General features: G+C 45.7%; 8 protein-coding genes across 23 annotated transcripts; 4 read left to right on the top strand and 4 right to left on the bottom strand.

Annotated features, from left to right (window-relative positions):
* Positions 1 to 5,083: 5,083 nt before the first annotated feature.
* Positions 5,084 to 35,309, bottom strand: CAD (carbamoyl-phosphate synthetase 2, aspartate transcarbamylase, and dihydroorotase). 4 transcript variants are annotated; one of them, XM_072633993.1, is made up of 44 exons: positions 34,878 to 35,309; positions 34,598 to 34,737; positions 30,751 to 30,880; positions 30,292 to 30,434; positions 29,719 to 29,860; positions 29,393 to 29,564; positions 28,980 to 29,165; positions 28,692 to 28,795; positions 28,180 to 28,325; positions 27,786 to 27,917; positions 27,452 to 27,685; positions 27,039 to 27,260; positions 26,642 to 26,830; positions 26,100 to 26,224; positions 25,800 to 25,930; positions 24,427 to 24,539; positions 23,691 to 23,935; positions 23,184 to 23,430; positions 22,662 to 22,760; positions 22,320 to 22,544; positions 22,058 to 22,240; positions 21,646 to 21,864; positions 20,992 to 21,159; positions 19,412 to 19,594; positions 19,165 to 19,269; positions 18,382 to 18,621; positions 17,628 to 17,709; positions 17,086 to 17,252; positions 16,699 to 16,863; positions 16,357 to 16,488; positions 15,883 to 16,084; positions 15,408 to 15,598; positions 15,057 to 15,197; positions 14,183 to 14,281; positions 13,296 to 13,458; positions 12,544 to 12,606; positions 12,270 to 12,436; positions 12,087 to 12,161; positions 11,331 to 11,543; positions 6,706 to 6,831; positions 6,253 to 6,408; positions 5,979 to 6,080; positions 5,734 to 5,828; positions 5,084 to 5,514 (listed from the first exon to the last, which is right to left on the bottom strand). In XM_072633993.1, exons 1-44 carry the CDS (start codon positions 34,957 to 34,959, stop codon positions 5,412 to 5,414), a joined length of 6,747 nt encoding a protein of 2,248 aa, XP_072490094.1. In that variant the 5' UTR covers positions 34,960 to 35,309; the 3' UTR covers positions 5,084 to 5,411. The 4 variants fall into 4 exon arrangements, with proteins under 4 accessions (XP_072490094.1, XP_072490095.1, XP_072490096.1 ...); XM_072633994.1 differs by having other exon boundaries at positions 12,562 to 12,606; positions 34,878 to 35,308; XM_072633995.1 differs by having other exon boundaries at positions 13,296 to 13,392; positions 34,878 to 35,308.
* A 63-nt stretch (positions 35,310 to 35,372) lies between these two features.
* On the bottom strand, positions 35,373 to 41,261 carry ATRAID (all-trans retinoic acid induced differentiation factor). The gene is made up of 7 exons (XM_072634005.1): positions 41,145 to 41,261; positions 39,341 to 39,462; positions 37,273 to 37,344; positions 36,440 to 36,511; positions 36,237 to 36,358; positions 35,865 to 35,962; positions 35,373 to 35,692 (listed from the first exon to the last, which is right to left on the bottom strand). The coding sequence occupies exons 1-7, from the start codon at positions 41,241 to 41,243 to the stop codon at positions 35,588 to 35,590; spliced, it is 690 nt and encodes a 229-aa protein (XP_072490106.1). The 5' UTR covers positions 41,244 to 41,261; the 3' UTR covers positions 35,373 to 35,587.
* A 277-nt stretch (positions 41,262 to 41,538) lies between these two features.
* Positions 41,539 to 54,499, top strand: SLC5A6 (solute carrier family 5 member 6). 7 transcript variants are annotated; one of them, XM_072634001.1, is made up of 18 exons: positions 41,749 to 41,916; positions 42,338 to 42,401; positions 44,529 to 44,665; positions 46,091 to 46,641; positions 46,937 to 47,002; positions 47,532 to 47,583; positions 48,276 to 48,343; positions 48,508 to 48,662; positions 49,172 to 49,312; positions 49,494 to 49,623; positions 50,378 to 50,466; positions 50,969 to 51,081; positions 51,573 to 51,640; positions 52,120 to 52,206; positions 52,375 to 52,553; positions 52,741 to 52,844; positions 53,138 to 53,253; positions 53,600 to 54,499. In XM_072634001.1, exons 4-18 carry the CDS (start codon positions 46,234 to 46,236, stop codon positions 53,753 to 53,755), a joined length of 1,932 nt encoding a protein of 643 aa, XP_072490102.1. In that variant the 5' UTR covers positions 41,749 to 41,916; positions 42,338 to 42,401; positions 44,529 to 44,665; positions 46,091 to 46,233; the 3' UTR covers positions 53,756 to 54,499. The 7 variants fall into 7 exon arrangements, with proteins under 7 accessions (XP_072490101.1, XP_072490099.1, XP_072490105.1 ...); XM_072634002.1 differs by having other exon boundaries at positions 41,749 to 41,977; XM_072634000.1 differs by lacking the exons at positions 41,749 to 41,916; positions 44,529 to 44,665 and adding an exon at positions 41,539 to 41,624.
* Positions 54,500 to 56,261: 1,762 nt separating this feature from the next.
* Positions 56,262 to 61,388, bottom strand: TCF23 (transcription factor 23). Its single transcript, XM_072634006.1, has 3 exons — positions 60,910 to 61,388; positions 59,932 to 60,174; positions 56,262 to 57,248 (listed from the first exon to the last, which is right to left on the bottom strand). Exons 1-3 carry the CDS (start codon positions 61,123 to 61,125, stop codon positions 57,072 to 57,074), a joined length of 636 nt encoding a protein of 211 aa, XP_072490107.1. The 5' UTR covers positions 61,126 to 61,388; the 3' UTR covers positions 56,262 to 57,071.
* Positions 61,389 to 79,342: 17,954 nt separating this feature from the next.
* PRR30 (proline rich 30) lies at positions 79,343 to 81,909 on the top strand. 2 transcript variants are annotated; one of them, XM_072633992.1, is made up of 4 exons: positions 79,343 to 79,616; positions 79,743 to 79,797; positions 79,955 to 80,012; positions 80,183 to 81,909. In XM_072633992.1, the coding sequence occupies exon 4, from the start codon at positions 80,193 to 80,195 to the stop codon at positions 81,660 to 81,662; it is 1,470 nt and encodes a 489-aa protein (XP_072490093.1). In that variant the 5' UTR covers positions 79,343 to 79,616; positions 79,743 to 79,797; positions 79,955 to 80,012; positions 80,183 to 80,192; the 3' UTR covers positions 81,663 to 81,909. The 2 variants fall into 2 exon arrangements, with proteins under 2 accessions (XP_072490093.1, XP_072490092.1); XM_072633991.1 differs by having other exon boundaries at positions 79,347 to 79,520.
* Positions 81,910 to 83,565: 1,656 nt separating this feature from the next.
* On the top strand, positions 83,566 to 88,929 carry PREB (prolactin regulatory element binding). 2 transcript variants are annotated; one of them, XM_072633974.1, is made up of 9 exons: positions 83,566 to 85,196; positions 85,881 to 86,073; positions 86,296 to 86,522; positions 86,745 to 86,825; positions 86,929 to 87,053; positions 87,292 to 87,465; positions 87,612 to 87,684; positions 87,913 to 88,072; positions 88,254 to 88,929. In XM_072633974.1, exons 1-9 carry the CDS (start codon positions 85,062 to 85,064, stop codon positions 88,346 to 88,348), a joined length of 1,263 nt encoding a protein of 420 aa, XP_072490075.1. In that variant the 5' UTR covers positions 83,566 to 85,061; the 3' UTR covers positions 88,349 to 88,929. The 2 variants fall into 2 exon arrangements, with proteins under 2 accessions (XP_072490075.1, XP_072490076.1); XM_072633975.1 differs by lacking the exons at positions 87,612 to 87,684; positions 87,913 to 88,072 and having other exon boundaries at positions 86,929 to 87,075; positions 87,273 to 87,465.
* ABHD1 (abhydrolase domain containing 1) lies at positions 88,288 to 96,808 on the bottom strand. Of its 2 annotated transcripts, XM_072633976.1 has the most exons (9): positions 96,630 to 96,808; positions 92,563 to 92,723; positions 91,765 to 91,947; positions 91,460 to 91,505; positions 91,133 to 91,245; positions 90,675 to 90,848; positions 90,471 to 90,519; positions 90,217 to 90,382; positions 88,288 to 89,830 (listed from the first exon to the last, which is right to left on the bottom strand). In XM_072633976.1, exons 1-9 carry the CDS (start codon positions 96,741 to 96,743, stop codon positions 89,607 to 89,609), a joined length of 1,230 nt encoding a protein of 409 aa, XP_072490077.1. In that variant the 5' UTR covers positions 96,744 to 96,808; the 3' UTR covers positions 88,288 to 89,606. The 2 variants fall into 2 exon arrangements, with proteins under 2 accessions (XP_072490077.1, XP_072490078.1); XM_072633977.1 differs by lacking the exon at positions 92,563 to 92,723 and having other exon boundaries at positions 96,630 to 96,807.
* Positions 96,809 to 96,956: 148 nt separating this feature from the next.
* CGREF1 (cell growth regulator with EF-hand domain 1) lies at positions 96,957 to 107,203 on the top strand. 4 transcript variants are annotated; one of them, XM_072633989.1, is made up of 6 exons: positions 96,957 to 98,516; positions 104,513 to 104,594; positions 105,334 to 105,399; positions 105,499 to 105,569; positions 105,703 to 105,827; positions 106,039 to 107,203. In XM_072633989.1, the coding sequence occupies exons 2-6, from the start codon at positions 104,524 to 104,526 to the stop codon at positions 106,675 to 106,677; spliced, it is 972 nt and encodes a 323-aa protein (XP_072490090.1). In that variant the 5' UTR covers positions 96,957 to 98,516; positions 104,513 to 104,523; the 3' UTR covers positions 106,678 to 107,203. The 4 variants fall into 4 exon arrangements, with proteins under 4 accessions (XP_072490090.1, XP_072490088.1, XP_072490089.1 ...); XM_072633987.1 differs by having other exon boundaries at positions 96,958 to 98,516; positions 104,463 to 104,594; XM_072633988.1 differs by having other exon boundaries at positions 96,958 to 98,516; positions 104,460 to 104,594.
* Positions 107,204 to 108,581: the final 1,378 nt, after the last annotated feature.

Here is a 108,581-nt window from a genome sequence, read left to right as displayed (position 1 = left end):
TCCACATCAAGGTTCTCTGAAGTCTTTGTTTTGCCAATTCTTTCAGCATAATATTACTTCATTACTTTCACATTCTACAATTACTTGAGTGTTCTCAATTATTGAATACTCTTTGTTTCTGGGTTAGGTTTTTTGTTTTTTTATATTTTTATTTTTTTTGTCTTTTGGGACCACATAAAATGCTTCTATAAATATTTGTGAATAAAGCGCTCTTTTCCCTCTCTGGCTGTAAAGGTCCAGGTGGTGGCACTGATCAGTCAAAGGGCAGGCAAAATTCACTGACTTCTCTAGTACAATTCCAAATGGTTTGTCAGAACAGTTGGACCAATTCACAGCTCCATCAGCAGTGTGTACATTTATGGGCACGTCTTCCCACAAGCCCTCAAGCATTTTCCTCTTTAGTCACAATTGCCAATCTGACAAGCATGAGGTGAAATTTCAGAGCTGTTTGAATTTGCATTTCTATTATTAGTGATTTGGAACCATCTTTCATATGCTTGTTGATAGTTCGTGATGATTTCTAATAACACTCCTATTTATCTCCTGGTTAGCATCTTGTGTTAATTTCAGCCAGAGAAATTTTTTGCCTTCTCTCCTCTTTAGCTTGCCGGGGGCAGGACTGTGTCATTTCTGTATTCATATCCGTAGCGTGGGAGAGACAGCTGTGGAGTACATACAGCACTAGCCTCAAAGTTAGGAAGACAGGTTCAAGTCCTATCTTCTGACACTGTATTTTAGTAATCTAAGACTATTAAGATGAAAAGGTACAAACCTGAATTAGTGAGGGAAATTCCCAATATTAATGAAATTACAGATTCAGTCCTTATCCTCAGCATAAAACAGATGCTTAATACGTGCTGGTTAATTGATTGAACTGGTTTCTTATCTACTTGGCTAAAGGTCTTAAGGGCATAAATGGCTTCCTCTCCTCACATGTCAATACTGATGGGAAAGCTTGTAGCCATGACCCAGGGTTCAGGCTTCAATTATCTCCCGTTAGAATAGGTATTGAGGTGATTCAGTGGATAGAACAGGGTCAGGAAGACTTGAGTTCAAATTTGACCTCAGACACTTAGTAGCTTCGTGACTCTCAGCAAGTCACTTAACCTGGTTTGCCTCAGATCTTCATTTGTAAGATCAGCTGAAGAAGTAAGCGGGACATCAACCACTCCAGTATCTTTGCCAAGAAAACCCCAAAAGGGGTCACAGAGTCAGACAAAACCAAACAAGAATGTGAGCTCCTTGGGGGCAGAAATGGTTTTATTTTTGCATTTTCTTTGTATCTCTGGTGCTTAGTGCCAAACCTGGCACATAATAAGCACTTGATAAAACTTGATTGTTGATTGATTATTCAGATCTCCACTTCCAGTTCTCGGCCCCTCCAATTCAGATTCTCATTATTTCACACCTGGCACTATCCTAACAGTCTTCTAGTGTATAACCATGCCTTTGTTTCCTCCATTTTGCAGCCTTCTCCTCACCTTGCTGTTCGCTCTTCACGTATCAATTTCATCTCCCTCCACCCTTGGATCCCTGCCTCCCATGCTACTGGCCACCACAAACTTTCTCCTAATCTTGCTGGAAACCAGGGTCCCCCATTCCACTTACTAAATGCTTGTTGATTTATTATCTTATTGAGAAAAGGTCATTTGTCAATAGTTCCTTTTTTTCCCCACTCCGTTCTCAAAACTCCTTCATCCTCCTAGTCTCTCCTCTTTTCCTCCAGTCTCTGATGACCCTTTTTGTGAAGGCCAAACCCTCCACTTGTACCCTTGATCCTCTCCACCTCTGTCTTCTCTAGCTTTCCTTTATTCTCCTGTCCCAAAACCTTAAACCTACTGCACTCTGAAGCTGGGACTTTTAGCCCACCTTCTCATTAATATACCCATCCCCTCATTAATTGCTCACCCATCAGGGTAGATTTTTACATGTTAGGGTCAAGCCCTTTTCTAAAAATATATTAAGGCATTCAGTATCTCCATTAGCAGTCTTTGGTTACCAAGTGAAACCACTGATTGATTATTGGTTTATCATTAGCTAGGCTAATTAATAAATTATTAATTACCCAGAAACTCAGGTTTTTTCATTGTGTGTGGGGGTGGTGGTGGTGGGGAGGAGTAGGTTATAGGAAATGAATAAGTCCAGGAACTGGGAGGCAAGGGTGTTTAAGGGAAAATCAATATGCATTCAAAAGTTTCTAGCACAGTCAGACGAAAACACATTTTTATCCTTTTCTAACTTTATACTGACAAGGTATGTTGGGTTTTTTGGTGACATATTAACCAAGAAGAGTTTGTTTTGATTCACGATTATTGCTTTTACTCTTTTAGGCAGAATTTGATAGGCTTTTTTCTGATTATATTTACTTTCATATGTCAGACTTCTTCACATCTTTGACAGACCAGTCAACTTATTAAAGCTGCAATCATCTTAGTTTTTAAAATATGCTTTTATGAAGATTATTGTGCATGTACCATTTCCCCTCCCCGAGGAAGAAGGAAACAAGCATTTATTAATAGTATTTTATTTTTTCCCCCAGTTACATGTAACTTTTCTCCCTTCTCTCCCCTCTTCTGAAAACAGTAGGCAGTTTAATACAGTTTATACATGTGCTATCATGTAAAAATATTTCCAAATTAGTCATAGTTGTAAAAGAAGAAACAGATTAAAAAAAAACATGAGAAAGAATAAAGTGAAAAAAATAATGTAAGTGAAAAAAATTGATCTGCATTTGGAGTCCATCAGTTTTTTATCTGGATATGGATAGCATTTTTCTTTGTGAGTCCTCTGTACTTGGCTTAGATCAGGATTGCTGAGAAGAGCTGGGTCATTCATCACATGCTGATACTGTGTACAATGTTGTCCTGGTTCTGTTCGTTTCACTTTTGCATTAGTTCATACAAATCTTTCCAGGATTTTCTGAAATCTACCTGTTCATTTCTTATTGCACAGTAGCATTCTATCATATTCATATACCACAGCTTGTACAGCCATTCTCCAACTGATGGGCATCCCCTCAATTTCCAATATTTTGCCACCACAAAAAGGGCTGCTATAACTATTTTTTGCACATATGGGTCCTTCCTTTTTTATGATATTTAGGATGCAGACCTGGTAGTGGTACTGCTGGACCAAAGGGTGTGCACAGTTTGGTTGCAGGAAACAAGCATTTATTAAGCCTCCACAGTAGGTCAGACACCGTGCTAAGTGCTTTACAAACATCCCATTTAATCCTCCCCTCTAGGTAGGTGTATTATCACCATTTTACAGTTAAGAAAACAGGCACACAGAGGTGAAGTGACTCACCAGGAGTCACACAGTTAAAGAGTGTCTGAGGCCAGGTTTGAACTTGGGTCTTCCTGACTCCAAGCCCAAATCTCTATCCACTTTATCCACTGTACCACTTAGCTGCCTTTAACCATAATACACTTTTCACCTTCCTCTGGGAATTGTAATCAAACCAGTGTTGTCACCATTTCTGCAAAACACATGACGATCCACTGCCATATAACACCTCTCACCATTCCTGTAGCTCCCTAGACTAAAATTTCTTCCCTGCCTTATCTACCTTTTCTATAAATGTTTTGTCTCCACCCTTTCAGAATGTAAGCTAGAGAATGGGTACTGTCCCACTTCTGCAAAGTCTGAATTTGAATTTCTGGTACACAGTTGTTATTCAGTAGTTTCAGTCCTGTCTGAATCTTTGTCACTCCATTTAGGGTTTTCTTGACAGAGATACTGGAGCAATTTGCCATGTCCTCTCCAGATCATTTTAAGATGAGGAAACTGAAGCAAACAGGGTTAAGTGACATGCCCAGGGTCACATAGCTAGTATCTGAGGCTGGATTTGAACTTGAATCTTCCTGACTCTGGGTCCAATGCTCTCCTCCGATTCTTTTATATGGACAACATAAATCTGCTCAAATACAAGCTCCTTACAGACAGGGCCTGTTGGATTTTGGTCTTTGTCCCCGATGCACTGATGGCCTAAGTATCAAAGTTTACCCAAATCTTCTTGAATTCAAGTCTGGTACTTTATTGTGTCACACTGTCTTTCACCAAATGGCCTCATCACACCTTTGATCCTCCAAGGTACCTCAAGGAAGCATGAGAACCGATAACACCAGCATTTGAACTATTTCCTTAGTCCCACAAGGAGGCAGCACAGGCCCCCATCATGGGCAGTTAGAAAGATCTTATAGGGTCCAGGAAAGGATGGGCACTAAACTTCCCAAATGGCACCAGAGACAGAAAGGTGTAGAGGAAGAAATGCACTGGATCTGGAGTCCCAAACAATGGGTTCAAAACCAATCTCTACTATTTGCTACCTGTGCCATCTTAGGCAATTCATTTAACTTCTCAGATGCCTCATTTATAAAGTGGGGGTTGGGACAGGAGTTGGACTAAATTACTAAATACCCTTTCATTTCTGAAACTATGGAATTTTGGAAAACTAGGGTTATCGTGGAGGCCAATACAGATTGCCAGTCTCCTTAGTATTAGAGAGAAAGGCTGGCCTGGTCAAGAACCTTGAGTCAATTTGGGAAGTGGAGAGATGGAAGGGAAGGACACTTTTCTGGGGAACTCTGCCTTGAGAGGCGATAAATACTGCCCTGCACACACCTTGTCCTGGCTGGTTCCAGCATTAGTTTGGAGCTAAGTGTTAGGATGTTTCTGCCAGATGTAGATGTGTATACCTATCTCTCTGTTCCCTCTTTGGAAAATATGAAGAAGTATTAGAGTTCTCAGTCCCAAACCTTATCTCTTATTAAATTCTTCTGTTTTATTCTTATCAAAGGCCTAGCTAGTGTCTACAGGGAAATTTAAAGTTCATGGAAGAACTTTAAAGATTCCTAGAAAGCTGGATCTCAATCTCTGAAAGCTAAACTGTCTCTGACAAGCTTGTGCCCTAAGTGCAGACTACTTTTGAGTTTTTACTCCACAAAAAGCAGCAGGGTCTTGAGTAATGATGATGATGCAGCCCCCAGAGTAAACAGGTTAAGTAAACCTAGTCCTGCGTACACTTGGCCACAAGGAAATCCCTCCCTTCACGGACAATGGGAGACGTGGAAAAAACAATAAATAGAGGCAGCTTAGCTGTTTATTCAATTCAGGAAATGGCTCTGAGATCAGGCAATATAAAAGTTAATATAATATACCTTTAAAGGCTAGTGAAGGGGGGTGGGGAGAGGAGCCTGGGTGCCAGTGAGGTGAGGTGGAGAGCCTAGCACCTGACACCCTGTCCCATCCCCAAGCTGGGGAAGTCCCAGTCCAAAGGCTTGCAAGTTTGTATGCATCTGTGTTTTGGGGCTACCCCATAGTCTCACATTCAATGTGCTGCCCCCGTGGGGGGCACCAGGAATCCTTGCCTAGTGGCAGGAGCATCAGATAGAAGCAGTTAGAGCTGAGCTCTAGTACCGACCCAATACGGTAGCAAGAAGGGCCATTCGCATGTACATGCCATTCTCAGCCTGCCGGAAGTAGGCAGCCCGGGGGTCGGAGTCCACCTCCACACTGCAGGGGGAAAGGATAGGTCACTGCAATGCTCCCAGAAGTATATCTCTAGCTATTCCTTTATCCCTTTTTTCCCACTAGTCAGCCCATAGAGAAGAGATGTCTAAACCCTGAGGGGCTCCTGAGGACAATGCCAGTGAGAGCCCAAGAGTAAGGTCCTGGCAGCTGTATTTCAATGTATTCAATATCTGCACTGCCCTAAATACAAGCCCTTCTCACCTGATCTCATTGACTCGAGGCATTGGGTGCATCACAACCATCTTCTTCTTGGCCCGGGTCATGATGTGGGGCGTGAGGATAAACTGGCCGAAGCACTGAAGGGAAGGAAGGGTTTTTCGGTTCAAGGTCTCCTCAACACCCCAGAAGTCACAGTCGTGTGGCCATCACCCAGGACAAACCAAATGTGGCCACCGAGATGTGACTTTCTCACCCTCCCCGGCTGAGCCACTCTCTGGAGCACTCACAGCTTCATATTCCTGACTAGAGCCAAACCGTTCTTTCTGAATCCGAGTCATATAAAGGACATCTGTGTCAGGCAATGCCTCCTCGATGCTCTCAAATTCCTCCTAGGAAAAGGAAGGGGGAAGAAACCAGGGTGAAGCCCAGACACCCAGAACCCTGCTGCAGCATCCAATCTGCTGCTTTCCGGCTCACTCAAGCCAGTCTGCCCAGGATGAGCTATCACACTGCCAAGGTGACAGAGAAACAAAGGGACCAGACTGATAACAGGAGGCTCACCTGCTTGGTCCCTCTGGAAGCTACAAAAGACAAGACATCAGGTGGCATGCGCAGGCTGGGGGGCGCCACGTAGCGAAGGCTGACTCGATACTGGGTGAGCAGGCAGGCAAGGGAGTGTACTGTGCGTCCGTGCTTGAGATCCCCTACCATTGTGATCTAGGGAAAAGAGTCAGGCCTCTTCACTAGGAGGTAACAGGAGCCCTCAGCACAACACAGCTTCTGTATCTTAAGCTGTAAGAACATATAGGAGCAGCAGGCCATCTCAAGCCCTCATCTTCTCCTTCCTTCTCCTTCAGAATCAACCTGCCCCCTGACTGCTTCCAAAATCACTCTCATCATAGTCAAAACTAAAAACACAAGGTTCCTTTGCAGGCTGGAGTCTGCTGAAGAACATGTGGGTACGACCCAGACCTCAATCCTTCAATGAGGGTAGTGAGGGGGACTCCTTCTTACCGTCATGCCATTGACAGTTCCTAGCTCCTCTCGAATGGTAAAGACATCCAGCAAGGCCTGGGTTGGGTGCTCCCCTACTCCGTCCCCAGCATTGATCACTGGCCTCCGGCAGTGCTTTGCTGCCAGCTACGTAAGAGACGTTGGGGAAGAAGTGTATGAACAATTCTCAAGAAAATAACTGCAAAATGTCAATAACAATCTAAAAAAGATAATAATAATATTTGGAATTTATTCAAGAAAAGTGACAAAACTGTTCATAAGCAGGGACCCTACCATGCAATTCAACAAGCATTTATTAAGCGCCTTCTGCATAGGAGGCACTGTGCTTGGAGCTGGGGACACAAAAACAAACCCTTCCACGTTACTGGGGGCAGGGGAGACAATACATACACAGGATGTAAATACGTACTACGTCCAAAATCTTTTGTTGTGGTCACTGGGGAGAGCACACTAACAATTGAGGAGATTGGGAAAGGCAGATGGCACCTGAGCTATTTAAAAAAAAGATTACAGGCATGGGGACAACCTCTGAGAAGGGGTGGAGGCCATGGATCACGGAAGGTCAGCAGAAGGGGTCTAGCCCAGCATTCCCATTTTGGAGAGGAAGAAATTGAGACCCAGGAAAGTCAACCTGCCCAAGGTCACATAGGTAGAAGACATCAGAAGCATATATGAACCTAGATGCTGATGCCAGAGCCTGGGCTCTGAGGACACTGTGTGTTCTGAGAAAGACAAGGGAAGCAGTCTGGCTAAAACTGGATGAACTTCTACAATGTGTGTCTAGGGGTGAGGGTCGGAGGGCCAACCTTTCAGGCCACCTAACTATGGGAAATGACTAAAAACTGTGCCTTATGAACACAGTGTGGACTGATGAGGTATAAAGAGTCTCACAGAGACACTCTCTACGCCTCAGTCAAACCGACGATAATAACATTCAGCTCCCTGCCTCCCATGTCTCTGGGAACCCCCTCACTCCACCTCAATTTGGTCCTCCCCAAGGGTTTCCCTGACCCCCCTCAGCTGTTATTCCATGCCTTAATGAATAATGAAACAGGAAAGTTAAAAAAATGAGGATACTTTTATGAAGTGACAAAGAACGAATAAAGTGGAGCCAAAAGAACAATGTGCTCAACCATACTACTAATGCTGCAGTAGACAACAGTTCTTTTACAGACAACTTTAAATGGCAACAAAACATAAATACCCTGGACAATGTTGGTATTAATAGGAAGCATCTTTTTAAGCCAGTGGAAGCTCTAACGTCAAAGACTACACGTGCCAACATTCTCAAAGGAAACCCATTCCACTTCTGAATAGCTCACATTGTTAGAGGGAGGCACGGTGGCCCAGTGGACAGAGCACTGGACCTGGAATCTGAAAAACCCAAATTCAAATCCAGCCTCAAACACTTACCGTGTGACCCTGAGTAAGTCACTTAACCACATTTGTCTCAGTTTCCTCATCTGTAAAATGAGCTAGAGAAGAAAATGACAAGCCACCCCAGTATCTCCGCCAAGAAAATCCCAAATGGGATCACAAAGAATTGTAGACAACAATTGTTAGAAGGCTTTCCCTGACATAGCCCAAACTGACTTTTTTGCAATTTCTACTTATTGTTCCTGGTTCTGTACTCTAGGCCAAATAAAAAGCACATCTAATGCCTCATCCACAAAGCAACCTTTTAAACATTTCATAACAGCTGTCACATCTTCCTTGAGTCTTCTCTTCCCCAGGTTAAATGAGCCCATGTCCTTTAACTGATTCTCGAATGGACTCTAGGCTCTTGGCTTCCTGGCTGCTCCTCCCTGGGCACTCTCCAATTTATCCTCGTCCTTCTTACACAAGATCCAAACCCAAAACTACAGAAGAAGCCTGACCTAGGCCTACATCACTTCCCTATTTCTGGAAGCCATGACTCTCGATGCAGGACAAGATTGAATTCACTTTGCTGGCTGTTAGGTCAGGCTGCTGAGTCATCCAGAGCCGGTTCAGAACAGCTGCCAACTAATTATCCTTCCCTCCTCTTCTGTTTGTGAAGGTGATGTTTTGGAGTACCCAAATGTAAGACTTTACATGTATTCTACACTCAGTTTTTATCTTATTACAGCCAGCACAATGTTCTAGCCTGTCAAGGTCTTTTGGGCTTCTGATGACCATCCTGTTCTGTCAGGCACTCTCACAGACTGGAGAAGCACACCAATGTCTGTCTTTATCCACACTGTTGATAAACATGAAATATCACCAGGCCAACCACAGAAGAAATGCCCAGAAGATGGAAGCAAGGTCAAGTAACAGAAAATAAATGTAAAAGCACAAGACATGAGGGAGAAATGTTCCAGTTCAGAATGAGCTGAGGCTGAATGACACAACCAAATGGGATTTTGGCTACATACACTAGGAAAAAACAGAGGATCTAAAACAGGGGTGGGGAACCTGCAGCCTCAAGGCCACATGGGGTCCCTAGGTCCTCACGTGTGGCCTCTGACAGAATCCAAACTTCACAGAACAAATCCCCTTAATAAGAAGAAGATAATAAAAGAAGAGGCAGGACTTTAGCTTGGGATAGATGGGATTACGATGGCTGACAACAGGGAGAAGGCAGGCTTGCCTGACTCATGTTGTTTCTGTTTTCTCTACAAGAGAATGGCCTTTATGCTGGAAATGACAGACACATCAATGACTAATGGGAACTGATGCTCAACATAAATAAGGGAAGAGAGAGACAGTGCCAGGCTGCCCTGGGTGGATTCAAGTTACCCAGTCCAGACAAACTACATCCCTCCCCTAGTCCTGACCTCAAAGAACTGGGAGGTGTGATTTCTAAGCCTCTGTCTGTGATATTTAAAAATCACGGAGAATAAGAGCAGCACCATAAGATTGGAGAAGGGCAAATGATGCTCTGATTCAAAGAGGGGAAGAGAAATAGACCTGCCAGCTCTCAGCCAGGGGCTTGACAGCTTTGGGAAAACTCTAGAAAAGATCATTAAAGTGACATTTAGAAACGGAAACAGGGATTAGAAAAAGCTAGCAGCACTTCAAGAAGACCAAGTCACAAAGACCCACTCTCATTAACCCTTCTTTCCTCCCAAAACAAAATTACTTATATTCTTGTAAAGAAGGCAGAAAGATATGGGTCAGATGATAATCCAGCCAAGATTCAGAACTGGCTGGACAGCTGGGCTTAAAGAACAGTGGTTAATAGTTCTATGTCAATGTGGCAGAGGTCTCCAGTGGAGTGCCCCAGGGATCAGGGTTTAGCCTTGTGCATTTTAATCAATGATCAGGACAAAGGCATAGATGGTATGAGATGGTACATTAGTTAACTCTGTATAAGACACAAAGCTGAGAAGGATACCTAACAAAGAGGGATAATAACAACAATAAAAAATAGCTAGCAATTATACAATGCTTACTTTGTGCCAGGTACTGAGCTAAGCGCTTTACAAGTATGATCTCATTTGATTCTTATAACAACCCTAGGACTGGTGGGTGCTATTATTATGCCCATTTTACAGATGAGAAAACAGAGGCTCAGAGATGTTAAGTTACTTGCCCAAGGTCACACAGCTAGTAAGTGTCTGAGGCTGAATTCGAACTCAGGTCTTCCTGACTATAGGCACAGCACTTTATCCAGTGGATCACCTAGCTGCCAGGATGACAAGGTCAGGATCCAAAATCCTGACAGGTTAGATTCTGATAAGACAAAATTCAATAGGATAAATGAAAAGCCTTGAACTTTGGGATAAATCAAATAAACTTCATAAGGTAAGCAGGGGTGGCACAGTCAGCAGTGCGGAGTCACAGTTCAAAGAGGTAGCCAGTAGAAAATGCTAAGAGCCTGCTTCTCTTAGGTTGCACAGTGTCCAGGAACAGAGGGGTGGCAGGGATGATGTCCCTGACTCTCACTGAACTTCCTACTGTGTCCAGTTCTGGGGACCATGTTTTAGGAAGGACAATGATGACGTGGAGTATGTCCAGGAGAGTAACCAGTAAGGAAGGGTCTTGAGTTATGCCCATATGAAATCAGCTGAAGGAGCAAGGGAGGGTTAGTGTGGAGTAGAGCAGACTCGGGGAGGAAATTACAGCTGTTGTAAAGTATCTTAGGGCCACCATGTGAAGGAGAGATGACACTTGTTCTATTTGGTCCTAGAGGACAGCATTAGGAGCAATGGGGAGAAAATGCAAAAATTCAGGCTCTATTTTTGGAAAAAATTCCTCACAATTAGAGCTGCCTAAGGTGAAATGGCCTGTCCTGAGAGGTAATAGGCTCCCTCTCCTGAGAGGCTAGATAACCTGTGGGATGATGTAATGGGATTTCTTTCACATACAGGTTATACTAGATGACCCTGGAGGCACCTTCCAAATCTCAGATTCTGGAATTGTCTCCCTTGGCCTGTACATTGTGGCTGACTCAATTCAGAATATGCCAGATGTGTCTGGATTTGTTAAAATAAAATTTCTCAAGACAAATTCTTAAAAAAACAAAATTGGGGCCTGTCATATTGCCAAGAAAACTGCCTATCCTCTTTGGCACAAGTATCTTACCATGCACAGCTGGGTCCCCACTACTTCAGTCCAAAAGGCTGCATGTCTTTGCTTCCCCTGCAGCCTCCAGCCCTACTTACCTCCACAGCGCCAGGCTGGGGGTGCCGGAGCACAACAACATCAGCGTAGCAGCTCATGGTCTGGACAGAGTCTGCTAGGGATTCTCCCTTCTGGACAGATGATGTGGCTTCAGAGAAGCTAAGCACAGAGCCCCCAAGCCGGGCCATGGCTGCTGCGAAGGAACTGCTGGTGCGAGTGCTCACTTCATAAAACATGGAGGCCATCACCTTGCCCTAGTGGAAAAGAACATGGGGGAATCAGATTCACTCCAGAACACCAAGGCAAGAACCTTCCCCCAGGGCTCCATCTCAGCCACAGGAAGAGGCAATCTACATGGTATCTAACTTGAGAGATACTGAAAAAGCTCACCTACCCAGAAGTATGTGCTCCACTGACCTGCTACAGATTAGAACATCCCACCATCAGTTTTTGGCTAAAACTTTCTAGAAAAAAAGTACATGCTCCCTGACAGGGGTGGAGGATCTGATGGCCCTTCCTAGTAAGACAACAAAGCTAAATTAAGTCAGACTGGCTAATGGAGATTCTGGAAAGCAAAGTTGCAAAGGGGACAGGGGATAGGACGTGTTAAGGCTTATTCCACAGGATGCTACACAAGGAAGATGAACCCATCACAAGCCATGATACCCCACAGGTGTATGGTGGAAAGGAGACACACATGGAAAAAAGAGGCCATCTTCCCTCTTACTGCTGATAGAAGGCTCTCCACAGGGGCCCAACTCAAGCCCTTCTACCCTACAATTCCCTTTGGTTCTCACCTTGAGAATGTCTATGCTTCGCTCCTTCTGCACCATCATCCGCAGGTTGTGTGCCACGTTGAACAGGTGGGACATCTGAAGAGGGTCACAGGTTAGTCAGGGGCAACTCTTTCTCAGATTTCCTCTTCTAAATTCCCGCAGACCCCAGGACCCTCCTGACAACACCTCCCCCAGGGCAGATACCTGATCTTTGGTAAACTGACGAACAGAGAGTATATGCTGTCCAATCAGAGAATGCAGCAAGGGTGAGGTCTGAGGATGTAACAGGCTAGGAGTCCCCAGGTTCTGGGGTGATGCTTGCCTAGGTACTGGGGGAGGGTAGCAGCAGCTATCAGGAGTTCCTGCTAGGTCTGGAGTAGGGGACAAGACAAGTGACTGGTCAGAGTGGGGCCGACTTCAACCTGGGGGTCAAAGTATTCAACTCTAGTTTTCCTCCATCCCCTATCAGCCCTCTTACTTTCCATCAGTTTCCCACCTGGTTCCACTGACTTCCGGGAGGGCTTTTCCTTGGGCTCTTCAGCTACAAAGGGAAGAGGGCAGAAACGAGTGTTTGGCTGGAGTCAAGAGTAGCCACTCATCTCCCAGGACCCTTATTTATCACACTGTGTATGTTAAACCAGATCACACCAAGGCAGCCACAGCAGGTTAGTGGAGGGAAGAGAAATAGATAGCTCTGGTCTACAGGCAGACATGTATACACAAGACACATGTGGCCTGACCAGCAAACTGGACACAGAGAACAGTTGTCATCAGCCCCTTCCCCATCCCCAGTCCTCAGCCCCATGACAGCATAGCTCTTATGGCTCACAGCAACTTAAGAGACACTCCATGGGGAAACAGCCCCAGATTTACCCCACGTTCTGTTGCCTTGTGGGGTCCTGGCTCTTAGGCTGAGGAATGCAGCTGCCCACAACAAGAGAGGAGGAATAAGGGGAAGCTGGAGAGGGGACAATTTCCCCTGGTCTTACTTATCAAAATCAAAGGATGAAAAAAATGGATCAAACTTGGCTGGGGCAGGGTTGGGGGAAGTATGGGCCTGGGATCCAGGAACAGGGAAGGGCAGGAATTAGAGTGGAGAGACTCATTAATCTAGGGTAGTTAGCAAGAAGACAACTGAGCCCCAAAAGACCTTCTCCTCTATCCTGGGTCCTTAGAGAAGTGAAGAGAAAAGACCATCCCTATAATCAATACTGGCAGAATTCCTCTCACCTGGAAGACCAGGGTCTGAAGCTCGGTGGATTCGAGGTGGAAGATGGAAGCGCCCATCAGGAAGGCCTGGGATGCCACGGCGAGGTCTTTCAGGAGTCTGTGAAGGTAACATGGGTCCGTCCTTTTGAGGCATCAACCAAATGTCCCTCCTTCCTTCCCCTTCCTGAAGAAAATCAAACTCACTGTTCTCACAAACCCATATAGCCTTTATCCCTCCTCCCCAACATCAAGGAAATGATCCTTAATATCATCTTAGAGTGTTCATGCTTATAACATGATAGTGTCATTAATTTGGCTTCTGGTATACATTAGTAATGACCTTATGTTTGTCACAAATGTTCCAAATGGCACCACCCTTCTCCACATTAATTCTCTCATTAAGTTCTGTATTTCCTACAATGGCAAGATAGAAAATGGGCAGAGTGGTGGTGACTATAATAGTGAAGGGATTTGAGAGCACATCATGGCAGAATTGGCTGTTTTGCCTGCCAAAGGGAATGGATACTCGAGAAATTATGGTAGCTGTCTTCAAGTAAGAGAGGCTGCCACATACAAGAGGAATCAGACACGTGGCCCCAGAGGGCAGACAAAAGAGAAAGCAGAAGTAGATTTTGGGGGGAAAACGTTTCCATCAGAACTGTCCAAAAAGTGAAATGGCTTCCTGAGGAGGAAGAAGTGTGTGTGGGGGGGGTTTCCTATCCCTGGAAGTCTTCTAGCAGATGCTAGAGTGTTTATAACCTGTGTGGGAAACACCTGCACAGGTATAGGTTAGATTAATGACCCGAAGTTGTCTCCCAACTGAAACTGTAGTGAAAACATTTGACAAGCCCCACATAGCCCCTCCTGAATCAGCTGGCCACGACCACCTGCACCCCTCAGTTCCTTACCTTGGTGCTCTCACTGGCTGGGCCTGAAGGCAGGAGCTGAGGCACTGGGCCTTGAGGCCATTTCCTCACATCTTGCCCATAGCCAGGAGGTACCAGCACCTGTACATAAGAGACCAGGAAAAAAGAGGTGAGGATGGGGTCAGGGAGGGAAGACTCTGGAAACAGTGAGCTGGAAGATAGTGGGAGAGTAAGCAGGGGATGGGGTCAAAGCCTTTGTAATGCCCACGTGCACACAGTAAAGCCAATAGTTGACATTTGATTGTTATCTGGGGATCACTGGCACACACCAAAATCAACAGATGCTCTCAGCACATTAGAAAATAGGTGCTGTGGGGAAGCTCTAAGTCAGGCTTGGATCTGAAGGGTATGGACAGTTTGTTTTCAATAGATAGAGGGAGGAACCCAGTTTGAGATACAGATAGAAAGAGAGATCCACCTCACAGAATTATTTCTGCAAAGAACTAAAGGGTTGTCACGTAAAAGAGATCTTACTTATCCTGGTTGGCCCCCAAGGCTGACCCACCATCAGTGAATGGGAGGCAGTTAAAGGAAACAAATTTTATCTCAAAATAAGGAAAATATTTCCTAACAAATCCAAATGGGATGGGCTGCATGGACTGGGGGTGGAGCAGAGAGAGAAGCAAGTTTTCCATCACTGGAAGTGCTCAAACAGAGGCCAAATGACAAATTGCTGGGATGCTAGGTTGAATTTAATGATCTCAAAGGTTCCTTTAAGCTCTAAGATTCTATGAAATGTGACCTGAATGACTATGGAAGGGGAAACAATTGAATTATCTGAACTAGGTAGGATTAGAAAAAAGGACAGCTTAACTAAGAATTGAGAGAGAGGGACAGGGATCATGGGCTCAAATACCTGGCCATCAATGTAGGCAACTTCTCCTCGAAGGACAACTCGTCTGACAGTGCCCTTCACCCGCTGCCCCTCAAAAGGTGTCCAGTGTGCCTTGGAGAAGGGCATGTGGCTGGGGATGGTCCACTCATGTTCCAGATCCACCTGTCCCAGACACAAGTGGAGAGGGTGTGTGTGTGTGTGGGGGGTGGGTGGGTCATAGTAGGACATAGCCTCTCCCCGCCAAAACAAGTAAAGTCTGGGTTCAAAACCAACCCTCCCCACACTCTCTGCATGACGTCCTTCTTCTTTCACACAAGCCTCCATCTAGGAGTCTTGTTTTCTTTCATGACCCTTCCCATTCCAAGCCCACACCTCAACATAGGTGTCCTCTTGCTGGGGCAAGTGAAAGATTCGCCGAGGGTTGTGGTGCAGCTTCTGCAGCAGGTCATCGAGGGTGAGCCGGCCTTCACTCACAGCTGTCAGTAGCAGTGGGAGCATTGTCTCCAGGCCAGGGAAGCCAGGGGGAGGCTTGGACCCTGTTTTTTCTTCCAGGGTGTGAGGAGCTGAAAGAAAGGGACTGTTGTTGGAAGGGCCAAAATGCTTCTCCTACCTCAGATCCACCTCAGGACACAGCTCATCTTCAAGGAAGAAGTGGAAAAGGTGGGTATGTGGAGGATGCTGGTCTTTTTCTCTATGTGAGATTAAGAAAAAGCAGAGAGGGACCTCCCCTCCCCTCCCCGGCCCGCCATGCCCACACCTTTTACAACAGTCAATGCTCACTCCATTGCCTAACTTACAAACCAAACCAGCAGGCAGAAGATGTCAACATGGGGCGTCCCCTTCTTACCATGGTCGGAGGCAAAGCAATCAATGACAGCCATGTTCTCCCAGAGAGCCTCCACGTCTTCAGGGGAACCAAGCTCAGGCCGGACATCTCCCTTCCCAGGTCCCAGGCGCTCCAGGTCCACTTGGCTCAGGAACAGATGGTGAGGTGCCACCTCACAGGTCACTGGTACCCCCCTCGCTTTTGCTGCTTTAATTAACAGGATCTAGAGGTTGAGAGAACAGGGAGTTCCAGAGAAGGCCCAGCTCTGGGGATGATCCCCCAGTCTGGTCCCTTTGGACTTTTATCTGTGGACTAATGAGAAAGAGGTAAAGATCCTAACTCTGCAGGCCCACTCTCCTACCTTGTACCCCTTGTCTTTCTATCACCTCATTCCTTTTATTCCCCCGCCACTGAGAGTCCTCCTACCCCTCAAACATGCGCGCGCGCACACACACACACACGATCACACAATTTCTTTTGCCCTCAACTTCTTACCTCCTCCTTCCGAGCCACGTGGCAGATATGTACAGGTCGTTGAGCCAGCTGGGCTACCATGAGGATAGCAGCTACAGTCTGTCGTTCTGCATGAGCCACAATGGGGAGATGGTGTGGCCAAGTCTCAAAGTGCTGCGGACAAAGAAGGGATACTGAGGTAAGTCTGGGACCCCCTTCTATCCTGAGTACTCCTGCACCTTCCTCCAGCCGTTCTTGTTCTACTCGGCTCACCAGAGCTGGCCAGCATGTCACTGTTCTGTTCCCTAGTTTGGTCTCCATTTCCCACTCTGGTTATCTCAGTATGACCCTCCCACCCACCCAGTCCAATCTCTGGCTTCTCACCTCCATCCAATGGGCAAGGCTGTCCAGCCGAAGTTCAGAGAATGTTTCATTGAGATAGAGTTTCAATCCTGCAGCTGCCCCAGACACAGCACCCAGGGTTCCTGCATTGTCTGATGAGGCCCCAAGAAACAAGGCATAGTCACAGCGGGCCCCAGTCTCTGCCAACTAGAGGACAATAATAAAATGTATCAGTGTGGGTCTGGACATCTCAGAGTTACCTCAGTATACCTTCAAGACAATTATTCTGGGCCCCTGGAGCCTTTTTGTGTCTTAAAGGAGTTAGGATCAGTGAAAAGATCTATTCAAAGGGGAGGAAACTGACCAAGTGGGACAGCATGGTTAATAGCAGCCTCTGAGTGGACAAATGAAGGGTCTGAGAACACTCACCTTTTGTGCAAGGGCAAGAGCTGGAGCATCTATGATGGGAGGCCGGGTGTTGGGCATGGCACACACCATGGTGACCCCTCCAGCTAGGGCAGCTGCTGTGCCTGATGCAAAGTCCTCCTTGTGGGTACCACCTGGTTCCCGCAGGTGCACATGTACATCAATCAGCCCTGGAAGAAAGTGTAGAGGAGGAGAGGAGCAGGTTTATCTCTAATGAACAAAATCTAGCAAGGGCACCTAAGGGAATTTTTTGTGTGGGACAAAAAAGGTGTGACTCCATCCCACAACAGGAAGAAAGGAAGTGAGGAACAGATGAGAAGAAAAAGCTGACATTTTTAATGAGAAAGAGCAGAACTAGTATGGGGGAGGCGGGGGAGGGGGAAGAAAACCCTGGGGAGGAATTAAATCTAGGCAGAATATAACAGGGAAAACAGAGAAAATGGGTCTACATGCAGAGATAAACATGGCCCTCAGCCCTATTCCCATGTGTTCCAGCTCCTGTTACCCAGCTGGGACCAATGGGGAGGCAGAGAACTGCCACTAACCTGGTAAACGCACAAGCTTCTGCGAGGTCATACAATCAACATGCACCTTCAGTGGGGGAGCTGGCCCGATCTGACCCAATGCCTGTAAGTGGATGACAGCTAAATTTTATTTAGGGAAGGAGGTTTTGGGAATGTCCAAAGTTGCTACTGGTGGAATAAGGATTATAGACCAGCCATTATTTTGGAGTGATTTAATAGGATCTGACTTTACTGAAAGGGAGATGGGCAGATCAGGTACTGCTACCCTAAAGAACAATGGGAAAATAAGTTCCCATGGGAAACTCTGATGCCTTTAGGAAGAATGGAAGCATCCTAACTTGCTTGACTAAACCCCGTTATCAATTACCCATTAATGTGTTTCTCAGAACACTCTAACACCCACCACTCTAAGCTCATGCTGCATATCTCCACTGTCTGTTTCATCCACCTTCACTCATCTCTCAGCTGATAACTTCAATTATCTTGTCTACCTTGTACTACCTGGATTTGACTTTTGCTTGCAAAAGGACTGTAAAAGCTAAGGAGTATTTAATCAAACTTTCAACATATGGAAGCCTGGTCCTGCCTCTTCCAACCAGCTTCTCTCCTTCCACTGACACATCTTCCAGTTAAGTGGCAGCAACATTTTATACAGACACCTGTCTTCTCATGCCTTCCCAGGCCCCAGCCACCCAATTTATTCACTAGAAATTCCCTTTAATGCCAGCACCACCACAATAAAGTCCCAATGATCACTCTCTTAAGTCTCAGTCACCTCTACAAACAACTTAGTGCACTTGATGTCGATGATGAGGGGCACAGAAAAGTCAGCAGCAAGGCGACGGGTCCGGTAGCCCTTCGTTACAAAGGAGGAGAGGCGGCGACCTCCTGCCCCACGCATCGATAGGTTGATCACCAACTCAAAGTGGTTTTCTGCCAACTGTTCCAGGATGCTTCGCTGTGGGGGACATTCACCTTCAACTGCCTCCTCAAAATGCCAATCCACAGCTGTGACCTATGTGCCCAACAGGCCCAGTATATGTCGTCAGAACAAGGAAGAGCTGGGTTGCCCCCTCCCAAATGAAATGGAACCCAGGGGAAAGGCAGATTAAGGAGACTTTGGATGGGATCCATGAATCCAGGAAACTGCCTCTAACATTGAAAGGCCCTCAGAGACCATGATGCTGGAAAAAAAATCAAAGAAATGAGTCCCAACTCAAGGGATCTAGGTCCTGAGAGTTTGAGTTCAGATCTTGCAGATATGACAGAAAACCTAGGGACTTGGTTTCAAATGTGTAGTTTGACATTTCCTAACTATGTGACAATGGGCAAGTCTCAAATTCTGACTCAGTTTCCTGTTTTGTAAAATAACAGCTCTACCTGCCTTACAGAACTGTTCTGCAGGCAGAGCTTTTAAAACTTTAAAATGCCATAAAATTAATAGGTGCTGTTGCTGACCAACCTTGGAAATAAGGGACAAAAACAGCATCTTTGGCGGGAGAGGGGTGAGGTACAACTGTAAGGAACAGAGAAACACTGTTGGGGAGAGTGCAAGTACCTTGACACCATGCTCAGTGTAGAAGTCTGCGGTGCCCAAACTGGCATATAAGCTATAGCCTAGACTCTCCAGCAGCCTCACAGTAGGGAGCAGCTCACTCTTGTTCTGAGGTGGGAGGAAGGGAGAGGGGGAAAACAAAGCATTACCTGACATTGGTGACTTAAAGACACTTTGGAGACCCAACTCCTCCTTCCTTTTTCAAGGAACCTCAACTCTGACTCTGCTCCCAAAACCCTATTTACTACACCTTGTAACTCCCAATAGTCAGCAGGATGTTCTTCTTGGGGATCTTGAAGCCGGTGCTGAGCATAGCCTTGAGGTAGGCCTCACAGCGACTCTCCCCAAAGCCAGCCACCTCCCCTGTGCTGGTCATCTCTACTCCCAGCACCACATCTGCTCCTGCCAGGCGTGAAAATGAGAATTGGGGCACCTGAATGGGGAGATGGGGGGAAAGAATTTTATTTTTTATTTTTTAATGTTTAACAATCACTGCCATACAATTGAGATTTTATCCCCCCCACACCTACCCCCTACTACCCCCCTCCCTCCCCACGACTGCATACAATTCTGTATAGGTTCTACATATACTTTCCTATTGAGTACATTTTCACTATAGTCATGCTATGTAGTCAGACTAAAATAAATGAAAGAAATCATATAACAAATCAAAACATGATACACAAAAACATACACATACACAAACATGATCTGCTACATTCTGCGAATGACTTCCATATTTCTTTCTCTGAGTGTGGAAGGCATTTTGCCTTAGAAAACCACCATTGGGATTTTTTTTTTTTAATAAGTTCTTGTGTTATTACGAAATTCCAAGTCTACCAGAAAAAACTCTCGCACACTGTGGTCGTTGCTGTGCACAAAGTTCTCCTGCTTTTGCTCCTTTCACTCAGCATCAGGTCATATAAGTCCTTCCAAGTCTCTCTGAAGTCTTCTTGTTCATCATTTCTTATGGCACAATAGTACTCCATTACATTCATATACCATAATTTATTCAACCATTCCCCAATTGATGGACATCCCCTTGACTTCCAGGTTTTGGCAACTACAAAGAGTGCTGCTATAAATATTTTTGTACATGTGGGACCCTTTCCCATTTTTATGATCTCTTGGGGATATAGTCCTAGTAGCGATATTGCTGGGTCAAAGGGTATGCACATTTTTGTAGCCCTTTGGGCATAGTTCCAAATTGCTCTCCAGAATGGTTGGATGCGCTCGCAGCTCCACCAACAATGAATTAGTGTTCCAACTCTCCCACATCCCCTCCAGCATTTATCATTTTCTTGTTCTGTCATGTTTGCCAATCTTATAGGTGTGATGTGGTACCTCAGAGCTGTTTTGATTTGCACCTCTCTAATCAAGAGTGATTTAGAGCATTTTTTCATATGATTATAGATATCTTTAATTTCTTCTGAAAATTGCCTGTTCATATCCTTTGACCATTTATCAATTGGGGAATGACTTGTATGATTATACATTTGAGTCAGTTCTCTATATATTCTAGAAATGAGGCCTTTATCCCCGAGCTTAGCTGTAAAAATTCTTTCCCAATTTACTACATCCCTCCAGATTTTGGTTGCATTGGGTTTGGTTGTGCAAAAACTTCTCAGTTTAATGTAATCAAAATTATCCATTTTGCATTTCATAATGCTTTCTATCTCTTCTTTAGTAAGGGAAAGAGTTTTAAAGACTTCTTTGGAAATGTGATTTAAATCAGGAGACTGGCTACAGTCACAAGAAGACAGACCTTAACCTTAACTCCTAGTATTTCCCAATCCTAGGTTTAAACCCCAGGGATCCCGCCTTTCTTACCTTAACTCCCACCACTCCGGTTCCAGCCATGAGCCCAACAGGCTCGACCTCCTCACCCATGATGATTTGGGTAGCCAGGGCCACCAGATCCACTCCAAGAGTCTTGGAAACAAAGGGGAAGGACCGAGAGACGCGAACGTTGCACTCAATAACCTTGAGCTGGTCATCCTAGGGAAGACAAAGATAGTGATGGTCACCTAAGGCCCACAAGGAGCACGCCTGGCTGCAGTTGGCCAGCCAGTCTCTTATCCCTCCATCCACCCTGCTTTTTCAGACTATGAAAAATGTGACTGTAATCAACTTGATGATTGTAGACCTGAAGTGATTAAATGAAGGCAGGCAAGCTGTAGAGCCTAGATTCCAACTATTGATTTAAAATGCTCAGGGGTACAGGGGAAGGTTTCCTGGTATTTTAAGGGTCCATAGCTACCAGCAAGCCCACTCCCCATGTCTATAGAATTATGACTAAATATTTTCATGCTTCAAAATTCTGGCAGATCCCACAAGGTAGGTTTCTCCCTCTCCCTCTGTAATCACAAAACTTTAGGTACAGAACACAGTATCTCCTTATCACTAAGTTTGGGGAGCTCTGCTCTTGCAGCAAAGAGGAGAACCTTTAACTTCTATTTCCAGTCCAAGTCTTGCTCCTATTACCTTGGCAATGAGCTGCAGATTGAAAGGCCCTGTGACCTGCAGCTCTTGACCCACAGAATGAACAATTGCTTTGATCCTTTCCAATGTCTTGGGTGTGATGTCTTGTGGAGGAGTCACCAACGTTGCATCCCCTGAGTGCACCCCTGCATTTTCCACGTGCTCTGAGATAGCTACAGCTACCACTATGCCATCACAGGCCACAGCATCCACGTCAATTTCCTGAGAGCCGCAACACAGAATGATCATGTAGCATGAGAATTCTCCTTGACCAAATAGGTCTGCTCCCCCCATCATTTTTCTAAGCGCCCACAACCATGCCAAGAGAGACAGGCGATGACAGAGAATGGAGGCAGCAGCTGGGAGCAGGGGAGAAGAGGAACAGAGAAATTTCTGCTCACTCGCCGTCACCAACCTTGGCCTCTTGGATAAACTTGGAGATGACCACAGGGTGCTCTTTGGAAACAGCAGCTGCACTGCTCAGAAATCGCTCCAGGTCTCCATCGGTATAGGCCACATTCATGGCAGCACCACTCAGCACGTAAGAAGGGCGGACAACACAAGGATATCCCACAGTCTGGCAGAACTGGCGGGCAGACTAAGAAAAGCAAGGAGGTCAAGCAGTGGTCTTCAGACAGAGATTCACTCATGCTCTGCAACCCCCATACCAATCCTACCTCTAAGTCACTGAGTTCTCGCCACTGAGGCTGGCTGATGCCAATGGTGTCAAGGAGCCTAGAAAACTTGAATCGGTTCTCAGCAGAGTCGATGGCTTCTGGGGAGGTCCCAAGGACCCGACATTGCTGCCTATGCAGAGCCATGGCCATGTTGTTGGGCAGCTGACCCCCCATGGAGAGGATCACACCCTCAGGGTTTTCCAACTCATAGATATCCATCACTACCTGCAGGGGGAGAGATGGTAGAGGTCAGGGGGCAGGCACTATCTGCCTACTTCACGTAAAACCCAGCAGAATATCAGTAAAGCAAGTTAACCTTGACCTTTTCTTCCCTTCCCTTACCTCAAAAGAGATCTCATCAAAGTAGAGTCGATCACACATGTCATAGTCGGTACTGACTGTTTCAGGGTTGTAGTTCACCATGATGGTCTTATACCCCATCTGTGACATGGAAATGTTATTCAGGAATGACAGGAAATGTTACTCAGCTACGGGGTGTCAAAGGAGAGGTAGAACTAGGCAGAGACTGAGAAAAATATCCTTACTGAAACTGACCTACAGGGCCCAAGAATCCCTCCCCTCAACAGCTGTCAGATAATGAACTACCTCAAGAATTGACAAGCCCCCAACTACTCAAAACGTTTCAGCAATTGCTGGAGTTGGTACTCCCACATAGGTGGGAGCTTGGACTAGATGGTCCCTAAATCTATGACCCTAACACAGATGTGAGATATAGGAACAGTGGCATGGGATGAGGAGTAGGAAGAAATCTCCTCCCCAATTAGTTATGGGCACAACCAACATTTGCGAGGAATTGTGGAAACCAGAAGAGGACTTAGTCTTGAATTTTGTTAAAGCCCAGACCTTGCGCAGCTGCCGGATGCAGCCCACAGCACACCAATCAAATTCAACACTGGAGCCAATTCGGTAGACACCAGAGCCCAGGACCAGGACGTGGGGAGCATGGAAACTCAGGTCATGAGTGGTACCCCCATAAGTCAGGTACAAATAGTTGGTCTGAGCTGGCCATTCTGCTGCCACTGTATCAATCTGTTTTACTGCTGGACAGATGCCCAGTTCCTGTCGAAGTTTTCGGACAGCCAGCTCTGTGCTGGAGACAAAGTAGGGTCAGAAACGGGCACAAAAGGAATGCCACATGAAACTACTCTAAATTTTAGAAACAAAAATTTGTTACAATTCAAATCAACTAATTAACCCGCTTCCCAGAGAAAAGACCTTGAGGCCTCCAGGTTTCTCTCACCAAAAAAAACAGCTATTCCCAACTCCCTCCACAGCCTTGGCAGTCTGGTTCCAAGGTCCCCTGATTCAACTAATGGGCCCTGACTGACCTCCCCCAACCACCCTCCTGACCTGAGCACTGCAAGGGCAATCTGCTTGTCGGAGAAGCCAAGGCGTTTGGCTTGGTGCAACAACTCAGGGGGCAGGGGCTGCCCACGGTGTTCTTCCAGTTTTCGGGTGTGTTCTATGATGCGCTTCATGCACTGCAGGAACCAGCGATCAATGCGAGTAAGCTCGTAGAGTCGGTCTATGGTATATCCTGCCCACAAAGCAGCCGCCACTACAAATATCCGCTTATCAGTTGGTGTCTCCAGCTCCTGGTGGGGGAGGGGGTGGTTGGAAATAAACAGGTCAAGGTTTGAATAAGAATATTGAGAGTGGGGTGAGGATATTCCACAGGGGAAGGAGAAAAATCATACTATAATATATAATAAGCTACTATGTGCCAGGCAGTGGGCTAACAACCACTTAGTATAATAGTATCTCATTTGAACCATCCAACAATCCTGAGAGGTAGGTGCTATTCATGTTCCCACATCACAGCTAAGGAAACTAAGGCAGAAATAAAGTGATTTGTCCAGGGTCACAAAGGCAGTAAGTATCTGAGGCTGGATTTCCTGACTCCAGACCCAGTGCTCTATCCACTGCACCATGGGGCTGCCTTTGCGTAGGCCAGTCCCTAAGGCACCGTCTACCCAACCAGGTCCTAGGGAATGTTAGTGGCTGGCACCATGAATGACAGGCTAATACTAGGGAAGAGAAAGGCTGGTTTCAGGTGTCATTACAGTAAATGGGGCTACCCTCTCACCATGTCACTGACAGGCTTCATTGTGTGATCAAAACCAACACAGTTCTCATCCACCATGCGCAAGGCCTTCTGGAATGCCTCTTCGAACCCACGCCCAATAGCCATGACCTCACCTACAGAGTAAGGAAGAAAGGAGGAGTGAGAGAGTCAGCCTGAAGAGCCCATGGAATATTCAGGCAGGCCTCAGTGTAAGGATGCCTTGTCTACTGTATGATTCATTTGCGGAAGGCTTTGGGACCAAACCTGTGATTTCACTGGTACAGCGACCTCTCAATAATAGAACTCCCTCTACTGGGGTATATCAACATCTGAGTTTTACCAAGGGCACCCAGCAGATAGGTGGCAGAAGAGGCCCGACTTCCTGAACCTGAGCATGGCTTTTGATGCAGGATGCTACAAGGCCTCCCCACAACGTTTTATACAAAGACTTTTCACCCAGTTCAGCCATTTTGTGTTAAAGTTGGATGTAGTTTATGTGACCACGCTGTCTAAATTATGGATATATTTGGAGTCTAAAACTGTCACCTAAAACACTGAAGAATCTTATCCATTAACTTTGTTCCTATTACAACGTCATTATGTTTCCATCATCTCTCTACATTTTCTACAGTATCTTTTTCAAGCACTGTATGTCTGCTGCTGACATATGATAAATTCTCTTACAGGGTTAGCTAAGAAATAATAGCTCACGTTTACTTAGAGCTTTGCAAATATCATCTCTTTTTATTCCCACAATGACCTTGAGAGGTCAAGTGCTATTATTACCCTCATTTTTACAGATGAGGAAAGTAAGACAGAGGTTAAGTGATCTGGCCAGTCACACAGCTGGTACTTGTCTGAGGCTGGATTTGAAGCCTGGTTTTCCCGACTTCAGACCCTGGGCTCCATCCACTGTGCTACCTAGTTCTGCTATTTCCAAAATTACTTTCAAAACTGCTATTTACCCAAAATTATTCAAAATCATTTCAGTCTGATAAAGTCCACTATTTCCCTGGTACTTAATTTTCACTTACTATACAAGGCAGTTTTGTAAACAAGGTCCCTTGATTTAAAACAGTACAACCATACGTGAAAATGAGAAACTGACATTGTAAATGTTCAAGGAAACAAATGCTATTAAAAAGTGAAGCCCAGTCTTTTGATTGCCCTGGTTTCAGTTAATTAAACTGAATCACAAGCACTGTGGATCACACCTTGTGGCAGACATCACCTAAGTTGCTACTGTTCTTTGGAGAAGGCAGAGAAGAACACCTACGTATGAGAAACACTGGAAATATTCTTTATGAAAATGCCAATACAGGCTGGGTGCCTGAGGGAGCTGTTACCATGATAAAACAGATATTTAGTGGTAATAGGGTCTTGTGGTTTCTCACCAACACTCTTCATGCAGCTTCCAATCCGTGTGCTAACACGTAGAAACTTGCTGAGGTCCCAGCGAGGGACCTTAACCACGCAGTAATCCAGGCTGGGCTCAAAGGCAGCTGTACCCCCAGTTACTGAGTTCCTGAGAAGCAGTGGCCAAGGGAGAGGTGAGGAGAGAAAAATCTAACGATGCCCCCTGATAGTCCCAAAACCCTTGTAGGACACCCTTTTCATCTTCTCTGTCCAAGAGGACTGCACACTTTCAGCCCCATCCTCTATCCTCCTCAAATCCCTCTTTCTACACCTCCTACCTGAGTTCAGGCAGGGAGATGCCCAGAGCTAGCTTGGCTGCGACGTAGGCTAGAGGATAGCCAGTGGCCTTACTGGCAAGAGCTGAACTTCGAGACAGTCGTGCATTCACTTCAATGATATAGTACTATAAAAGTATAGAAAGGGGAAAGAAGCAATCAGTGAGTCCAACTTAGAAGCCCAGGGTCTCCTTGGCTAGGGAACTCTGATAATGCTCCCTTTCTGCCGGCTGGAATATGAAAGGGTGAAGAAAGAGAAGTCAATGTTCCCTCTGAGAGAGCGAGAGCAAAGTCCTCCCTAAAGTGGATAAGAGGATGCCAACATGTCCCAGCAGCAGGACTCAGAGGTCTGAGACCCCCTCCCCCATTTCTCCAGGCCTCAATGGCTTTCCAGTTTGAAGGTCATGATGTTTTGGTAGATGGGAGTGGGGTAGGGGGTGGGGAGAGCATACAACCAACAAAATGTATCTCAGGTAAGTTGGGTTTATGCAGTTGGGTGGAAGGGTAAGTGTGGAAAATTCTCAGAGGGGCTCAGGGTCTTTTACCTGTTCAGACTCAGGGTTCAAGGCATATTGTACATTGCATTCCCCGACAATGCCCAGGTGCTGGGTCACCTTGATAGCAGTTTGACGTAGCAGCTGGTACTCTCTATCGTTCAGCGTTTGGCTTGGGGCCACAACTATAGATTCACCAGTGTGAATGCCCAGTGGGTCTAAGTTCTCCATGTTACAGACCTAGGAAGGGAGAAGTTGCACTAAGAGTCAACGCAAAAAAAAGCATTCGTAATCAATGCAAGGGATCCTTTCTGAGGGTCTCCCCTTTTTCTGGTCTTAGGGACGCAATCTAATGAAAGATTTAGCCCAGACCCTCCAATACCTAAAAGCTCTACTGCCCCAAAGACAGTCCAGAATTGGTGGGGATCCCTCTCCTGACTCAACTTACCGTGACACAGTTGCCATAGGCATCTCTCACCACTTCATATTCTATTTCTTTCCACCCTTTGAGGGACTTGTCCACCAGCACTTGGCTGGTGTGAGCAAAGGCTGGGGCCACCAGGGAGGAGAGCTCCTCTCTGCTGGAGGCAAAGCCAGAGCCAAGGCCCCCCAGCGCAAAGGCAGCTCGTACCAGGACTGGATATCCCAGTCGTTCTGCAGCTGCTTGTGCCTAAAGCAAGAAAAGGAGAAACATAGGTAACAGTGTTGGAGCTTCCATGTCCTACCCACACTCAAAGCAAAAAGGGAAAGGATCCAGATGATGCCCAATGAATAGTAGTGGACCAATCCTGGTTCTACTATACCTGTTACAGTAGTGGACTACCAATGAATAGCAGTGAACCAATCCTGGTTCCACTATACCTGTTCCAGGGAGTTTGCAGCCTCACTGGGGGCGACATACTCCTCGATCTCTGCCATCCTTGCTGCAAAAGCACGCCGATCCTCAGTCAGCTCAATTGTTTCCACAGGGGTGCCTAGGACCCGCACTCCGTATCGGGCCAGAACCCCAGCTTTAGTCAACTCCACACCACAGTTCAGTGCTGTCTGGCCTCCAAATGTCAGTAACACACCATCTGGACGCTCATTACGAATGACCTGAGATGGAAGAGGGGCAAAGTGTACTGACAGGCAAGGGGTATAAAAGACAGAATCCCAAAGCAACAACCATCACACCACCACATTCTGCTGATAATACCTGGGTCACATAATGAGGTGTAATAGGCAAGAAGTAGACTTTGTCAGCCAGTCCCTGGGAGGTTTGTACTGTGGCAATATTAGGATTGATGAGCAGCGTTTGAATATTTTCCTCCTTTAGAGCCTTGATAGCCTGAAATTATAAGAAGTGTTTGTCACCATCCAGATGCCCAACTATCTTTGTGCCAATCTTCAAATGCTCCCTAATAATCCCTAGTAATACTCCCTTCTGACTCTCTCTCACCATCTACCTGCCCTTGTCCAGAACTCTGGGTCATCTTCCTCCCATCTCAGGCCCTTTCTTCTTACACTTCCTGTCCACCACTGTGTAGGGGAAGGGAGTGGGGAATAATGAACAGACACCAGAAGAAGGAAAGAATGAAGGTGAGCCTAACCTGAGAGCCAGAGTAGTCAAACTCTCCAGCCTGGCCAATGGAGAGGCCCCCTGAACCCAGGATCAGCACCTTTCGAGGAAATAGAGGCCTGTCTCCCAATGTTGGGGTGCCAGAGGGACAAAGCCGCTCCATGAGCCTTTGATGAACTACAAAAAGATAAGAATAGTTAGTCACAAAAACGTACGAGCTGGAAAGAACAGTAGAGAAAAATTACTTCAGTCTCCTAATTTTACTGATGAAGAAACTAAAGCCCTGAAAAATAAAAAAAGGGACTTTACCCAGAACCATAAAATTAATTTAGTAACAGAATAGCAAGGATTAGAATTCAGGTTTCCTTACTTCCAGTCAAGGTGAAAAAAGATGAACCAATCATTTTGTGGCTTAGGTCCCAGAGCCTTCAAACCATACCAGTTTCTCTAAGGTCACACCAACCTTATTCCCATCCCAGTGCCACCCCCATCCAATCTTGTCTGCCTTCAGCACCCTAACCAAGTCCCATTCAGGCTCCCCACCTGTCTTGCCCCCAGTTCTGTTCTCCTTCACAGTCTCCAAGAAGATGTCAAAAAGCAACTCCATATCAGAGGGGCCGGCTCGGTGCTCAGGGTGAAACTGGACACTGTAGAAGGGGAGCCGGGAGCAGCACAGCACCATTATTAGAATTTCTGGTATGCCAGTCTCTTCTTCATCACCACCCTCAGCCCCCATCCTGGATGAAGGCTCTTCTGTCCAGTGACTGCTCCTTTGTTGGAGCAATCACCAGACATAGATGCCAGGCAACCAGTCCCTCATCTGGCCCCCACCTGAAGAAAGGCAGGGTCTCATGTACAATGCCTTCATTGGAATGATCATTGGCATTTGTGAAGAGAGGGGTCCAGCCTGGTGGCAAAGATTCTGTTTCCACTGCAAATCCATGATTTTGGGATGTTAAGAAGCATCGTCCAGAGCCCTTCAGCAGGCATGGCTGGTTGTGACCACGGTTGCCATACCTAAGGGAGAAATCAGCCAGAATATTTTCTCCCCTTCTACAAACACTAACTCATAACTTCACCTGCCTTGAAAGATATCTCACCTTGCCAGGCCACATGTATTTTCCCTCCCCCTCAAGCATTCCAAAGCCCTTCTCTACTGGCACTAAGCCCCAGTACTCTCATTCCTCATCCTAGAGGTCTCAGCTTCTTAACACACACCCTCTCTCCTCTCAACACATTCTCACCTCATCTTGTAAGTCTTGGCCCCAATGGCTAAGGCCAACAACTGATGACCCAAGCAGATACCAAAGACAGGTCGGGGGTTTGGCTCAGAGAGGACACGGCTCAGTGTAGATACCACAGTGGGACACGAAGCAGGGTCCCCAGGACCATTACTTAGGAACAGACCCTCATAATCTGGTAGGAGCAGAAGATATGGCATCAACAAAGGTACTACAGCCCAGAACAACTCTTTCATTCTTCCCTAGGGCAGAACCCCTTAATCCCCTGCATCTTTGTTTCCACAAACTCTGGCTACTATCAATGATTCCTGGTCACTTGCTCCACTCACCCTGGCTGTCTAATTTGTAGTCCCAGGGCACTACAGTGACCTCAGCTCCACGCTGGCACAGGCATCGGATCTGACTGTATTTTAGCCCACAGTCCAGGGCAAGAATCCGGGGGCATCCCCCTGCATTGTATACCCTTGGTTCCTGAGGATAGAAAAGGTAAGATATAGCATTTTAACAGCTGTCCTCCTCTTCCCACTACCTCACACACCTTTCTATCCTTCAAATAAAAAAGATTATTACTTGTTCTTGAGGCACACCTGTGGGCAATTATATTTTTAAAAAACTCAATCTATTTTATTTTTCAACACGAATATAGTATGTAAAAAAAATTCAACATGTTAACTATTTATTATATGCAAGGTGATGGAAATACCAAGACAAAACTAAAATAGCCCCAGCCTTCAAGGAGATGTTCTTTCTAAGGGATTGGACTACATGACTTCTAAAGTCTATGGGAAACCTGATGAAGGGAGAAAATCCTCCTTGTTTTCTGGACAATTGTTAAGGGCACAACTGATGCACAGTTAGCTCTGGTGGTGCCCAGGCTCCATTCCATGCCCCAAGGTTCATACCTTAATAGAAACCTCAGGTACAAGAGCTTGAGCATTAGGATCCAAAAATGGCAGCGATGAAGGCTCTATCCCATCTTGTACCAGCTTTCCCAGAAGTGATCCCTGTTCCCGCAACTTCTTTGTCAGTTCCCTTGTATCGACTCCTGTTATACCAGGAGATCAATCAAGCTCAACAGAGATTAGATTTCAGGGATAAACTTCCCCCTCAGCATCACACAACTATTTCCATAGGGATCCAAGTTCTAGATCAGGCCTGGCTCCAAAGCACAGATAATCTTTTCTTCCATAGTCCCCGACCTCCATCCTTCATTCCTGACCCTATTACATCAACCTCTGATCTTCAACCCAACTTTATCTCATCTCCCTCTAACAGCAGCTCTTGATTCTCCCCAACTCCAGCACACTATGCTCTCTCTGTCCACACCTGCACCTCCCTCCCTCAACTTCTCCCTCTAGTACCTTGGAGACCAGGTATACCATGCTCCTCCAGCCATTGGTGCAAGGTTCGGGTGGCACTCCAGTGACTGGGTGTAGAGCAGCATTCTCCTACCACCAATCCTGCCACATGAATCCCCGATGACTCAAACCACTGCAAAAGAAAGAGTTAGTGAGAAAGATCCAAAGGGCTACAATCCTCTGACAATGTCATCTGTTACCACAAATCATTACCATTCACAGAACACTGCACAGCATTTAGCATGGTGCCTAGGCACTATGGAAAACTGGTATAATTTGGAGATGTTAGAGTTCTTTGCCTTAGAGATGCTTACAAATTTATAAGACATGAGAAATAAAACTGACAACAAATAAATGTGCATGAAGCATCAAATAAATAAAATGAAATATCAAAAAGAGAAATTGTTAACTCACTTGGGACTGAAAAAGACATAGTAGGCACTGCTTAACGGTGGAATGTTTTATGGAAAAGACAAATTTTATGGCAAAGCCAAAGTCATTCTTTAAGGATAGAGGGGACTTTACAAAAGAAAACTGGGAACCCTTTCTAGGAAAAAGAGCTTAGGCAACAAAAAAAAGCAGGACTTCAGCATCTCCAGGTGACAGGAGACACCCTGCAAGAAAGAGCAGAAAGTAGGCTTGTTTGGCTGGAAACAAAAATTATGCTAGAAAAAAGCAGAAAGTAAGAGAAGTGAGAAAGTCTGGTCTGGAAAACTAGAAATCAGTTATAGCTTGTTTTGCAAGCGTAACCCCAAACTCTCATGACTTCTGAAGGAATCACCAGTCAGAGAAGTACTAGAAACAGGCCCTTGAGTACCTCTGGCTCTAAACAAATATAAAAGCTCCTGAATTAGTCATTCCGCTTCCCATCTTTCCTACTCAGCTCCCCTCCCTCACCATTCTATCGCAATTGCTAATGAAGTTAATGTTCCTAAAGTTACTCCCCAGTTCACATAAACTTCAATTGTTGTTTCGGTGGTTCAGTTGTGTTCAAGTCTTTGTGACCTGTGGACCATAGCATGCTAATTCTGTTCATAATGTTTTCTTGGCAAAGATAGAGTGGTTTTCCATTTCCTTCTCCAGCGGACTAAGGCAAACAGAGGCTTTGACTTGCCCTAGGTCACAAAGCTAGTGTCTGTGGCCACCTCTGAACTCAGACCTTCCTGAGTCCAGGGTCAGTGCTCTATTCACATAGCTAGCTAGCTGCCTTCATTAACTTCACCAATTCTTCATTCAATCCAAACTCTGAAGCCTGGTTCTCAAAGCCTTTAATGCTCTCTGGGTTCAATCTATCATTCTAACCAAGTCACTTACTACTACTACTACTACTGCTGCTGCTACTGCTTATGCTCCAGTTAAACCACATTTCTGATGCCCACATAATTTCCTGCCTTCAAGCCTTTGCTCAGAATACTCCCTTCAGCTGATTGGCCTCTGCCAGCTGCATTGTCTCCACCCTTCAGAGGCTTAGCTCACACACCAAGTACTTTACAAAGGTTTTCCTGATCCTTATATGAGTTCTTCCAAACTCCCAAAGAACTATGAATCTTCTCTTATGGAAATCATTCCACCCCATATTGACTATTTATAAATCAAATTAGGAATTACATAGAAAATGCTTTACAAGTCTCAAAACACTATACTCATTGATTTTTATTTTGCCCTTCCCTACTACAAAAAGTTCCTTGAGGCCAGTATAGTGGGAAGATTGTTGTTTGTCCTTCATTTTCAAAAAGGACCATGTCATCAGAAGGGGATGCCATGACTTTTGAGTGAATTGGATTTAAGTGAGGCAAGGCTGTGCAAAGTCACCAGCCTCACTGTCTCCTTCTGAGCCATCTGGGTCCAAGGGGAAGATATATATCAGGACAACTGGAGATAGTTCTGATGCTGTGGAGGACTTTGACCTTTTTAAGCTAAGGTCTTTCCTGGGTTTCAGCTGGACTGTGAGGCAACACCCATTCAGTAATTAAGGTCAGGTAAGAAAAGAGGCAAAGAATGGGTTCAGTCAAAAACAAAAAAGTCTGGGAGAAGACCCTCAGAGTTTCTGGCCATAGGGGCAGTTAGAAGGAGTATACACAGAGGGCAGGGCAGCAGGATATAAGTTTACTTTGATGGGATGGTATAAAAATGAAGATGGTCTCCCCCTCTCTTATTTCTTTTCTTTTGACCCTCTTCTCTCTCCCATCCTCCTACAGACCCAAGAGACAGAAGGAACTTTGGAATCTCAAGAGCTCTTCCTCCAATTGGTACTCTGCCCTTCCTGCATTCCCTCTCCCCAAGTAACATACATACACACACACATACACATACACACACTATCTAGATGACAGACAGTTGGGGATGGGGAGAGCTCTTGAATGGAGCCACCAGGGAATGACTAGGGGAATTCTGAGGCTGGAAGACAAAAGCCAGTCTGGGATTCAGCCCGCTGGCAGGGAACCTAAGGGCTCTGGAAGAATAGGGTGCAGGGAAGCAGGGGCCTGGGTAAAAGGAACATGAACACTTAAGTGTCAGCATATTTCAGGTATGCAACTGAATCTGGAAAAACAGGAAGACTGTGTCCTGAGGTTTAACTAGAAGATGGAGAGGACTCCTGGGACCCTCTGGTAAAGCTTGGGCTTAGCATTGCTAAAGGGAAACTGGAGACCAGGAGCCAAAGTTTAGGATCTGATAAGGGAGCAGCTCACAGTCACAGGTCCAGATAAGGGGGTCAGTCAAAAGCCTTGGTTCCTGCATCCAAGGAAGGATCCTGGGGGCAGAAAGGCAGAACTGTGGAGATTCATAGGGACCCAGGTCAGAAGGCAGGACAATCCACTAAACTGGAGCTGGGGGCAGAGGGAAAATCTGAATGTGGGGTCAATGGTAAATATGGGGAAGAGGGTGACAGTGGATATTTGGGAAGTGTTTGACAGAATGTAAAAGAGTTAGGGGCCAGGAACTCATCAAGTTGCCAGACCTGGGAGGATATGGTAAATGTGGAGCAGACTGCCATGAGGGTAGATGAGGATGAGGACAGCCCAATGGCAAGAGCAGCCAGCAGAAGCCAGGTGTGAGGAGCCCTGGTTTAGACCTCCCTGGGACCTACATCAACAAAGCTAGCTTCCAGAAGTCAAAGTTATATCTCAGCTCCAAGATATGATGGGAAGAAGCCTGAATCTGGAGCCAGCAGACCTGATTGGCTATGTGCCTTTGAACAAATGACAATATTTCAGACTATATTTTCTTATCTGTACAATAGCCAACCTCATGGCAATATCATGAGGATCAAATGAAATTCTTTTTCAGACTAAAAAGTACTACACAAAAGCCAGGCATGGTTAAGTGAATCATCTTCCCATTCCTTCCTTCCCTCAGGGAGCACCAGCAAGTATCATATTCATAGGCAATCTACAAATATTTTAAGTCAAGATGGGCGTGGCAACATTCTTTAAGATAGGTTCAAGTGAAGAATGCAGACCGTGCAGATACATTCCTACGGTCCTTATCAGCAGCATCCCGGTTGGGTCACCAAGTTACAGATGCCTCGGAGTCCTTGGGGCTCCTGATTCGGGGCTCCTGCTGGTCTCCTTCCAACAGTACATGGAAGGAACTCAATAAATGCTTGCTAACTGACCAGAGGGGAGTAGAAATCATGTGTACACGTGTATGGGGGTGGGCAGCCGTGAAGGGGACAAACCCTTTCTCTCTAGATCGTCCTTCCTACCAGTCGGAGCTGTGGAACGAAGATAACTAGGGGACCACCACATCGGAACCCTTCCCAGGTAAAACTGCAACATGCTCTCCGCAAAAGGTGATAGCAGGGGCAAGCAGAGAGGCTTGGGCGGGAAAGAGGGAGAGGCCCCTGTACCTGGCTGAGGCTGAACTCGTCCTCCTCGTCGGGGGGGATGCCATAGTTGCCCACGAGCGGATAAGTCAGGACCAGAATCTGGGCTTTGTAGGAGGGGTCGGTGAGGGCCTCCGGGTAGCCCACCATGCCAGTCTGGAACACTGCGGGAAGACAGGCGGGGGCAGCTTTCAGCCACCTGGCTCGGGGGAACTGGCCAGGGCACCAACCTGGGGAGGGTAGCGGGTCCCGCCCGGGGTCGAGGGAGGGAGAGGGCCTAGGAAGCCTGAGCTGGAGGGCTTACCCACTTCCCCCGCGGCGCATATGGCCGCGCCAAAGGGCTGGCCCCGCAGCACCGACCCGTCCTCCAACACCAGCGCCGCCATGGAACCGGAGCCGTGCCCCCTGGGAGGGCGCAGATGGCAGCCTGGCGGGGCCCACGTGCGGAGCGGAGCAGCGAAACGCGGTGGCGCGGCGGCCCGTCCACGTGGCCCGCGGCGGCGGAGGCGGCAGAGCCGGTCTAGGATCCTCGCCTCGCTCCCGGGTGGCGGGAGCTGCGGCTGAGACGGCGCCGCCGAACCACGTCAGGGGCGGAGCCGAGCGGACGCAAAGGAGGCGTGGCCAGGTGATGTGCCGTGACGTCACCGAATCTGTAAGTCCGGGGAAGAGATGGTCCGAGGTTAACTCGCCGGGGACTCGCGGGCCTCCTTTGGGCTTTTGCAAGAATTGGGAGTCATTTTCTTACTGCAGCCTCACGCAGTGCAGCCCAGAGACACACGCACACGCACACACAGAGCACTTTCTTTAAAAGGGGGGATTTTATTAGGGGCAAACCTTACAAACACTTCTGACTTCAAGCCTGGTCTAGCAGCCACCAGACCACCAGTGGATCCCAGCTCTCTCCACCCCCTACTTCTCTGCACTCTAGGCCAAGGCCTGAGCTGCGCAAGGAAACTCCCAGGCTGCGCCCACCTAAGAGCTTCTTCGATTTGTAGGTCCGAAGGAAAACTTGATTCAAGAGGCTTTGATTTTTCGAAGCTGGGTTCCCCAGAGCAAGATGGAGATGCAAAATGTGGTAGTGCCCAGCACTCCAGAGAACATGAGGAGAGGGAAAGAGCCCTGTAAGTAACATGCCATGAGGAACAAGTGTCAGCAGACAGAAATGTAAATTTTGTCATTCCCCCTCCACCTAAGAGGCTTCCTCTTCATGCAGTTTGATTCCAAATGACTGCAAGTCCCAAACCCACTTCCCACATCTCATTCCAAGCTGGTTCATTTCCCCACTTTTCACCTCACGAAGACACTTGTAGCCATGGAAGCCACTAGTACAAAGACACTGGAAGAGGCCTGGGCCATCAGGGACGCAATATGCATTCTCTGGGCACAAAGCTGCAGCAGGAGAGAAACTATTGTACATTAACAACAGATTCATTAGGTAGTCAAGGCTACGCATACTTCTGCTCCAACCCTAAATCCTTCAAAGTGCTTTCCAGGTCAGGAGCAAGGATAGAAAGGATGAGACTGATTATGTCCTTTACCTACATGGGGTGAGGATCTTGAAAACATGGGTGCTAATCACAGTTGGGGGTTACTTTCCCTTTTTCAAAGGGCAGAGTAAGGGAAGTTAGGCAGTTTCTAGAAGGAAAGAAGTCAAAAGTCATACCTGATTCCACAGTGTTATTGCACTGATTTCTTTGCTTGTAGCAGGTACAGCTGTCGGTGCCACAGGTGATATTTTCCCAGGCATAATATCCTCCAGGACAGTCAACTTTCAGTGGCAGTACCCTGAACATAACATACAATTGTCATGCCATGCAATCAGATGTTGCTGATCTCATTATATGTTTCCTACCTCATTCTACTCACAGCGTCTGGAGCTCTGTGAAGTTACGAAAGACTGAGGTAGATATATTCAGGAGAGGGTTTGCTTGTAGGTCCCTGCAAATCAAAAATACCCACTGTTACTATGCCTTACCTAGAGAAGCTCCCTGATTCCATTTGTGTGAAATTAATATTTCTCTCTTATATTTAAGAATTAATTATTGTGTTAGGACCAAGGTTTTCCCCTTTTCTACTTCCTCATCCAGAAATCAACCAGTGTGGGAAGTCTCTCTTAGAGATTTACCCAGGTCAAGATCTAATTAGACAGTAAAAAAATTCTTTAAGAAAGAAATTTCTAAGTGAAGCTAATGGGTATATCCCTGCTTACTGTGTTTGTTAGACAGGCCTGGGAAAATGTTGATTCTCCCTACAATCAAGACAGTTGATATGGAAATTGATGTCTCTTTCACCAAGTTATGAGTGACCTAAGTCACACAGCCCAAGACAGCCCACCTCTCACTGTGTTAACCAATCAGAGGTGATTAGGAACCCCTCAGGAAACTTCAAAAGGCATATAAACTGTGACCCCGCAGCCATTAGGAGTCTTTGATCTAAGAAAGACTGCCAAATGACCAAACTTTTCTTAATAAACTGCTGGCCTTATTAAAAAAAAATGAATAAATTACCCCAAAACCATGTCTTCCAAATCTTTTTAATTGTCATACACTTCTATTTCTCTTAGCACCCATTGCCCATCCTGGACTGTCCAGATTGAAGGACCCCCACATTTCTCTCAGAAGGGCTCCGTCCCTAGTTACCCAGCTCTGTACCCCTCTACACTTATGTCTTCTGGGAGGAAGGCCCCTGAGAGCACTTACAGAACAATGGCAGAATGTGCCTCAGCAAAGAGTGGGTCCAGTTCTTTCAGGGAACAATTCTGAAGATCTAGTCTAAAAGAAGAGAAAGTCAGTGCAATCCTGTCCTTTTTGCCCTATCCACGACTTTTTTTCCCATCAGCAGAACTATTTTGACACCTGTCTTTTTGTCTCCTTTTCTAGTTAGCCATCATTTATTGCAAACCAGCTGTGCTCCATATTAATCTTTACCTGTCTGAGACCAACCTGTCAGAATATTTGTGCCTATTAGGAAGTAAGGAGAGGGCTCTGTGCTTCTTATCTAGAAAAAGTGTCTCAAATCTGTCACCAGATCATTGGTGACTCATTACAGGATGGTACAAAATGCAAGTTATATAAAAATGTAAGTTTTTGTTTTTTCTCAAGTACAGATGTGAATATCCACTAAACTGCAAAATCCTCAGGGTCTGAGACTATGCTCTAGTCTTGTTTTTCCCTCAGTATCTCTTATATTTATTCAACAAATATATACTATGTAATAGTACTATGCACTATTACACTGGCAGATGTAAACAAAGAACCCTGATCTCAAGGAGCTTGCAACTTATTGGAGGGAGAGGACAAGAACAAGACACAAAAAACAATTACAAAAATTACGTGGGAGTTTAAGAAAATATAACAATGTCACAAGGAAGCATCAGATATCATGTGTTACAAAGCTACAGAAGATCAGAGAAAGGGATCAGGATGGGCTAGAATGATCACTGAAGGCTTCATGAGAGAGATAAGACTGGCTAGGATGGGTATAGAAAAGTATGGACAATATCATGGAAAGAAAGAAAAGCATAAGCAATGAATGTGCTTGGGAATCAGTGAATCTGGCTACAGCCACATTCATACCACAGAGCAACTGTTAGAAAGAAAGCTTGTGTCCAGAATGCCACGCTTGAGAGTTTATGCTTTATTGTGTTGGCATATGAAATCTCAAAGTTGCCCTGGCAACAAAATAAACAAGTCAGAGGATAGAAAGACTGAAGGGAAGACCAATTAGGTGACAATAAAGATACATGCATTCAAGGCTAGATTATGATGATGCCAAAGGGAATGAAGAGTAATAGACTGAAACAGATAAGAGAGACAGAATGAAGGCCGAATGGACTTGGTGACTTACTGGGGGCAAAGTGGAGGGAGGAGTCAAAATAATTAGAAGGACACCTTTAGACTTTGCATTTGAAACAATTCCATGAAAAGTTTAGCAGGTAATTGGAGATATACATGTAACAGTATTTTGTCTTTTAAAAAAAAAAGTACATTTATTGGTACTCTAGAGAAAGGAACTGTTATTGAAATTTTTAAAATAAATTATTTTAGGAGCAGAGGAAAGATGTAAAAAACGTTTATAGATCAAAACAGTTAACACAGTCACTGAATAAAACAAAAAAAAAGCTCAATTTCAAATATAGAATGTGGAATGCAGTCATATAACTGAACTCAAATCAATTATTGATTTGTGTTCAGTTGAAGAATACAGAGACATTTTGTAATACATTCAAAGGATATATTTCTGAACTTGAAACATGTGGTCCTTTTTGCTTCACACCCAATGTACTTTTACTTCAATGTACTTTTACAAGTTTAATAGCAAGTATTGTCTGTAGAACTGCTGGGTGAAACAGTGGATAAAGTGGCAGGTCTAGAGTCAGGAAGACTCATCTTCCTGAGTTCAAAGCTGGCCTCAGACACTTTCTAGCTGTGTGACCCTTGGTAAGTCACTTAACCTTGTTTGCCTCAGTTTCCTCATCTGTAAAATGAGTTGGAGAAGGAAATGACCACTTTGGTATCTCTGCCAAGAAAACCCAAAATCAGACAAGACTGAAAACACTAAACAACTATCTAGCTAGGCCAAAAGTATATACTTTTTTATGCAGAGACAAATGGGACAGGTGGTCCATAGGGCATTCCCTAGCCAAAATGGCATAAGGATTGAAAAGTAAAAGGACCATGTGTTTGTAGGTTTGTATTTTAGGAATGAAAGATGATGTTTCAAATCCCATAGTTTTATATAATTACACAGCCCATTCCTCTTCCTTACCCCACAATGGTGCCCTGTGCGGTCAGACAGCAACGTGCTCTCAGTTTTAATTCTTGTGTCGGATTACAGTAATGGTCAACCTCTGATGTGTCATGTACAGGCCCTGGACAATATTTGCATACCTTCAGGACATGTAAGGTCAGGAACAGACAAGAAAAAGAAATGGTCAGAGTAGTGTTAACTGACCACCAAATTCTTACCTTACAAAAGGGCAAATTCCTACCTTACAAAGGGATGATGAGATTACATTGTCTTTTCACCCAACACACAAAACTTAAACTCATACACCAGATTATTTGAAAGAGGCTCTACCCACTCCTCCCTATAGTCTGATCTGGAGAAAAATGTATTCCTTCCAGCTGCTACCCTCCACTTTTTCCCAACCTGAATCTGTTAGGAAAAGCCCTTCACTCACTTGCAGATCACCATTCAAAAGCATTTATTAAATAAGTACAGTAATTTGTACATGCAAACCTGTCACACTGATCTGCAGAGACATGATTTTTACAAGAACTCAACATTGGCAACATCTTATAGCTTTGGATCTGCATTATAGGTAGGCATTTGTTTGTGGAGGGTATAAGCTGACCTTTAAAATGGCAGAAAGAATAAAGGAAGTGACACTTTAGGAAATGTTAAAATAGTAACAGCTGTGTTAGCTAGCTCAGACTCACAGAATGATAGAAAGTGATTTTTGGAGATCATTTCCTCCAACCTCCTCTACCTCTCAACCTCAGGTTTACAAGGGACTAGAGATATCCTGGATATGATTTGGGGTAAGTCACTTAAATATCTGTCCCCCTTTTCCCACAGGCAACTAAGACTATACAACAGTAAGAACACTGTCTCTGCAGTCCAAGGACCAGTGTTCAAAACCTATCTCAAGTATAAAATTTTCTTAGGTCCTGGGCCTCAGTTTCCCCATCTGTGAAATGAAGTTGTTGGACTACATGGACTCTGAGGTTCCTTTCAGCTCTACATCTAAGAGCTAAAGAGGGAAAGTGACTTGCCCAAGGTCACACAGCTACTTAAGTGTGAGTGACTTGGGACAGCTAGGTAACACAATGGATAGAGCAGGAGATCCCAAGTCTGTTAGACCTGTGTTCAAATACTGGCTTTAGACATTTACCATCTGTGTGACCCTGAGCATGTCACTTGACCTGTCTCAGTTTCATCATCTGTAAAACGAAGATAACAGTAACATCTGCCAGCCAGGTTTTTGTGAGAATGAGATACTATGAATAAAGTTTCATAAAATAAATGGTCACATTCTGACTTCCAGCTGCAGGCTCCCTTATAACTAAGTAGTAACAGTAGCTGACATTTGTAACTAACTGTACAAACAGTAACAGACATTTACACTGACCTTTAAAAGTAGGGCTCATTAGGAGGAAAGAGTCAGAAAAACCTGGGTTCAAGTTCTGCTGCAGACGTACTGCTGGGGTTATCCCTTCCATCCCTGCCCCCAGGCCGGGGTCCTGACCTAAACCTGGACGAGGTGTGCCCCCATGCGATAATTATCCTGCCGCCCTACACACACGGCAGCCCCTTGACCTTCAGCGGAGTACTGAGGCTGATGCTTTACTAACGTGTTAGGTCCTGTATGAGTCGCGGGGACGTGGAACGGAGGTGGGCCCAGGAGAGGGTGCCCGAACCCGGGCAGGGCCAGGGGCCCCGGGCAGGCACGGGGGCACCGGCCGTCCGCCTCAACCCAGAGGAGCGGGGCGACGCTGGTGGTGGGCCCCTGGGGTCGATCACCCCCTTTCCCCACTTCCCCCGACCCCGCCGACTCCCTCTTCAGTACCTCGGGCAGCGCCGGGGCCCTTCCCGTGCTCAGAGCCAGGAGGAGGGGTACAGCCCTGGACAACCAGCCCAGAGAGGGGCCGAGGCCCGCGGGAGCCATTTTTTTCTCCCTCTTCCCTTAGCTCGTGACGTGGGCCATCACGTGTCGGGGACGACGCGCACGCGTCGCCGTGACGTTTGCCCCACCCCCACCCCCGACGGTCGAGGGGTCTCCGGGATAAGTTTCGCAGGCGCCCCGAGGGCTTAGGAGATGTTCTTTCCTTGCTGGCGAGTGAGCCCTTCCCGCCCCCAGCTCTCGAGTAGCTCGACGGTCTTTTTAGGGTTTCCCTTCCCGGGTCCCTCAGGGGGGCAGCCCTCCTTCCCTCCCCCATCTGTGTCTGGGGCCCCGGCCGGTTCTTTCAGCAGGTTCGAGGGCGTCCTGACCCGCCATCCCCGGGCCAAGTACTCGGCGCCACACTCCGGGTGCGCTGAAGTCCCGCTAGTACGTTCCCTCAGTTAACGTGGTGGGCGTGGCTTCGGTGGGCCGCCTTTGCTCCAATTAGGAGGCACAGCTGCGGAGGCACGACGGTGGCGTCATCAGTCGGCGCGCTTCCGCCGCCGCGTAACCTTGTTCGGGCCCCCCACGTGTGCTGGAGGTGGCAGGAGTGCGCCCGGGGCGGGCAGGCTGGGTTGGGGAGGGGGCGGGTCTGAAGAGGTAGAGATAACCATCTCCGTTCCCAGCTGAGGAGCGTTATGACTTGGAGGCAAGGAAGTAAAGAGTCTGTAGGGCAAAGGTAAGTCGGAGAGGGAGAGGAAAGAAGGAAGAAGGACAGAGCATCCCAACCTCGGGATTAGGTAGGGGCAGGTTCTTTTTTTATTTTTTTTTTAAGATTTTAAACATTTTGGGGGAGAGTTCTTTTTGCAAAATCCGAGATTATGAGGGAGAGGGTGCCTCGAGCTTGCTCCCTGGAAACAAAGACTACCCCCACCTAGAGATCTTGAGCAGAAGAGGGAGGGAGGGAAAGAGAAAGGGTGGGTGAGTGGTGAGCAGTGAAGAAGAGAGAGGAGAGGGTTCGGGTGGTGGGGGCGGGGGAGAGCAGCAATTAGGGGAGAGGTGGAAATGCAGATGGCTAGGAAATGAAAAGGAATGAGGAGCAGCCAAGCGAAGGTGAAAAGATCGCTGGATGTCCAGATCTGCCTTTTCTTTAATCACAGAAAAGTAAATGAAGTGCTGCAAAGAGATGGAGGGGACTTCTTAGCACTGGCGTAAACAAACGAGGTAAGGCAGTTGGGGACACCACACAAGTCCGAGCCATGGCCTGGGCTGTATTCTCAGCTTTGCTGCTGTGTGACCTTGAGCAAATGACTAATCACTGGGTTTCAGTTTCTTGCATAAAATGTGGGGAGTTGAATTAGGTGTTCTCTAATGTACATGCCAACTCTAAAACCTGTAAAAGAGAATAAGGAGGGAGCTATGCTAGGAAGATGGGGATGTAGGGAGGGGAAGATGAAGACACTGACCTTTCAAAGGGTTTTTGGCAGTTTCTTGCCCAGAAAGGTGTAATCAGGCAGTAGGATGTTTGACACAATTATGATTAAGATGATTTGTGTACCTTTTGACTGTCAGTCAACAAGCCTTTATTTGTTAAGCACCTCTTATGTCAAGCTCTGCTAAGCCCTAGGGATACAAAGAAAAGCAAAAAATATTCCTTATTCTCAAGGTGCTCACAGTTAATGAGGGAAACAACATGAAAACTAAGTACAAAAAACTATATACTGAATAAGTTTGAGGTAATCATAGAGAAGGGGGCACTTGCTTTAAGGAAGGAAGTGGCAGTTAGGAAAAGCTTTTTGCAGTAAGTGGGATTTAGCTTGCACTTGAAGGAATCCAGGAAAGCCAGGAGACAGAGCTGAGAAGAGAGAGTTCTAGGCATAAGGGACAGATGATGAAAATTAACTCAGGATATGGCATGCTTGTTCAAGGAATAGCAAGAAATCCAGTGTCAGCTGGATCACAGAGTTCATGAAAGGGAGTGAGGTATATATAAGAAGATGGGAAACATAGGCAGGGGCTAAATTATGACTAGTTTTAAAAACCAAACTGAATTTGGGGGCAGATAGGTGGTGCAGTGGATTGAGTGCTGGACCTGAAGTTAGGAGGACCTGCATTCACATCCAGCTTTAGAAATTTACTAGTTGTCACTCTGGGCAAATCACTTAACCCCGCCGGTTTGCTTCAGTTTCCTCATCTGTAAAATGGGGATAATAATAGCACCTGCCTCCCAGGGTTATTCTGATCATCAAATGAAATAATAATTGTAAAGCACTTAGCCCAATGCCTAACACATAGTAGGCACTATAATATGTTAGCTATTATTGTAATTGTTATTATTAGATCCTGGAGGTAATAGGGTGACAATGGAATTTATTGAATAGGGAGGAGACATGATCAGACCTGCACATTAAGATCATTTTGATAGATGAGTGGAGGATGAACTGGGAGATTTGTGGCAGTCACTAATAGTAATTACTTAACAGTAATAGGAAAATTAGGAAGAAGGAAAGGCTTGGAGAGAAAGAAAATGAATTGGATGGGTTGAGTTTAAAATATCTCTGGGACATTCAGTTTGAGATATCCAAGGGGCAATTGGAGATGAGAGACTAGAAGGCAATACTTAGGTTACCTGCCTGCCAGGGGCACCCATCCTGCATCTATCTCATGGGACAGGGCCTCAGCTAGCTTACGACAGTTCATTTCTAAGACACTGAAGTTGTCTGAATTTTAAAAGAGGATAATTGAAAACCTTTTTTTTTTTAAGTCCCAAAGGAATGTCAAGCATACATTGACAAGGATTGAAAGAAATATTTTAGAGCAGGATATCGTGTGCTTTGTGTCTTTACACCACTATTCTCCCTGCTTGTGAAGCTGGCCCAGTGGGTTCTTCATCTCTAGTTTTTAGGACAGAATTTCCAAGTTTTTTAAAGCCTAATACACATTTGGGAAGGGCATCTAGTAATTCATCAGTCCAAGTATTTGCCTACTCAGAAGCACATAATATTAGACCAAACTGAATCCCTGTGAGATGAAGCAATTTGCCCAAAGTTCATCACTTAGTGAAAGTGCTGGAACTAGATTCCAAGTCACCTGATTTATAGGACATTCAACTACCCATCAGCCATCTTTCATCCTATTTTTGCCACCTCCACCCCCACCATAATGCTGAGGAAGAAGGAGGGAGAGAGGAGAGGAAACACAGAATGTTGCAATAATGTCAAGGACATCTTTGTATCTGATGACAGGGTCCCAATCAGAAGCAGTTGGGAAGCTGAATAAAGCTTATGATAATGCAGAGCATATGATTCCCCAGATTGACCAGATGGGATTTGCCTTCCACCTTGTTTTTAGGAGTTTCCCAGGTCAGGGCCAAACTTTGTGAAGTTGGGCTCTGCCTAGACTTATGCCTGTGACCCTTGTGGGAGGAAGACTTGACTGTCTCCTTAGGGAGAAGAAAAGAAGCCTACAGAGGAGGGAGAAAAACAAGAGTATGTTAATCGCTCTGTTTCTAGGGGGGCTGACTGCCCATTCCCTGATTCTGCCAGTAGAGGTTAGGAGGTCAGAGTAGCAGCTTCCCCTCAGTTCTAGCTCTCCTTGTTTCCTTCTCTGTTGTACTGACCACATCTCTCTCCCATCTCTCCTCTATCCTGCATTCAGAATAAATGGCATTGACTGTCATTGGTTTCCCCTGAATTGTTTATGTTCTCCTCTGAGCAAACATAGAAGTTTCCAGAGTCAGAGCTCCAGGTGTCAATACAGTCTGGCATAGCCTGTGAGATTAAAGAAACCCTCTTTCCTTGGGCCAGTTCCCCTACTCCCACGGCTATTTGGCACCGTGCCAAGTGGTGCCCCACGAGAAGCCTAAGCTCTCTGGGAATGTTTCTGAAGCCTTGGCATTCTGTCTACCATTCACCCACTCCTAGGCCTCTCCAGTCTTGGTTTAATTTTGTGATCCTAGGGGTCACTGCTCCCCAGGTATCTGGGGAATTGAGGCTTTAACGATTTATTCCATGAAAGGGTGTAATGGAACTTAATCATTAGTTACAGGAATTTGTTCACGCCCTCATCCCTGGCCCCACCTCAGAGGATTTAAAAGATCAGACCCTTAGTCCCTGGTCAAAGCTTTACCCATAAGAAGCTTGACAGCACTTGCTGCTTAACCAGCCAGCAGCTTCTGTAGAGGGATCCCATCACCAGGTGTGTGTCTACTCCTAGGAAGGCCACTATCCTGTTTACTTTCCCTTGATTTTCTTTCCTTCTCTAAACTCTGGGCCCCTCAGCTTCACCAGTACTCTTGGGTATTTCTGCTCAGGGAATAGTTCTGGGGGGAGGGTTTGGAGGAAGGGGTACCATATTGTTTGTAATTGGGGATGTCAAGAATAGCATTTGTAGTAGCCTCAGGAGACTCCCAGCAGAGAATTGCTAGGACAGTGGGGTTACTTCAGGAAGGTGCTAAGAAGAGATAACAAAGATGCCAAGAAGGACAATGAGAGTTTGAGAGCTCATGACCAGAAGTAATGACTGAAACAGCAAAACGATTAATCTTGCATTCCTATTCCCTGCTGGGCTCTGGCGCCAGACTGGGCTGTACTGACTCGGTGAACTATAGTTATTGGTTCTGTGCTGTGTTGACTTTTGTCTAGTTGTTAGGAGTGGTAACCCTAAGGGATTTGAATTTGAACAGACCTGCAGACCCAGCCAGGCCTTGATGTCTCCTTTCTCATCTCTCTGCTGGCTTTCTTCCCTACTGTATCCCTTCCTAACCTTTACTAGAGACATATCCGATCCTTCTGTAGTCCAAGTCTGAATTGACTGCATGAGAAGCATCATGGGGAGTGGATGTGAAAGTAGGAAGAATCGGGCTCTGACTTGGTATGAGTTCCCTTGACAGGATTCCCTGATTTCTTTGACAGCTTGGCTTCTACAATGCCCCCTGGCAGAGGAGGAAAGCATTGAGGAGAGTGATTGGGCACCAGGTTGTAGTTGAAGTTCATCTTTTGCCTTTGCACAGCTGGAGAGCATTGCAGAATCTGTGAAGGATACCTAGGTATAGGGCATGGGCATCAGAGAATTCTCTTCAGGGGTAAGTCCATCCACCATAGCCCCTTCAACAGCAACCTCTCCAAAAGCCCTATCCCACTTCACCCTTGTGGACTATGGAGTATGTGCACTGTTGTTGGTGTCATCGCTTGCAATCGGGCTGTTCTATGCCCGTCGAGGCAGGGGCCAGAACACAGTCCGCCAGTTCCTGTTGGCTAACCGTAGCATGGGCTCCCTACCTGTGGCACTGTCTCTACTTGCCACCTTTCAGTCAGCTGTGGCCCTCCTAGGAGTCCCTGGAGAGATCTACCGTTCTGGCACTGAGTATTGGTTCCTAGGCTGCTCCTACTTCCTAGGTCTGCTGGTGCCTGCCCATATCTTCATACCTATCTTCTACCGACTGAATATTTCCAGTGCTTATGAGGTGGGTAGAAAGGGAAGACTATACAGGGATGGGAAGGAAGGGAAGAAAAGCAGTGATGGGCTTTCAGGCTCATATATCCCAGGGTTTTTTCTATTCCATAAGAGCAGAGCCTGAAAATGACAAAGGGATGGGGTAGAATTCCCAAACCCTGGTCTGTGATGGAACAGAGATTTTTCCCTCCTACTCCTTGCCCTCTGTACCTCTGTAAACAACGTGAGATCAGGGATGTGGGGCTCAGGAGAAGGTGGGGAGACCTAGACTTTGACATGATTCTCTTCACCCTGACATATTCTAGTACCTGGAGCTTCGATTCAGTAAGGCTGTGCGACTGTGTGGAACCCTAACCTTCATCTTTCAGATGGTAAGTAGGAAGAGGACAGAAAGTTAGCTGTGGAATGAGGCATACATTTTACTTGACTGTATTTTGTTTCAAGGAAGGGTCATATTATTTGAAGTTGCTGGAGTAGTATCACAGTGATTTTTTTTAAGAGCATCGATAATTTTTTTTAAAAAGAAGGTATGGAATGAATGAGCTAAAGAAGAATACATAGGAAATTAACATAGTCCTGCCCTCATTTGCCTCCACTGGCACGAAGAATGTGTATGTACACACACATGCACACATGTGTGTGTATATATACATATACAGATAAACAGATATTGTTGTGCCCTAAAGTCTGAAACCTTCTTAAGCCCAGTCCAGAGTCTGTAGAGACAAGCCAAGGGCTAGAAGAAGACATAGAGAAAGAGCAGTATACTTGGGTACAAAGGAGCTTTGTGGGATATTGGAGCTGAAACATAGCTCTCTCTCCCCTTCCAACTCTTTCTTATTCCCTCTTTAACTCTCTCCCCTTTTCTCTCTTCCTCTTTCCTCCTTCCTCCCCCAACAGGTGATCTACATGGGTGTTGTTCTTTATGCCCCAGCCTTGGCACTCAATGCAGGTAAAGAGTCAAGGCTCCTGTATAGGATTGGCAGAATGCCCCCAAAATGAGGGATATTAGAACTTTCCAAATAAGAATCCGTGTAGAAAGGGGGAGGTTTGTCAATCTCCAGGCCCTTTGAACTAGTTTGTGTGAGGGAAATAACTGTTCAGGTAACTAGAAATTTGTTAATTTATCACTACTCAATCTAAATTGGTTAATAAACAGCTTTTGGTGTTATTACTCAAGTGCTTTAAAGCTAACAAATGATTCAGTTTGGCTTTAGACAGACATGCATCAAGGCATCTGTCTTCACTAAAGTTCCTCTCAGCCTGAGTTCAAAAAGTTTTTGAATTGAATTAAATTGTGTCTGAAGGATGAACAAAAAACTGAACATACCCCAATTATGACAATCAACCTTGACTCTAGAGAAGAATAAAGAAAATATCCCCTTTTCTTTGTAGAAGTGGGGGAACTACGGGTATCGTATATTACACGTACTGTCAGACAGTGTTGATATTCTATTACAAAAGTAGGGCAGAAGGGAGTGGAGGGATGTATTTCAAAAAATGAAGGTTATGGAAAAACAAAAATATATATGCATATATTCTATATATATATGGGTTTTTTTTAAAAAATAAAAATAAATTGTATCTAGGAACCTACCTCTTCCCCTCCCCCCAGTGAGAATTTACTTTGCTCTCTACTTACAGTGACAGGCTTGGATCTGTGGGGCTCAGTGCTGGCTCTAGGCATTGTGTGTACTGTCTATACTAGTCTGGTAAGTGCCCTGTGCCCTGAGGAGTGGGGTGGAGTGGGTGGCAAAGGTAGAAGTGATTCTGAAAGGATACCAGCAGCATGACACCAGAAGGAAAGAGGGGGGGGCCTGGATTCCAGATGTTTTGGAGAAGAGTTGTGTAAGGTCTGTCTTCTTTTCTTCTGCAGGGTGGGCTGAAGGCAGTCATTTGGACTGATGTGTTCCAGACAGTGGTCATGTTCCTGGGGCAGCTAGCTGTTGTCATCGTGGGGGCTGCCAAGGTGGGCGGCTTGGGGCGTGTTTGGGATGTAGCTTCACAGCATGACCGTATCTCTGGGATTGAGTGAGTACTCCCCTATTCCCAACAAGACAGCTGTAGCATGTGGGAGCTTGTGACCTGACCTCAGAGATATATCGAGAAGGCAGCCTCTAAGCACTGGGTGGAATGCTAAGACAAAAAGGAGTCTGATAATTGAAGAAACAAAAGGAGACAACAGCAGGTCCTTGGAGCAGTAGAAGTGTATGGGGAGCCAGGATTTTACGTGAGGAGTAAAGTGTGATGTGGTCCAAGGGCCATCCTTAGCTCAGATATATGGGACTTTTAGGGAGAAGCAGAAGGACTCATTTTACTTAATTGAAACGTTGACTTTCCACAGCCCTCCTGGATTTTCCCCTTAGTGCATCCAGCACTTGTGTAGTGCTTTGGACTTTGAGTGTTCTCCCTCAATCCCTCCCCACTCTCCCTCACCCCCACCCCCACCCCCCAGATTAGCTCCAGTCTTGGTCTCCCTCTGATGCCTTCTCAAAGGAGGGCAGGGAGTCATTATAAGATGACTGGTCACTCTGTTACAGCCTGAATCCAGACCCATTTGTGCGGCACACCTTTTGGACTCTGGCTTTTGGAGGAGTCTTTATGATGCTCTCCTTATATGGAGTAAACCAGGCCCAAGTACAGCGCTACCTCAGCTCCCGCAGTGAAAAGACTGCCATTCTGTGAGTTGAAGAAAAAGAGATGAGAGAGGAGGGATTCTAAGGGAGTCTGGGGGAATGGTTTTCCCCGGGTTGGCAGCCCCACCCCAGAACCAGGTCCCTGTTCTGGAGCTCTCCTGGAGTTGTTGTATCCAGCACTCTGTCATGGATGTCCCCATCCCTACTCCTCTGACTTCTCTTGCAGTTCCTGTTATGCTGTATTCCCCTGCCAGCAGGTGACACTTTGCATTGGCTGCCTCATTGGTCTCGTCATGTTTGTCTATTACTTGGACAACCCCTTAGCACCAGAGCAAACTGAAGTCTCCTCTGATCAGGTGCGCTTCCTGTAGGGCACCATCCTGTACTGCCATAATAATAACAGTAACACCTGACACATTCACATTTACAAAGCACTTTTCATGGTAGTAGAATATAAGCTCCATGAGGACAGGCACTTTTTTATTTGTCTTTGTATCCCCAGCACAGATAAAGAAATTTAGGTTTACATAACTTGCCCAAAGCCCAAAGTCCAAAGTCATAGAACTAGAAAGTGACAGAACCTGGGATTCAAACACAGGTCTTTTGCTTCCAAATCCAGGACCTTTTCCATTGCATATTTTCTGTGTGGATGGTGAATGTATTGAGAGCTTGCTATGTGCAAGGCATTATGTCAGTTCCCAGCCTATGTGAGAGCAGGCACTCTGTCTTAATCATTTTAGTGTCTTCCTCAGCAGTTAGTAGAGTGGAACTGGGGGCTTAACACAAAGCCTTCTAATGCTGGAACTCCTTTTCCTTCTCCTAACCATGCTGTTAAGGCCTAGTATGGTGAAACATTCCCATATCCAGCAGCAGACTAGTCACTCCTGAGAACTGCTTCCCCCATCCCCAAACATATATACGCATACATGCACACATGCACATATTCAGCCTTTCCCCAGTCCTGCTGTATTCCAGGATTAGGGTGATCTGGCTTTCCTGGGTACCTTGAGCTAGGATATCCTGATAATATCCCACAGAGAGTTGGGTGGGTCGTATGTTTGACCCATCACAGCAGCTGTTAGATCATTGAATGCATTGTTCTATCCACAGATGGTCCTGTACTTTGTGATGGACATCCTGGGGGAGCTGCCTGGCTTACCTGGGCTCTTTGTTGCCTGTCTCTTCAGTGGTTCTCTCAGGTGAGGTCTTTGGCTGATTTTCCCTACAGAGTTAATGATGCTATTCCTTGGCCCTACTTCTGGGGACCTAAAGGTCCCTGCTTGCCCTGAGAGGGAATCTCACTATGTGGAGCACTTTGTAGCCCAGCTTTATTTGCATCCCCCAGCTTTGACAAAAGACTCCATTATGCATGCAAACCAAATAGGAAGGCCTTCCAGAAGGTGTCCACTCTTTTTTCATGGATAGCTTTCTCTGTTACACTAAGCCATTCCCTGAAATTAAGACTCTTTAACAGAATTTATCTTTGAGCTCTGCCAACCAGAAAGAAAGTTGGCTGTTGTTGGTATTTCCTTGATCCTCCAGCAGAAGGCTGTTCAGGCTGTTGACGGTGGTGACAGCTCTCCTCTAACATTTTCACAACCTTGTCCCAAGCCACGACAACCAGTTGGGCCCATTAGTGCCAAAACCTCCCTACTCAGCCTTGGAGCCAGAGCAAACCTCCAACCTTATCTTGCTTTTCAGTACTATCTCCTCAGCTTTCAATTCACTCGCAACAGTCACCATAGAAGATCTGATTCGACCTCACTTCCCTGAAATCTCAGAGAACCGTGCTACTTTCATTTCCAAGGTCCTTGGTAAGCTCTTGTTCCTGTATCCCTTCACTGCAGTAGCTCATAGGCTTCTTGAGAACAAGAGGACAAGGGCTGAGGTTTTTTTCGTATCCCCAGGCTCTAACACACAATAAATGATTAATAAATGCTTGTTGCATTAAATTGAATTGGCCCTTTTGTATTTTTTATCACTTCTAAACTCATCATTACTATTGTGATTTTACTTTTGTTAAGTACTTGTTCCTAGCCCAGACTGAACTGGCTTCTTTACCTGGAGAATTAAGCACATAGTGCATTAAATGCTTAGACTATAAAGCCCCTCTTGTGCCTGTGAGCAGGAGAAGCCCCCAGTTCCCCTAGGAGGGTAAAGAAAGAGACTCCTTGGTGGGAGAACCTGGGTCTGTGATAGAAGTATAAACCTTACAAGGAAGCAAGAAGAAGAAGAGTCCTGCTTCTTCCTCCTTTCTTCCATATTAGGATTCATCTCTTTGTCTTCTTCCTTTCTCCTCTCCTAGCTGTAGTCTATGGCTTGGTATGTCTAGGAATGGCCTACATCTCCTCCTTAATGGGGCCTGTGCTGCAGGTGAGGAATACAGTGGGAAAGAGCAGGTATGGTTTGTTGAAGGAGGTCAGGGGAGAGTGGGACGCAAGAAATCAAGTCAAGTGTTGGCTTCCCATAATCAGGGATGACCTGATATGTTTCTACTTAGTCACCCACTCATACTCACCTGTGAAATAGCCAGACTCACACTGATAAAGCAGAATTCTTTTGGCAGCTCCGTGTTTAACCTTAGTTTTTTATTTGTGAATTGAGTGGATTGGATGAGCTCTAAGTCCTATAACTGTGAGCTAGAAAGCTTATCCCCATGGAAAGGAGTCAGAAGGAGTTTCCCCCTTCATACCATCTAGTCCTTACTCTACCCTATTTGAGACAATCAACGGGAAAAACTCTCCAAATCCTGGGAATTTTGAATAAATAGAAAGTAGTTGTACCCAGATATCTATGAAGTTCCTAAATGTATATGGCACTTTATCTTTCTTGTTTAATCCTTTCCTCTCCAGGCAGCAATCAGCATCTTTGGGATGGTTGGGGGACCTCTGCTTGGACTCTTCTGCCTTGGCATTTTCTTCCCTTGTGCCAACTCAACTGTAAGTGTTCCCCTGGCAGCCAGATGAAGAGGTAGCCCCAAGGAAGGGCTTAGGCGGGATAGGAACACTAGGTCAGGGCCTTGGTTTTTGGCAGTGGAGATGGGAGGGAACATGTGCTGGGGAGGGGTGGGTGATGCCCTGAATTCTGAGTGGTGCTATGTGATGTAGGGTGCAGTGGTGGGTCTGCTGGCTGGACTCATCATGGCCTTCTGGATTGGCATTGGGAGTATGGTAAGCAGCATGACCTCCAGTACAATGGTCCCTCCCCACAATGGCACTGGCTTCTTCTCATATAGAAACACAACGGTTGTCACTATGACGACAGTGATGCCCTCAGCAGTGTCCAGGTGAGTAAAGGCTGTATCTTAGGTGGGGTGGGGTTGGGAGGAGAGGTTGCTGATTACTGGGGCCATCCTACGGTGCACCATCCTAGGGTAGGCCTAGGAATAGGCTTTCAAGGTGTCAGGTATAGAATAACAAGAGGAAGACATAAAATATTGTGATGCCTCCAGACTGGTACTCTCCTCTCCTCAGGCCCACAGGATTGCAGCGATTCTACAACCTGTCCTACTTATGGTATAGTGCACACAATTCAACCACAGTCATTATTGTGGGATTGCTTGTCAGTCTCCTCACTGGTAAGGAGAAACCACACTGGGGCACTTGGAAGCCATGATGGGGAATAGTAGGAAGTAAGGGGTTAAAGGAGCTTTGGGGAGTAGCAGGTAGCCTGAGTGATTCTGAAAGAGAGGAATAGACTTGGGAGGCATGCGAGCTGGTCCCAGTTCTCTGACTCTTCCATAATAACCAGGTTTTTTATCTAAGATGTGTGAGGGTATTGGGGGGTAGAGCATTGATGAAGAAATGATTGCTTTGGGACTAGGGAGAACTGAGAGCCTAGGAGAGACTAATTAGGATTTTTGGCCTTTAGGCGGAACAAGGGGCCAGCCCCCAAACCCTCGGACAGTTTACCCAGTGTTGCCACGGTTATTTTCCCTCCTGCCTATCTCCTGTCGGAACCGTCTGCCCTGCCAGGGCTATAGCCAAGTAATACATATAGTATTTAAATGCCCTTCTATATTTGTTCTTTATGTATGACCTCCCCCACATACACACCTCATGTCCTCTCCAGCAGCTTTCTACCACATCCATTTCTTTACCTTGTCTAATTTTTCCCCCAACTTTTTCTTCCTTTTCTGACAAGTGTGCAATCTTTCTAAAGACCTCATAGGAGATTCCTGATTTGAGCCATATCCCTTGGTCCCCACAGTATAGAGGAAAGATACATCTCTTACATTTTCCCACCTGTACAAAATGGGGACTGGAATCCTTCCCCAAGGCCCCTGTCTCCCCAATTCCGGCATCCTAACTACCACACCTGTTTTGTCTCCAGGATGTCTCCTATGAGACAGATAAGATAGCAGAGAAGATAAGCAATGGAAAGCTGACTGGCTGTGGGGAAGAGGAAGTGGTGGTGGTAGTACCTGAGCAAGGCTACATCCAGGGGGACCATGGTCACGCCTTCGTACTACAGGAGACGTCACTGTGACCTGGGAGCAGAACAAAACCCATTCTTTCTGACTCTCTCTCTACCCGTGAGGCAAACACATCAGCCCCCTCTCCCAGTAAACCAAGAGCAAGCCTGTGTCTGTTGCAGCGGGGACGTCCGAGCCTGGTGGCCCAGCGTGCACCAGAGGACCATCTCACCACACGAGTACTCCACACAATAGCTGGAGCCATGATTTCCTGTCACTCATCATCTTGTTATTTCTGATTGTTGTTGGACTTTGTCACACCTTCAGCAGAAAGCAGTCTGTAACAGAAGAGGAGCCAGTATATTGTCCCCAAGGAAGGCCGCCTTTAGGGAGATTAAAAGGGATCTTGTGGGAGAGGGGTTTAACTTAAAACCCTCCATTCCCCCCAACTCCAATTCCAGACAGAGGTTGAGAAGAAACCATGGTCCCCAGGAGCTCCCACTGGTGGAAAACTCATCTCTTTTGCTCCTGTTGCTAATTAGAACTAAAGGGTTTATTAGGCCCTGTTAGACTGGTAGGGGAAGCTTCTAGCACACTCTACAGGAGCAAATCGGGATAGGACAGGCTCTAACCAAAAGCAAAAGCAAAGAGCACTGAGCAGGCTGGCTGGCTCCTGCCCTCTCATAGATCTCGGTCTCACACCACTTGTCCCGATTGGCCGACTGCTCAGTGTCATCCCAACTGAATGTCATCTTGCCTCTTGTTGAAGCTTTTTCACATACCCATTTGCTCTGGGAAATACAGTTCTTTTACCTGGACTCATCCAGCCTCCTATTTATTACAACTGTCCTGTGCCCACCCTGAGGGCACCTCTCTTTATGGTGTAGCATACCTAACAGATCCTTCTTTGCCTGCCTACCCTGGGACCAAAATCTGAGTTAATGGGAATTTGATCAGGGGAACTTTTCTGATTGAAAAGCAGTCATTGGGAAACTTAACTTTTCTCAAGTCCCCTTTATCCCTTGTTCCTTCCATTGCCCAGCCTTCCTTTCCTCTCAGCCATGGCTCAATCCTTCTTTGCTCTGATAAGTAGGGACTTGTAGGGGCCAGTCTACATTGGAGGGGTGCTCTCTGGCACCTGTGATGAGATTTAAAGGGCTCATTCCTGAGCACCTTGGAGAGCTCTTGGGCCCCAAAGGAGAACAGGACAATCAGATCCCCAAAGTACTGGGTTGGGGCAAGGTCAGGGGCTTCCCTCTACCACCTCCCTCTGATCTGGTTCACTCCTATCATCTCTGCCTTCCCTCTCAGGGAAAAGAGTTTGTGTAGTATATGGTGCTGTACTGAAGTAAGGGGTCTACGCCTCTCTTGGAGCAGAAAAGAATAGGCAGTTGAAGAGACTAAGCTGGCCAATTCTAATTTTTCTGTTATTCCCTGGAAAGATTGTTCCCCTGTCCTTCATCCCTGGAGTGTACATTCCCAGACTTCTTTCTCCCCCTTTCACAATCCTCACCCTACCCCTCCCACCCCCTTCTCCTGCTCTGGCCATCTCAACTCAGTGAAGAAGACATTGCTATTCAACTTTTAAAAATAGAATATTTGAGCTGGACTTTTATGGTCTTGGAGTGAGGAACACTGTGCTCACACCCTCCTCCCACACCTGGACACTCCACAGGCCCCAAAGCCCTCCCACCCCAGAGCAGCTGCCTGAGAAGCAACTCCATCCAAGCTCCCCATAGCCTGGTCCTGAGCAGATTTATGAGTTCAGCCTTGGCTGAGGCCTCCTTCTCATGGCTTCCAGCCACATCTCAACTGCTCCTCCACATCCTGGGCAGCCCCAGACCTCAGACCCTTCCTGTTTTCTCTTCTACCCTGCTTCAGTTTGATCTTTCTCCTCCAGCCTTATTCTCTTCTGTGCCCCTGACCCCTAAACTTGTAGCTCTGCCGCTCTTCATCCTAGAATCCAGGTCTATGGCCACTTTTGTCTTAAGTACCCAAATAAATATTCCTTAGTACTCTTTTACTTAGGACTCTTAACGGCTTCTATGTAAGGACAAGTTGGGAGGAGACTAAAATGTCCCCCATCCCCATACCCCAGTCAGACCCTTGAATACAAGGTTTTAGGCTGAGGGCTGATCTAGAGAATCATACTGCTTCCATACGGGCTTTGGGCTCCATTCCCTGTTACTTTGAGGGCAGAGAAGTTCTTGGTTATAGTGACTACATTTCGGCTACACCAGTGTAGATCGGGATGAAACTGTAGAGTCCAGGGTTTGTCCTGTTAGGGAGACGCCTTGTTTTCCAGGTACCTAAGTGTGGATGGCAAGAAGTGTCCAGTCTTGAGACAGTTGGGTGGAAGTAGGATATGTGGTGAAAGGAGCACTGGTTCTAGATAGTCACAGATTTGCAGGGTTCAAATCCTGCCTCAGATGCATGTGACCTCTGACAGTCACAACTCCCCAGAGTTTAATTTCCTCTCCTTTAAAATGTGAGAGTTGGACTAGATGGCCCCTCAGGACCCTTCCAACTTGCAATTTAGCATCTGGTAATACTGAAGTAGATAGACAAGACAGCTGCTACTTTTCTCTGGAAATTAGAAATGTAAGAACTGGCGGTTTGTTTACATGTAAATATGACTTGCAAAGGAAGGAAAAGGAATGGGGGGGTGGAAAGCAGCAGGGCCCAGCAAGGGGCAAAAAGGGGGGCATTTATCTGGGAGGATACAAAGTGTGAGTCCATGAGTGTCCAGACTTATGAAGGCTATCTGGTTACCTTAGATTGGTTTATGTGAGAACCACCTAATCTTCTAGCACACACTCTTCCATAATTCCCAGTGATGTTTATGTGGTCCTTGGGCCAAAAGATCAATGCCTAACTCTTGCTACAATTTTGAACTTGCCAAGATCACAGTGAACAGCCTCCCCCCTTAATTCCCAATGGTGGTAAATACTTTGCTATACCTGCCATCCAAGTCCTCTTTACCTTTGCCCTTGGCTGGAGCTGTTCTCATACTCTACAGAGAGTTAATTCAGAAAGTCTTTGGAAGAAAGGCAAGAAGGAGAGATGGTTTTGAAAGAGATTCCATCACTGCAGTCAATGACAGGCATCCAGAGCTGTCACTCCCTTCAGTGGTAACTGAGTCACTGTGAAACTCTATCTCAAAAGAGTCAAGTCCTGGCCCTTCTGCCTTCTACCTTCCCTGTTGCCCCTCAGCCAGAAAGCTCCCTGCCAGTTCCCTAGGCACCCAACTGCTTTCCTCATAACTGGAAATATGTGTACTGAGGACTCTGAAAGCAGACCCTGAAATGGATCCATATGTTAGAAAGTCATAGAAGGGATAAGTAAGGCCAGGTTGAGGGAATTAAGGGGCCAAGCACAGGGGAAACAAAGTTATTTGCCGCTGCAAGTTGGTGAGACTGGCTTGGTAGGAACAAACTCCATGTCTCCAGGGACTTGAGGCCTGACTGTTGATTCCCACATTCTTTGGCCAGGAACACCACTAGTAGGAAGGTCAAGGCCAGATGGCCCCAAGGCTCCAGCATAGAGGCGAGATCTCATTGGCCATTTCTGCAAGACATGGGGATAGGAAATAAGTAATGTTAACAATACACATTGCAGAAACCCCAAATCATCCTCTTGCAAGCCCTGAACTCTTAGACCCCAAACTCAACATTTCTCTAGCATCTCTACCTCATTAAACTTCATATGCCTAAAATTACATTTAATTTGTATTTACATCCATGTGAATGTGTCCCCCCCCACACCTCAAGAAAGGCAAGCGCAGGAAAGCTTGAACTAAATTTATTTGTCTGTTTCCCTAGTTGATACCAAGTGCTGGTTAAATGGACAAATTAAAACTGATAAGAGGTGCAACCCTGAAATTCCAAAAGTAGTAGAAAAAAATTTTTCCTCAGATTTTTCGGGGGCCATAAATTAGTACCCAGTCTTCTGCCCTATATTTAATTGGTCAGTAAAAAGACTAGATCAGCTTCACACCTGTTGTCCACTCCCTATACTGCTATATCCTCAAACCTTCTCATGAAGTCCCCCAGGAAGATGAAGTCTGAGCTGTTGTCCCTTTAACATAGCTCATCAGAGATTCCTAGGATTTTAGGGTTGGGAAGGACCTTGGTGGTCATCTAGTCCAGCCCACACCCAAAAGAAGTGAGGACACTAATATATCCACTCTGGTCCTCCAGCCTCTGCTTGACAGCCTCTGTTAAGGGGACATCCACCCACTCTGGTGGCAGTCTAGTATGCTGTTGGAGTGCTGTAATCATTAGCCAGTTTTTCCGGAGATCAAGCCTAAACTCTCCTCCCCGGGCTAAATAGTCCTTACCTCCACCCCATAGAGGCTACAAAATTATAGTAGGGCCATTCCCAAAGTGTGGCCCTGAAGATCCCCAAGACCTTTTCAAGGGGTATGCAAGATCAAAACTACTGTCATAAAAAAAAACATTTGCACTTCCAAAACAGTAGATATTGATAGATCAAAACCTACATGAACAAAAGCTCTTTGGAGTTAGCAGTTTTTCAGTGTAAGTAGGTTCTGAGACCAGAAAGTTTGAGAACCTCTTGCTTCAGTAGAAAGAGCATTCATTATTCTCTGTTAGAAGGCCTAGTTTGAGCCCCACCTCTTCCACTTAATTAACTAGCTGTTCGTCCTTGGAAACCACTTCTCCTGAGGCCAGGTTTCCTCATCCAGAGAATGATATCTGATATCTGAATATCTGATATCTGAAGCCTTCCCTCTTTAGCTGATTGAAAGGTAGAGTAAGACAATGGCTCAGCCCTTCCCCTACCTCTTAAACTAACAATATTCTCATTCTATCTTCTCCCTGACCTGACTCTAAGTCAATTGCATTACCAATGTGATGTCAGAATTCCCATTTAAAATTCTTACCCCGTTGGACTCAGATTCTTGCCTTTGAGCTAAATTTTCCTACTTCAGTACTTCCAGGTAATCCATCTGCTAACATAGCTTGCCACCTCTTTTACATTTTTGGATGAGAAGCAGCGATGGGAGTGTAGGGCATAGAGAGTTAGACTTGGAGAGAAAAAGTTCGAATCTTGCTTCCTACACTTAACAAATTTTGTAACCCTAAACAATTCACTTAACCTCTCAGGCTCAATTTTCCTGTCCGTAAAATGGCAAAAGCAGCTCTCAAGGTTGTTTTGAAGATAGGATATCTATGGAAAGTGATCTGAAAAGCTTCAGGTTCAATATATCAAGCTATATTTTTTTTTAAAGAAGAGGGAAAAAATAATTCATTACTCTGCAGCCAAAATGGTGATGGGCCTTACCAAACTTAGGAAGGGCCTTGTGTCTCAAGCCTCTGCAGCCCAGGAGGGCTGCTCTCTACTAGGCACAATCCTTGAGAATGATAATAATCATGATTCGCCAAGCTGTCTTCCTAAATCCAGTGTCACAAACCCCACCATGGTAAGGCTTCAGAATGGGACATTACTGGAAGAAGTTTTTAACAAACCCAAATATTTTCTTGATATTATTTAATTTTTAAAAAATGATGAGAATAGTGTCCTGTAGAAGGCTAATGTGAAGTTTGCAGGCTGACACATTAATCCTCATTACAAAATTGTTTTCCAGGAATAAGGGCTTCCCCTTCCCCATATACTTACCAGCTGTACTCTAAAGAGAGTGTGCTGTTGTATCTGTAGGGACATGCTGGGTAAGTGGCTGGGTCCCCAACCCTGTTTTCCATCAGAGGAAGGGCTGTACAATATTGTTAGGAAATCATCATTGGGGGCTGGCCAGCCAGCCAAGTGTTTTCCTGGCTATTATTCCTCTCTATTTAGGAAGCAGACGGTCAGCCTCAGAATCACAGCAGCTCAGACCTGTGAGAGATCTGAGGCCATCTAGTCCAAGACCTCCATTGGACAGAAAAGGGAGTTGAAGCCTAGAGGGTGGACAGCCCATGATCACCTAGCTAGTATAAAGTAGTACAATGAGCTTCAAATTCCAGTCTTCTGGCTCTGAGTCCTCTTTTCACTATACCATGCTCCTCTTTCTGAAATCTGTTCTTAACTCCTCCCTACAACCCTACACATACCCTGGAACCCCTTGCTCTAAACCACCATGTCCCCCCCCCCCACACACACACACACATTGCCCTCAAGAGAGCTGGAATCTGGCAGCTCCAGACACAGTATTTCCCATGCAAAGAGGAATCCTGAGTCCCACATTCCAAAGTAAGAGCCTACTTTTGGGAGAAGTATCTCATAGAGTTACCTTGAGAGGGTGCAAGTAGCGGAGTCCACGCAGGAAGGGGGGCCAAGCTGCCTCTGGCAGCTCCTGGCCCAGAGTTTGGGTAAGATGGGCTATGTAGCTGGTGGCCAGGACCAGTACATCCAGTTTGGAGAGCTTGGTGTCTGGGGGTACTGCAGGTAATGCTGCCTGCAAGGCCAGAAAGGCCTGCCGCAGAGTCTGTACCCTACTCCGTTCCCGGGCAGCATTCTCGGGACTGGACTCACCCTGTGTAATGCATGGCCCAGGATGGAGAAGAATTAATATTGTTGTTTTCTCTCTCTCAAATACACTACTTGGCTCCCTTATCTTACTGTTCCAGCCCATCTCACCTCCTTTCTGAACCCCTTTCTGAATCCCTACCCCACTCCAAAAATTAGGTATTAGAATCCTAAGCCCAGACCTTGAATGGGCTTAGGGCCAAGCTGTGGAAAGGTGAATCACAGCAGCAATAATAAGTAATATTTCTATAGTGCTCTGCATTTTACAAAGTACATTCCTTATACCACCGAGTGGTAGGTAGTGCAAATATCATGAGCTCCATTTTATATGGGAAAATGGAACCTCCCAAAGAGGTGAAGCTATTTGCTGGCCATCACAAAGCAAGTAAGGGCCATAGCCAGGACTGAAAACAACCTGGTTTCCACATTGGCTTCCACAGCCAACATTCTTTCCAGTCTACCATTCAGGAGTAGATTGCTGCCATGCCAAGAACTGGCCCTTAAACTTCAAGAGCTCCAATGACTTCCTTTGTAGGAGAGGAGCATTAGCATGTTATTAGCTCCAGCCCTCAAACATGGCGTCTGACCTTTGATAGAGCTGCCACCCTCCTGACATACTCCCCACATGGAGTCTCATTCCATTCTACTCCCATCCCCCTTATCTCAACCAGTTCCATCTTCCCCTTGGCCCTGGTGGGTTAGGCCTTTGTTGATCTTGTCTAGGCATGCCCATTCTCCTTACCCGGCCAACAGCCAAGCTCCTGGCTCTGGGATTATGGATGGTGGGGCCAGGTCTGCTCCATCTCTGGCTGCCCCAGCTAGTCTCTCCCCATAGCCCCTGCTTCGCCTTCATCAGGCGGCTCCTCTTCCTGTCAGTGCCCAGTGCCAGCCCAGATCCGCTGCTGTGGCTGCCCAATCCAGGCATCCCTGGAGAAGTCCTGACTTCTCTCCGTGTCATGTCACCCTGCTGAGATGGGGTGCTACCCACAGGACAGGGAAGCAGCTCCTGTGTGGGCCCCTGGGCTGTGGCTGGCCGGAGCTAGATGGTCAGCTGGCCAGGAGTGTCTTTATCTGTGGGAGCTGGCGCCAACTCGGCCCTGCTCCACTCCTTGCTCTGGGAAAACCGCCCACCCAGCCCATCCCCCTCAAAAACCTCCTGCTTGCCTTGCACCCCAGCCTGGGCAGGGGGAGGACATTGTGAGCTGGGGGGGCGTGGGGGGAGGGAGGAAAGGGAGGGAAGAGGGTGATGTCTACTGGGAGTGGCTAGGCATTGGGAGGGGACCCATGCTGAGAAAGGCTGGAGGGTAGATGGAAGCTGAAATTCATTCCCCTCAATCAGGCCCCACTATGAAAGAATTCTTATGGTGGCCTTGGGAACTCGGTTTTGGGACACCAGTCCTGCCTGCTGGAGTTCAATAGAATTCAATAGAGACTACTAAGACCCAACTCCCTCCCCCCCCCCAAAAATAAAAAATCCATGTAGTCCCTGTGAAATGATATCTCCAAAACTACCATGCTTAAGAGAAAGTTCATCTATCTCCCCTTTTAGCAAGAGTGCTTCCTCTGCCTAAACTCCAAGACTCAATAAGCATTTACTAAGCTCTTATTATATGCAAAGCTCTGAGCTAGGTGGCTATAGAGACAAAAATGAAAATACTCCTGCCCACAAGGAACTTTCATGACCAAAGGGGAAAGGGAGAAGGGAAAATTACACATTAAGTGTAATACAAGTTTGGGTGCAATGGGGACAAAGGCAAGATCGAGATGAAGTGCATAGAGAATACTTTGGGAGAGAAGAGTTTCAGAGAACATGGATCTAGGAAGACTACATGGAAGAGGTAGTTCCTAAGCTGAACTTTGAAAGAAAATAAGTCTTCTGGAAGGGTCAACTGAGGAAGAGAATTCATCACAGGTATGGGGGAGATGGACTCCTGAATGCAGGAGATGGCATGAATTTCAGAACAACGAATAGTCCAGTTTGGCTAGAACGCAGAGTACAGGAAAGGGGGAGATGGGAAATAAGGATGGAAAGGTAGGTTCAAGATGCATTGCAGGGGGCCTTCAATGCTAAGGAAAGGAATTTCTATTTTATCCTAGAGGCTACAAGTTGCTGGAGGGTTTTGTATAGAGTTGTGGCATGGCTACTCTCAAAACCTTGGGAAAGTTTTTTTAGCAGCTGGATGAAGGATGGATTGAAGAGAGGGGAGAGGCTGGAAAGATTGAACACAGGAAAGACAACTGGGAGGCTATCACAAGAATCCAGGTGATGAGGGCATAAACTAAGTTGGTGACCACGGAAGTGGAAAATGAGGTAGAGACAACGGATATTGTGAATAAAGAATCTGCAATTTGGACAATGATTTGATATGGGAATTGAAGTGACTCAGGTTCCAAACCAAGATCTGGGAGGATGGTGGTACCCTCCACAGAAATGGGGAATTTGGGACGAGGGGCAGGTTTGGGAATGTGATGATGAGTTCCATTTTGGACATGTTGAATTTAAGGTGCCAACAGGTGAAGGGGAACCAGCAGACTGTTGGTGAGAGCATGACCAACATTTAGAACAGAGATTAGGGGCAAGTCATGGAGCTCCTCAAGGGAGGATGGAGAAAAAAGAGGAAAGGATGGAGCTTTGAGAAACACCCACACTTAGGGAATGAAAGATTTATGGTGATCCAGGAAAGGAGATTGAGAAATGGTCAGGCAGGCAGGAGAAGTAGGAGAAAGAAGAGTATTCAGGCAGAAGGGGTGCATTAATAGTATCAAAAGTGTAGACGTCAAAGAGCACTGGAGGACTGAGAAAAGGCCATTGAATCACTCATGGCCTTGGAGAGCAGTTTCAGTAGAAATTGGTCAGAAGCCATACTTTGCAAGGGTTGAGGAAAGGAAGTAGAAGCTGAGAGTGTAGCTAACTTTCTAGGAGTTGAAAGGGAAGACAGAGACATAGGAAAATGCCCTAAAGGGATAGAAAGGTCAAGTAAAGGTTTTCTACTTTCCTTTTTTGAGAACACAGTCACCATCACCAACACCAGGGCCCAGACTGAGGATTAGGTTTAATATTATTATAACTTGTGGTACAAAGGTCCTTCCTCTCACAGTGCCTGATTCTAAGATAATAGATGCCTGGTATTTATAATAAGATAATAGTGGTTGGTATTTAAAGCCCTCTTTCATTCTTCAAAAGGTATAGGAACCAACAAAAAGAAATTTCAGTCTAGACCTGCTTCTCCCCAAGACGGTGAGAGAGTTCCAGGAGTACTTGGGAGGAAGTACTCAGGACTGCAAAGTAATGAGTAATGGGATTATTGTGAAGCTGTTCCTCTGAACAGATCAATTAAATACCTAAGAGACCAGAGTGTTTGTGGCCTCCTGGCAGATACATCATCACGCTAGGCAGACAGGCCAGAGAAACATGCTAGAGAAACCTGAAGAACAGTGCAGCATTTTGGATAGAAGTCTGTCTGTCTGTCTCTCTTTTCCCACCTCCACCCTCCCCACCCCCCACCTCCTGCACACACTCCCCCCCTCACCATCTCACCCTATCCCAAGTACCTATGGGCCAAAGTTTAGGAACTGCTTGGACTGGAAATTCAACCTGAATTACAACATGGACGATGAATTTAGAGCATGTTTGTGGGACCGTAAGTCCCAGGAGCAGGAGTGCATATTGGTAAGACTTCTTCTCTTTCTTCCTCAGACTTTGCCTACAAAAACATTTGGAGTTGCCTGACTGCAGGCACTGAAGTAGAGTTCAGACTAGATACCAGCTTTTGGAGAGTTTCCTAGACGGATAATTTTCTGGGTAAAAAGGGAAGTTGTGAGCTCTTAACTCTCTGCTGCTGGGAGTGGGGGGATATAACAGACCTTTCACTTGAGCTGTATTCAATTGTTCAGAGATCTTTAAACTTTTTATTTTATATAGTAAAATATATTCTAAATCAGTGTACATTTGTTTTCCTTTTGGGTAATAGAAAGTTGTAGAAGAACTCAGAATATTAATGCGATAGAGACAAACTATGAGCCAATTTTCTGATAAATTTGTGGAATATTATGTCAATTATTTTACACTTAAAACCCTAGACCATGATGAGAGGACTGTGGGCCAAAATAGGGGGTAGGTGCTTTTGTGTATAGAAAAACTTCCTGTACTATCTATAACTAGAATATCAATCCCTTCCATGTGGAAGGTACTAATCCTCTACCTTCTACATTCAGGCTTCTATGTTGCTTTTAACTATACTGAAAAGAAGTCAAACCAAGAAGGGATGGTACCACTGCCTGTGGGAGGCTGGGGGGAGGGGATGAGTGGGGGGATGGGATCATTACTATTTACCAAAGAGAGAAGAAAGAGCTTTTCAATTTTTATGCTTGTCCTTTATTTTCACTTTTCCCATCTACAAGGCACGAAAGAAGAGGAAAGCTTCTGTGACTTGTGCAGCCCCAGGAGAATTAACAGAGAGTTTCATTACTTATTGTCCTGTGGCAGGACACTTTTCAAAAAGTGAACTTTTCTTATGGCAACCGTACCAGACATGTCCAGAGCATCCGTAGAGACATCAGACTCACAGAATGCTGAGTGAGAATCACTTCGACTCTTAGATCTGGGACTCCCACCCAACCATTCCTGTGCATTTGGAAGTGGGGCCAAGCAGTGTGCGAGCTGCTGGTGAGGATGTGGTTGCTTGGATACTAGAGACACCAGAGAGAACTTTAGAGTCCTGCAAAAGGAGACAACCATGATGGCTCTGGACCTTGGAACTTTGAGTGGCCATCAGATATCGGAGGTTATTACCTGGAGACAGACTAGGAAGCAGCGGCTGGTATTGCATAAATTAGACTAGGACATGCTGCAAGGTCTACTATTTCCCCACACAAGAACAAGGATTTGTTTCCTTTTTGCCTTTTTATCCCCAGGGTGCTTAACACAGTGCATATGCAAACAGTAGACATTTAATAAGTGCTTGTTGAATTGAATTTAATAAGGACAGGGGACTGAATATGAATTTAGGCATCAAGAAAAGAATAAGTAGATAGAGAGAGATTTAAGATGAGAGAGGAGGAATTGTTGATTGGACAAGCTCCCAAGAGAGGGGAAAGAAAGATTGGCCTTACCAAAAAGAGTCACCTTATCCTCTAAGAGCACCTTTGTATATGCTAGCTAGAGGGGAGTGAGTGTGGGAGATCATAGTATGCACAAAATAAGATCCTAATGTGACAGTGACCATGCCCTGGAGAATGTGTAGGGATAGGCCTTCATCCTGATACATGTTCTGGCAGGAACATCTCCCATGAAATGCTGAGCCTTTGCCCTGGCTACTTCCAGTGAGATGTGTACTTTTGCCTCTTGATAAGGGGTACATACAAACAAAGGATTCTGGTTGGTCTCCATATGCCCCATTCCCTACTCCATCACAGCTGCATCAAAGAGGATTGATTAGCCAGTGAGCAACAAATATGTCTTACTTGGTAAATTATAAAGGGAAAGATAACTTCAGCTCTCACTCTTCTGAAATCATGTAGCCTGTTCTCCCTTGGATTTGTGGAGGAAGATAGAAGAGGAACAGAATTGCATCTGGCAGAAAAGATCAAATACCAATATGGTGAGCCTGAGAGTGACTCTGGAGGCCCTCACAAACTCTTCTGTTTTATGGATCTTTTTTAGCACATATGGGGCCAAACACTTGTTGTTTATCCTTCGTTCTTGGTTCTCAAAAAGGATCAGTCACCAAGGGGGATGTTTTGATTTGCATGTGAACAAACAGTGAGCCTGAGATGAACACTTCTAGCCTTGCTGGCAACAGAAGGTGCACCTCACAGATATGACTTCTCAGAAGGGATGACCATTTATAGGAAAATGAGCCATACATGCCAGGCTAGCCAGAAGATAAAGACCTTGAGTGAATAGCATAGTACAGGTCTGAGGTGAAAAGGAAGTGCCTTATCACCAGTCCTACAAAGTCAGGTGGCACAGTGAATAGAGTTCTGGGCCTGGAGTCAGGAAGACCTGAGTTCAAATCCAGTCTCAGACACACCTACTAGCTGTGTGACCCGAACAAATCATTTTTCCTCTGTTTGCCTCAGTTTCCACATATGTAAAATGAGGATGATAGTAGCACCTTCCTCCCAGGACTGTTGTCAGGATCAAATGAAATAATATTTGTAAAGCACTCAACATGGTACCTGGCACGTAGTAAGCACTATATTAATGTTAACTATTATTATCATTGTTACTTCATTAAATCATGAACATTAATATTGTAAGCATCAGCCTTTTGTTGTTCCAGCATGTTTGACTCTGTGATCCCATTTGGGGTTTTCTTGGCAAAGATCCTTCTCCAACTCATATTACAAATGAAGAAACTAAGGCAAGCAAGGTTAAGTGACTTGAACAAGGTCACATAGTTAGTGTCTTAGGACAGATCTGAACTTGAATCTTTCTGACTCCAGGCCCAATGCTCTATCCACTAGGCCACCTAGCTGCCCCAAGTATCACCCTTAAGGAAAATGTAATAGAAGTTATGAATTAGTGTTTCACGTTTTAGGGAGGACCAAGACATGCCAAAATAAAACTTTTTTAAAGAAATAGTTCTATTTTGGGTTGAAGGACATAATGAACAAGAGGCAATAATAGTAAATAACTTGGCCTCTCTTTTTAGAATTCAGGCTCCCTTACGACTGAATCCAGATTAGTAAATAGTTGGTGCTGCTTAGGGGGAGAGGGCATGATCTTGGGTACTGTAAGCAGTTATAATGGACTATAGAGGAACATCTAGTTCAGAAATCTCTCCCTTACTATACAGAGCCTTAGCACGTAAGGTGAGCTGAGAATAGAAATAACAGTAATAATGCATTTACTTATTGTTCTAAAGTTGGTAAAATGTTTTACATATGCTCTCTGATACAATACTCAGAATATCCTTGTGAAATAGGTGCTATTATTAACCCCCATTTTATAGACAGCTAAAACTGAGGCTGATATCAGTTAAGTGACTTGCACATGGTCACACAGCCATTAAGTAGCTGAGAATTTGCACTCTGATTTTCCTGATTCCAAGTCCAGCACTGTGCCACCTAATGTATGAAAGAAGATAAACTCAATCATATGGAGGATAAAGAAAAGAACATATAAAAATATCTACATAAGGATATATATAACCAAAGGAGAGTAGAGAAAGACAAAAGCGAGAAGACCTTCACTTCTAAAGCCTCAGAGTACTAGACAACAGGAGTGCAATGAGACGTAAGTTTTCAGGCCAAGCCAATGTTGATGTACTTTGCTGGACTGCATTTATTTGTAACAAGGAAGGTTTTTAATGGGAGAGGATGAAGTTATTGGGAAGTTACAATGATGTTAAAAAAAAAAAAGATGAAAGAACATCAAAGAAAGGAAGCATACTTAGAGTTTCCATTCTTGGTTCTCGTTGACCATGTAGAAATTTGGGACTTGTTTCTAGCCAATCATGACTGGGGACTAAAGAGCCTATGAGATGTCAAAGAGTCCCCTTATTGACTGATGAGTCAGAGAAGCTGATGACTCAGTGAATGGACAAAGGCCCTTGGAGAAGTTTGCCTTTATCCCCCTACCAGACCTCCAGTTGGTATGTATCCTGCCTGGGTAAGCATGAGACTCAGTTTGGGTGACCCTGAGTGAACAAGTATTTATCCTGAATTGCTCCATGTCCAGGCTTGGGGGTGACCCTGTAAGTTTGAGAAAGTCAGAGATGAATGGTGACAGGGAAAAAGTTCTCAGATGCTACTGTAGCACTCAAGGAGAGGATGGCTATGGACAAAAGAATGGGTTTATGCCAGGACATTTTTACCAAAAGATACATACCAGTAGTTGTAGTGTAGAGCTAAATAGCTAACTAATAGTCCTAAAAACTTTTATGTCTTGAGAAATTTTAAGTATCAATTTCCCAATAGATTATAACAGTAGTTTTTAAGTTACTGAATCCTAAGTTGTTCTTTAAATGTATGTATTCTTTTGTGATTAACATTTCTTGTATGTCTAGGAATAGGTTACCTGTCCCATACCTGATTCATATTTTACATTTAATATTTTTGATAGTTCCTATTCTTAGATGTGAGCCATAACTTAAAAAAGAAATAAAATTGTCCCTGGGTTACCCAGGTGAAGGCTTTAATTAGTATGAGAAAAAGCAGCTTCCTCTCATTATAGGTCAGTCTCCTCAGAACTGCACCAGTCCAAAGCTCATACCTAGGTACAGAACAGGGAGTGGGACAATATCACAGCCCCTCAAAGTTAGAAATAGAAGACAATCAATTTAGGAGGTGATTTTTATTCCTCTAAGAATCAGAAACATAATTAGGTCAACAGAGGAAATCAATTTATGACTAAACTATATGGAGGTTATATACTATTTACTGTTCACCAGATTAAATCCAGAAAAGAGGTGGGTGTCTCTTTTACTATCTGTGGACCATATTGTACTTAGTTTGGGGGTAAATAGATCTTCCCCAAGGGGAGTGTATGCATCAATATTAAAGTTACTGTTATTCCCTTTGGTAAAAAAAAAAAAATTAAACTGAAACTCTAACTGAAAACAAGTACTTTGGTTTTGTCAATGTTGTGGAATTTCTTCATCTCTTATGTCAGGATTATTAGAAAAATGAGTTGGAAATTGCTTTGGTCAGAGAGTTGTCTGTTTAGCAAAGGAAACTGTGGCCAGAATCTCTCTCCAAACAAAATGCTTGTAAAATAATAAAATGTGTCTCTGACAGATCTGGCTAAAATTCAGAGTGTAGAGTACTTTCCTTTCATAGAAAGAAAAAATGAGTCTAATGTTTTCTTTTTTCTGCCATCTCCTCTTTCAAAGACCCCTAAACAACTCCTTCTTCCCAGTTCTTTGGTTGATGACCCTTCCCTGATCCTCCAGAAAAATCTACCTTAAAAGAGGCTGACTACTGATTCCCACACTTTAGAAAGCTATGGTAGAATGCCCTGCCCTTCTTTGCAGAGGTGGAGGATTATGGGGATGAAATATTGCAGAATTATCAGACTATTGCCATATTGGTTGATTTCATTTTCTTAAAACTGCTTCTATTCCCCTTTCCCCTATTTTATTTTATTATTATATTATTGTTTCTTAGAAGGCTCTTAGAGAGGGAAGAGAAGATATATATTTGGAAAGGAAGGTAATGTTAAAACAAAAGACATCAATAAAAAAGTTTTAAAAAGAAAGCTATGACTGCTTTTAAAATGATATCCACACTAACACCCAGTCTTCTCATCCTCCTCAAAGTACTCATGGGGTGAAGGAGAAGGAAAAGGAGAGAGAGAAAACGTCATGGTTCTTGAAGTGCTGGATTTGGCATTAGGAAGACTTGGATTCAAAATCTTCCTCAGAGATTTGCTGGCTTGTGACCTTGTGCAAGTCACTTAACCTCTCTTGCATGTATGAGTCCATGTTTCCTTCTATATGCAGCACACACATCACAGGGCTCACTCTCCTAACCCCACTCAAACTAGAAGTCTATGTCCCCTGAGCTGGCTAATTCTCTCTTCACTCGGGGGTCTAAGGGTATCTCTGAGAGGCTGGGAGGTTCTTCTAGCTGTTCATGAAGTTTCATCTGATGTGCTCCCACCATATTATTTGACCAGTTAGTTAATAAATCCCCAATATCAATGTGATCAGTTGCTCTTTCAATTAATCAACAACAGCCACCTACTGTCAGTTAATCAGAGACTACAGCAAGGTCAGAAGTACAAAAGCCTCAAAAACCTGGAGCCTACTGTTCTTCACCACCTCAGTCCTTGGAGAGAATATACTCAAACTTAACACTGTTGCTTGTTGCAAGGATGCCCAGCGTCCTTGCTAGCCACTGAACAAACAGGATACACACACTGTAGTTTATTGACCGAGTCAAAAGTGTGACATATCATCATTGTGTGATGGACATGTGTGTCTCACAATTCCACAGGTTTTATATGTATATATATATGTGTGTGTGTATGTGTATACACATACACACATGTATAATATATAGTGTGTATGTGTATGTATATGTGTGTATTCTCTCTCTCTCTCTCCCCTCCCCACCAGTTACCTGACTCAGTTTGGGTCTAGTCAGGTAGGTCACAGAGGCAGACTCACAAAGGAGTCTGGGTAAGATCAGAAAGGGCATATAGATAGGTAAAGGTACATTTTTAGTGGAAGAAAAAGGATGCTTAAACTGTTACAGAGGCCTTTAGCTTAGCCATTTACACCAGACAAAAGAAAACAGTAACTTTTTTTTCAGTCAGTTAATAACTGTTATGCTCCAACTATCAGCCTAATGAGCTGGCATAAAGAGAAAGGAGTGAGTTCCTGGGCACTATTCTAGGTCCTCTGAGCTTACTTTTCTAACTGTAAAGTGTTTGGAGGAAGGAAGTACCAAAGTAGACATTCAGTACATTTATATAATAACCGGAAATATAACACAAAAATGGACTTAGTTATGTTATCCCCAAAATCCACTTTTGATATTTCTAAAATGTTCCCTGATATTTACTAAGATGACATAGCAATAGCTGAATCACAAAACTCTCAAATTGGGAGCCCTCTGTCCTCTACTGCCTCACTCTCAGAGGATGATAGTCTCAAACTTACATTATTACCTCTTTAAATGCAGTCATTCTTTCCGATATTTGTATCCCCTGGATTTAGCACAGTGCCTGGCACCTAGCAGGCATTTAATAGATGTTTACTGACTACTGACACTGCAATCATACCCCAACCAAATTCACTTCTGGCTGTGGCATACTCAAACAAGTAATAGCTCCTTTGCTTGCAGGATATGGTGTCTTACCTGTAGGGTGGATTCACCATTGGGCAGGGTCCAGTAGGGCACTCTAGTTGCTAGACCTCTGGTGGCTCTTCTGGTCTTTCGAAGTTCACCAGGTTGTAATCTGATCCATTCCATCTTAGATACTTAGAGCAGCAAAGAATAAATACAATAGAAACAAGAAAGCATTAGTGCAATGCGCTGATGGCCACAAAACAGCCAAGCAAGAGAGGGCAAGAAGCCCCTTTCTCCCCTAGAAGCCCCCAGCAGTTCTTGCCTTGGTTGCTATCCTCCCTAATAGGTGAGACAGGTATTGTCTGATTTTCATAGCTGCTTATTTAGCCTGAACCTCCCTCCTAACTTCCAGGCTCATACCAACAACTGTCTCCTGAGCATCTCAAACTGAATGTCCTGAAGACATCTTAAACTTAACATGTTCAAAAACTGAACTCGTTATCTTTTACCTCAAACCTTTTCCCTTTCCAAACTTCCCTAGTACTATCCAGGCTACCATCACCACCTTCCCAGTTGTACAGGCTCAAAACCTAGATGTCATCCTTAACTTCTCTCTCTCATTCTCCATGTTTGATCTGTTGCCAAGTAGTTCTTTTCATCTTACCTTTACAACATGGTTCATATATGCCCTCTTCTCTCCTCTGACACTGCCCCCACCCTGACATTATGTGCAGGGATGCAGGTCTACCTTTCCTTTGCCTGTGAAAGACTTCCCATGAGCCATATGACACAATGCATTCAGACTGCGGTTCCTTGCCTGTGTGTGATTCAGTCACATAAAACTCTGGGAAATGAACTCTTTGGCTAGTTTTGTTGATGACACTCAAATCTATTTTGCAGTAATTGGGATCAGCACCCTATGGAAAAGCTGAGACTCAGATGCGGAGCAGAACTGCAAACTGCCCACCAAGAACATGGGGATCAGGGATGCTCAAGTGAGTTTCAATGCACCAGAGACCATCAGCTATTTCAAAGCATGGAGGAATGGTGAAGAGGGCCAGAGAAACTGGATGCCCTTGCCTTGTTTAAAATTCACAGGTCCATCCTGGATAAGGGCACTGGATGCACTCACAATCCTTTCTTTTTTTCCCATGACATGAGCGTAGTCAAGAGAAGTTTGGAAAGAAGAGCAGATGGATGCTCAGATACTCCAGGCAAATGCACCTGATTTCCTTTTTTCCATTTTTTTCTGTGTATGATAAAGGAAGCAGCTACAGAACACTGTTGGCCTGAACCTAATGAATGTGTGGATTTAAGATGAGAAAAAGGAAAGTCCTATCAGATTCTGCGTGGAGGATGAACCATTGTTTTGTTGTTGTTTTGTAATTTTTCAATAATTATGAGCAATATTTTAGATCAATCCTAAGACTAAAATTCCAAACCTAGTGGGGAGCCCAGTAATGTGAGAATTTGGGGCTGAGTGCCCTCTGATGGCCAATCAGGAAACTGCAGCCTTTAAGGCAAACTTTTCTACAGGCGCCAGAACCACTTTCTGACGGGGACCACTTGACTGATGCTTTGAGAAGAGTAACACTTGGTGGAGAAATTGGATTATTGCATTCCTTCACTGCATAATTATTGAAGTGACCCCCCTACCTTCTTGTAGGTTTAAGAATACACCATCCCATTTGGGTGATTAAAGTAATGCAAGTCCCAAGTTTCACAAGGGGGGATCTGCCAAGTGTCACTCACAACCTATAATAGTGTCATATATGGGGAATCACCTGAGATAGTCTGATTTTTTTAAGCAGGTTTGCCTTAGTGATGCACACAAATAACAGCTGGGGATGTTTACCCTGGGTTTTTTTTTTTTAATGATTCTAAAAGATTAGCTGAGTTTTGTTTGCTTTTCAGGAGGAATATTTGTTTGCTTTTAGTTTTAAGTTTTTTTACATTTTCTTGTTTCTTTTCTGGAACTGTTTCTTTTCAGTTCACATATACTTTTTATATTTACTGTTTTCCCCATAGCATTTGTACCTTTCACAATTAATCCACCATTGCTTCATAGGATCCCAAAAGTATTATGCTTGTAAATATTATTATGCTCTGGGTTATTAATGCATTCAACTCTATGCTATTGATGATTTTGCAGCTTCTTTACATGTGGCAATGTCTCTCTTAAGAACTTTGGAATTGATTTTGTGACATGGGAGACACTGGCACAGGACCCCTCAGCATGGCGTGCCCACATCAGAGAAGGTGCTGTGCTCTATGAGCAAAGCAGAATTGAAATAGTTCCCAAAAATGCGCAAATTTGAAGAATACACTTCAAATGTTCACATGGACTATTTCTGCTTGCCTGTGGTAGAATATTCTGAGCTCACGTTGGTCTGATCGGCCACAGTCGGACACAATGAAACGACTTAGCATAGTGATGTCATTTTGGTCCTGTTGGAAAATGAAGGACAACAACCAACCAAAATATGGCAATGACTTTCTGGTTATTTGTTGTCTTTCATATGCTAACTCTTGTTCAATAATCCAAACAATGCCTGAATCTGCATGCTTCTGAGTGTTTTGGTTTTTTTGTGTGATAGCACTTGACAATATTTGCATAATTTTCATTGTTTTCACTTATGCTATCCTCTGTGCATGGCTGTTTGCGTTAGCATTATTGATTTGCTGAATGCCACTTTAAGATTTGAACAAAACAGAAGTAAATATTCTAGGAAAATAGTGTGAAGTCATATATGTAAAATCACCAAAAATATTTTAATCCTAGATATAGATGCTGAAAACTTTGAGAAGGCCTATAAGAGATTTGAACAGATGAAAATTATCAATAACAAGTTCAAATCATGTTATATGAATTACCAAAGTTGATTATATCAAATTTCAGATACAGTGACAGTAAGAGATAACACCTGGAAAAACTTTGGAAAAGGAAGCTCTCATTTAAAAAATAGGTGGAAGCCAGACAAAGAAGGCTTTCCATTGAAAAACCTAAAAGTCTTGTTTAACTTGAGAAAAATGCTGACTCTAGATCTCCCATAACACAAAGAAATCACAGACATAAGTTAAATACCTCATCAAGAAAGCACACAGGAGAACCAGTAGAAATTTGGATTAGCCTGATGACTAAATCATCAGTGCTGGCAAGATTCTGACATAGAAAAAGTAAGTACACTACATGGGTTGTCTCTTGGGGAGGGGGAGAAAAGAGAGGGAAAACGGGAGAAAGTGTTTTTTCAACGTACCGATCAGTTTTGCTCATTTTTTCTCCTCTTCTTCCTCTTTTTTGTTATGTGGGATGACTTTCTGGTGGGGGGGGAGAGGAAATACAACTGAGAAAAATTCTGGTGTTGTAAAAAATAAAAGATAACCATAAAAATGTATCATATAAAAGAAAGTATATTCTATTACATTCATATAACACAATTTGTTCAGCCATTCCCCAATTAGTGAGCATCCCCTTAGATTGTAGCTTTTTGCTTTCCTTTTCCCCTCAACACTTTCAATCCTCCTTTGGTAAGGTTGTTATATTTGCTTCTCTGACACCAGTATTATGCTCCTTCAACTCCCTCCTCCTATCCCGGCTTGTTGTAGTTGTATTTCTATACTAAACTGTTCTGTGTCTATGTGTTCATTCAACCTTCCTTTGTCCATTTCAGATAAAAGGGAAGTTCATCTGATCCTGGTTTCTTCCACTTCTTTGTCCATGTACGTATACTTTTCTCAGTTCTCTTGGAGTTGTTGGGCAGCAAACACAGGTGCTCCATCAGCCACCACCATAACATCCATACTTGGAACCATCAGTTACAGCAAATGGTGAAGTTTTGAATGCTGTGGATAAGTTCATTTACCTTGGTAGTGTACTTTCCAGGGATGTACACACTGACAATGAGATTGATGTATGCATTGCCAGAGCTAGCTCAGTGTTTGGGAGGCTCCAAAGAAAAGTATGGGAAAGAAGAGGTATTAGACTGACTACCAAACTAAAGAGCTACAGAGCCGTTGTGCTGACCTCATTGTTGTATACCTGTGAAACATGGACAGTCTACCAGCGCCATGTCAGGAAACTGAATCTCTTCCATTTAAATTGTCTTAGGAAGGTTCTGAACATCACCTGTCAAGACACCTGTACCAGACACAAAGGTCCTTACTTGAACTAAACTGCCAAGCATTCAACTGCTTCATAGAGGGCAACTCCGATGGGTTGACTACATTGTTTGATTGCAAAATGTAAGCTTGCCAACTTGCCAACTCACACAGGGCAAGCATTCACATGGTGGTCAGAAGAAGCGATATAAGGACACTCTCAAGGTCTCCCTTATGAACTCTGGAATTGATTGTATGACATAGGAGACACAGGACTGTTCAGCATGGTGTGCCCATATCAGAGAAGATACTGTGCTCTGTGAGCAAAGCAGAACTGAGACAGCTCAAAGGAAATGCAGGATGCACAAATTTGGAGTATCCACCTCAAATGTTCATGTAGATAAGATTATTTGTGCTCAACCTGTGGTACAGCATTCCAAGCTCATATTGGTCGGCCTAATCAGCCACAGTCAGACACACTGAAACTTGACTCTAGGACAGTGATGTCATTTTGGTTCTTTTAAGAGTGAAAGATAACAACCAACCAACTAACCAACCATACTTTTCTCATACACCCTGATAATGAATGTGTCAGGCTTTTGATCACCTAAGATAGAGACCTCCATGTGGGAAAGACCATGAACCTACTTCCGGGAGAAGACATTCTGTGTTCCCTTACCACACTGATGGGTGCATCCTTTTCCTATTGTCCAAGTAGCAGGAATTTCCTGTGACTTTAAAACTACCACGTTGGGATAGAGACCCTGTCTCTGTCTTTCTGGTAGAGTGAATGTCTTGTTCACCCTGGAACAAGGGTACCATGTAGTGGGCTGCCGTCTGACCCCAAGAAACAGGCTTGGGGTTTAAATCTGTTTCATTTGTTCTTTTCAGTTCTAGGTAGAGAGTGGGAATCCTTGCATTTGGAAGCTCGAGCCATTGCAACTTTGGATGTTGTTGCCAGCCCAGCAGAGAAGGCCTGAGAAGTCAGGGTCCTAGGGTGCAAGCCCAGAGGTTTGGACTTAAACTTGATAATACTATGAAAGGGGTGGGGAACCTGTGGGAGCCCACCTGTGGCCCACGAGGTCCTCAAGGGGAGCCCATTGACTAAACTCAAATGTCATAAAACAAATCCCTTTAATGAAAGGGATTTGAAATGAAAGGATTTGTTCTGTAAAACTTGGACTCCTTTAAAAGGCCACGTGTGGTCTCGAGGCTGCACATCCACCCCTGTACTATGCTATATATAGAAACTGTGTTAAGCAATGAATCTAATCTTTCTCCCTCCCCAGAGACTGAGGTGTTGTAGGAAGAACTATGCCCCCAACACGTTAGAGGGAATATGTGTATGTTTGTTCTTGCTATACCTTTGAAATAAATATTCCTCTATAAAAGTCAGTCTGTTAAGTGGATAAATAGAACTGGGGTGCTGGGGACCCCTTAAAACTGAGGAAACACAATCAGTGGTAATTTGAGTCACTTATTGAGGTGAGGGATCCCTCCCACCCCCAAACGACTTAATGTTACTGAAGAACTCAGAGGTGGGGTGGGGGTGTGGGGTGTGGTGGGATGTAATACATCTTCCTTTCCAGAAGGGCCAGAGTAAACACTGTTACATAAGAAATAGCAATTTTCATCCTCTTCTTCCTACCTTAATGTTTTTCTTTTACCCTCCCTTCTGTTTCCTCTCTTAAAAACCTCAGAACGCAAACAATCTACTCCCCAGGTCTTTGTTAACTCCCTGTATACCCTTTGAAGACATTAAAATTCTGATGGGACAAGTGTTTCTACTCCTATGAGAACATATATCATCATACAGCTTCTAACTGTTCAAATAAATTTGCTTTTCTAGATTTCTCCGGACTCTGGTGTTTCTATTTCAAAGTTCCAATTCAGCTCTGGTCTTTCTTTCCTTCTTTTAAATCAGAAATGCCTCAAAGTTCTTTATTCCATTAAAGGTCTTTTCCTCCTAGTAGGTTTATACTTGTGAATGGAATGAAGTTAGTGAAGACTTCTCAGAGCTTAACAAAAGGCTTTTAGTATATGGTTAGGCCTAAGTTTCAGTTTCCCAGAAATGTGACTTTTGGGAATACAAAACTTAAACCTCCCCCTTGGGCTGCCACAACACAACCCGCTTTGGGTTGCCATATCAGCATAACACAACCCCCCCCCACCTTGGGTTGATTCCACTGCTACCTTGTCCCCTATTCACAGGGTAGACTGTCACGTTTAATTGTGATCCTGCCTCCTAGCCAATGGGAGGAAAAGGCCAGCAGCGAAGAGGGATCTGCATTAGGGCTATATAATCTCTATTTTGCCTTCTGCAATTGCCTCACTCTCCTGATTACTTATCAGAGAGGAGATGCCCCTTCTCTCAAGATCGTAATAAAATCTTGCTGCTTTGCTTCTACCTTGAGAAGTCTCTGATTTTTATTTGAGTTGGTGGTCTCTGACCCACACACTTGGGTTTGTAGGCTGCAAGTTGTAAACTACTGTTAGTTGTAAGTCTATATATATTTTTTGCATTTGTGTATTCCAATATGTTCTCTGATTTTTAGTAGAAGATGCCAAAGTGTGTGAACTTGACTGTTGATGCCTTGCTACTTGAATTGCTTCTTTCTGAATGCTTAGAGCATTGTTTCCTTCATGTGGAAGCCTTGGATCTTGACTGTGACATCTCTTAGACTTTAATTTATATGGGTGCTTTTCCCCCAGGAGATGATCAGTGCACTATTTCTATATTCATTTTACTCTCAGATTCTACTAGAACTGGATAATTTTTCACTTATGATTTCTTAAAATATAGGATCTAGGCTTTTTTTCTTTTGGTTATGGTTTTTAGGGAGTCCAATAATTTTTAAATTATCTCTTTGACCTATTTTCCAGGACAGTTGGGTTTTTTGGGTAGCTAAACATCTTATATGTTCTCAATTTTTTGAATTTGTTCTAATATTTCTTGCTATCTCATAGAACAATTGATTTGTCTGGTATACACTTATCTCTAGTCCTTTGCTGGTTACTGGTCATGGTGGAAGGCTGGGTTGGCCTATACTGGCACTGACTTTGCTGGAAGCCTCCTTTCTTATTGACCACAGGCTTCTGACTTTTTTAGGGTACAGTTCTGGGATAGAAATCACTAGACTTTCTTAATAGATTTCATTCAGTCTGATGTGAACTTCATATTTTTGCTGGTGAAAGTATAGGGGAGCTGGGTAGTCTGCCTCTCCTTGGAGCAGCTCTCTCGGTCCCTCTGCTTCTTTCAAAGCTTCACTTCAGTTGTTTTCAGTGGTGTCTGACTCTTTCCAACCCCATTTGAGGTTTTCTTGGCAAAGATACTGGAGTAGATTGCCATTTCCTTCTTCGGCTTATTTTAAAGATGAGGAAATTGAGGCAAATAGGGTTAAGTGACTTGTCTAGGGTCACATGGCCAGTAAGAGTCTAAGGATGGATTTGATTCATCTTCCTGACTCCAGACCTAATACTCCACCTAAGTTGCTTTGAATTTGTATCTTCAATGCCTGACATAGTGGGCATTTCATAAATGCTTACTGACCGGCCAGTGTTTAATTTGTTTTTATAGCCCCTGTGCCACACACAGGAGGCACTTAATCCTTGAAAGATTGTTAGTTTGGATCTATTCCTTCATCCCACTGATTGATGCTGAACAGGACAGGGCCACAGGCAAACTCAAGCCATCATAAGAGGCCTCCCAAAAGGCTGACTGTGGGGATTAATAGTCTTTCAGGAGTTCTTAACTTGGGATCTGTGAACTTCTTTTTAAAAAAAATTTTGATAGCTGGATTTCAAGATAATTGGTTTCCTTTGAAATGCTCTGTATTTTATTTTATGCATTTAAAAGCATTATTCTGAGTGGTCTATAGGCTTTACCAGATTGCTAAAAGGGTCCATGATACAAAAAAGGGCTACCTGTTAATTGTTTAGTTTCAAAGCCAGCTAACCACATCCAAGATTTTTTCTCCATCTTGTCTTTGGATATAAAACAAGATTTTGTCAACAGTCTTTACTAAAATCAGGGTACTCTATATATGGCATTTCCTGATCAACCCAGTCTTCAGAGCAGGTAGAGGGGCAGGATAAGAGATGAAAGGATAGTGCTAGATCAGGTGTACTTTGGGGTGAGGGGATCATCAGGCAGCCTGAGGGCACTGAATGTATGTGAAGAGAGATAGATACTAAAAGTAATGCAGCATTAACTAGGGGTTTCTCCTACTTCAAGGATTTGTAAAGGGCTGGGCTGGCCTGGATTATTTATCTATAAGGGAGATCTCTAGGAGCCCTTAGGAGACACCTTTGTGACATCAGCATGGGCTGACTGTGACATCAGTGTGGAGTTCCAGGTTAGAGCAGCTCACCCAGCAGCAGGGGGGCTGACAGCTCCTTATGGGGGCGGCGTTGCCGCCCCTTGGAGAAAGTCTCTCTTTCTTAGATGTCTCATTCCTGCTGGGCCCCCTGCTGCTGCTGCTTGTCCTGCTTGGGCTACTGAGCCATTTTAGCTGGGTGAGGGCGGTCAGTCAGGAAAGTTAGGAACAGGAAAGCAGTTGGGGTTTGGAGAGATGACAACTGGGGATAAGGAAAATAAAGAACTGGCAGAAGGTAGAGGGCATGAACTCGGGGCGGGGGGGGGATCTTGAATGTAGATTAAACTAAGCTTTGATCTAGGGAATCATGGGCTGAGGATAGGTGGTCTACAGCTATTAACCAAGTTCTCCTCTGGCTTAGAATCCCTCACGACTGAAGAATATTGTGAATCGGACCTCAAGGAGTCCCCATCCAGGTAAGGACCGTCAGTACTAGGTCATTCTTCATTCCTTCTTTTTGGCTCTATCATACCCCAGCTCTCCAGTTGCTCCCAGATTTTCTACTCAAGCACCTTATCAGTTCATATATACCCTAACACAAAATTTCTGAACTAAGTCTGTCTGTCCTTACAGCTCCTGTAATTCCAAAGGTAGCTAGCAGGCCCAAACTCGTGGATTTGGGGACGTCTTGGTGAGCAGTGGCTAATACTCAGTTGTAGGGCTGTAGGAGGGAGGGAAATAAAACTCTAGGAAAACATGAATGAAACTGATAGTGTCAGGAGAACAACACTTGTCCTATGAAGAGGAAAAAGAAAAGTGGATATGGACATGCAGATTTGAAGACCTGTGTTTTTTTGGCAGGTCCCAACGGATGAATTGTCCTTATTGGCGGCAGTACTCTATTCAGAAAATCCCTGCTACCCCTCATACCCTAAGTGACAGCTCTGAATCTCAAGGCCCTGTACACCCTTATCAAAGACCAAAGTTAAAGAGAGAGACAGAACACCAACTTAAGCTTGGCCTCCTGGGGGGGGCGCAGCTCATGCCCCCCCAAGAACCCCGGAGCTACACGTTGGGAGCAGTCCCCCTATCTCTAGCCTGGCACCTGCTTCCATCACCAGCTCCCATTTTGCTCCAAGTCCAACCCTCCCTCCCTGCAGCACTACAGAGCCCTGAGAGCCCAGCACTACAGAGCTCTGAGACCCTACCCCTACCGAGCCCTGTGACTCCAACGCTACTTAGCCCTGAGGCCTATAATCGCCTGGAGCAAAACATTGCAGGCCATCAGCACCGGCAAGTCTACAGTCAGCCACACCAGTCTTATTCCACTGTGATCCCATCACCCTTGGTTTCTTTACATCCACCACCTCCTGAAACAAAGGAGATGGTGCCCAGGCACAACAACCAACTGGTACTACAGATCTCTCTGTCCCCAAGGTCTCAGCCTGGTATTGAGCTCCTCTTGGGCCCCACCTCCTGGCCCAGATCAGCTGCCCAACCTCAACTTTACCATAAAACCTATCCCCATACATATTGCCAGGTTCCCCTCAAACGCTGCCTACCCCAAGCACTGCCCCCTCCCTATATTCCTTCACAGCCCCCTGACTGTACTCCTTCATTAAAAGGAAGTCTATCCTCCTCTTCTGGTGGCCTCCAGGACTGCCAAAGGAGAAGGGAAAGGCTTAGGCAGGTTCATAATAGTGCGACAGCCCCCAGAATTGGGGGGGGATGCATACCATGCGGGACTGGGCTTGGGGAGCAGGGGGGCCCTGCAGCTCTGGCCCAGGACCTGGTGGCACTTCTTGGTCGCCGTCGCATTGCCAGGGATCTGCGGTTACTGCTGCTGCAGCGCCTATGGCAGGGTCATGCTGGACCCGCTCCAGCCGTGGAGTATCCTATATGTTTGGTGTGCCGCAAACCAAGAGGGTCTTCCTGTCCAGCCCCCAGCCGCTGGCCTGGACCCCAACTCCTTGCCTTCCCACAACTGCTGCCCTCCAGGCAAGGGCTGGCACTGGGGTCTGGGCCACTCCACATCGGCATCGGCTTCGGCCTGCGCCTGCAACGGGATCAGGCCCAAGCCTTGGAACTATTACCCAAGAGAGGGATCGAGGAGCTGGAGTATCTGGTCGAGGTCCAATGCCCCAAGGAAGAAAGCTTCCCAGCCCCAGAGCCTCGATTCCCACCTTGCATTCCCTGCCCAGAGTCTCTACATCTGCAGGTCCCAGACCCTGGTCCTGCTTTCCCAAAGGCCAGCCCTTTCCCTCCTGCCCATGCCCCCATATGCCCAGAGGCACACACCCACACTTCATCTCCAAGCAAGAACCTGGGCGAATCTGCCTAGGAACAGCCCGGGCCCCATTCCCTTTATTTCGGCCCAGGCCCCAAAGTACTGGGAGCCCAAGGGACACCCTGAAGGGATGGCTGGGTGGGGTCCATGTCTACTCTCCATCCAGGAATCCTGGGAGTCCTTTATGGAGTCTACTGTCCCCGGGCTAAAAATGGCCAAAGGGTGCTATAGAGTTTCCCTACAACCACCAGCACTTGGCCCTCATTCTGTAGTCCACAATAAAGAGAATGCTACAGAACAATGTGTGTATGTATGAATGTATCATTATGAGCAGTGTTGGTATAAGTACTCCCAATCCCTTCCCCCCCACGCACCTCGTGAAGTGGAATGCCCAGTCTCTCCCAATTCCCAGCACCTTATTTTCTCCAGTCAAAAGTCCCAGATACAGATGTGGAGCTGAAGCAAAGAAATACATAGTCCTCTTTCAATGACACTTATGAGAATTAGGTAAGGTAGTACGATATAGTGGAAGGAGTGTAGAGCTTGGTGTCCGAAGGCCTAAGCTCATATCTCCTACGTTCATCAGCTCTGTGACTCTGGGCAATTCAATAAACCTCTTGGCCTTGAATACCCCTATCTACCTCTTATGGTTATTATGAGGAAAGTCTCTGTAAACATCAAAAAGCTCTCTATAAATGTGAGTTCTTCCCAGTAGAAGTAATTCTATCCTCAAGTTCATGGTCCTTTCCAAAGGACACCGTATTATATATGATAAGAATATGATATAATAGAAAATAATTAGACTTGCAAGTCAGTTCTAACTGATTCTCATACAGTGGTACAGAAATTCTGGTTGCATCGGGTTCAAATCCTTCCTGCCTGTATGACCTTGAGCAATTCACTTAACTTCTCTCTGGTGCTTGGTTTCATCATCTGTAAAATGAAAAGACTGGATTAGATGACCAATGTCATAGGTCCTATGAGGTCCCTTCTAATTTTAAATCTCTGATCCTCCAACCTCATCTGTGCTGTTTACTAGCTGTGTCATCCTGAGCAAGACCCCTCAACCTGTCTGAGCACCAATGTCCTCATCTACACAATGGGGATAACAGAATCATAGATTCTCAGAATTGGAAGGGACTTAAAAGGCCAGCTAATGCAATTTGCACCCAAATCCCCTCTCTAGTATCCTTGACAAGTAACCATCAAGCCCCTGCTTGAAGAGTTCTAGTGAGAGAGAACCCAGTATCAAGGCACTTTTAGATAGTTTTAATTGTTAGGATAATTCTAAGTGTTAGAGGGTGGTAAAGAAAGTAGTGTTAGGGGGCCTGGAGTTAGGTGTGACGGTTTGCTTCAGTTTCCTCATCTGTAAAATGAAGCTGGAAAAGGAAATAGCAAAGTACTCCAGTATCTTTGCCACGAAAACCCCCAATAAGGAGTCATGAAGGGTTGAACATGACTGAAAACAGTTAATGACTGTTAGGAAGTTTTTTCAGATATCCAACCTAAATTTGCCTCTTGGTACCTTAACAAATCTAATCACTTCCCAATAACAACCCTTCAAATACTTAAAAATATCAGGTCCACATTGCCTTAAGCATCCTTAAGTCCTTCAATTTCTCCTCGTGTGGCAGGATTTGAGGTCTACTTGGTAACCTTTCTTTGGACACTCAATAGCTGATTAATATTTTTCCTAAAATGTGACTTTTGGAATTGAACGCCAACTAAATTTGACTTGTGCTTTAACCATGGCAGAATATTGTAGAATTTATTATCCCCCCATTTAATAAAACTTGTACTACTTATTTCCCAGAGTTGTGGTGAAGAAATAACTTTGTAAACCTCAAAAACATTATACATATATGTGTTCGTGTGTAGCTGTAACAGGGTCCCAAATGACTATCCCAAAATCTACCTGGCTTTGAGTTAAAAGAATAATAATGCTATAGCAATTCTCTCCTCTTCTACATTAAACTTTACTCCCCACTCTTTTCGGGCCAATCAGGATTTATCGCACGACCTCATAGAGTACACAGAGTAAAAAAGTCGCTCCACCAGCGGCAGCAGCAAGTGAATATCAAGTAACAAAACGGTATAAAATGCAACAAAATAACAAGTTATGGAAACATTGGCAACATGGTTTCTCACTCTCCAGATTTCTGGAGCTCCTGAAGGAGCTCTGCCTGAGCCACCACACAGTAGGTGCTTAAAGGCTGCTGTTAAAGGACCGATTGACATCAGAGGTCATCTTGACTTTGGGGTGAATTGGACTGAAGGGAAGCAGAGCTGCACCGAGTCCTGAAGTCCATGTGCAGGACAGAAGCCAAGGCTACCCCGGATGGACCGGATGAGGGGGCGGTGTCTAGGGCGTCTAACCAGGCTCCAAGCACCTGCTTCCTTCAGCAGCCTTCACGCCCGCTGGAACAAGCTTCTCACCTGCCTATTCCCCCAGGGAACGTCCTCCTGTGCTTGGGGGTCCACGCCCCCCCAATACCCCGACAGGTTTGTGGCTGGTTGGCTCCCCTCCTCCTAGTTTAGCCCCCCCCGTCGGGACGGTTTGGGGCTGGGGGGAAGGAGGTCCGAAGCTTCGGATGCTACCGCTTCTTAGGGCCACTGGTTAGCGAGTTTTACTGAATGAATGAACGAACTATATGGAGAGATGGATGTAAATGAGGGCCTCCCCTCTGGGTCCTCCTCCGAGCTTCTGGAAACGAGAATGACTGCACTGGAATGCCGGGTCCCCACTCGCGGCGTGACTCTACGTACGAAAAACACGTAACCTCAGTTTCCTTATCTGTAAAACGGGGGATGAGATTAAAAGACCTGTGCCGGAGGCTTGTGGGGGGAACAACAGAGACTAAGGCGTGCAAGTGCTCGGCAAACTTTAGGGATAAGTAAACGTTAGCTAAAGAGAGAGGGAAATGTCAGTATATGAAGAAAAAGTCACAATTGTTCGGCCTTCGGGGAGGGAAGGTTGAGCCATTCCATCTCAGGGAAGCACCCTACTGAGTTTTCTCGCGAGAATTCACGCCCCCAATCCCGTGCACTGAAGCTGTACCGGAACCGTACACGTCATTACTCTTCCAGGAGTGGTTGTAAAGGAGACTTCCGGTGCCTTGCACAGAAATGGCCGGACCTCGCAGGCGTACAGAGGAACCTCAGACCTCGGTGCCCTTGCTCACGTGACCTACGTCTCGGCGAAAGGTGGCCAGATTGTGCTGACGTGTACTGTCACCCTGCGCCTGCGCATGAGAGGCCATGAGATGGGCGCGCTTGCGCAGTGAGGGCGTTTGTAGCCTGGGTTCACTGGGCGGTGGGAAGAGGAAGCTGCTCTTGGGCTGGGGTCGGAGCCGAGCGTGGAGCGGAGTCCTCGGGGAGACATCCAGGGTGGGCTGAGCGAGCGAGCGAGCGAGCACCGGGCATGAGCCCGCTGTGAGCCGTGCAGGCTGGACGATGGGACGGCGCCGGGCGCCGGAGCTGTACCGGGCGCCATTCCCTCTGTACGCGCTGCGGGTCGAACCCAGCACCGGCCTCCTCATCACCGCGGGCGGGGGCGGCGCGGCCAAGACTGGCATCAAGAATGGAGTGGTGAGCCGCCGGGCCCGACCAGAAGGGGACCCCGGGGTCGATCCGCCTCACTCCCCAATCCGGGACCACCTCTCTCTCCTTCCTGTCACCGGCTACCCGGGGCCCCTCTCCTCCCTCTCACTTTCCGGTGACGTTTGCGCCCCCCTATGTTTTAGAGGCCCCTGGTGCCCCCCCACCAGTGTCTAGTATAACGTGCCACCAGAGACCCCAAAACTGATAGACTCCTCACCCTGCATTGCTGAGCTCTGTCGTTTCTCCCCTCCCTCTCATTGTCTGTTTCCTGCCCTGTGGCATTGATGTACCCCTGCCCGGACAGGGAGCTTAGCTGGGTTCAAAGCAGAATGTCTGCAGTGCCTGCTGTGGTTTTTCACTGCCATCGGTCTGTGCAAGCAAAACTAAAACTTCACCACTTCCTTCACTCCAGTAAGGGAAATGCACACGGCCAAGTTAAAGTTTCCCTTCTGAGGTTTTAAGAGATCAGAGCTTCTGGGGACTTGCAGGTTTTACCCCTGTAATCAACTGAAGCAGATAGCCTTCCTTGGAGAGGTTTGCCAGGAATTGGAATTTCCAGGGACTTTCCTTGAAAATGAATCCTGATGAGTCCTAGGAGACTTAAAACTCCTTGAGCCCTGAGGCTGTCCTGGGCACGGGCTTAGCAGACCTCACTTTGTTCTATTTCCACAGCACTTTTTGCAACTGGAACAGATTGGTGGAGCTTTGAGTGCCTCTTTGCTGCATTCCCATGACACCGAGACTAAGGCCACCATGAACCTTGCCCTTGCAGGCAATATTCTTGCTGCAGGGCAGGATGCTAGCTGTCAGCTCCTTCAATTCAGACCTCAAGAGCAGGAGACCAGTGACAAACAAGATGATGCAGGTGAGAAGCCTTATCTCAAACTGCTCCCAAGAAAGGAACTAGTGAATCCCCCTTTTGACTTTTCTCTTACCTTACCTACTTACACCCTGGACCTGATGAGGAGAAACATCTCATCTCTACAAACCTACATCACTGTCCTCCTCCTATGACATATGGTAGAATTTGCAGAGACCAGCCAAATGGAACTATTGAGAAATCTAGAACCACAATTTGTGATTGCAGGTTCCCAGGAGCAGGGCCCAAGGCAAAGGAAGGGGACAGGAGCTACCACTGAAACACAAGAAACTGGGGCATCAACTCAGCGAGAGGAGGTGGAGCTGAATGTGGAGAACTTGCAGTCTGTGCAGACAGACTTTGGCTCTGACCCACTGCAGAAGACTGTGTGTTTCAATCATGATAATACCTTGCTTGCCACTGGGGGCACTGATGGCTTTGTTCGTGTTTGGCAGGTGCGGGTTTCTGGGGATAGGCAGGTGTGGGATTGGGGTGAGGCCTAAGTTGTTAGAGAATTTGGAATGGGTCTTGGGTGAATTTGATGATTAAATCCTGAGATAGTTTGTGAGAGTCAAGCACTGAGTGGGAAGAGAAAGCTGGTTTAGGGAGCACTGAAATTAAAGTGAGTTGGCCTCTGTCAGTGGTCCAGAGTTATATATTTGTGCTTTTGGCTGCAGGTGCCTAGCCTTGAAAAGGTTCTGGAGTTCAAAGCTCATGATGGGGAGATTGAAGACCTGACTTTGGGCCCTGGTGACAAGGTGAGGATATTGGAAACAGGGAAAGAGATTAGAAGTTCAGCTTTTGGAGTAAGTGTGTCTCTTTAATGATCCTTGCATGTCCTTCTTTCTCTTTCTCCATCAGATGGTGACAGCAGGCTGGGATTTTAAGGCCTGTGTATGGCAGAGGGACCAGCTGGTGACAGGGTTGCGCTGGGATGAAAACTTGCCTCCTTTACCTGACACACCTTACCGCTATCAAGCTTGCAGGTGTGAGGGCTTAAGAGGGAGGGTGTATGGAGGAGAATTCTGCATAAGGGGGGGGGGGGCCCAAGAGGAGTGGGATAGGGATTAGTTCCACCTACAAGCCCCCAAAAAACACAGATGGGGAGAGTTGGGTTGAGAATTACCATTGGTCCCTGAAAATAGCATTTCTAAATCCATTGAGAATAGAGGAGGGTAAGAGGAACTCTGTGGGGATCTGAATAGCACCACCCCTGGTCCCCAGGTTTGGGTGGGTGCCAGACCAGCCTGCTGGGCTGCGGCTCTTCACAGTGCAGATTCCCCACAAGCGACTACGCCGGCCACCACCCTGCTACCTCACAGCCTGGGATGGCCATAATTTCCTGCCTCTTCGGACCCAGCCTTGTGGTAACGAGGTCATTTCCTGCCTCAGTGTCAGGTATGAACTGGTAATAGGGTTGGTAGACATTGAAATTACCAAATTATCAGCTGAGAGTGGGTCTTGAGTCAAGAGAGAATGGGAGGGAGGGGTGTTTGAAGATCTCTGCAGACACTATAGGACTGATGAAAGTTACCCTTTTGCAGTGAATCAGGCACCTTCTTAGGCCTGGGCACCGTCACTGGCTCTGTCGCCATCTACATCTCTTTTTCCCTTCAGGTAAGTGGGTAGGGTGACATCATAAATGGGATAGCATGAAGGACAGGAGGGAGATCCAGAGGAATGGAAGTGGGAGTGGGGTGTTTGTACCCATTTGTCTCGTCTGTGGGAGAACAGTCCTGCACAAGGAGGGAAAGACCTGCTGGTCCAGCATATGTATTTGCTGTGGGAAGGGCCTAAGTGGTACTTGTGACCTTCTTGACTGAGCTTCCATCCTCCTCTTTCCAGCGCCTCTACTATCTTCGGGAGGCTCATGGCATCGTAGTGACAGATGTGGCCTTCCTGCCGGAGCAGGGGCGTAGCCGAGAGCTGCTGGGATCTCATGAAGCGGCATTGTTCTCTGTAGCTGTGGACAGTCGATGCCAGCTGCATCTGTTGCCCATTCGGCGTGAGTTTGGGGGAGATAGTGATAGCAAGACCTGGAAGCAGAAGTGGAGAGGGAGGGAATGGGAAGGTAGAGTGTTGTTTCTGGGAAGCACCACCATTTTCTCAACATGCAGTTTGCCCCAGCTAGGCTGGCCTGTACTTTGTTTGAGTGCTCTGTACCTATTCTCTTGACTTTCTCCTAGGGAGTGTCCCTGTGTGGTTGTTGCTGCTACTGTGTGCTGGGCTCATCATTTTGGCCATCCTGCTGCTTCAGAATACCTTCCCAGGCTTTCTCTAGCCTTCTTTATTTCCCGGGGGATCAGGACCCTGGACATTGAAAAGACCGGAGCCAGTCAAGGCCTAGGGCACCACTATTTCCACAGACTGGAGCTGAAGCTGCCCCATGAAGACAAGGAATGTGATAGTGGCCCCCTCCTCACTTAAAGGCTGAATACTGCCGAACCCTGGGCTCTCGGCACAGGTTCTTCTCATTTCATCTAAGCAATTTCTGAGGTACCACTCTTTGCTCCTTCCAAGAGCAAAGCTGAAACTGTTCCTGAGAGGACTGAAAATGTGACAGGTGTCCCAACCTCACCTAGAGTCTGGATGCTGCACAGCCCCTGCTAGCCAGGGGCCAGACAGCCCTTTCCCCTCAACAATGTGAAGATGACTGAAGCCTCGGTGGCTATGCTACCCCTACTTTGTTTGAGGGGCTCATCTCCCTTGCTGCTTAGAGATGAAGTGAACACATCTCATCCTTCCTCTTCCATGCAGATCTTGGTCATTTGCCACTGAGATTAAATCAGTGTTCCAGTCCTTAACTGATATGGGACTTGGAGGTTTCACAAAAAAATGAGCAGACCAATAATGCCTCAAAAATAGGTTTTTTATTATGTTGAATTTTCACTCACACAAGGGGAGACTTAAGGCCTAAAATGAAACAAGCAAGGGTTTGGGAGAATGGGAGCAGGGGAAGAAAATAGCCAGTTCTGTCTCTAGGACCTCAAGTGTGGCTGATCATCAGACCACAGTAGGAGGAGGAAAAGGGTAGAGAAGGGGGTCAGCATTCTTTTGGAAAGGCTACCTTTGATCAGCACACCTAGCCCTCCTGAGTTCTGTCAGTTCTCCTAGTTATTATGTGGGGAATGTCATCACCTTCATGCTAGGGTAACTCTGAAGCTAGTAAAGGTCTCGGGTTTTATCAGAAAGGCCATATTCTCACCCCAATCAATCTGGTTGGTTTCCAGTCTCCTGTAGCACTGGCCATTACCTATTATCTCTGCCTGTGTGAACAAAGCCTAGCCAAATCAAATAATTAATACAAATAAGATGTGGAAGTTTACAAAAATGGTAGGAAGGGGGAGAAAGCGTTCTTAGTGTCCAGAACAGAAGACCGACATACCTGACCCGCAGCTAGCCCATTTGGCTATAGCTACAGTAAGTTTGGGTCATCCCTAGCCATAAGGGAAGGAGAAGGGACCTCACTGAGTCAAAACAAGTAGAAGTTAAGATTTAATAAATGAGGGGAAGCTGAGCTGAGATCTGTGGCTCTTCTCCTAGGAGTCTGTCAGCCCTTGGTCTTCCAAGGAAGGTGGGGTTTCACTGAGGGCATGCAGTTCCCCTGCATGCTGGAAGACAGCGGCAGCATACTGGTGAAAGAGGCGGCTCATGTAGCAGTACTGCCATGGGATCAGCCCCTCCAGGAAACCGATGTGGCCACCCCGGGATGTAATCAGCAGTGCAACATATGGCAAGTGTGTAGCAGCCTGTAATGGGAAAGCTGGGGGTGGACGGAGGAGGAGAGGGAAGGGAGAGTGAAGTCAGGAGCCCAAGGCCTTATGGAGGCTTATGACCCCATGACCTCAACACCCTGCACTGGGTCCTCGGGTCAATTTTCCCTAGAATTTGAAGAATAATAGCTAACATGTCATACTGTAAAGTCTTCAAATCACCTTGCCATCCTCATTTGAACCTCACAGCAGTCCTGTGAGACAGAGGTGCTAGTGTTCCTATTTTATAGATGAATGAACTTCAGAGAGACTGTGGCTTGTCCAAGGTCTTACTGTAAGGAAGTGTCTGAGGTGAGGTTTTAACCAGGATTTCTGACTAGCACTCTATCTCCTATTCCATGCTACCTCTCTCAGTGCTGAGAATGAAGGGACTCACCTTGAGGTGGGGAAAATGGGTCATCTGCTGCATTGAGACAGAGCACAGGGACACAAATTGCATCCACCTTGGCCCCAGGACTTGCTGAATGATAGTAGGTGTCACAGTCTTTATAATCAAAGGCCAGTGTGGTATAGCGCTCATCAAACTGGCGGATTGTACGGGCCTGACAGAGACAGAATGGAGCTTAGTGGTGACAGATGTGAAGAGGGCTCCTCAAGGACTGGGGAGAAGGTGGGGGGTTAGTTCTCTACCTTAAGCACATAGTCCACATCCAGTTTCTTCTCGATCACCTTCCTGTGTCTGTAGTAGAGTGTATGTGTCAGGGGAGCAGTTGCAGCTCTGGTCTCCAGTAATCTTTCCCTAATTCCAGCCTGACCAATTATCCCTCTCCCACACTGGCCACCACCAGTTGTACTCAAACGTCCTCCCTCTTCCCAACCCTGGCACTGCCCTACCGTCCCACGAATTGGCAGAGTGCGGCTGTGAGGTGCTGGTTAAAGAGCAGTGCATTGAGTGGTGTCTCCAGGGAGCAGGTAGTTTCAAAGGAGTCCCAGCATGCAGACAGGGTCAGTGCTGCCATCAGCCCTGCGGCATTACCTGTCTGTGCCAGGTGATTCAGCACCAAGACCCTGCAAGAGATTGGAATCAGAACCACCAAGGGGGAGGAGGGGAGGTTTAGACTGGTGCCATTAGGAGATGGTAATCATTAAATGAGGAGATAGATAAGGTAACCAGGAGTAAAGTGAGTGGTCGCTTAGGGAAAGGAAGAGGAACAATTAGCTGAAAGCTAGGCCTATTCAGGATGATCATGGTCTGTCAGGAAGCAGGGCCAAAGGCCTGTTGGAGGTATGAATGAAAAAAGTGATAGAGATTTCTGCTAAGGAAGGTCAGCTCTGTCAACCCTGGCTCTTACCCTCCTAGTGAGATTCCTACAGCCATCAGTGGGGATTGTGGGTACTGGTGCTTTATGTGATTCACAACCATCTCCAGGTCCTCCGTGTTACCAGCGCAAAAGGCCCTGTGGGTCTGAGGACAAATAGTGTCACACGGACATAGGAATGGGCAGAAAGGGGCAGGGCTCCAGGAGATGAGGTAGCTCAGTGGGGCAAGGTGGAAGAGGGGAGTGATGTAGATAGGTGCAGCGTCTGTAGAGAGACAAGGGCAAAGGCTATAAGACTGCTGAGGACAATGGGAGTCAGAGGGTTGAGAACTTAATGCTAGAAAAGGGGATGGAACTCACCAGCAGTTCTTCCCCACGGCAGCCCCGATTATTAAAGACGACACTCCTATAGCACAAACAGGCACATTTCAGCCAGACCCACCCTAGAAGTCCTTTATATCTTTTGGGATATCTTGCAGAGATTCCAGTCATGAGGGGATCCAAGTCTAAAATCCACAGAATTCTCTCCACCTCCCAGTAGCAGATCTCTCTCAGCATCTGTTTTCAGGGAAGGCTACCCCTCCTTCTGCACTTTCTTCCCTGCATCTGTTTCTCCATCCTTACTATTCAGGCACCTGCCAGCCACCCTCGATTACCATTCTTACCTGTAACCATCTAGAGTGGCCTGGTATACTAGGTGAAGGATATAGGTCTCCTGGCTGCTGCCCGTGATGCCTGGGAGCAGTAACACAGTGGGCCGGCTGACAGGGTCAGGGTATTGGCCGTTCTCAGGTTCTTTGGCCCAGTCTAGCAGCAGCTGTCCCCCATCAGGTGTCTGGAGCACCTCGCTGTGGAAAGGTGTATACAGAAGTATACCTAGGGATTTCTAGACCTTTGTTCTAAGAATTCTGTCAACACCCCAGCTCTAAACCCATGTGACGTAACTCTCCTTCCCTACCTCAGAATCCCAAAGCTAAGTTAATAAAAGTGACCAACCTTAGTGTTGTAGTGGCTTAGTGGGTAGGGGAAGACATAAGAACTAGACAGGTGTCAGATTTGCTGACTGGCTGTGCCAGCACAACTCTGAAGTGTGGCAGGAACCATATTTAAAATGTAATTGGGAAACATTTAACAAAATAAATAAAAATAGAACAGTATTAACTTGTGGTTTACTGAGTCAATATGTTGTCACAAGGGTCTCTGTTTGAACTGGACGCCACTGAGCTACCAGACCTAGCCATTTCCTAAAGAGGGGTTTTGTCCATAATCACAGGATGAATGAGAAAGCAGAATTGTGGCAAGAGGACAAGCCTAAGGGCCAACCCTTAGTATGTAGTGTGATGAGAACTTTTGTGCTCAAGTTCTACCCAGGGTGCATAGCCCAGAGAGTATGGGATGGTGTCAGATAGCTAAACAGAGCTCCCTCTTTTTTAGACTTTCTCTAACCCCTCAGATCTTCTCACCTCCAGTAGGAGACAGGGGGCCGGGACTGCACAAAGACTCGGAGGATAGTCTGAAGCCTCCCTTCGAAACACCAGGGTGTAGGGTAGAATGTTTCCGTAATAATAGGGCAGTGCTGCTTCAGGAAGGCCCGGAACTGGGGCCTAGCCACCAGGAGAGGCTTCTGTAACCACAGAACACAGTCTTATCTCATTCTCACTTCTTAGCCCACCACTGCTTCCCACAATAAAGCTGGTGTAACACCAGACTCTAGTGGAGGACTAACCAGATGAATGGCTCCTTATCCATCCCCAGGGACTAGTATCCTCTGAACCTTGATCCGTAATTGTGGTCTTGACCAGGGTGGACCTGTAGGGGTGAGGGGATCTTCTCTTGTTTAGTGGTAGTTCCCATACACTCCCAGTCTGAAAAATTGCTAGGACGCCAAATCGATTATAGAGTGACAGGACATGTCCAACCAAAAGCAGATTCTTCAGTCTTCCCTGGAATGTGTATACCTCAGGGCTGACCCAACATAATCCCAGAGGCTGCTCAGGGATAACCCAGCACTGCACTGCATTGGACTAGAACAGACATCCAAATGATTATTAGCAACAGCATCCCAGTGGCTGGCTGCAGTCTGGTACAGGATTTCAGGGAATAGAAACACACCCATACTCACCTCTAAGCTAATTACACAGTTTGTAGATAGCAAACAAACCACTTGTGGAACACTTACCCACAGAAAAGTATACAAGGAAATGTGCTTCCACCTCACCAGCACCACTGAGACCCCAGCCTGGTTCTGGGAAATGAATCCACTCACATGATGGCAACCCAGATGGTCAGCTCTATTCAAATTACAGACTGGTTCTATGTGGCCCAAGGCACTTAAAAGCCTTGTGGGTTTTAGGTGGATAGATGATAATAATGGCTGCCATTTGTATAGTATTTAAAGTTTACAGAGCACCGTTTACATTTTGCCCATTTGATCCTTATAGCCGTTCTGTAAATGTACATACTATTATTAGCTCCATTTTACAATCAAAACCAAAGCTGAGAGATAGATTATATTATGATTTGCCTAGTCACACAAAAACTGCCTGAGGTGAGATATAAACCCTAGTCTTTCAAACTCTAAATCTGAGCACTCTTTCCACTAGGCTGAAGCCTCTTAATGACTACTAATCTAGGGGAAGCAAAATTTCAAAAACAGTCCTGAACAGGTCAAATAAGGATAAATGGTAGGTGTTGGTAGGATTCCTTTAGGGTTGGGTTGTACTCATGGAGTCGTCCTAGCTGTCCCATCCCTTCCCACCACATCACCCAAATGCTTGGATGGATTCTTTACATGGGGATGTATAGATTGCCTTCAGGTGCAGATTGTAACCTGTCATTCCTATTCATCTTGTAAAACTCATTCAGGTCTTTCCACAGGCGATCCACCCAGTGTACTGGAGGCCTTCCTCCTTTTCTCCTGACAACAAGAGGTGTGCCAGTGGAGTACACAAGTTATCAGTTATCCTTTGCTTTCTTTGCCTGACTAGCCTAGCTTCTTTAATGACATCTCTTGCTGTAGTTCTTTGTAGTTCCTCATTTACTAAGTGTTTGTAGCTTGTTCACATCCACCTTATCTCTCCATTGCCCTGAGTGGTACTCATTTTTAATTCTTTAAAGGCTGTAGCGTTTCATGACTTGCACCTATACAACAGCACTAATAGAATATTGGTAGAAGATGGGCCTTTCGTTTATGAAGCTAAAGAGTCATTAAAGTGACTTTGTAGTTTCCTGAAGGTTGTTCATCTCTTTTTCTCCCACTTAATTCTAGGTTCACTCAACTCATTGTTCGTTTGCATCAACACACACACACACACACGCACACACATTCTATAGGTTGTCCATTTAACTGCATGCCATAATCTGGTCAACAGGCATTCATTATCACCTTTGTTTTTCCATGTGGCTAGTTAAGCCAAACATTTTTATTTTATTTGTGCCCTTTTTTTTTTAATGCCAGATTTATTTCTGAATATCGAGCCTTCCCTTGAAAAAATATTTAGCAAAACCAAACCAAACCAAAAAATGCAGCTCAGCAAAACCAGTTGACACCTTGATCAACCATGTTTGATGACACATGCAACATCTTACATCCAAACTCACTCAACTCTTCAAAAAAAGAAGAGATTAGTCCAGGGGTGGGGAACCTGTGGCCTCGAGGGCACATATGACCCCTCTAGGTCACCAAGTTCAGCCCTTTGACTGAATCCAAACTTCACAGAACAAGTACCCTTAATAAAAGGATTTGTTCTGTAATCAAAAAGGCAGGTTTAGAGAGCAGGGAGATCACACTGATGATTTAATGGCCATTGGGATCTACCATGCTCCTTAATAAACTATCTGAAACTTTCATATTAGTTTGCAAGGAGGCACAAAGGCCTGGCACATAATAGGTGCTTAATTAATGCTTGTTGATTGATTATACTAGAGTGCTAATAAGGTAGTGGATGTGATTCCCGTATAGATTATGGGCTTCACCCTACCTAAGTGTTTCATGGCCATATTGTATGCTGCGGATCACAAGGAAGTGAGAATGTGCTTGGACAAGTCCATCACTGCTGAAAAGCAACTACTACTACTCAAGTATATATCATATGATGTTACATAATATCAATATTTATTGCTAAGCACTTTACATAGATTATTTCATTTGATCTTCACAATAACCCTGTGAGGTAAGTACTTACAGATATTATTATCCCCATCTTACACATAAGGACACTGAGGCTCAGGCTGGCATTTTCAGATTCAGATTTTACCTGATTCTGAGTTCAGTGGTCTTTCTATAACACCATATTGCCTTTCTAACACTAGTTTACTAACATGGATTGGAAATTTTCCTTTACATTAACCACAGTGTGAAGATTTGGTGTTTCAAGACCCATTAAAGGTGTCAGGAATATCTCTACACTTGGTTATAAACAGAGAAAAAAAGTTTAAGAGAGGAACCATTCTTGCCGATGTTTGTGATCAGAATAAACAAAACTTGCTTCAAAAGAAGGAGCTTAGAACAGCTTCTCAAAGTTCAGAGGTGAAATTAGGGTTGTTTTTGATTTTGCTGGTGGGGGTGGGGTATACTGTAATGTGATATACTATCATACTGTGGGAATGATAAAACTATCCTGATAGACCTAACTCCTTGGAACAAAAAAGTTTAATGAAAATTGGAGAGGAAGTACAGCTTTGAATTTGGATTAAATGTACTGAAAGTAATACATTTTATTTGTTTTTTAAGTCAAATTAAAATGTTGGTTTATAAAATCATTCATTGCCTCCTGACTAGATTTTCCCACTATTTAGATGATCAGAGGGTCTAGTCTTTCAGGGACTGAAAGAGCAAGAGCTAGGCACAGTTACCCAGTCATCCCCTAACCTGGGTGTGGCAGCTCTTTGAGCATTCAAACGATTCCTTATGCCACTTCTAAGTTGAGTGAGGTGACCCGGATAGTTGCAGTTTTGAAGTTGAGCAATTTAACCAACCCCCGCACACTTCTGACAGCCTGGCCCTTTCACCCAGTGGAACTAATGAGATTTTTGCCCAGCCAACATGGGAAGAGAAAAATATAGAATGATGGCAGTTTTGCTGATTCCTAGGACTTCAGGGTTACTTCTTTTGCCCTGCCAGGGAACTTACCTTTTTGCTCTGACATATACCTGAATGGCTAAAGCTATTGCACAGACACCTTAGTTTCATTCCCACCATCTCCCTCTCTACAAGCAAAAGGTGCCTGAGAGCCGGTGCTTAGCCCAAAGCTATGGTCAAAATGATAGGAAACCTGCCAACACTTTCTTAGAGGATTCAGGCAATTCCAAGACAAATGGGGCAGGGGTTCGGTCTTTTACAATCCCCGTGTGACAGATGGGGAAACGCTAGCCGTAGCTGGCGTTAGAGTCACTCAGAATCCCTGGGGAAGAAGTAAGGCCGGGGAACCCAAACACTTTTGCAATGTATCCCACAACTGTACGTTACTCGATGACATCCCTGACCCTGCTCCCAGTCCAAGCAGCCCAGAATCCCCGGCAGCGCACCCACCTGGGGCACACATGCCCAGTAGTAGCCCAGGTAGAAGACGACACTAAGGCCCAAGAGGAAAAGGACGAGCTCGCTCCAGGAGCCATCCTGCAGGCCTGGATGTGCGGTCAGCATCCTCAGCCCAAGACTCACTTCTAGATGCCCAGTTCGGGCTCCAAGGGCGAGTCTTCAACTTTGAAGGGAAGCCCCACCCCCCAGAACACTGGGCCCCACCCCGTGCACACGATTGGACGGTAGGGGCCCCGCCCCCGATGGTCCCCGCTAGGCCCCTCCCCTACAGGAGTCCCAGCTGGTGGACCAGAGAACAGAGGCGGAGAGTGAGTGGGAGGGGTAGGACCTTGAAAATGCCGAAGAAACAGAGGCCGGGAGTGGTCAACCGGCCCGAGGGCACGCAGGGATTGCGTGTCAGAGCCGGACCCCAGAGCCCCCACGAACCCTGGACACGATCGCTACGCCTGGGCTCCCGGCCGCGAGCTGTTCAGCCTCGACCAAGACAGCCGGCATGCGTTTTACCTGGGGGTCTTAAGCACCATGTCCTCCTCTCTGGTCTCTTTTCTTACCCGTCCTCCTCAATTCTCTCCCTCTCCCTCGGATTTAGGAAGGATTCCCCTTCCCCCACAAACAGTGCCACAGCCCGCAACTGTCACGTGATCGCGCTGTTACACAACATCACACCTAGCACTCGCAAACAAGGACACCTCCCAGTCTTTCTCACATACATAGAAGCTGCGGCGTACAACAGTATACATCCAAAACACCCCCCTCTTTCTCTCGTCCTTCTTTCTCTTGTCCCTCCCTTCCTCTCTTTTCCTCCACTCCACCCTCTTTCACTCTTTTCTTCCTTCATTTCTTCCTTCCCTTTTTCCTTTCCTTCCTCCTTCCTCTCCTTCCTACCTCCTTTCTTCCTTCCTCCCTCCTCCTGTCTTCCTCTCTCTTCCTCCCCTACCTCCTTCCTTCCCTGCTTCCTTCCTGCCTCTCTCCTTCCCTCCTCTTCCCTCCTTCCCTTCTTCATTCCTCCTTCCCTATTTTCTTTTCTCCCTTTCTCCTTTTTTCCCCTCCCTCCCTTCTTTCTTCCCTCCCTCTTTTTCTTTCTTCCTCTCTCTCTCTCTCTCTCTCTCTCTCTCTCTCTCTCTCTCTCTCTCTCTCTCTCTCTCTCTCTCTCTCACACACACACACACACACACACACATACACACACACAAACGAAGTGGCACACACTGTACTGATGTACAACATCCCCCACTGTCTCTGTCTATACATCCATTTGGGTCATACATGACGCACAAACTGTACAGTTAAACATGCTTTCTCTACACACACACACAACGACAGACACAACAGATACAGCGATATGCAGCCAATGCCTTTCCCATCATCAATAGCCTCACATTGTTGTCATATGGTTACACACCCAACACATGCCTCTCCCCACAAAGTGACACCCAGCAAGGTACACAGTCACATGCTCAACCACAGCCGCCTCCTCACTCCCCCCGCCAGTTCCCTTTTGTGTCTTGTCTCTGTATCTCATTGGTACATATGATTAACCATTCAGTACAACATCGCCCCTCTGGGTAGCTGGGAAGTTGAAGGGAGGAATGATTGATGGGATGGCTAGGATGCAGCCTGGGTGTGCGGTGGGGCGGAGCTGTCTTCCCATGCCCTGTGGACTAGAGATCTGCTGAGGTCTCCTGCTTTCCCTCTACCCCACCGCTCCGGGCAGAGGCCGAGCCTGTGCCCGTGCCCGCAGAGGGGAGGGAAACGTTTGGCGACGTGGAGCGGCCACGTGGAGCGGACCTGGGGCGGGGATCTGCCGCGGCTGCAGCGCGGCAGGAGAGACAAAGCCGAGGAGCCCTTCTCCGGCCCCCACAGGAGCTCACGCAGCAGGTGAGTCTGGAGCTGGTCAGGAGTCCCAGGGCTCGGCAGGGGGGCTGGGCTGCCCACAGGGACGTGGGAAGGTGGGAAGGGTCCCAGCATTTATTTGGAAGAGGGTCTGATGCTAGGGTAAGTGACTGACAATGACAACGATAGTGACAGTGACAGGTAGAGTCAGGGTCTGAGTTCCCTTATTCAATGTTTCAGAAGGTTTGAGTTGGATAACAAACATAAGGAAGGCTAACAGTGTGCTGCACCTGAGGAAACATCCCAACTGATAAAATACTAGGCTGAATTAATTGAAGTAAAAGGTTTAGAACAAGGGAAGTGATAACCCCAGTCTCTTCTGGGAACTGTTTGATTAGACCTGAAGCATTGTTTCCACTTCTGGGGTCCACATGTCAAGAGAGAAATTGATAAGCTTAAGTATATCCAGAGGAGGATGATCTATGATGGTTAGGATGATGGGAGGAAGCTGGATGCCAGAGAATAAGTGATGGTGGTGATATTCATACAGTACTTTAACTTTAAGGTTTGTAAAATGCTTCACATAGATTACCTCATTTGGTTCCCATGACAACTGAGAAGTAGGTGCTATTATTAATCCCATTTTACAGATGAAGAAACTGAGGCTGAAAGAGGTGTAGTAATTTGCCCAAAGTCACACAGCTAGCAAGTGTCTAAGAGCAGCTATGTGGCATGGTGAATAGAATGTCCTCCCTGGAATCAGGAGGAGCTGAGTTCAGATCCCACTCAGATACTTACTTGATTAACCCTCTTTGCCTTAGTTTCCTTATCTGTAAAAAAAGAGCTAGAGAAGGGAATAGCAAACCACTCCAGTATCTTTGCCAAGAAAACCCCAAATGGGGTCACAAAGAATTGAACACAACTGAAATGACTGAACAACAACAAACGACAGTAGTAAGAGTCTAAGGCAAGATTTGAACTCAGTTCTTTCTCTGGGGTCCAATGACACTTAGGTCATATGGGAAACACCTAAAGGATCTGGAGAACAGTTATACGAATAATTATGAGAATATCGTTGTCTATGTGAAGGGCTGTCACACGTACAGGAATAGGACTTGTTCCAGAGGACAGAACTAGGAGCAGTAGGCAGAAGTTATAGGAAGGCAGAACTCACTTCAGGAATGTTCAGGAACCCATTTCTGAGGTGCTTTATGAATGCCTATCTGGGATGCTAGAGAAAGATGACTGAGTTTCAAGGCCTTATAACTTCTCCACTGAACTATTGCCATAGCCTTCTAATTAGTCTCCCTTCCCTATTCTTACTCTCCTCCCCAAGTCATCCTCTACCTAGCTACCAAAATGATTTTCCTGTCTTCCATGCCTGAAATATACCTGCTACTTTTAGAATCCATTTGTGGTTGCTTTAGTCGTGTCCAACTCTTCATGACCCCATTTTGGATTCTCTTGGCAAAGATACTGGAGTGGTTTGCTATTTCCTTCTCCAGCTCATTTTTACAGCTGAGGCAACTAAGGCAGAGTTAAGTGACTTGTCCAGGGTCACATAGCTAGTGTGTGTCTGAGGCTGGATTTGAATTTAGGTCTATCCTGACTCCAGGCCTGGAGCTCTATCCATGGAGCCCTCTAGCTGCCCTTTAGAATCCAGGGTTTCCTTCAAAGCTCTCAGTTCAAACACTGCTTTCTAAATAAAGCCCTCCCTGTCTCCCACCCCGACCCCAGCTGCTAGTGCTCTCCTTCCCCAACTATCTTGTATTTATCTTGTATGATTTTAATAGGTATATGTTGTGTACCTCATCCACTATAGAATGTAATCTCATTGAGAGCCAATATGTCATTCTGTCCTTGTATCCTAGTGACTAGAATAATGTCTGACATACAGTAGGCCCTTAGTCTATACTAGTTGAGTGATTGTGGGACCTCTAAGGTTCCTTCTAGTTCTTAAGACTAAATCCTTGAAATGCTGTGTCTATGAAATAAATTCATATTGATTACTGACCTAGCAGAGGATTAAAAAATAGATTCATTATAGCCCTCTTCAGTTTAAAAGGAATTTGAAACCTGGTAGAGAAGATAAGGTATCTTCATAAATGACTAAAGTCCAAGGTAGATTATGAGAAATGTCATAAAGGACAGTAACCACAAGTGCCTTTTGAACGGGGCTTTGAAGTATGTAGATTTCAATGGGCACAGATGAGGGTGAGAAGGGCATTCTAGGCAGCGAGCATCAAAACAAAGACCTAGGGGGGGTATTCAAGAGATCAATTTATACAATAATAGCCATCTTGTAAAGATAAGCAACTCTGAAAGACTTATCGTCCTTGATCGACACAATGATGACCACAGTTCCAAAGGAGCCAGGAGGAAACATGCTATCCACCTCAAGAAAGAGAGTTCTCTTTCCATCAGTTGATGGATTAGGAGTACAAACTGAAGCCTATTTTTTTCTGTCTCCTTTTCTTGGAACATGGCTAATGGGAAAATTTATTTTGCATGTCTATAATATTGATCATGGATTTTCTTTTTCTTGCCTTCTCATTGGGTTGGGGAGGGAGAGAAGGAAAGAGAATTTTGATCTGAAAATAAAATAAAATTGAACTCATTAAAAAAAAAAGGACAAGAGTAAAAGACATCATCAAAGAACTGTATTGCAGGGATAGAAGATGCTCATGGGGCAAGAGCAAGGGATTCACATGGACAGCCAGAGTCCTTCACTAATTTGTACTCTTGTAGGGGAGAAAATGAGAAGGGCCTCTAGCATTTGGGTAGACATCTTGTGGCAACTTTTGGGAAAACATGAAGAAGGATGAGCAGACATGGAGTTGTAGTCAGCATTGTTGAAAAGAACTCTCAAAATGATGAGACCACAGACCCAACTGAGTTTCTGAATGTTTAAATTGCTTGGCCATTTGTTATATTTTCTACCATCTCCTGATTGGGGGTGGGGTGGGGAGGGTTACCTTCAGGAAGTGTAATTCATCATTAGTACCAACTAGTGCTAGCATTCAGCAAGCAGAACAGCTATGGACATATGTCTTCTTTTTTTTTTTTTTCCTAGGAAATTAAAAAATAATTATTAAAAAAGAGATAAGGTGTATTTGGGGAAAACAGAAGTAATCTGTCATAGTGGATAGAGGGCCAACACTAGATTCCCCTAGCTTCATTCCCATCCTTTGGGTTTTTCTGCATACTCAGGAGGTAGCTGCCACAGTGGAAATACCATCTCTCAAAGATTTCAGGTTCTCAGCTATGCTTAGGGAAGAAACACAAGGAGGAACAAAGACAGGCAGGGACCCAAAGTCACTTAGGTAACTAACTGTTCGTGCTGCTATGTCTCGAACTGTTTATTACCATTTCAGCCACATCTGACCTTCCTCTCTGTCCCTCTCTCCCCACCCCCCATGTCCAGGAATAATTTAGCAGAGTCCCAAAAAGAGGGTAGAATTTCCCTCCAGTCTTTCTCAGCTGAGGGGAGGGATTTCTTCCTGACTGATGATTTATCCAATCATCTTTTGACCCAACCCCAGCCATCTGGGGACCCAAGGAATTAATTAATCCATGAAGAGTTTGAGTAGCATATGCCCTTTCAGCAAGATCAGAGCACAGATGCCCACAGAAAGGGGCCAGAGTATAGACCTAGCACTATGTTCCATTCTCTTCCTTACACTGTATTACTCCACTGTGTACCTATCGTTTTTACTTTATGACATCACTGAGATTCACCCTCAGCTTCAACACCTCCAGTGATAGAGAACTGTATCTCTATAACTTTTACCCCCGCCCCCACCATCCCATTCACTCCATTCATTAGGAGGATGTTCAGTCATCAGATATGTAAATGGTATTATGATCATATACATGAACACAAGCATGTGTGCATATTTACATATATGGGGAGGAAGAAGGTAAGTGGATGATGATGGGAAAAAGCTGCACACCAAATGATGATGATGATGATGACTGACATTTACATAGCACTTTACGGTTTACAAAGTGCTTGACATAAATTATCTTATTTGATTCTCAGAACAGTCCCTGGAGGTAATTGTCCCCATTTTACGTATGAGGAAACTGAGGCTGAGAAAGGTAACTTGCGCAAAGTCATACTGTAAGTGTCTAAGGCAGGTTTCAAATTCAGGTCTTCTTGATTCCAAGCCCATCGCTAGATGCATTTCATAAGGGCAGAACTAACTTTATGAGTAGGTGGAGCCATATGGTCTTACGAACTCTAAAGAGTCTCCCTTGAATAAAACTGTTATCCTCCTCACTGGCCCTTTAGAATTGCCAGATATTCCAACATTATAGATAAATTCCTTTGAGTTAACAAGTATCCTATTTTCAGATGTAAATTCTCCTGCGAGGTACTCCTTTTGAGAGCTGATCACACTTTAACCATGAGATAATCTTGTTAATTGCCCACTGAAGTTCATAATCCAAGGGTTGTTTGTCCTTGGTTCTCGAAGAGGACCATGACATCAAGATGATGACATGACTTGCAGTTGACTCTGATTTGAGTGAGGGAGAGCTGTGCAAGGTCACTCCCCTTGAAAAAAATAACCCAAGGAAATGGGAGTTTTAATGGGGAATGGAGGTGGGGGTTGGGCTGAAGGTGGGAAAAAGAAAAAAAAAGGGAATTTTAGAGGTAGTATATTGTCCCGAGCTAGAAGTCTAGGCAGGGCATGGAGTGGAGAGCTCTGGACAGTCTGACAGCAGCATGAGTCCTTGAGGCAGCCAGGTGCAGAAAATCCTTCCAGGTGTTACATTATATTGGTATGCAAAATTATCATTTTATTTTAATATGATGTAAACTCCTTGAGGGTGAGGTCAACTTCATTTCTGTCTTTGTTAACTCAATCACCAGCACAATGATTGATACATTATGTACTAGGCACTTACTGTAATAATGATAATACTAGTAATAAAAACAATAATATTAGCTAATACTTATATAGCAATTACTATGTGCCAGGCACTGTGTGAATAAGCATTCTTCCCATTATTCTGTCATTTGATATTCACAACTTTAGGAGGTGGGTGCTATCCTCATTTTACAGGTGAGGAAACTCAGGCAAACAGGTTAAGTGACTTGTCCAGGGCCACACAGCTAGTAAGCATCTGAGGCAGACATCAAGCCCAGATGTTCCTGAGTCATAGAACTGGATGGAAATTTGGAGATTATTGGTTCTACCTCAGTTTCTTATGGCACTGATGGTGTCTGTCTCTGCCTCTGCCTCTCACTTTTTGTCTTTCAGTCAAACTTATCTTTCTTCCAGTCTCTGTCTTTCTTTAACAATACCTAGGTCTTTCTCTTTTTTCCCTGCAGTTCTCTGTGCATTCCTTTTCTTTATTTTTGTCCTGCCCTGTTCTTGAGTTCTACCCCAAGAATAGTAAAGTTAGGACATAGGGGCTGGGGAGCCCCCAAGACTAGTACATGGTAAGGGGGGATAGGTGGGAAGAGAGGCAAGTGCCCTGGTTTGGTGGCAGTGAAAAGGGTTTTGGAAAAGGTATTGATCTGCAAGTCAGAAGATAAATTAGTCCTTATTCTGCCACTAACTAGCTGTGTAACCTTGAGTGACTCATCCTAGTTTCTCATCTCAGTGCCTCAGTTTCTTTATCTGTAAAAAGAGGGAACTGAACCAGGAGATCTTGACGGTCTCTTCCAGCACTTTCTATGGTCCTTCCCTTGGGAATCTTGTCCTATACCAAGCACAATGCTGTAATTGCACCATGGGAGGAAGAATAATAACAATTGATATTGTTATGGTACTAAGATTGGAAAGTGCTTTATGTCACAATGATCCTGTTAAGTGCTGCACATGCTACTGTTCCCATTTTACAGATAAACTGAATCTCAAAGGGGCCATTAAAAGATTTGCTCACTAAGCACATAGCTAATGTCTATATGGCAAAATTTGAACTCAAATCTCTCCTGATTCCAAATCCAATGCCCTTTTCACCATACCACACTGGCAGCAGAGGTGGAAACCCTCGAATTCCTGACTCTCTGACCTCAGTCTTGGCTCCAGCTTCAGGAAAGATGCTTTCCTTGTCACTGTTGCTGTGGCTGGTACCCATGGGTCAGGCTGCTCCCAAGGATGGGGCTACCAGGTAAGTGGGGCAGGTGGTACATGTGGGAGGAGGGAGGCAAAGCTATGGGGCTGGGAGTGGGGAGAACCCAGGGGGCACCTGAGAAGGTGGAGTTGACCATCTCCATCTGTGAAGTTAGTTTCCCCACACTTGGAGTTCTCTACAAAAGTCAACACCAAAATTGTGTTGGCTAGTATTTCTTCTGTATCCTACAGACCTGAACAAAATCTAATCAGCCCTTGTTCTTACTCTCTCATTCTCCACCTTTACACATACAGAAAGAGAGAGAGAGAGAGAGAGAGAGAGAGAGAGAGAGAGAGAGAGAGAAGGAGAGGGAGAGGGAGGAGGGAAAGAGAGCATGCCAGGCAGCTGCAAAAAAGAGGAATACAGACTCTAAAGCTGGAAGGGAACCTGGAGGAGATGCCTTTTTTACAGTGGGGAAACCGAGGCCCAAAGAGGTTGTGACTTGCCCAAGATCACCTAGGTGGGAAGAAGCAGAGTTGAGATTCAAACTCCAGTCCTCTGAATGAACCAAGGTTTTTCCTTCAGGGAGACAAGAAGGCTCCAGTGGCCGGTGTGCCCTTTCCCCTGGGTCACTGTCTCTTGGGACAGTGAGGGAATCATTTTTCACTCCCTTATGCTGAGAAGTATCTTTGGCTCCCTGTGTCTGAGGGACTTGAAGAACATCCTGAAGGGCCTGACCTGTGCCTCAGGAGGGTGGCTTCACAGTAAGTGGCTGCTCCTTTGCCTCTCTCTCCAGGGCTGACGCTGAAGCAGGACCTGATATGCAGTCTAACCCTTTTCAATCAGGACCTGAGCAGTTACGGTAAGTAAACCAGGAGGGAGAGGGTGGGAAGAAAAGGGGAAGCTCCCGGGGCTGGAAACCTGGGACCTCCCAAGTGCTGATCTTGTGTTGTTCCAACAGTTTGCTGCAGAACTACCTGAAGGGATTGGGACAGGCCTCTGGGGACCTGGAACAGCTGAGCCGAGAACAGGGTGAGCTTGGACCAACAAAGATAGATAGGAGACTTACCTGAGTGTCCCAAAGAACTGAGGGTGGGGAGTCATTGTACACAGTCTTGTCCTCTTTTATCCTGCCACCTCCCCTAACCCAGCCTCTCTCCCACAGTGCTGTTATATCTCTTTGCGCTCCACGACTTTGACCAGAGTGGACAGCTGGATGGCTTGGAGCTTTTGGTTATGCTAAAAGAAGCTCTGTTTCCTGGGGCCCAAGCTTCATCTTCTACAGCTCAGGTATGGACTGCTATTCAAGGTTCCCAGCTGGAGAAGAGCTTGCTGTTTTCTAACTCTGGTACCTGTCCAGATCTCTCTAGGGCTCTGGGTGGGTATGGTGAATGCCAGAGGGGCCGGTGATAGGAATCCTGAGAACATCTCAAATTGTTTCAAGGCCTGGCAGGTGCAAGCCCTGGCAATGACAACAACCAACCTGGCTGTGTTGCTACAGGTGATCAAAGTTGTCGACAAAGTGCTGGAAACCCAGGACCTGGACAGAGACGGGCTGGTGACACCTGCAGAGCTGCTCACCATCCCTGGAGATGCACTGGGGCACAAAGAGACACAGGAATCCTCTGTTCCACCTTCCCAAGACTCAGAACTTGTTAACAGTCCTGCCATGCTAGCTATAAAGCTATTAGAACAAGGCACTGGGGAGGCCATGATCCAGGAGGGGGCCACAGGCCCTGGAGGGGAAGATAGAGAGACCATAGATCCTGGGCAGGAGGCTAGGAGCCTGGGGGAGGCCACAGGCATTGGAGAGAAGAATAGCATGAAGGCCACAGATCCTGAGCAAGAGGCCAAGAGCCTGGGGGAGGCCACAGGCCCTGAAGAGGATGATGGAAGGAAGATCACAGACCCTGAGCAGGAGGCCAGGAGCTTGGAGGAGGCCATAGGAGGCCCTGGAGAGGAAGTGGGACACCAAAGTGAAGCTGGAGAGATCAAGGGTCCTCTAGGGGAGGTTGGAGAAGGGATGGAGATTATTGTGGCCGAAGTGGGAACCCTAGAGCTAGAAGAGCGTTTGGACCCTGGAGAGCTTCCAGGTGAGTTTGGAGGTCATGCAGTTCAGCTGGAGAATGATGAAATGTGAGTCTTAGGGATGAGGTCACAGTCCTGGAAGCCTCAGTGTCCCACATGAAGATATCAGAAAGGTGTGTGTATGCGTGTGTGAGGCAGGGTATGAAAGTCCCCTAGCCCACCACTGCTCACCCTTTTCCTGGTTCTAACACGGTGGCAATCCTTTATCTAGTTCATGGAGAAATGAGTTCAGGTTATAGAACAATAGTGACAACCTACCCTGAAACTGGACTGTCATCCCAGAAAAGGCAGGTAGCAACTGGGTCTGGTCACAAGCGCATGGACTTGTGCTGCATAATCAAGAACTGAATAGTGTTTGCCTGATGGACACTTGGCTACATGGCTAGTTCAGGTGAATCAGTTGGGCTTTGGGAAAATAGTGGGTGGGCAAATGGCTCTAAGTAATCCTGGGATGCACAGACCTGTGGCCTCTTTGTATAAAAGTCTGAAAGAATCTGAGCTAGTGTAGCTCCAGGTCAACCTGTGAAATGGGAAATTTCTCTTTGGTGCCAATAAATGCCCTTCAGTCCTTTTCCTCATTCTTCACTGCACCTGTGCTGTCCCTGGGTGACCCACCATCTCTTCTCAGGTCTATTTTCTCCCTTTCCAACCCCACCCGTCCTGCGTCAGTGCTCCTAGGATTCTGACTCTGCTAGCTCTCTTAAATGCATGTTTGTGTGTCCCTGCTGTAAAGTAACACTTCTAAGAACACCCCCAAGTATCTAGAGCTCTTAATATCTAAACTGCTTGGCTCACAATGTACTGCAGGGTGGAGAACACTGGCTCACCTAAGGCTGATAAAGCTTTACTGCTAGTCTTGTTGTACAGAGAAGTAAACTGAGGCTCAGCAGGTATAAATGATTTGGCTGAGATCACCCAGCTCCGTAGTGGGTGTAAGAGAAAAGGTTTAAATATGAACTTCCTAATCCAGGGTTCTTTCCAGTATCGTGGGCTGCTTTTTAGACACTTTAACAGAAAGAAGGGATTCCACTGGTGCAACTTGAGGTAGGACAGGTCAACTGGGAAGAGATTTGAGGGCAGAGATTAGACTCCCTAAACTCCACGCCTGTACTGGGGGCTGTCTACACCAACCATGTTCTGCGTTAAGGCCAGTCACAAGCTGACCAAACCAGCCCAGGTTCCCCAGAGTCCTTAGGATCAGAGATGACCTGGGACTGATCTAGAGGTACTAGACATTGATGAAGCCTATGTCAGAGAATCTTTTACTCCATGGAGAACTGACGGGCAACTCCATCAAGTTCCATTCAGGAAATTACTGAGTTGCAATAGGGCTCTGAAGCAACCAAACAAAAGTTTATGCATATTCTGGGGAGGCACATATCTGGACCCCTCAGGGACAGGGGATAGGGTTGGGCTATTTTTCACCATCCAGGCAAGTCAGTTGACTGTACAGTCAATAAAGTTCTGCACTTTGAAGACTCAAGTTCAAATCCTGCCTCAAAGAGTTACTAGCTGTATGGCAAGTCATCTAACCTCTCTTGGCTTCAGTTTTCTCATTGGTAAGAGAGATAATAGCACCTACCTCTCACAGTTGTTGTGAGGCTCAAATGAGATAATTTAATGCCAAAATCCTTACAACCTTTAAAGTGCTATATAAATGTGAGCTATTACATTCCCGGAACCTGTGATTTTGGGGCAGCCCCTCCTACTTGGAGGACAGCAAAATCTGCTCCCACTAGTGAGAATGGCAGGAGCTTGTGCTCCCCCAGTTTAGCCTCCGGAGATCTCTGCCCCGCTCCGGGTCACAAGGAGGCATTCCACTTTGGTGAAGGAAAGGTTAACATAAATGCAAATCATTTTTTTCCTCCCTGGAGTTTCAGATATCAGACAAAAAAGAATGTACACTGGAGCCCTTAGCACAGAACACATACCAAGGTTGTTTCTCCTGTAGGTGGC

This window comes from Notamacropus eugenii, chromosome 1 (genome assembly GCF_028372415.1).
Source record: "Notamacropus eugenii isolate mMacEug1 chromosome 1, mMacEug1.pri_v2, whole genome shotgun sequence".
Classification (NCBI taxonomy): domain Eukaryota; kingdom Metazoa; phylum Chordata; class Mammalia; order Diprotodontia; family Macropodidae; genus Notamacropus; species Notamacropus eugenii.
This window is presented reverse-complemented; position numbering and strand designations above follow the sequence as displayed.

Bases quoted from the DNA above. Each gene is read 5' to 3' on its own strand.
- ABHD1 (XM_072633976.1), bottom strand. From the start codon at position 96,743: ATGCTGACCGCACATCCAGGCCTGCAGGATGGCTCCTGGAGCGAGCTC. The intron at 92,724-96,629 runs GTGGGTGCGCTG...CTGTGGTTACAG, and splicing joins ACTGGGCATGTGTGCCCCAG to AAGCCTCTCCTGGTGGCTAG. The intron at 91,948-92,562 runs GTGAGAAGATCT...ACCTTTCCACAG, and splicing joins CCCCCTGTCTCCTACTGGAG to CGAGGTGCTCCAGACACCTG.
- PREB (XM_072633974.1), top strand. From the start codon at position 85,062: ATGGGACGGCGCCGGGCGCCGGAGCTGTACCGGGCGCCATTCCCTCTG. The intron at 85,197-85,880 runs GTGAGCCGCCGG...CTATTTCCACAG, and splicing joins CTGGCATCAAGAATGGAGTG to CACTTTTTGCAACTGGAACA. The intron at 87,054-87,291 runs GTGTGAGGGCTT...CCTGGTCCCCAG, and splicing joins TACCGCTATCAAGCTTGCAG to GTTTGGGTGGGTGCCAGACC.
- PRR30 (XM_072633991.1), top strand. From the start codon at position 79,404: ATGGGGGCGGCGTTGCCGCCCCTTGGAGAAAGTCTCTCTTTCTTAGAT. The intron at 79,798-79,954 runs GTAAGGACCGTC...CTGTCCTTACAG, and splicing joins CTCAAGGAGTCCCCATCCAG to CTCCTGTAATTCCAAAGGTA. The intron at 80,013-80,182 runs GTGAGCAGTGGC...TTTTTTTGGCAG, and splicing joins GTGGATTTGGGGACGTCTTG to GTCCCAACGGATGAATTGTC.
- TCF23 (XM_072634006.1), bottom strand. From the start codon at position 61,125: ATGACACGGAGAGAAGTCAGGACTTCTCCAGGGATGCCTGGATTGGGC. The intron at 60,175-60,909 runs GTAAGGAGAATG...TGCATTACACAG, and splicing joins GGAGCTTGGCTGTTGGCCGG to GGTGAGTCCAGTCCCGAGAA. The intron at 57,249-59,931 runs GTAACTCTATGA...CATGTCTTGCAG, and splicing joins GCTACTTGCACCCTCTCAAG to AAATGGCCAATGAGATCTCG.
- SLC5A6 (XM_072634000.1), top strand. From the start codon at position 46,234: ATGGGCATCAGAGAATTCTCTTCAGGGGTAAGTCCATCCACCATAGCC. The intron at 51,082-51,572 runs GTAAGCTCTTGT...CTCCTCTCCTAG, and splicing joins TTTCATTTCCAAGGTCCTTG to CTGTAGTCTATGGCTTGGTA. The intron at 51,641-52,119 runs GTGAGGAATACA...TTTCCTCTCCAG, and splicing joins TAATGGGGCCTGTGCTGCAG to GCAGCAATCAGCATCTTTGG.
- CAD (XM_072633993.1), bottom strand. From the start codon at position 34,959: ATGGCGGCGCTGGTGTTGGAGGACGGGTCGGTGCTGCGGGGCCAGCCC. The intron at 24,540-25,799 runs GTGAGAAACCAC...CTTACTCTGTAG, and splicing joins AAGCTGCATGAAGAGTGTTG to GTGAGGTCATGGCTATTGGG. The intron at 17,710-18,381 runs GTGACTGAGACT...ATCCACTTACAG, and splicing joins GCACTAAGTTGTTTGTAGAG to GCATTGGGTCAGATCGGGCC.
- ATRAID (XM_072634005.1), bottom strand. From the start codon at position 41,243: ATGGCTCCCGCGGGCCTCGGCCCCTCTCTGGGCTGGTTGTCCAGGGCT. The intron at 39,463-41,144 runs GTACTGAAGAGG...CATGTCCTGAAG, and splicing joins GGGCCCCGGCGCTGCCCGAG to GTATGCAAATATTGTCCAGG. The intron at 36,359-36,439 runs GTGAGTAGAATG...TGTTATGTTCAG, and splicing joins TTCACAGAGCTCCAGACGCT to GGTACTGCCACTGAAAGTTG.
- CGREF1 (XM_072633989.1), top strand. From the start codon at position 104,524: ATGCTTTCCTTGTCACTGTTGCTGTGGCTGGTACCCATGGGTCAGGCT. The intron at 104,595-105,333 runs GTAAGTGGGGCA...CTCTCTCTCCAG, and splicing joins CCCAAGGATGGGGCTACCAG to GGCTGACGCTGAAGCAGGAC. The intron at 105,400-105,498 runs GTAAGTAAACCA...TTGTTCCAACAG, and splicing joins TCAGGACCTGAGCAGTTACG to TTTGCTGCAGAACTACCTGA.